Genomic DNA, 144,179 nt, shown 5'->3' on the forward strand with positions numbered 1-144,179 from the left:
ATTCGACGGCCAACACCGCGGTTCCTGGTGTGTCCGCTGTGCCGTGCGTGTGATCATTGCTTGTACAGCCCTCTCGCAGTGTCCGGAGCAAGTATGGTGGGTCTGACACACCGGTGTCAATGTGTTCTTTTTTCCATTTCCAGGAGTGTAGAATGGTATGGGCAACGTGCTACGGACTGCGGCGCTGTGTTGGAGTTTGGTAATTAAAACATCAGTTATCTTACGAGCTTGGTGAATTGGCCTCATGCGTATTTCTCGTTTGTGAGGGCGAGGATACAAATCCCGCCGTCACGTTTTGCCTCCTCTTGCAACCATTAAATCCCACTGGTTGCATATGGCTTGTAACTTTTATGCAAAACACACACACGACACGTATTTAGAGCGGTCATGTTCAAGGAGTATACCGCTCGAACTTTTACAGGCATCTAAACGCTCGTACATGCGTTTCCATGTTGCCCCTCCAACGATCATAGTCGCCATAAGGTATTATTGCCCACAGAGGTGTCAGACACATGATTCAAAGTCGCTTCTTCGATTTTGTTATATAGCGGAATTGATGCTTACTGTCATCAGTGTTTGTAATATTAAGAGAAAAGAGTGTTATGTAAAATATATGCATGCTTGTAAGTCCCCCGTGGAGGTTCAACACTTTGTCAGCGACAAGAAACTGATTATTAGTACGTGGTGAATATACTACAATATAGTTAAACTGATATATTCACGCTAAGCAAGTAGCTGACGGTTAATATTATAGATTACATAGTATAAGTTAGGCGTATTGCGGCTGACCAGCTTTAATGACAATACATGAAACACGTATGTATTCAGTGTATTCAGTAGCAGCGATGCCGAGGCATGACAGAATCTCTGACCAGAGAGTTATTTATCGTGGCTAGTCTGCGCTTGACTGCGCGAGAGTTCAGTTGCAGTTGTGAGTTGGACTGAGTTCAGTTGCGTGTAGCGAGTCGGCAGGAACAGTTGTTGTGTGTGAGGAGTCGGCGGGCGTCGACATGGGTCTCTGGTCACGGTTCTGGTCACAGGTATATTGTTATCGAAGGTAATGAAGCAGCATTGCGCTCAGCTAATAACATATGTTAATTGTAATTAATTTGTTCAAGAATTGCCCCAATAATAATTTTTCTACAAAGTAACCTTTTTAAAAGAAAAATGGTTCATTTCAAGTTAAATAATATTTCCCATGCATTCCCTCCAAGAATCAAAATTAAACATGGGCCAGCATTGCACGAAGCTGTGCCGTAAAATAAGAGCAGATATAGATGCAATTTACTGAGGTAAGAATTTTGGTTTTGTGTTCAGGTTTAATTATTGCACAGGGCCGAAGGTCAGCGCAGCTGGCCTTATAAAATTTATCACGTTCATGTTAACGTTAATTTTGTGGGGACTTAACATTTTTGCACATTTTTATTATCATTGAGTTTTATTACTGTAGGGAGTTTACATTTGCGCCATTATTATTCTTTAATTTTGCAAGGAGGTTACGCTTAGCTCATTTTTATTATGCAGTTTCGTGGGAAGACAACTTTTCACATAACATTGACTTTCATATTTTTGCGGGGTGGTTATAATTTCACTAATATTGACATTAAAATTTTTGCGGGGAGGTTACATACATAGTTGTGATACTCCTTCTCCCTAATAATAATTAGGCCTTTTAACACAGTGTGACGCATGTAAGTAAGTATTATTTCATGCTGGTCATCTTACAGAAGAAGGGAAGGGAGATTACAGTTTAATATCACAAACACACCTTGACCATTAGTGACCGAATACTAACGCGCTATGGGAACAGTAGGTGAAGATAACTGGTCGTACCTTCCATGGAATATCATTCGGGGTATAGTGTTAAGCGGCTTAGGAGGATTCCCAGAATACGGAAATTATGATGATCGTATGTGTATTATAATCCTCGTCCTCCTGTTTGACACTGTATCGTTTCGCTCGATACACAAGAAAACTTTTTCTATTTTTAGGGTGTGTTGCTTCTACCACCAGTATCGTCCCGTTCTATTAGTGATGACACCATTCTGCTTTGCAACTGTGCATTAAAACTATCATCGATTTTTCAGAGCGACTACCGTCGTATGGTAAAATTAAGGGTTTTTTTCTGGCTTCCCATTTCAAGCTTACTCAGTTAATATCGTGTCTGAGACTTAAATTCTTCATTGTATTAATTTATTGTAGCCACATAAAATTTTCAGCTTCCTTTTGCATTACAAGATGATTCCTTCTGACTAATCAGTTGCAGCAATATGACGATTAGTTCTATTTTGCTTTATTGATCACTACAGCATCTAAGAAAATCTCTTGTAAATAATTTTGACACAGATGCATTTTACATTATTATTTGTCTTGATGGTTAAAAATGCTTGGCGTATTAATGAATATGCAAGACTAAATAATTTTAATTCCATAGTCAAATAAGGAAACTATTTTATTCAGAACAATATGAAAAAAGGCTATAAACAAATTATTCAGGGTTTATTCACTAATTCCAGCTTCTTGGTAACTGAGGGAACCGACGGACGTTCCAAGTTAGCAGCAAGCAGCACCAGGAACACGAATCGGGACACCAGCGAAGTCGATAGTGGTTGTCGGTGCGCTATTTAGTACTGTGACTGGTTGAGAGACCAGGTTCTCAGTTGAGATTCCGACAGTGGGACACTAGTAACTGGGTTTATTATTGGGAACCCGAGGTGGGGTCTATTCATGATGGTGCTAAGGAGAGGGTACATGGGTATGTGACCCTCACTGGAAGCGCAAGTGAGGACGAGGGTGCCCAATGGGAAACAGATATACCCAGTGCTGATGGGAAGAGTGCTAGGTACAGAATAAAACGGCAAGTGGGAACTCTTGGCGAGACTGGACTGGCAATAAGAGCTCGGAAGTAGGAGGAGAGGTTGATTACTGGACAGAAGGTTAAACTGTGCGATGGAAACGATGGACTCGACTGTATCTGACACTTTGGGTTTCACTTGTGGAAGCACTTCTGGACCGACCAGAAAGCTGCGATCACTTAGTCCACTTGCAGTAGGATACTCGTCCACATCTGCGCCTATGGAAGTCCTTGCCTTTGTCACGCTCAGCGTCGATGTGGGGACGACATGGAGAACGTCAGGTCTGGCGGCAACGACCCCACACACAGCGAACAGGAGCGTCTGTGGAAGAAAGTACTTTTAATAAGAGTACTGAATTCATTTAAAATATGCACATCTTTTAAACACTTACTTGATCACACAGACAAGTAGAGACCCAGTATTAAATTTAAACGTCTGTTGAAGCTAGATACAGACACTATATAAAGATACCAAAGTTTTCTTCCTGTCCACTTTTCGACTGCAATTGCTCTGTCTTTCCACCACTTCCTACACGAATGAATCATAGAACTATGAAATCATATATTTTATTAGAGTATTCTAACTTATTATAGTGTTCATCGTTATCGGATTAGAACTTAATGGTAAAGAAACGTACTTTTCTCATCTGTAAATCACGACAACCGTAACAGTTAGTTTGAATGCAGTCACTACCTTTTGTTATTTTGTCTCTGTTTCAATATATTCAGGTTATTGATGACGGCGCAGAAAGCAATGTCTTAAGGAAAATGTCCATAATTCAAAATGTTGAAACGTACCGGTTAGTGTTTTCAGCAGAAGGTGTACCAGGATAACACGTTAGCTTTCACCTAGCCTTGTCCTGTGTGTGTGATATCGATGATAATGCTTACAGAAATGTGCACGGGAAAGAGGCAATAGAAAGATATGGATCAAGAAAATAAATATAACCATGTGACGTATTTAGAACCAAGCCACTGCTCTGTGCAAAACTGGTGATGTGACTGAATGTTGTAGCCAAAATAGAGATATAGTTATATAGCAGAGACGTAAATACATCGGAAGATACTAACCACAGTCCTCATGTCTGCTGTCAGGAACTATGGGTCGTGTTCTGTGCCTCTGATCTGAGGGTTTAAATAGTCATGGGTGAGAGTGACGCGCAGCTCGTTTGATTATGTCGCACGTTCTGGTGTCTCTTTATCACGCTCGCAATCACATCTAAGCAGTCTGTAGTTCCACTCATGAAGAGATAAGCTACGTTGCCCCACGCTCAGATCGCCGTTGTCTGCACATTGATAAATGTCTGATTTTGTTCTCCATTCTTCCATTCACATACTCACTCAATTGTCTTTGTCTCACATTCTCCCAGTTTCATGAACGCCGAATGGTTTTACAAACAGGAGTAACCAGGAATATCCCTTTGTTATTTCTTCCTATGTAAAAAAAGCAACTCCTGCCTCCAACCATTCTTTTGCAGTTTTTCTTAACCCTGCCTTACTGTCATCATCCCAGCATTACATACGTGAGATACAAATTTTGTAAGCAGATTGTTTCCTTGCCTTAACAGCCTGTTTTCTAACAAAGAGTACGGGCTAGCATTCGCTACAGGACACATTGCCACGAGAAATTGATTTCAAATCAGGGTCCATCCACCCTCAGTCACGTTCCCATGTTTGCCTAGATCAGGTAGGTGCAAAAAGTGGAGTAATCCCTTTCAAAAGCACACCCTTCTATCTTCTATTTCATTCCGTACTTTGGCTGTGGTAAACAAATCGTAGTCCTATTTACGAGATGGTTAAATGTTTTTCAGACATCAGTGTCCTAGGACTAACTGCCTCTGATAATTTGCCGGCCTGAGTGGCCGAGCGGTTCTAGGCGCTACAGTCTGGAACCGTGCGACCGCTACGGTCGCACGGTTCGAATCCTGCCTCGTGCCTCGGAAACGGATGTTTGTGATGTTCTTAGTTAGGTTTAAGTAGTTCTAAGTTCTAGGGGACTGATGTCCTCAGAAGTTAAGTCCCATAGTGCTCAGAGCCATTTTTGAATCTCTGATAATTCATTCAAAAGAAATGGTTTCAGTCACCGTCATTATTAAGACTTAAAAATAATATGATGAGCGCTGACGGCTTAATACGTGCGTTGTAAGGCATCACTCACTTTCTACTAACGGTTCCTTAAAATGGTGGTGGAGCACTGTATACCGGAAGCCTAAAAAATTCAGTACAATTACTAAACGGTTTATCGGAGATTAAAGAATCAACCTTCTGAAAAATACATGCTGACGTCACAGGGTCCTGAATGAGCAATGCGTGCGAGGCATGATTTTCTTAAAGTACCTGTGTTTGATAACAAACAACGGGCGTGTAGTAGCGATGTTGTTGGCATGACTTTGAAAGCAATACATACTCTTTTGCAATGTGTTCACGGTGTTTAAATTAACAACTAGTTGTCCAGGATATCGTTTTATTGGTTACAGGATCTTGCAGTCTTGTAGTTAATGTGTACAGCAAGCTAATGACGTGCCTCCAAAGTGACCGATTGTAAGAAAAATGGTTCGCTACAGACGTTAATCTAACTGACGTAAATGTACTGATTAAACTAGAATCTGACGAGAAATTCACTCGTTCAAGGCACATAACTTTGGCCAAGGTTTTCGACGTAGAGTTATTCTAACTGCATAATTTCCGTGTGTGGTGTTCGATCATGTGGAAGAAGACCGTAAAACAAGTACCAGGCCACTTGCCCATAAAATGCAAACTTTGAAGATGTAATGCGAAGAATCCTGCCGCAGCACGAGTTAAACTCAAGAATCTGAGCCATATCTTGTAAAAAAAAATGTTGTAGATGCAGCCGCGGGCATGAAAACTTGAGTGCAGTTTGCGGTATTTATTCAGGGATGAAGAGGCCTTCGCCAGACGTATTAGCGCGGAGAATTGCAGAAAACTACATTAAGAACTGCAAACAACAACAAAAAAACCTGAAATTAAATTTTTTTCACTAAATACTGCGTCCCACGTGTAAGTAGATGGCTCCACGGATTGAGCAACGAGGTACCAACAGTCATCAATTTTAGCATAAACGAGGGTTTTCATTTCTTAAAGACAGTTCCAACAAACTGGATGTGTTTCATTGCTTCTATTGATGCTTTCCTAAGATTTGGATTCAAATATGTAGTTACAACACGCAAATTACTATAAACAGCCAAATAACTCAACGTATGGTAAATGTGTGTCACTGAAGGTAATTTCTGTGCTGTACCATGCTAAATAAGGATGGCCAGCCTCACATTGACCAGCAAGTCAGGATTGAAATACTCACTTCTTCTGCACCATTAATCAATGCTCTTTATCAATTCCACTACATTGTGCAACAGAATTAAAGGATCACTTTTCCAAAATACAGTGTCTGATTCCGACGTGTAAGTCTGAAATTTAGCTCAACCGCCCTTTGTAATAGTGCAGAAGAGTGATACCCTGGACATCACCATTGGGTTCGAGAACGCTTCAACAGCGAAATGTCGACACATGTGGAAGAAAAGGCCAGAGCTCAGAAGTTAATGTGACCTGTAAAGTGCGTTAATGAAGTAACATTGGTAGCAAATTTCGTTACAGTTCCACCCAGCTCTACCGCGGTCGTATCACACCTTAGGAAGTGCTCAAGCATCTCTTACCCACATTTCACCCTTCGCCTGGGCCTCTGCAATGGAGATCTGAAACGCGACGTCTAGCGTTGAAATCAAGCGGTTTCCTTATGCCTGTCGAAAGGAAAACGTTTAAGACACACCATAGCTCAGAATCTGGATATAGCCAATGTATTGCGACGCAAGCAATGCCATTTGTTATTGCGATTTCTCATATTATTGACTGCGTATGGAATAATACTGGCTGTCCATTAAAAAAAAGTTTATGTTGAAACCAATGTTTGAACACGGTTTACAATGTCTCCTAGTATTTACTTTCGCGAGCCGATGCGGTACATTCATACCCGTGAATGCCGTTTTTCCTTATCTGTTGTGGGTCTAGAGAAATTGACGGTGAAGAGTTCGGGTGGGACATCCTGTATACAAAGCCCCCAGTACTTTTATCCAATCATTTGGAACTTCGCACTGGCCGACGTATTCACGATAAATGCATGTCAAGTAAGGGGCCAAATCGGGAACTGCAATCTCGTCAGCGTCCGTTGGTGACACATTAGGAGGGTATCAAGTTGCATATCTGGGATTCTCTCTCTGCTCTTTCCCAGTTAGCTTTGCTAGGGTCGTTAGGATGTGTGCACACTGTGTGCGGAACCAGGAGGAGCTGGGCACATTTCGCGAACAGCTGAATGCTCTTCTGACTACAAGTCACTCTCAGGCTGTTGCCTCGGTGTGTATCGGTGGCGGAGAACCCGGCGCGTCGCGTAAGACGTGTCAGTTGTTGCTTGTTTTGCTCACGGACTCTGCTGCCGAAGCGATGGATCTGCCCTCACAGCAGGGCAAGTGGCGGGTGCTAAAGCGTTCAGTTCGCTTGAGGCTGAGGGCCAATGTGGGGACTAGCCGTTTGACCTCGCCAATTCACACTGTGAGTGGAAATATGGCGGTTGCTTCAGCGGGTTCCGAGCAGGGGGGGAGGGGTTTCCTAGTTATTGGGAGCTCCAGTGTTAGGCGTCTTATGTAGTTTCTTAGACAGATAGAGTTCAGGGCTGGAGAGATAGCCAATGTGTGCTCGACATGTCTGCCCGGGGGGCTTCATTCAAGATGCGGCTATCGAGACTGCAGGATGCAGTCGTCTGCGAACTTCGGACCACTGACGTCTGTTCAAAAAATGGTTCAAATGGCTCTGAGCACTATGGGACTTAACATCTATGGTCATCAGTCCCCTAGAACTTAGAACTACTTAAACCTAACTAACCTAAGGACATCACACAACACCCAGTCATCACGAGGCAATGACGTCTGTCGCATGGGTTCTGAGGCCATCCACAGTTCGCACAGGCGGCTGGCGAGGATAGTGAAGGCTGTCGGCCTCACGCGTGGGGTACAAGCAGATCTCGCAACTTGTAGCATTCTTGCCCGAGTTGATCAGGGTCCTTTGGCTTGGAACCGAGTGGAGCGTCTCAGCCAATGGCTTCGTCGACTCTGTGATAGTTGCTGATTTATACATTTAGCGGGTGGGGATTTACAGGATTGTCCTTGATAGGTAAGGTGTGCACTACAAGAAGGAAGCAGTAACAGAGTACTTGCTTGTAGAGTGCACATGAGGTTTCTTTTTTTTTACGCTAGGCGCTAGCTTGAGGTACTCTGATGAATATTCGCCAGTCGATATGCAGCGAGAAAAGTCTGACCGCGTTCAGAATAGATACTTCGACTGCTGTAATTTTTTCAGTAAACTGTCGAAATATTCGTAATGAAGTTCCCGAATCTACTCCGCTTCAGGAAGCTCTCGTGCACAAATTATTCTTGGGACCGAGAACTGGATTAAAACCGAAATGGGATTTTATATTTAGTGGGTCATGGAGGCCATAGGAGAGGGAGCGTTCATTGGAAAAAAAAAAAAAAAAAAAAGGTTCTCAGCACTATGGGACTTAGCATCTCAGGTTATCAGTTCCCTAGACTTAGACGCGAGGCAGGATTCGAACCTGCAACCCTAGCAGCAGTGAGGTTCCAGACTGAAGCGCCTGGAACCGCTCGCCCACAGCAGCCGGCAGTGTTCATTGCAGTTGACAAAAATATTTTCTCAATTGAGCTCGAACTGGGGTGCGACAGTGATGTTATCAGGTCGCGTATAACAGGTAGAGGTGAAACCAAGTTAACCGATTCCTCTGTGACAGTTCTAGAGCCATTCAAAGAAAATCCACTCTCAGAAGCGCGTATATACCCAGACCATGCTATACTAGTTTTGTGCCAAATACGGTTGAACACGGTTTCTAAAAACTGTCTTGAGCAGCTAGTTCGGCATCCCATAGGCAATGGAAATATTTTAGACTTAGTAGCTACTACAGGCTGGATCGACAATGTTAGTATAGAAATGGGGATTAGCGGTCATGATGTAATTATAGCTATTATGGTTACGAAAGTTGATAAATAGTAAAGAAGGCAAGGACAGCGTTTCTGCTAGATAAATCAGATAAGCAGTTGTTAGCATCTCACTTACTGACATATCTTTGTTCTAGTACGATGGACGTAGAGGGATTATGGGGAAAGTTCAAATAGATTGCAAGTCGTGGTCTGGAGAGTTCGTACGTAGTAAGTAGACAAAGGATTGAAAAGGTACACCGTGGTTTAATAACGAAATTCGGAAGATCCTGAGGAAATAGAGACTGTTAGACTCTCGGTTCAAAACAGAACTTACAAATGACGACTAGCAAACGTTGGTAGAACTTCGATACATAAGCTGTTAAACTGATTGTGCGATAATTTGTATGGAAGATGAAACTTCCTAGCAGATCTAAACTGTGTGCCGGACCGAGACTCTAACTCGGGACCTTTGACTTTCGCGGGCAAGTGCTCTACAAACTGAGCTACCCAAGCACGACTCACGACCCGTCCTCACAATTTTACTTCCACCAGTACCTCGTCTCCTACCTTCCAAACTTCACAGAAGTTCTCCTGCGAAACTTGCAGGACTAGCACTACTGGAAGAAAGGATCTTGCGAAGACATGGCTTAGCCACAGCCTGGGGGATGTTTCCAGAATGAAATTTCCACTCTGCAGCGGAGTGTGCGCTGATTTTGAAACTTTCTGGCAGATTTAATCAGCGCAAACTCCGCTGCAGAGTGAAAATTTCATTCTGTATGGATGATGTTTTACCGAAAGTCTGTTGGTACATGTCCAGTCTCATAGTTCCTGCACACTATCTTTGTATAATCGTTTTGTTGTCACTTCCTCCATGATTTTAGGAATTTCGATGGAATTTTATCTGTCTTTTCTGCCTTATTTGATTTTAAGCCCTCCAGTGCTCGTTTCAATTCTGATTCTAATACTATATCACGTATCTCACCTCTATCGAATCCTGTTTACTCTTCCACCACGTCATCGCACCAGTCCTCCCCTTCATCGACGCCCTCAGTGCACTCTTTCCACATATCTGCTCTCCCTCTGCGTTTTAATGTTGTCGCCCTTGCTTTCAATTTCATCAGAGGTCGTTTAGACTTTCCTATATGCTAAGTCTGTCCTTCTGACAATCAGTTCTTTTTCGATATCTTGACATTTTTAATGCAGCCATTTCGTCTTAGCTTCACTGCACTTTCTACTTACTTCATTGACTTGTATTTTTGTGCGCTTGAATTACTGGATATATGGCCCGACTTTCATGCGAAACACTCTTTTTTCATAGACATCTAAACATGTTTCACCACATGAGGCGTAGCGCCGTAAAACGATCCTGCCTTGGAGGCGGTTAAGTGGGAGATGTGTCTCAGAGCTGGATGGTGACAGATGGTGGCGCGAGACTGGACGCACACGTAGTTTATGTGTCAGCCGATAGAGGACAGTTTGTGTAGGGGACTGTGATTTAGTTTCGATTGTGCCCACTAGAGTTCACTAAAGTAATAGAATGTTTTTCATAAACTGTTCTTGTATTTTCATAAAGCGTTATTATGTCTTTTTGTGTACGTGAACTGTTGTAAATGTGTTTTAGCAGTATGAATAATGCGTGAGTGTGGTTTAAGGTTAATATGAAGATAATTGTTTAACAAGTTATGTAGTGGGATTTAGTGTGGGAACATTTCGAAGAAGTATGGATGTGGACAAAGGGGATTTTTGTAGAATGAATTTGTAAGGTAAGTTTATGGTAAAGGGAAGGTTAATTCAGGTATAAATAACAATAATAAATAACTTCACACATAAACAAAACTTCAGCACATTAGATAATTACGTCGGTAAAAAGTGTCGTCGTTAGGGTTACTATTTTCCGATTGGTTATTGACGAAAATCGCGGACTGACGCGGGAGAATGTTGTTTTGCTATTGGCTGTTGAGTAAACTGACCAATGGTAAAGCAATATTCTTCGCGCGTCTTTCTCTGCTGTGAGAGAAGACTTAGAGTATTCTAGAGAGCAGTCGGAGCCTAGCCATGAAACAGATCGGACGTGTGTAGTAGTAGTTCCGATGGAAATGATAAGTTGCCGGATCTAGCAGTGTTTCATACATCAAAAGTGTGGTAAAGTGACGACATAATTATTCCGATGGGTGTGTAGAAATTTCGGAATTTTTAAGTGAATTTTGTGAAGAGAAAAGACATAAATTCCGCGTGGGGTATTGAGCAGGTCGGTGGCTAAAAACTGTGACTGCATTAGGTACCGACGGATTTAATATTTGGCGAGCATTCTCAATTAAAAACAATCCTTATTTTTGTAGCTATTACGTTTTCGGGAAATGCAACACCATAAACTTGCTAACTTGAGTGAAAGGGATTTTGAGTGACTGTGTTAAGACTAGCACGGGCTTGGCAGTGATATTTGTTCACCTAAGTTTCAGAGTATATTAATGAAGGACAAAATTTCCAACCTTTCATTTCGTGTGAAAACTTTCTCCCGAAATGCAGATTAGTGACTTTAATTGCAGCCTGGTTCACGTAGAAGCACAGTATGTTTCGCTCGGCTTCCCTACTGATGATCTGCTGAGACAATTTTCACAGGTAGGTGCAGGTTCGTCGTAAATGGACGGAAGGAACCGCGCCGCCGCACACCTTCTGAGAGCCATATTCAGTATTTTATACCAAAACCAAGACTCCTCTGAAGAAATGGTTGTGTTGAGAGTAAAGACATTATGTGCTACTTCGTTTCTGGAAACGCTAAAACATCTCCGGAGGAATCCAAATGCATTACGAAAACGACGACAGCCTAAAGCCTTGCTCGCCCGTTGATCAACAACACCCAGAAAGCAGTCGATGTATCAAGGTTAGTGTCGTGTTCCTTCGTTTCCGGAGGGCTATTCTACCTAATGAACAAAATACGAGCCGGCGGGAGTGGCCTTGCGGTTCTAGGCGCTACAGTCTGGATCCGAGAGACCGCTGCGGTCGCAGGTTCGAATCCTGCCTCGGACATGGATATGTGTGATGTCCTTAGGTTAGTTAGGTTTAAGTAGTTCTAAGTTCTAGCGGACTGATGGTCTCAGACGCTAAGTCCCATAGTGCTCAGAGCCATTTGAACAATTTTTGAACAAAATACGAGCGTACGGAATAGCAGACCAGGTGTGTGACTTGACTCAAGCATTTCTAGCAAAAGGAACTTGGATATCGTTCTTAACCGAGAGGAATAATCAGTCATAATAGTAAAGGGGTGATATAGAATCATTACTTTTCGCAACATACTGGTTGATCAGAAACAGTCTGAAAGCTTGTAGAGTGTAGCAGGGTAGATTGTGCTGAGAAAAATGGCTAATAAAAAAAATAGATATTCTGTACCGTTCCCGAGTTAATTAGCACTGTCGTTAGCCCACCAGGCCGCTGCGAGTGTAAATTCAAGCTCCCTCCCAAGAACAATGTTGCCAAACGTTTTCTTCGTTTGGTTTCCTAAATAAAAACAAGACAGAAAAATTGATCATGGGACGGTAGAAAGGCTTGAACACGAGCGCTATCATCTAGGCTGTGAGAACAACTGACATTAACTGTATCTGCCGGGCCACTTGAATTTGCGGGCACAACGATCTGATTGGCTAACTTCAGCGGCAATTAACTCGAAAAACGCGTAACGTTTCCAATTTTATTCTTCATAATGACTTCACATCAACGTATGCTACTACATCCTTACAAGCTTTTCTGACTGTTTCTGATCGGTATGTGTATATACACAAAAGAGCCAAAGAAACTGGTAAACCTGTCTAATATACCTTGTATGGAACCCGCGAGCACGCCGAATTGCCTCCTGCTGTGACGTCATAAGCGCGTGACGGCGTGTGAGATCGCTAAGTTTTCATCTATTTTTAGGTTGTAGATATATATTTTAACGGTTTTTGTGATAATATTTACTATATAAGTGACTTATTAGTGGTATCTTCATTCACCTCTGCCTTTCTTGTGTTGTGACCTGATACTTGTGTTTCGTATCGAGCAACTTAACCTCTTACCCGTGTTTACATTCCGCGCTTACCATTTGCAGCTGTAGCGGCGCATCGAAAGCTAAGTACTAATTAATTGTTTGTGTATAGTAGTTTATTTAGGAACTTTAGTAGTCTTCAACCGGTGTTCTTGGTGTCTTCCGCTGGAATAACTTCAGAAGAAATTTTTGCGAACTGCTTTCAGTTTCGTTACTGTCATTAGACGTTTGATTTTCTTTCTGTGTTAGTCTGTTGTTATATTCTCATTTGTTGTTGATTGATACTGTCAATAATAGTAGTTACTTTCCTTGTAGAGCAAGTTTGTGATTATTGTAGTCAGTTTTTAACATCTTCTTATTGTAGTAGCGGAACTTAGATAAAGTTGTTTTCTTGTTTCAATAACTGTAAAATTTTACCATGAGTGAGAAGTGTGGGCTTTGCCGTAGGTTCGTGAGTAGTGGATTGCGGTGTGAGACTTGTTCGAAGTATTTTCATTGGGGGGAGTGCAGTGGGGAAGCCAGTGGGCATTCTGGTGAGATCCTCTCCTGCAGGTTATGTAGCAAGAGTAAGTTGATAGAGGAGCAGGAGCGTAAGATCTGTGCCCTTCAGGTGCAGTTGAAAAACGCACAGGAGGAGCTAGATAGGATGAGGAGGGAGAAGGGGGTTGGGGAATGGGAGCTGGCTGTTGGCAAGAGATCTGCTAGGAGAAGAAGATTTTCAGATAGTTTTACTATTGGTGTTTGTAATAGATATGACCAACTGTCAGAGTCTAGTGGAAAGGAATCTCTAGTAGCTGTAGATGTAGGAAGTATGCAGCAGACCTCAGCAGTTACGGTGGCTAGGACAGTAGCAAAGTCTAAGAGAAAGAAGAAGGTTCCGCTGTTGGGTAGTTCTCATGGTAGAGGTGTAGGCCAGCAGTTGCAGGAAGTTTTGGGGAGTGAGTACCAGGTCACCAGCATTGTGAAGCCTAATGCAGGATTGGCTCAGGTGACTTTTAACATAGGGGGGTTATGTAGGGATTTTACAAAAGAGGATCAGGTAGTGATTGTGGGTGGGGATGGTAATAGTATTGATAGGGATGGGGAGTATGACATAGATGGTGACCTGGAAAAGATAGCCACTCAGACTGCCAACACGAATGTGCATTTCGTGGAACTGTTTCAGCGTCACGATCGGCCTCATCTTAATACAGCCGTCAGGCGTAATAACATGAGACTTGGGGGTGCGCTGATAACAGAAGGCATGAGTCACATTTCAGCGGTGTCGCTGGAGTCTATCAGCGGGACGGGTTTCACTAGACATGGCCTGCACCTCAACAGGTATGGAAAGGGGAGGTTGGCAAAGCTTATAGGTGACAGCATATGTGGGGGTGGTGGGATCACTCATGGGAAAATTCCGGTAGTTGTGGGTGTTAGAGCTGTACCTTTTTTAGATTGAAGTCAGCTGACAGGTATTCCTGCTTAAGGGAAGTCTCTCTAACAAAGAAACCACTTTCGACAAAGCTTAGGTATCCGATTAATGAGAGAATTAGTACATTTCATCAAAACATACATGGCATTAGAGATAAAGTTAATGAACTGCTTATAGATGTTGACTCTGAAATTATTGGTATATCTGAACACTTCCTAAATAAGGAGATAATTCAGAGGCTTCCTTTACCAGGATACAGGTTGGCTGACAGCTTTCCTAGGAGCTCTTTGCGGTGTGGGGGAGTAGCCTTGTATGTGAAAAACAGTATCCCATTTGAGTCAATTGATGTTTCAAAGTACTGCACTGAAAAGGTGTTTGAATGTTGTGCAGGTGTGGTTAAATTTAGTGGAGCTAAACTTCTTACTGTTGTTATTTATAGATCCCCAGACTCCGATTTCACAACATTTTTGCTAAAGCTAGAGGAGGTCCTTGGTTCACATTATAGGAAATACAAAAAGTTAGTTATATGTGGGGACTTCAATATAAATTGTATAAGTGATTGTGCAAGGAAAAGGATGCTGGTAGACCTCCTTAATTCATATAATCTTATGCAAACCGCATTTTTTCCAACGAGAGTGCAAGGGAACAGTAGAACAACCATAGACAATATTTTTGTTCATTCGTCATTACTAGAAGGGCATTCTGTTAGCAAAATGGTGAATGGCCTTTCAGATTATGATGCACAAATTTTAAGTCTAAAAGATTTTTGTGCTGCAACACATGTTAAATATAGTTACCAACTTTTTAGGAAAGCTGATCCAGTTGCTGTAGAGACTTTTGTAAACCTTATCAAGGGACAAGAGTGGCAAGATGTTTATAGCGCTGATGCAGTTGACAATAAATATAATGCTTTCCTCAAGACTTTTCTCGTCCTCTTTGAAAGTTGCTTTCCGTTAGAACGTTCAAAACAGGGTACTAGCACAAACAGGCAGCCTGGGTGGCTGACTAAAAGTATAAGAATATCTTGTAGAACAAAGTGGCAATTATATCAAAACGTTAGAAACAGTCACAATCTAAATGCAGTAGCCCATTGCAAACAGTATTGTAAGGTGCTTAAAGAAGTTATTAGGAAGGCAAAAAGTATGTGGTATGCAGATAGAATAGCTAAGTCTCAGGATAAAATTAAAACCATATGGTCAGTCGTAAAGGAAGTGGCTGGTCTGCAGAGGATATAGAATCAGTGCGTAGTGGGAATGTCCGTGTTACTGATAAGTCGCATATATGTACAGTATTTAATAATCACTTTCTGAATATAGCAGGTGAACTAAATAGAAACCTAGTCCCAAAAGGGAATCATATAGCGCTCGTAGAAAAAAGTGTTCCGAGACTGTTACCTGAAATGCTCCTCCATGATAGTGACAAGAGGGAGATTGAGTTCATAATTAAATCACTAAAGACGAAAAACTCTCATGGATATGACGGGGTATCTAGCAGAATATTGAAGTATTGTTCCATGTATGTCAGCCCAGTACTTAGCCATATCTGTAACTTTTTCTTTAGAAGTGGTCGGTTTCCTGACCGATTAAAGTACTCGGTAGTGAAGCCACTTTATAAAAAGGGAGACAGGGATAATGTTGATAATTATAGACCTATTTCTATGCCATCGGTGTTTGCTAAAGTTATCGAGAGGGTTGTATATACAAGGTTACAGCAGCATTTAAATTCACATAATTTGCTGTCAAATGTACAGTTTGGTTTTAGAAATGGCTTAACAACTGAAAATGCTATAGTCTCTTTTCTCTGTGAGGTTTTGGACGGATTAAATAAAAGGTTGCGAACGTTAGGTGTTTTCTTTGATTTCACGAAGGCTTTTGACTGTGTTGACCACAAAATATTACTGCAGAAGTTGGAACATTATGGAGTAAGGGGAGTAGCTTACAATTAGTTCGCCTCTTACTTTAAGAACAGAAAGCAGAAGGTAATTCTCCGCAATATTGAGAGTGGTAATGATGTTCAGTCCCAATGGGGCAATGTGAAATGGGGCGTTCCCCAAGGATCGGTGCTGGGGCACTGCTGTTTCTTATTTATATAAATGATATGCCTTCTAGTATTACAGGTGATTCAAAAATATTTCTGTTTGCTGATGACACCAGCTTGGTAGTGAAGGACCTTGTGTGTAATATTGAAACATTATCAAATAATGTAGTTCATGAAATAGGTTCGTGGTTTGTGGAAAATAATTTGATGCTAAATCACACTAAGACTCAGTTTTTACAGTTTCTAACTCACAATTCAACAAGAACTGATATTTTAATCAGACAGAATGGGCATGTTATAAGCGAGACGGAACAGTTCAAGTTCCTCGGCATACGGATAGATAGTAAGCTGTTGTGGAAAGCCCATGTTCAGGATCTTGTTCAGAAACTAAATGCCGCTTTATTTACCATTAGAACAGTATCTGAAATAAGTGACATTTCAACACGAAAAGTAGTCTACTTCGCATTTTTTCATACGCTTATGTCATATGGTATTATTTTTTGGGGTAATTCTTCTGATTCAAAAAGGGTATTTTTGGCTCAAAAACGGGCTGTTCGAGCTATGCGTGGTGTAAGTTCGAAAACCTCTTGTCGACCCCTGTTCAATAGTCTGGGAATTTTGACATTGCCCTCACAGTATATATTTTCTTTAATGCCGTTTGTTGTTAGCAATATTAGCTTATTCCCAAGAGTTAGCAGCTTTCACTCAGTTAATACTAGGCAGAAATCAAATCTGCATGTGGAATGCACTTCCTTGACTCTTGTGCAGAAAGGAGTGCAGTATTCTGCTGCATCCATTTTCAATAAGCTACCACAAGAACTCAAAAATCTTAGCAGTAGCCCAAACGCTTTTAAGTCTAAACTGAAGAGTTTCCTCATGGCTCACTCCTTCTATTCTGTCGAGGAGCTTCTGGAAGAACTAAAAAATTAAGCAAACACCAGTGTTACTTTCTTGATTATCTTTATTTAAACTAACGACGTGTCATCTGAATATGTTTCTTATATTTTATTTTATCTGTTTCTACAATCTACAACTGAATATGTTTCTTATATTTCATTTTATTTGTTTCTACAATCGTGTTATAATTTCATGTATTGACTCGTTCCATGACCATGGAGACTTCTCCTTAATGTGGTCCCACGGAACAATAAATAAACACGACGTGGCATGTACTCGACTAATGTCTGAAGTAGTGCTGGAAGGAATCGGCACCATGAATCCTGCACAACTGCCCATAAATCCGTAAGAGTACTATGAGGTGGAGGTCTCTTCTGAACAACACATTGCAAGGCATTCCAAAAACTAGTTAAACCTAACTAACCTAAGGACATCACATACATCCATGCCCGAGGCAGGATTAGAACCTGCGACCGTAGCGGTCGCGCGGTTCCGGAATGTAGCGCCTACAACCGCTCGGTCACTCCGGACGGCCAAGGTATCCCAGATATGCTCAATAATGTTCATGTCTGGCGATTTTGGTGGCCTGTGGAAGTGCTTAAACTCCGAAGGGTGTTACTGGAGCCACTCTATAGCAATTCTGGATGTCTGGTGGGGTCGCATTGTCCAGATGGAATTGCCGTACACCGTCGGAATGCACAATGGGCATGAATGAATGCAGGTTATCAGACAGGACGCTTACGTACTTGTGATCTGTCAGAGTCGTATCTAGACGCATCAGGGGTCCCTCCGACTCCAACTGTACACGCCCCACACTATTACAGAGCCTCCACCAACTTGAACAGTCCCCTGCTGACATGCCGATCCATGGATGCATGAGGTTGTCTCCATACCCGTACGCGTCCATCCGCTCGATACAATTTGAAAGGAGACTTTCCCGACCAGGCAACGTGTTTCCAGTCAACAACAGTCCAATGTCAATGTTGGCGGGCCCAAGCGAGACGTAAAGCTTTGTATTGTATAGTCATCAATGGTACACGAGTGGAGCTTCGGCTCCGAAAGCCCATGTCGATGATATTTCGTTGAATGGTTCGCAGACTTGTTGACAGCCCAGCATCTAAACTGCAGCAATTTTCGGAAGGGTTACACTTCTGTCACGTTGAACGATTCTATGCAGTCATCGTTGGTCCCGTTGTTGCAGGATTTTTTTTCGGCCGCAGCGATGTCGGAGATTTGATGTTTTACCGGATTCCTGATATTCACGGTACACTCGTGAAATGGTCGTACCGGAATATCCTCACTTCATCCTCACCTCGGAGGTACTGTGTCCCAATGCTCGTCCGCCGACTATAACACCATATTCAAACTCACTTCAGTCTTGATAACCTGCCATTGTAGCAGCAGTAACCGATCTAACAATTGCGCTAGACATATGCTTTGCCCGCCGCTGCGCCGTATTCTGCGTGTTTACATGTCTCTGTATTTGAATACGCATGCCTATACCAGTTTCTTTGGCGCTTCGGTATTAATGACCTCGTGGACAACTTCGGAAGTTCCACTGAGTTATTCGACGATGGAGCTGCATTATACAGATAAGTCGCAATGGTATAAAATTGTAGCGAAATACAGGAATACAGGCAGAGGATCAATGTTTTCAGCTGGGATTGGAATCTGACGGTCATGACAACAAATGTAACGCAACGCTGACAAATCTGCGGGAAGACATTACCGTATTATTACGCGGTTGCAAAACAATCGCTGGATATAGTGACATCCATAGAATGTGTAGGAGCCTCCGTACGCAGCGAAATGGAACGATCAGATGACACCAACAGCAGGTGAGGTAAATTCCAAACTGAAAATCGTTGGCAGAACTCTCTGGAAATTTCGTCCACCCACAAATAAAGCTTCTTACAAAAAGTCTCTTTCGTCGAACACTTGATTGTTGCTCATTAGTTTGTGATCTGTACTAGATAAGGTCGACATTTATTCATTTATTTATTCTTCACAATTCCAGCGTATTATTTGAAAATATAAATTGGTCTATACAAATCACATTTTCTTCTATAACAATTCATTTATATGTTAAGTATTTATTCCTGGTACTGCCGTTTTTTTTAAAATAGTAAAAGTATTTCTATTACTACAAAACTACAGTACAACTCTTAACCAGTTACCCAGCTACTAATACTATTAAAGCATTATTGAATCTGATCTGTGGTTTTTCATTCACTGTGGTGCATTTAAAGTGTAGATGATTCTTCCCACTACTGGATCCTCCCTCATACTACCCTAGTCAACAGCCATAGTCTGTTGGGTTCCTTGAGGGTCGGGCGGCACGTCAGCAGCGTTTCCACCAAAACAAGCAATTCCACTAATCACTGTTACGTCTAAAAATTCATATTTTCGTGGTCACTTCTGCCAACTCAGTTTAAATTGATTGGCGACTCCATGGAGTTTATGTGATCGCTCTAAGCTTGTTGATACCAGTGCCTACCAGTGCCTGCTGTGTATTACAGCACTGAGGATGGTCACTAAGTGACCGAAAATCGATTTTGCGGATAATAAAACAAAAAAATGCGCCCAATGCTGTTTCTCCTTGTAATTATATCAGTTTAAATTCTCAATTCGTTCGGTGCTCTTTGATCTCAACTGACCTCTTCCCATCACAGTGTATGTTGTCTAGCCGGGATGGCAACATGGTGACGTGTCGTTGAATGTCTGCAATATCGTCCAACATGCGCCAGTTCGACTAGCTCCTTAGTGCTGCCTTGGAGTCCAGCTACCTTAATGCCTGACGATCAATACCGCCACATCTTCCTAGAGTGCGCAGTCCCACAATGTGTGTTCTGGTGTCTCCACACTGCCGCAGGCACAGCTGTTATTCACTAGTCTTTTGATTTTGTATAGTTACGTAGCATGATGGATATCACCATTCAGTTAATGTATCAGTCCACTTGAGGGGTTAATAAATCTCAGTTTTAGTCTCTTACTGATGTTAGGGACAAATACGTATGTTCTCTTGCCTGTACCTCAAGTCTCCCATTCATTTTGCCTCAGTTGTAAAACGCGATTGTTTATTAACTTTTCCTATTGCTCTCAGATCCAAGCATTCTTCCTATTTGCGTTTGATTGCCTTGCTTTAACCACTTATAGGCTCCATTTTTTTCTAATTTCCAAGTCCTGTGGGCATATTCCTATGATTACTAACATAGCATCATTCGGGTTAGTGCAATTGGTTCCTGTTAATCTTAGCAGCACTCCTCGTCAAACTCGTCTCACTAATGATGCTGGCTTCAGTATCTGAAATCTATGAGCTCAAAAGTTGCCACAGTTCCCTACGACTGATGTTAATACAGATTGGTGGTATGCTGCGATTGTTTTCGAGGGAAATCGAAAATGTCTATTTACAACGGTTATAATTTTATTCCGTGAGGACTGATAGAAGTAACAGAGAAGATACAAAGAAGAGCAGCACGTTTCGTTATAGGTTCATTTACTACAGGCGAAAACATCACAGAGATGCTCAGCCAATCAGAGTGGCAGACGCTGCAAGAGAGGCGTTCTGCATCACGGTGTGCTTTACTGTTAAAGTTTCGAGAGCGTACGTTCCTAGAGAGTCAACCAATATACTGCGTTGCTCCGTCCTAAGTAAGCTGTAACTCACAAATAGACCGTGAATGTAAGATTCGAGAGACTCTAGCTCACGCGGAAGCTTACAAACAGCAACATCTCTAAGCGTGAAAACAACCAGCAACATCTCTAAGCGTGAAACATTCGCCACTGGAATAAAAATGTGTGTGTGTGTGTGTGTGTGTGTGTGTGTGTGTGTGTGTGTGTGTGTGTGTGTGTGTGTGTGAGGGCGGGGGGAGGGGGGAGGGGGGGGAGGGGAGTGATACTTTGCGAGGTGGTGACCTGCGGATTACCAATGTAGATTAATATGTTAAAGGATCGTAAATCAATTCCGTATGCTGCTTTATTCTCTTGTTTGTGACAGCTGGGTCTCACCATAATAAATCACATTCCACGAGAGGCACAAGGGACCAAGTCTAGGCTCGTAACAGTCAGACGTCTGCTGTTAACTTACTGGACATCTGCTCAGTATGTGCCCTTGAAACACACGTGTGCCTTGACTGTAAAATATTTTCAAGTATTTTTCCACTCTTTTTCGTATTACTCCGTTGTTACGATGTTCTTTTGTGTCGTGTGACCCTTTTTAATAATATTCTGATGAAGGTCTACTGGCCTAAAGCGCTAACAACATCTGCTTTAAATGATCAGTGACCGTTATGTTTTAAAATAAAGGCATATGAATTGCCGTAGTTCTACAGATATGATGCATAAAATTACTGACTGCGACAGCGGTCCCTAACCTGCACACAGCGACTATTATCTCTTCTTCCACTTGAAAAAAATTACTTCCTGTACATCGATTTGAAGATGACAAGGAACTCAATACCGCCATTGTCAAGTAGCTTATTTGCTATAACAGATTTGCAGAGAGGTTTAGACCCTATTACAGAGCTACGAGAAGTGCTTGGAAATGAAGATCACTTGAGAAGGTGAAGGAAGTTTATAGGAACTAAAACTGCGACTGACTGAATTTCTCTCACTATTAGAGTTCACTTCATATCATGCTGACAATTTAGCCATTGGTAATACACCGGATAAAGGACGAAATAGCGAGTAAAATCCACGCAATATTGTTTACAAAAAGTTGTTACCAATAATTGTTTGGAATATTTTTATAATGAATCAATGATTTCTATTGGACAAAATTAACCTTTTAGTGGCTCTCTCGGAGAGTTATTGATTCCTGATCGGAGACGCTGACATTATCTACGGAAACCAGTCCATTAATCTCGATGACGTAGGGTGCTGACCATGCGCACATCTAAAAGCGCATAGACGCTAGTACCATTCCTCATCTGTGTACCATCAAGCATCTTTCTGGAGTCATCCTCCAGGCTGTGGCTAAGCCATGTCTCCGCAATATCTTTTCCTTCACGAGTGCTACTTCTGCAACATTCGCAGGACAGCTTCTGTAAAGTTTGGAAGATAGGAGACAAAGTACTGGCAGAAGTGAAGCTGTGAGAACGGGGCGTGAGTCGTGCTTGGGTAGCTCAGATGTTAGAGCACTTTCCCGCGAAAGGCAAAGGTCCATAGTTGGAATCTCGGTGCGGCACTAGGTTTTAATCTGCCAGGAAGTTTCATCTTTCCACATCACCTATGTTTCGTTTCCTTCGCTCCTCCTAATTTTCTTACTGGAGCTGAAACTTCATTATTGAGCGTCCGCAAACCGCAAATGCACACACAGTCATACACTCGGTTCGAAATGTCGACGAAATACAGACGTGGTGTTAATATGTGTCTGATTCTGTCTATGGAATTTTCCTACTACGGAACTTCGCTCATTCGCGTCTGGCCCATTTCAGCTGCCCAATATTGTGATTATAATTTATTTAATTATTGTAAGCAGAATATCGAATGCGCGTTTTCGTAATCTTTCTCATTTCAGTTACATGGACAATATAGTCCGTAAACGCAAGACTTTATTCCGATTTATCCTTGCTTTTAACGATGGTTCAGCGTTTTTCTCTGGTGACGGTTGTTGCTGTTGTTGTGGCCTTCAGTCCTGAGACTGGTTTGATGCAGCTCTCCATGCTACTCTATCCTGTGCAAGCTTCTTCATCTCCTAGTACCTACTGCAACCTACATCCTTCTGAATCTGCTTAGTGTATTCATCTCTTGGTCCCCCTCTACGATTTTTACCATCCACACTGCCCTCCAATACTAAATTGGTTATCCCTTGATGCCTCAGAACATGTCCTACCCTTCTTCTGGTCAAGCTGTGCCACAAACTCCTCTCCTCCCCAATTCTATTCAGTACCTCCTCATTAGTTATGTGACCTACCCATCTAATCTTCAGCATTCTTCTGTAGCACCACATTTCGAAAGCTTCTATTCTCTTCTTGTCCAAACTAGTTATCGTCCATGTTTCACTTCCATACATGGCTACACTCCATACAAATACTTTCAGAAACGACTTCCTGACACTTAAATCTATACTCGAAGTTAACAAATTTCTCTTCTTCAGAAACGCTTTCCTTGCCATTGCCATTCTACATTTTATATCCTCTCTACTTCGACCATCGTCAGTTATTTTGCTCCCCAAATAGCAAAACTCCTTTACTACTTTAAGTGTCTCATTTCCTAATCTAATTCCCTCAGCATCACCCGACTTAATTCGACTACGTTCCATTATCCTCGTTTTGCTTTTGTTGATGTTCATCTTATATCCTCCTTTCAAGACGCTATCCATTCCATTCAACTGTTCTTCCAAGTCCTTTGCTGTCTCTGACAGAATTACAATGTCATCGGTGAACCTCAAAGTTTTTATTTCTTCTCCATGGATTTTAATACCTACTCCGAATTTTTCTTTTGTTTCCTTTACTGCTTGCTCAATATACAGATTGAATAACATCGGGGAGAGGCTACAACCCCGTCTTACTCCCTTCCCAACAACTGCTTCCCTTTCATGTCCCTCGACTCTTATAACTGCCATCTGGTTTCTGTACAAATTGTAAATAGCCTTTCACTCCCTGTATTTTACCCCTGCCATCTTTAGAATTTGAAAGACAGTATTCCAGTCAACATTGTCAAAAGCTTTCTCTAAGTCTGCAAATGCTAGAAACGTAGGTTTGCCTTTCCTTAGTCTTTCTTCTAAGATAAGTCGTAAGGTCAGTATTGCCTCACGTGTTGCAGTATTTCTACGGAATCCAAACTGATCTTCCCCGAGGTCGGCTTCTACCAGTTTTTCCATTCGTCTGTAAAGAATTCGTGTTAGTATTTTGCAGCTGTGGCTTATTAAACTGATTGTTCGGTAATTTTCACATCTGTCAACACCTGCTTTCTTTGGGATTGGTGACGGTTACGGCCTTCAAAATGCAAGTGGAGTATTGAAAGTTGATTATCATCATTTATTTATTTCGTCCTATTTTTTATATTGGTATTTCAAACGTTTAGAGTTTAAGTTATCTGGATTTACTTACAAACTCCATTCACATTATATTGCTACACACCAATGGATGTATATGTACTTCTTCAGTTTTTCAAATTAATTGCTTTGTTGCTACCGTTAACAATGCGTTAATTTTTTTAAATATCTGCTTTTGCAGACTTGTTGAGCGTTGGTTTCGATTTATAATATATAACTTCTCTGTGCTGTCCCGGCCTTAAGGCTATTTCAAACAAATAGGGAGCACCTCCGTTTCTTTTGTCTTCGTCAACGTAAATTCAGAACAAAGTTTTTCATGCTTTCTGGTTCCATGTTCTTACTATCTACGTTCTTGTCCGCTTTTCAGTATTGTTGATTGGTTGTAGTTGATAATGATTTTCGTTTTACTGTTCACATGCCTTAATCAATAAATGATTGCAAACTTACATGGGCCAAAATTAGTCCATAAGGTGAGGAACATGTAACATTAAGCAAATCAAACTCCACTGAAAACTACATATTTATTCAGGTCAGTAATAACATAGAGTACAGGATAGAGTTAATCTCTGCTGACAGTTACTCATCGTTGTCTTCAGTGGTTTAGTGAAAGATATGTTATTTAAACAAACATGCAGATTTCTTGGAAACAGGTTAACAACTTCTCAACGTGCCCTGGTAGACACACTTGTTAAACAGTGACCGCAGTTACGACCTAGCAGCACGCAGCAGCCGGTGCACGTACAGGAACGCCAGCGAAGGCGATGGCGACTGGTCGGCTGTTCATTGGTGCAGCAGGCTGTTGACCACAGGAAGAACGGGCCAACCACTGAAGTTGATGGTGTTTGAAATCACACTCAGTGGCACAGTTACGGGATGGCTTAGTGTACGAACTGGGACGCCACCAAAGTTGATGGTGTTATGAGCAGCTGCCGCCTCTTGGACGTTGGCGGGGACGGGAACGCCACCAAAGTTGATGATCCGTGGATACTGGGTCGTTGATGGTGCAGCTGGTGGCGCCCACACGTGGACTGGAACACCACCGAAGGTGACAGTGTTTGGTGTCTGGCTCTGTGGAGCAGAAGAATAGGCGGTGCCTGCACACAGCTCCACCGATGCAGCCGATGGTCCGGCAACGGCAAGCGCTGGAGTGTCAGCAGCGAGGGCAACTGCTGCTGGATCCTCAGCCGCCAAGACTGCCCCGACCTGCGCCGATAACACAGTGAGTATTGTGGTACCTCAATAAATAACTGTTTCACAGTCACTCTCAATTTCGCTATTTACTTAGCTATAAAGAATTCCATTAATTTAAGGGAAGCAGTGAGGTATCAAAGAAATATTAATGGTGAACTTAATATCTATCTTGAGGACCATCAGCAGAGGAAATAAAGCCATTGTTCTACTTTGGAAGTAAAATACCACAAGACAGGTGAAGCAATAAGGATATAAGAAGCGCCCTAGTGCAGTGATAGAGATCTTAATTCGCTAACATCGAACATCAGTCCTAATTACTCTTGTTTTGCTCTTGTTTATGTGCTTCTGATAACCTCTTTCCAAAAAAGTGTCCGTTCCGTTTAACTACTCTCGGCCTCCTCCAGCAATATTACAATGTCATCGCCAGTCCGCAAAGTTTTTACGAGTATTTCTTCTCTCTGAACTTTCCTTCGAAATTTTTTCTTTGATTTCCTTCACTGGTTGCTCAGTACACAGAATGAATAACATCTGGAAGACACTTCCATTCTCTCTCACCCCCGTCTTAACTGGTACTTCCCTTTCACCCACATATACTACAGTCTACTTTTTGTAGAGGATGTTAATAACTTCTTACTCTCTGTATTTTACCCCTGTTACTTTCAAAATTTCAAAGATTATTGTTCAACACTGTCAAAAGTCTAAATCTACAAGCACTACAGACGAAAAGTATACCTTTCTTTTACCTATATTCCAAGGTAAGTCGTAAGGCCAACTTGTCTTTACGTTTACCTATATCTGTACTACAACTGAGCTGATCGTCCCCGAGATCAGCTACTCTCAGTTATTCGTGTCAGTATTTAACACATTTACTAAAGACAAGGACCTCATCCCAACCTTTAAGAGAAAAGTTGCTTTTGTGATTTTAACCATCTGCGAGCCTGTCCAGAGTGATTTTGTCAGGCATTCAACGGACATGGGTAGACCGACCACCACGACTCGCAGCCCTCATCTACATACATATCTAGTATACACGCTTCTTACCTAATGTCTTGTACCCACTTTCCACTATCGATCAACACCTCTTCGAATCCTATAAAGAACGTTTTAGACGTCGTGGCAACCTCTGATTTTTTCATTAGTTTTTTTATTCCATTCATAATTTGGAGTCGCAGTTAACTCGAAAGAGCGTTCGTAGATCCTCATAGCGTTTTTCAAAAATTAGTTATGACAAAAGGACTCTAGATCCTTTTACTCTTCAGTTTATTTCTCCTGCTCCGCTTTCTTTCGACTTCCTTATATTAACAAAAAACCGAGTGCATCTGAGCCTGGTTCCTTGACCAGAGTCACTGTCAACCGACAAAGAGGAAGCCTCTTAAGCCCTGTAGGCGCTAAGCCGGCTACAAATGGCTACTCTATTCCAAAAGTCTGTCTTTTACGACACGTCTGAATGAATGTTTTATGCCGCTGAGTATCTTCAAAGATGCCTCTTGCCTTGTCTTTTTCCAGCCTCTTAGGCGCAGTAAACTTCCCGTAATGTATTGTACTTTTTAAACCCCTCTTCAGTGCGATGTTTGCTTTTACCGAGAACTGTACTTCTACGTGAAAAATCTTAAAGACGAAAGTGATATTCACTACACGATCCTGAAACACTAGCACGCACGTCAACAACTTAAGCCTGATAGACATCTAGAAAACGTAACCATTTGAAACACTACTGGTGACGAAAGACAGAGCTGAATTTGGCTCCGAAAGTGGAATTATTCAAATCAGTAGGTTTTGAGAGAATCGGAATTGTGCAGTGTAGTTCGGGAAAAAGATTCCCAAAAATTAATAACGACTTTGGTGTCTGAAAGTTAATGAAAATTTTACTGTTCCTAATGTCAAATTGTGTGAAATATATGTCAGTGATTATGGAGTGCATTATTCTAGTACTGCAGGTGAAATTTTTGCTATTGTACTACATTTGCTACTAAATAGAGGAGGTTTGAAATGAATCCAGAAAAATGTTATTAGTTCTTATATATTAAAAATACACTAATGTCAAATTCCAGGATATGACAGAAAAAACTCTACTACCATACCATTACGAAAGTTTTCTGTGTGGGTTTCGGCTGCATCAGCATCTTATGCAACTAAGACGATCGTCAGAAAGTAATGGAAGATCTAATTTCTTGTTGATAAGAATACTACGATTACTGTTATGAGTGTACCACTTATTTATATACAGTATTGTGCCGAGGCCCTTCAACTTATTATCTGCCAGCGAGCCTTTACTATTAAAAATAACTTGAAACTGTTTTAGTAGTATGAAATCCTAGTGGCTACGGTACAAGAGAATATTTACAAGTGTGCAAACGTTGAGTTCTACCACATACAGACAATTATAAAAGATCATTAGCCAGTAATTTTTTTTTCAGACTTACAGCTAATACCTTACCTTACTTAATTCATCGAGTGACAGGTGTCGCAGAGTCGGAGTGAAGCTAGCTGGCCTGTCTGTGAGAACTGCCCCACCAGCATTGTCCATAACATTGCTAGAGTGAGCAATGCCGTCGGGGGAGAATATATCACCAGAAAGATCAGCAAGCGGGGTGCTTGTGGAAAGACCAAACATGGCCTTGTTAGAACTAGGTGGTGGGTACGTCATTGTAACGGGAAGGTTCACACTGTCACTGTCGTCTTGGTGACGGTTGAAAGGCCCGGAACAAAGCCAGTAACCGGCAGCATGGTGCAAACCAAGACCAGGAGTGGCAGATGCAGAAGGAACAAGGCTATTAATGAGATAGCGAGGATCACTGGCAGGGGAGAGGTCGTCTTGCGAGTCAGCGGAGTGACTCGATGGAAAGTTGCTGGCAGCAAGGTCACCAAATGAGGTGCTGTCAGGCGAATCAGCTTTGGGCTTGTTGGTAGGTTGAAAAGTAGCAGAGGTATCTACACGGGCAATATTGCCTAGACTTTTAGAAACGCTTTCTTGAGGGTTAACGGAAGAAGTGTCTCGCAAGTTACTTACAGGAGAATTCTGGAATGTGTTGCTGCCCGGTAAGTCATCGTTGGGCTTTTGAGCAGAATCGGATACGCCAGATGCTTCAAATTCTTGATCACTGTTTGCATTAGTAAGGGACGGAGATCTTTCAGAAGGAGTAAAAGAATTAGGTGAGGGCATTTTACCAGCAGAAGAGAGATTCTCCGAACTGTCATCCAACATGCTTTCCGAGGAACTGCAAGGTCTTTCGGTGGAAGGAAACGGCTTAGACGTCTCGGAGCTGTCAATATCCTGAAGAATAGCAGCATTCTTAGGAGCTGCAGATGTTTCAGATGGACTAATGGAGCCAGTTGAGGGCACGTTGCTACCAGAAGCGAGACCTACCATATAGTTGGTGTTCGACATGCTCTCTGGGGAACAGTCAGCTTTTTCGGCAGAAGGAGACGAGATGGAGGTTTCGGAGCTATCAATATCCTGGAGAGTAGCACCATTCTTAGGAACTAAAGATGTCTGAGACTCACTGATGGAGCCACCTGAGGGCACTTGGCCACCAGAAGCTAGCGCTGTCTTACGATTGGCGTTCAGTTTGCTTTCTGTGGAACTCTCAGGTGTTACGGCAGAAGGAGACGAGTTAGGCGTCTCGGAGCTGTCAATATCCTTAGAAGCTGACGACGTTTGAGACTGACTAACGGAGGCAGGTGAGGGCATCTTGCTACCAGAAATGAGACCTAGTTTACGGTTGGGGTTCAACTTGCTCTCTGGGGAACTGGCAGGTTTTTCGGGATAAGGAGACAGGTTGGACGTTTCGTAGCTATCAGTATCCTGAAGACGAATAACATTCTTAGATTTTGGCGACGTTCGAGACGGACTAATGGAGTCAGGTGGGAGCATTTTGCTAGCAGAGATAGGCTCCACCTTACTGTTGCCGTTCAACTTGATCTCTAATGAACTGTCATGTGTTTCACGGGAAGGAAACAGGTTGGACGTTTCGGAGCTGTCAATGTCCTGATGACTAGAGGGTTTCTTAGATTGTGGTGACATTTGAGACGGACTGATAGAGTCAGATGAGGGCGTTTTTCTATCTAAATTGGGACCTATGTTACTGTTAGGGTTCAGCTTGCTCTCTGGAGAACTGTTGGGTTTCTTAGCAGAAGAAGACAAACTTGGTGTTTCGGAACTGGCCGTTTTAGACTGGGCCGATTCACTGCTAACTGGTGCGGCGTCTCCTTTTTGCATGACTGCTCCAATTCTATCATTCAGGATGGCAGCACTGGTTGCCCCTGTCTTTGTCGAGCATGGTGATGGCGCAGCTTCCGACAAGACAGCAGGCCTGGCGTACGCAGCTGCAAGTACTGCACTCAGGAGAAACTGTAACAAAACGTGTCATGGTATTGTGTCAAGCATCTGGTGTACGAAATGAGACTGCAATGATTTTATCACGAACAGAAGCTAGTCGTAAATCACAAGTCACTTGACACGTCAGTAATGAAGTAAATACAACCCACGGACACTTCTAATGCGTGTCCACTTAACGCAACACACACACACACACACACACACACACACACACACACATGCCCACTAGTACATGATCGCACGCATGTACGCACACACGCACTGAATCTGAAACCATCGATAGAGGTACCAATATTTTCTTATTTTTTGGTGGCAGTACCTCTATCGATAAGTCATTGATATCTTTATTTTCTTACAGTGTTCGACTCATTAAGTATTTTTCTTTTGAATTTAGCTGCTTGTATTATGGTAACGAAACAGTTATTTCATATCTGATTTAAACAGCGTGGAAGTCTAATTTTAAGTTTTCATTTTAGCTCCGCAGCCAACGCCAGCTCTTATTTCAACAAAGACTGATACCGATAATCCTATTTCTATATTAACTCTATTCGATAAATGGCTGAAAACATAACGCTCTTTTTACAGTAGGCCAACATATTTAATTCATACCTCAAGCAGTACGACTTTATTATTATAAATGGTGTAGGTGCGTTTCTGAAGAAGTATTTTTAGTATGTGCAAGATCTATATAGCGCTTCTGGTATCACGTATTGCGGCGTCACTGTTATCCCCGACAACTACAACACTACCTGCTAGCTTCAGTACTTGGCCTTATCTTAGACATAATGTTTCCAAGGTTGTGAGGTCATAGTTCACGTCATCCATCATGCATTAATTTCTCAGCGCTGGTAGTACGACAGGTTTAGAGGTAAATGCTTAATGCTGCTTAATGTACTGTTACTTACTATTCTGCTAATGCCATACATCTTTCTCTAAGCACTTCACGTGCCTTTATTCTTTTGACTCACCAGTCTTCAGACTGGTATGATTATGCCTGCTAGGAATTCCTCTGCAGTGCAAACCTTTTCATCTCAGAGTAGCACTTATAACGTATGCCCTCAGTTATTTGTTATATGCACTATGACCTCTATTTTCATCTACATATTTTACCTTATATAATTTTTGTCCTCTACAGTTTTTACCTGCTACAACCCCCTCTCGCACCATGGATATTATTCCCTTACGTCGTAACACACGTCCTACCATTGTGTCCCGTCTTCTTGTCGGTGGTTTCCGAATGTTACTTTCTTCGCCGATACTGTGGGTAACCTCATTCATTACTTTATTAGCCCACCTGATTTTCAACTTTATTCTGTAGCACCTTATCTCAAATGCTTCGATCCTCTTCTGTTCCGGCTCTCCCACAATCCATGTTTCACTACCGTACAATGATGTGATCCAAAAGCACATTCTCAATAATTTCTCAAATTGAAGCGTATCTTTTTTATTACTAGACGTCTCTTGACCAGAAATGTCGTTTTTGTCTATGCTAACCAGTTTTTACGTCATTCGTGTTTCGTCTGTTATGGGCTATTTCGCTTCCAAGGTAGCAGAATTCCTGAACTTCGTTACCAGCACCTTTGATGACAAATTACTCCTTATTTCCAATTCTGCTGCTACTCATTAGTTTTGTGTTTTTACGGTTTACCCTCACTCCATATTCTGTAGTCATTGGGCAGTTCATTCTATTCAACAGATACTGCAATTACTCTTCACTTTCACATAGTATAACAATGTCATCACCCAATCTAATCATTTTCACGGTGGATTTAATCCCAGTCTTGAACCTCTCCTTTGTTTCAGTCATTGCTTCTTCCATGTACAACTGAACGCTGGGGGGGGGGGGGGGGGGGGGTGATATAATGCATTTCTGTCTTATCCCCATCTTAATGCGAGCACTTGGGTCTTCGTCTTTCAGACTTATTGTTCTCTCCTTGCTCTACATGTATACATTCAAGTTTCTTATTCTATCACGTCATCAGACAATTCCTGTCCCTCACATATGCCTTCAATGTACACTTTCCCCCTATCCACCCTCTACGTTTAACATTATAATTCACGGTACACTCTTAGAGTTACCGCTCTTGCTTCTAATTCCACCGAAGTTTGTGCTGGGTCAGGACATCCAGCGATCAGCTCTTGTTCGATTTTTTCACATTTCTCCTACACCCATTTCGCCTCAGTTTCCCTGCGTTTCCTGTTTATTTCATTTCTGAGTGATTAATATTGCTTTATTCCTGACTTCTCCTGAACATTTTAATACTTCCTTATTTCGCCTATCAAATGAAGTATTCCTTCTGTTACTTTTTAATACCTGTGTTTCTCTTTGCAACTTCTTTGAAAGCTATTTTTAGAGACATTTCTTCCTTTTTAACTGAACTGCCTGCTATAATATTCCATATCAAATTATCCACATCCTTACCAAATTCAAACACATCTGTTCCTTCCTCGGTATTTCTGTATCTCATCCTACCAAGCCGATAATTCTGTACGGTTCTCTTAAACTTCTACTCTTCATCGTTAGTAATTTTTGATATGAGTCTACGTCTGCTCCTGGTTACGTCTTACAACCCAATATCTGAGTTCGGAATTTCTGTCTCATCATGATGTCCTCCATCTGAAATCTTCCAGTGTCTCCGTGCCTTTTCCATGTAAACCTCCTCCTCTTCTGATTCTTGAATAAGGTACTCGTTATTATACCTAAAATTTAATGCAGGACTCAATTAGTCTTCCTCTTGTCTCATTCCTACTACCAACTACCAAACCCATATTCTCCAGTAATCCTTTCTTTTACTCCTTGCATTACAATCGTATTCCGGTCCCTCATGATTATTAGATTTTCATCTCTCTGTATGTAATGAATTACGTGCTCAGTATCCTCATATACTCTATCTCTTCGTCTTCTGCTGACGACGTTGGGAAATATAACGTAACTAGTATAAATTTCTTTATTTCTGTCTATGATCGCATAATGTTAAGTTCTCAGATTATCGGTTTCGCTTAGCAATGACCATCTTCAGGTCTGCAGCAAAACATGAGAAAAACGCAAATACAACTAATGGATTGTCTACAGTTTAAAACAACAAAATAGATCATTATGAAAAGTATTGCTGAGACATATGCGAAAATTTGAGCTTTAAATGTGACGAGGCATACCTGTTTTGAAAACACTTCCTACTATAATGGAGCCATAGTGGCATCATCAAAAGATAAACACATATTCAGCTCAGCATCGTCATACATAAATGAAATAACGTATTTACGAAGAGTCAAACACCCTGTCCCGGGGCAGAGAAAATCCCTAACCCGGTCGGGAATCGAACCCGAGACCCCGTGATCCAGAGGCAGCAACACTAGCCCCTAGACCACAAGCTGCGGCCAGGATCACTCTCGTCCTTGTGAAAATAGTACTCATATTAAACTACTTCTTTTCGTGCTGTGCTTTAATCAGAGAAATTATTCCCTGTACGGACATAGTATTCTCTTTCATGTAGTATTGTCAAAGAAAGATTTGTATTGAAAATTGTCGCCTAAGATATGCCTGTGTCTATAAGTTGATTTCACCATTGACATAGCAACCTTAAACAGTCGTCATCCAGATCATCTGGCTTCAATTATTATTACGTAGAATGTACAAAAGATTTCGTAAATGACGCTAGCCGCGGTTTTGGACATGAAAGAAGTTCCATCTAGGCGAACGGGAGTGTTATATGGGGTACTTCGAATAATCTCGTCGAAAACATTACGCTGAAACCTAATCTTCTTACCTCCATTAACTGAAAGCCCAATGAATGTTCCGTACTATGAGATCGTCAGATTTTACAAGTATGTGTTTTCAGTGCTAAACGTGTAAGAGACCAGGTGCTGCAAACTCTCTCAGGTACTCACCAGAGTCCTCATGTCTGCTCGAGACTGAACCAGGCACTGTGCTCATTCTGCCCAGTCTGAGGGCTTAAGTAGCCGGACCCAGCACCATATCGCTTGTCGATTTCCAACGTCTCATGCGTGATCCGCGCTGTGGGGTGCAGGAATGTCAAACACCAGTTGATAAGCAACGCTATCCAACCCTCGTATCACATCGCTAAGGATGTAGACCTAACACTGATAAGCGTCTACCACCAGTTCACACGAGCACCCACTCTTTCATTCGGGTACATTGAGAGAGGGCGCATATTTCCTCTATTCTTGAAACTGAACCCTTCTTCTTTGTCCTTTCGATTACCTACCGTACGCGAAGGTATCATATCTGGAGCTGGTGCATTTTCCATTCTACATTGCCCCTCACTGACATTGAATCTTTACGTGATAAATTATGAATTACTGCATCGTCTGATCTCTATTTATTTGTCATAACTCCTTTCCATTGCACTAAACTACAAATCCCTCACAGCTTGTAGAGTATTTGACAATTTCGTACCACAACTCCACTTACATAGCCTGAGATGTAAGAGTGTGAAGAGCACAAGGTCCACTTTTTCCATTAGCACTGCCACAAAACATGAACGATAATAATATTCAGACTAACGAACAGATTCCAACTCCTCTCATTTCTTCATTACCGAAGGAGATTAAAAACAGCAGTTCTGAGAAAAATGTTTAGGGAATATCGTTACAAAAGCATTGCTTCAGCTCAGCACACAGTTAGATGAAACAATGTACTTACCGCAACTGTAAAACTTTTAAACACATATAAGAAGGTCTCCTTTTCTCAGATTAAGAGAATAATCCAGGAACGGGAAACGCACACCTCAGGTGTTCACTCCGTGTTCTGAAGAGTAGGATTTAAGAATAACATGAGAAAGTTCGGGTAGGTTGGCAACATACAACGTCGTAATGGGTTTCGAAAAAGACGGTCATGTGAAACCCAGCTCGCGCTATTCGTCCACGAGACTCAGAGGGCCGTAGACAGGGGTTCACAGGTAGATGCCGAGTTTCTTGACTTCCGCAAGGCGTTCGATACAGTTCCCCACAGTCGTTTAATGAACAAAGTAAGAGCATATGGACTATCAGACAAATTGTGGGATTAGATGGAAGAGATCCTAGATAACAGAGCGCAGCATGTCATTCTCAATGGAGAGAAGTCTTCCGAAGTAAGAGTGATTTCAGGGGTGCCGCAGGGGAGTGTCATAGGACCGTTGCTATTCACAATATACATAAATGACCTGGTGGATGACATCGGAAGTTCACTGAGGCTTTTTGCAGATGATGCTGGTTGTAACAACGGAAAATTGTACTGAAATGCAGGAGGATCTGCAGCGAATTGACACATGGTGCAGGGAATGGCAATTGAATCTCAATGTAGACAAGTGTAATGTGCTGCGAATACATAGAAAGATAGATCCCTTATCATTTAGCTACAAAATAGCAGGTCAGCAACTGGAAGCAGTTAATTCCATGGATTATCTGGGAGTACGCATTAGGAGTGATTTAAAATGGAATGATCATATAAAGTTGATCGTCGGTAAAGCAGATGCCAGACTGAGATTCATTGGAAGAATCCTAAGGAAATGCAATCCGAAAACAAAGGAAGTAGGGTAGAGTACGTTTGTTCGCCCACTGCTTGAATACTGCTCAGCAGTGTGGGATCCGTACCAGATAGGGTTGATAGAAGAGATAGAGAAGATCCAACGGAGAACAGCGCGCTTCGTTACAGGATCATTTAGTAATCGTGAAAGCGTTACGGAGATGATAGATAAACTCCAGTGGAAGACTCTGCAGGGGAGACGCTCAGTAGCTCGGTACGGGCTTTTGTTAAACTTTCGAGAACATACCTTCACCGAAGAGTCAAGCAGTATATTGTTCCCTCCTACGTATATCTCGCGAAGAGACCATGAGGATAAAATCAGAGAGATTCGAGCCCACACAGAAGCATACCGACAATCCTTCTTTCCACGGACAATACGAGACTGGAATAGAAGGGCGAACCGATAGAGGTACTCAGGGTACCATCCGCCACACACCGTCAGGTGGCTTGCGGAGTATGGACGTAGATGTTGATGTAGATGTACGTACTTGTGAATTTAATTTTCCTTCCGTCACACGTAGTAACGAAGTAACTGATTTAGCAAATTACTCGTTCTGTGTGAATTACATTTCTGAACCATATATGCAAGCTATACAGAGTACGTAAATCGTGCGGAATATATTGGCTCATATTAAGGTCGTAACTGTAACAACATTTATGAATAAAGATTGCAGTAGTTCAGCAAGAACCCAGCTCTAAACATTCAACTAGAAGAAAATGTTCCTGCAATTTATTTCCTCAAATAATGTATATGAAAGTACGGGCTGGAGGAAGGGGCTCGTATTCACAGTTTAACACACCCAAACAGAGCATATTAATTTCTATCATAGAAAGAAGCCGCGCGAGGTAGCGCATTGCCAGGGTTCGCGCGGCTCCCCCCGTCGGAGGTTCGAGTCCTGCCTCGGGCATGGGTGTGTGTGTTGTTAGTTTAAGTCAGGACAGATGACCTCAGCAGTTTGGTCCCATTGTAACTTACCACCATAGAACGAAGTACTAGAGTCACGAGGCCGATTAAAATACAAATTAATATAACATGACCATATTTGGGTCTAAATTGTAGACTTTACCTGAATTATTTCCCACCTTTCTTCAACAATGCCTTAGCAAGAAAGAGAGCTAATAGTCGCACCTTAACTGTCCTTTTACTCATGTCTCCTACGTAAAGGACATATTGCAAAACTTTTGAATTAGTCCAGTGAAACTGTCAGAAAAAAAGCCTGTACCTTGCAAAAGGTGGGGTAGAAGATTTTATTTTTTTAACTCGTTCATATTGTTGGAAAGGGTAGAAAACCAAGTTTTACCAACAAAATTTCTCTTGGGAAACTTTCTGCAGTCAAAAAACTTCGAAAATTTCCGACTTTTTTCGTTTTTTTTCAAAATCTCAGTTTCATTTGCTCCTATCGCTTTGACATCTATTTTCTTTTTTAAAGAGCACAAAATTCTCTACAAATTTGATTGTTACCATTTTTTTCTACTCCCAGTATCAAAGGCGCTACAGCGCGTCAAAAAATACCAATTTTTCAAATTTCGAGCAAAGTGGCAAATTATCTAATTTTTGAACACTGTTATTTCAGTTTCTATTTTTGTAGTATAAACATATTACTCATCATGTTATTCATTGGAATTTGTGAAGAAATTGAGTCGTCTTGCGAAGTGAGCGCAGTAACATCAGAACAGCATGTAGATGCAAGAAGTTGTCGCATCGAACGAGATGGCATAGACTTGCGTAAGCTGCTTGATTGCTTTTCAGTGCGCCCTCCCTTCCCTGAAAGTGATTTTATAATGGCTATCAGCAGTGGTGTTGTCGGAACGGAGGATGTTAATTGTCATATGTGTCACGAAGAGGGGGAAAAAGGCATGAAAAGAATAGTTGGTGACAATTTCCACGATGTAAAGTTCCGTAGAAAAGATAAAGTTGTGACTCTCCTTTCTGCGCTCAATTCTGTAAAAGCTGGGAGCAGTAAAATAACTCCTGTTGATCCTTTAACTCTTTTCCAAAGGATTTGTTTAATGAAACAAAGTGAAGAAGAGTTAAAAGCCTTTCTGAAGTATGAACTTGCTCCTTACCCAATGTCCCTATTCTCAGAAAAAGGCATGCGAAAAGGAACAAAATCTTCATTCTACAATGCCTTCGTTCCAAGGGAAGATGTGAAGTCAGGTGGACCGAGTAGATTTTTTGTCATTGATGGAGGGTACCTTATCCACAAAGTGACTTGAAACGTTTGCTTCAAGTCAATAGCCCAAAGCTATGTTTCTTACCTGCAACGTCATTGAGGATCTCAAATTGCTACTGTATTTGATGGGTACCCATGTGAGGGAGACAAATGTAGCACAAAGAGTGCTGAGAGGATTCGTAGGTCCAAAAAGCATTCTTCGGTTGACGTTGTGGTTGAATCAGAGATGGTGAACCAAGTCCCTCAGGACAAGTTCTTCTACAACGAACGAAACAATATGCGTTTGATCACACTTCTTAAAAAGGAATTTCTGGAGTGTAGCATTGAAGTGCACCAGGTACAAGAAGATGCTGACGTTATGATTGTAACATCTGCCATTTCAAGAACCAAAGATTTTGGAAGTGTTGTCATTATAGGAGAAGATGTTGGCCTGCTTGTGCTCATGACCGGTTTGGGGCAAGGCATTGAAAACTTATTTTTCTTAAAACCAGGAAGAGGAAATGCAGAAGACAAGTGGTTTTCCACAACATCTTACATGTTTGACAGTGAATATATTCTGTTCACTCACGCATTTAGCGGATGTGATACAACATCCGCTTTGTGTGGTCAAGGAAAAATAAAGTGCTGCAGTATTGTTGCACGTTCAATAAACCACATACTACCCGTGAAGAAATAACACCAGCAAGAGAACAGGTTACCATCGCAGGTCCTGAATCCGTAACTCAAGGTGACACTGAGGAACCTGGCCCATCAAAACGTTGGAAGTGATGCTCACATCTGTCACAAGTGCGCTAAAGTGCGATATTACAAGTGTTACACACCCAGAACTGTCAAAATGTTTTAGTAACTGACAGTGCATTTTAATTGTAATAAAGCTACTTATTTTTAATGTCAACTGTGTGGCTTTTATACACAAGAGTAATTGCCTACCTAATTAGGTTGTCAATTGCAGCTAATAATAGTTCAGTTTCCTGAGGCAATTTCTTTTGAGTGCGTGTGTGTGTGTGTGTGTGTGTGTGTGTGTGTGTGTGTGTGTGTGTGTGTCTATGTCTCTTAATGATGTATTTTTATATTTATAGTTTTACAAATACCAGGGCTGAGGTGGCCCATAGTGAACTTCAGGTAGTGACGTAAGAATCACAATAGTTGGGTGCCCGGCAATCCTCATGTTGCATACAGAAAAATAGAATATCTGAAAGTGAGGTGGTAAATTCCAACATATAACATGATTTATAATGTATTTATACTACACAAACAGAAACTGAAAAAATAGTGTTCAAAAATAAGGTATCTTGCCACTATGCTCAAAATTTGAAAAAAATGGTATTTTTCAAGGCGCTGTAGCGCCTTAGATATGGGAGTAGAAAAAAATTGCAGCAATCAAATTTGTAGAGAATTTTGTACTCTTTAAAAAAGAAAATAGACGTCAAAGCGATAGGGGCAAATGAAACTGAGATATTTTGAAAAAACTGAAAAAAGCCTTAAATTTTCCAAGTTTTTTGACTGCAGAAAGTTTTCCCAAGCGAAATTTTGTTGCCAAAACTCGGTTTTCTAATCTTTCCAACCATATGAACGAGTTGATAAAATAAACTCTTCTAACCCGCCTTTTGCAAGGTTTATCTGCTATTTGACTGGACTAAATAGTTGAGACTGTGAATTCAAAAAGTAATTTCACCTAGAGCAGGAAGCGAACACAATAAATATGATCATTTCGAGATGTCTAGATTTGTGGTGTAAGAGTTTCAGAAAGAAATGAAGTGCGTCATCCCAGATGAGGATGAAATAATTTTATGTTTATGATGTAGACAAGAAAAACGGCCCATTTTGCAAATGAATGTTTATGTAGTTTCCAACCAAACATGTCTGACTTAGTCATACTAGACATCATTAGGAATGACGACATAACAACCAAACTGTCATCAGCAAGGAGAATGTTTGTTGCCAAAGAATCTACGACGTACAAAAAGGTTCAAAGGTTCAAATGGCTACAACCACTACGGGACTTAACATCTGAGGTCATCAGTCCCCTAGACTTAGAACTACTTAAACCTAACTAACCAAAGGACATCACACACATCCATGCCCGAGGCAGGATCCGAACCTGCTACCATAGCAGCAGCACGGTTCCGGACTGAAGTGCCTAGAACCGTTCGGTCACAGCGGCCGGCCGTACAAAAAGTCGCCTTTTGAATTTGATTATTGTACTGTCACTCTTTCTACTTCCCAGCAGTATTTTTTAGTGTAAAACCATGTGCACATAAATTCTGCGTGCTGTGGCGGATCTCCACATATATACACTAAAAAAAAATATTCTGATGAATAATTCTCATGTCACGCTAAAGTGTTTTGTGCAAGGAACATTAACATTTGGAACAAATAGAAATTATTTTTTCAGAAATAAAGATAATGATATAGAACCTTCTTTATTTTATCTGTGTTGGTCAACGAAAAAGACGAAAGACATTGCATCATGTTACTCACTCTCTTGTCTTCGATTCTTGTCTGGATGATAAACGCCATTGTACGCTCGATATAATTGTGTGAAAGTTCTGTAAAACTATTCAGAATATAAACAATATTTACATGTAATAACATTTGCTTTTAGTACAGCTCGCATCTCTCATATGACTGAATCAATATTTTGTGTAAATTTGTTGTTTTAGCGTATGCTCTGGATGGAGCACCATTTATCTTGCAGCATAGGTCGGCCATTACGCCGGAGAAACAATTATTATATCATTTATTAAATGTAAATGTAAATGCAGGAGAGTTCTCTGTTTTTCTCATTCAATATTCTAAAGTCAGTAAAATTAAATTAAAGCTTCAATCATTAATGTTTTTGTTGCACTGAGTCTGGTAAATTTTCGATTTGTCGCTTAACGCCAGATGGCGAGAATCTCCTTAACTTTGCCTTGCTAACGAAAAATAATTAAAACAGTTGATTACCTTTCATGTAAACAGAAATATCTCAGGTATTAATAGTCGTTTTAAAATTGATACATAATTAAACGAGTTGCCATCAGGCCCCCTGAGAACTAATTTTTATTACAACATTCCGTTGTGGAAATTGTTAAAAGCATCTCGGATTGAAGCACGCTTTATATTTCGAACTTCTGCAAAACTTTGCCAATCTTCGAGATTTGCGTTCTTTTAAGTTTGGCATGCTTTTTTCGCTGCTTCCGCAACAGAGATCTTACCCGTTTTGTGTACCATGGAGGATCATTACCATCACTTATTAATTTGTGTGGTAGGTATGTCCCAATTGCCGTCGATACTATCTCTCTGAAATCATTCCACATCTTTTCTAAGCTTACGTGATCAGATCTGAAGGAGTGGTGACTGCCTCATAAAAAGGCGTTAAGAGCATTTTTATCAGCTATTTTAAATAGATGTACTTAGAGTTTCGTTTTGATGGTTTTGGGTGTTACGGTATTCAGCCTAGCAGCAACTGCCTTGTGGTCGCTAATCACTGTATTCTTCATGATACTCTCTATTTGTCCAGAATTATTTCTTGCTAAGAGGTCAAGTATGCTTTAGCAACCATTTACGCTTCAAGTAGGCTCATGAACTAATGGTTCAAAACATTTTCCTGAGAAAGATTTCAGTAGAATTTCGAAAGACGTTTAATGCCTGCCTCCGGCTTTAAACGTATATTTTTTCCAGCATATCGAGGGTATATTGAAGTCGCCATCGACTACAATTGTATGAGTGGGGTACCCATTTGAAATGAGACTCTAGTTTTCTTTTAACTGTTCAGCAGCTATATCTTCTGAGTCGGGGGTCAGTAAAACATCCAATTAATAGTTTAGTGCGATTGTCAAATATAACCTCTACCCACACTATTTCGCAGGAACTATGTACTTCAATTTCACTACAAGGCAAACTATTTCTGACAGTAATAATGCTCCACCACCGTATCTAGTCTATCCTTTCTGGACACTGTTTGATCGTTTGAAAAAGTTTCGGCTGAAGTTATTTCCGGATTTAGCGAGCTTCCTATACATATAACTATTTGAGCTTCAGTGCTTTCTATTAGGGCTTGGAGCTCTGGTTCTTTCCCAACACATTTACGACAATTTACAACTACAATAGCGATCGTTTCTACAACTACCTTACTGTGTTTTACTTGCCCTGCCGTAAAGACGTTTCACCAAACTGCGACGCCGTCGATCAGTATCCAGTGTCATCACGATGTAATTTTGGATTCATAAAAGCTGAATGTGTGAATTAAAGACATTTCAACTACTTGTTTAGTGGAGCTGATTATTAATGTCAGAAGTCAGTGTAAGGTTAAGGGGAAACTACAGCAGTAGTACGCTAAACACATCCATGCTTGCACGTCCCACGTCGAGGCTTAATCGTTCGTTGGTGATGGAAACTGATTATTACATTCTAACAAACAAATTATCACTACTGGATGAATGTACTTCGACAAGGAATTCCATTTATCTGCCCGTGCTAAGCAACTTATTTATTAGAACTTATAAAAATTTCACAGCGTAAAATATGTCCTGAACTGTGATTCTTGAGTTTCTCCCGGCGTATTTGATAATCAAAATATGCACGGGTGTACTGCCGGTCTACAGTGTCCAACGGGCACGATATTTCGGCGATCATACATGTCGCCATCATCAGGTGAACTGACGGACTAAGCTCCTGTGAACGTGCCGGCACGGAGATCCGTACACTATGGCTGCTCCGGGGGAACTGGGTTCGGTCGCGGCGGCGGCCGATTTAAATACCCTCCGCCCGCGGCGCGCTCTCCCCGCCGTCCGCGCCCCGCGCCACGGTCGCGCGGTGGAACAGATTGCGACGACGTCTGATATGACGTCGGTGTGATTGCTCTGTCCGCCGTGGTCGTCACAACTATACATTTGCTCGATTTACTCTTGATTAACCCAATCGCCGGTTCCCAAGCCTTGCTAAGATTATAGCCATAGTCACAGTTTATGAGGTCGTCATTGGTGCGAATTTCGATGGCCTCTCTAACAACGCTGTCCCAGTATCTCGACGTCTGTACCAGACGCCTTGATAGCTTCACGTTGGGTGAGTCAGATATCATGGTGGGTTTTGACGTCGTTTCCTCGTTCACGAGGGTACCCCGGCGAGAGTCACTAGAATTGATTAGTCAGAAGTTTGACGAGAGGACTATTGAACTTTTTAGGCATGTCTTGACTTCTGCCTGTTCCCTCCCTATGTATTTTGCTCTAACAGAGCTTGTGTCTGTTACCGATACAATTTAGCGATCTGTTCCACATTTTCCCATCGAATCACTCTCAATATCGTGAATTACCGATCTTCTTTCCTGCTTGGTAATTACCATCCCAACCACACTATTATTTACCCGAGACCCAACTCTACTGTTTCAGTCCTCCAGAACAAATAGTTCCTGATGTGGAGAACATGCTTCATTCGGACAGTGAAAATATTCCTCTTTTCTAGCAACGGCGGAATCGTCACATGGAGCGTATGTTGCTATTATATCCACATAACTACAAAACAATTCAATCAGCAACTTCAACAGCTTCTCATCTACCTCTTCCTAATTCTTATTCTCAATTTCCATGTGTTCTTTACGAAAGTAGACATCCCTTTGCCCGTTTTGTCAGCACCCGTATTTTTTAACATTTCCACTGCCTCTGACTTTCGTCTTCGTCTCCGACAAAACTGAAATATCTACTTGCTGTTTCTGAATTTCTGCTACCACCTCTCAGAATGTATTGATGTACCCCTGAATGTTTCACTTCCAATTCTATAAGTCTTTTTACAGCAATTTTCGTTCTCTGCGAGATTCAACGGTTTCCTTCGTTCTGGGATTGTTGTTGTTGTCTTCAGTCCTGAGACTGGTTTGATGCAGCTCTCCATGCCATACAATAAAGCTGCATGCCCTCGGGAAAAATTACGGCTGTAGTTTCCCCTTGCTTTCAGCCATTCGCAGTACCAAAACAGCAAGGCCGGTGTGGTTAGTGTTACAAGGCCAGATCAGTCAATCATCCCGACTGTTGCCCCTGCAACTACTGAAAAGGCTGCTGCCCCTCTTCAGGAACCACATGTTTGTCTGGCCTCTCAGCAGATACCCCTCCGTTGTGGTTGCACCTACGGTACGGCCATTTATATCGCTGAGGCACGCAAGCCTCCCCACCAACGGCAAGGTCCATGGTTCATGGGGGTAGGCGTTCTGGGATACGTAGAAATAATTCCTTTGCCTGTATACAGAACCATTCTGTAGCAGAACTCCAACCTGGAGAACCAGGGAGCTTTTTCTTCTGGTAAACATTATTGCTAGAGAGACTGCCTTCATTGCAGCGCGGGCCTTTGTGACCGAGCGGTTCTAGGCGCTTCAGACTGGAACCGCGCGACCGCTACGGTCACAGATTCGAATCCTGCCTCGGGCAAGGATGTGTGTGATGTCCTTAGGTTAGTTAGGTTTACGTAGTTCTAAGTTCCGATAACCTCAGATGTTATGTCCCATAGTGCTCAGAGCCATTTGAACCATTTCACTCCAACTGTGAGAGCCCTCTTACCATCGCTCCTATACTAGCCCTACGAGCAGGACTGAATCATCCACCAGCTCCGCCGTTACAATGGTCTGCACCTCAGCCTCCAGTGCCGTAGAAGCCAGGGATGCTCGTCGGGTACTATCACCCAGGCCAGATGAACCATGGTTTGTAATGAGATGTTACTCCTACCCCTCTTCTCTTTCAGCCAGGCTTGAGGTAAGCTACGACAGAGTTGCTGTTTTTCTTTGTAAGTATTTATTAAGAACTATCGTTAATTTCACAGATCAACGTTCTTGATATGGTAAAGTCAGTTCTTCTGACTTCTCATTTGACGCTTCCTCATTTTATTTCCGGTATCTGATTGTTATTGTATAGTGCCTCAGGGAAGTGTGGTAGGTCCGCTGTTGTTTTCTATGTACATAAACGATCTTTTGGATAGGGTGGATAGCAATGTGCGGCTGTTTGCTGATGATGCTGTGGTGTACGGTAAAGTGTCGTCGTTGAGTGACTGTAGGAGGATACAAAATGACTTGGACAGGATTTGTGATTGGTATAAAGAAAGGCAGCTAACTCTATAGACTCTATAGATAAATGTAAATTAATGCGGATGAATAGGAAAAAGAACCCAGCAATGTTTGAATAATCCACTAATAGTGTAGCGCTTGACACAGTCACGTCGATTAAATATTTGGGCGTAACATTGCAGAGCGGTATGAAGTGGGACAAGCATGTAATGGCAGTTGTGGGGAAGGCGGATAGTCGTCTTCGGTTCATTGGTAGAATTTTGGGAAGGTGTGGTTCATCTGTAAAGGAGACCGCTTATAAAACACTAATACAACCTATTCTTGAGTACTGATCCAGCATTTGGGATCCCTATCAGGTCGGATTGAGGGAGAACATAGAAACAATTCAGAGGCGGGCTGCTAGATTTGTTACTGGTAGGTTTGGTCATCACGCGAGTTTTACGGAAATGCTTCAGGAACTCGGGTGGAAGTCTCTGGAGGAAAGGAGGCGTTCTTTTCGCGAATCGCTACTGAGGAAATTTAGAGAACCAGCATTTAAGGCTGACTGCAGTACAATTTTACTGCCGCCAACTTACATTTCGCGGAAATACCACAAAGATAAGATAAGAGAGATTAGGGCTCGTACAGACGCATACAGGCAGTCATTTTTCTCTCGTTCTGTTTGGGAGTGGAACAGAGGAGAAGATGCTAGTTGTGGTACGAGGTACCCTCCGCCACGCACCGTATGGTGGATTGCGGAGTATGTATGTAGATGTAGTTAAAAACTTTATGTAACTAATTAAACCAGATGAGTCTGCCATTTAGGCACAAATCTGAAAAAAAAGTTTAAGTAGCGGTCAAACATATACAGAGTTAACATGTATAAAAGCGACAAACTGCAGGAACGGATTCCTGACTGAAAACGGAGGAAAAAGATCCTATGAACACGTGTCCAGAAATGAACGGTGTGCGTCCAGGAACGAGGAACAGAGCTATATCGAATCCACATCTCAACGGATGTTCAAAGTGGCCTCCATGGTATGCAATGTACGCGTTCAATTGCTGCACTGTTTCGCACGTTTCGATCTCTCTCCGAATAGCGTCACAGGCCTCGATTACACGCTGTTGAAGGGCCTGCAGATCAGGAAATGGTTCACCATACACAGCGCTTTTCAGATGCCCCAGAGGTAAAAATTCAGAGGGTTTTAAGTCCGGCGATCCAGCAGGACAGCCTCCGCATCTTATCCAACGTCTTGCATAGATATTGCTGAGATGTGGGTGTACTGTAATGCGCAAGTGGGGTGATGCTCCGTCATGCAGAAACCACATAACATGTCGTACTGCCAAAGACACATTCTCAAGCAGTCCAGGCAGACTATTCCGCAGATTTTTCCTCAGTCGCGGCGTTGTGGAATAAGAACTGGTCAAAGTATGTGATAGACAATAATCTCTGCCCACACATTGATGCTGAACCGATGCTGAAGAGACATCTCAACCATTCCCCGAGGACTGTCTGTAGCCCAAAGTTGACGATTATTCCGACTGGTGATGGCAGTTATGGCATAGGGTTACTTTGTCGGTAAAGAGAACTGATGACAGAAAGGCCGGCCGCTGTGGCCGAGCGGTTCTAGGCGCTTCAGTCCGGAACCACGTAACGGCTACGGTCGCAGGTTAGAATCCTGCCTCGGGCATGGATGTGTATGATGTCCTTGGGTTAGTTAGGTTTAAGTAGTTCTTAGTTCTAGGGGACTGCTGACCTCAGTTGTTAAGTCCCATAGTGCTCAGAGCCATTTGAACCATTCTTTAATGACAGAAATTCCATAATTGCGATGGTTTGGTGCCAGAACCTTAGATAGTACGACTGTCATGCTGGATAGACGTAATTGTACTTTGGCTTTCACCGTGTTGGCGGGCCACTTGCCTGGAGCTTGTACTAGGGTTTGTCTCCGTATCCTGTAGAGTCCTGTCCTCTAAATCTAGTGTACGAGCAGTCCGCCGCCTCCCTGCACGTTCGTTTGTCTGGAAGGCCGATGATCACACAAACGTCCTAAAAGGGCTTGAGATGTGGTGCGACGTGATTGGAGTCTATGAAGTTACATGTTTTGGTATAGCTGTGCCACTCCCGACCGTTTCCATCTGCTTAACCGTACACAAACACCATCTCGCCTTGTTCCCAACATGAATTCCGAACCATTCTGCTGCTTACATTACGCTGCGTGAATCGCACATCCCGTAACACACGGCACGTGGTCAGATGAACTGTCATTCGTCAGCGCCATCTACCGTGGCAACGACGCATTTCTGGACACATGATCATATACACTACTGGCCATTAAAATTGCTACACCAAGAAGAAATTCAGATGATAAACGGGTATTAATTGGACAAATATATTATACTAGAACTGACATGTCATTAAATTTTCACGGAATTTGGGTGCATAGATCATGAGAAATCAGTATCCAGAACATCCACATCTGGCCGCAATAACGGCCTTGATACGCCTGAGCATTGAGTCATACAGAGCTTAGATGGCGTGTACAGCTACAGCTGCCCATGCAGCTTCGACACGATACCACAGTTCATCAAGAGTAATGACTGGCGTATTGTGACGAGCCAGTTGCTCGGCCACCATTGACCAGACGTTTTCAATTGGTGAGAGATCTGAAAAATGTGCTGTCCAGGGCAGCAGTCGAACATTTTCTGTATCCAGAAAGGCCCGTACAGGACCTACAACATGCGGACGTGAATTATCCTGCTGAAATGTAGGGTTTTGCAGGGATGGAATGAAGGGGAGAGCCACGGGTCGTAACACATCTGAAATGTAACGTCCACTGTTCAAAGTGCGTCAATACGAACAATAGGTGACCGAGAGGTGTAACCAATGGCACCCCATACCATCACGCCGAGGGATACGCCAGTATGGCGATGACGAATACACGCCTCCAATGTGCGTTCCGTACGATGTCGCCAACACGGATGCCACCATCATGATGCTGTAAACAGAACCTGGGTTCATCCGAAAAAATGACGTTTTGCCATTCGTGCACCCAGGTTCGTCGTTCAGTACACCATCGCAGGCGCCCCTGTCTGTGATGCAGCGTCAAGGGTAACCGCAGCTATGGTCTCCGAGCTGATAGTCCATGCTGCTGCAAACGTCGTCGAACTGTTCGTGCAGATGGTTGTTGTCTTGCAAACGTCCCCATCTGTTGACTCAGGGGTCGAGACGTGGCCGCACGATCCGTTACAGCCATGCGGATAAGATGCCTGTCATCTCGACTACTAGTGATACGAGGCCTTTGGGATCCAGCACGGCGTTCTGTATTACCCTCCTGAACCCACCGATTCCATATTCTGCTAACAGTCATTGGATCTCGACCAAGGCGAGCAGCAATGTCGCGATACGATAAACCGGAATCGCGATAGGCTAAAATGCAACCTTTATCAAAGTCGGAAACGTGATGGTACGCATTTCTCCTCCTTACACGAGGCATCACAACAACGTTTCACCAGGCAACGTCGGTCAACTGCTGTTTGTGTATGAGAACTCGGTTGGAAACTTTCCTCATGTTATCACGTTGTGTGAATGCTTTGAAAAGCTAATCGTTTCATATCACAGCATGTTCTTGCTGTCGGTTAAATTTCGCGTCTGTAGCACTTCATCTTCACGGTGTAGCAATTTTAATGGCCAGTAGTGTACAATCACTGATACGGTGACATTCGTGCCTTTCCGACGTGAATTTACTAAATGCGGAAACTTGAACCATAGTAGGGATATTTTCGAATGCATTCAAACAGGACCAACGTGCTGTTACGCTTTACTTATCTGCCGAAGCACAAACGCCAATAGACATCCATTGGAGAATGGGGGATGTGTATGGGACAGCATGTCCGTCGAAAACCACAGTTGTGGAATGGTGCCCAAGCGATGCTGCTGCTTCATAATACGTCATATCCCCGTATCACAAATGTCGTAAAGCAGACGTTGTACCACCTCAAATCGGAGACACTCAAGTACCCGCCGTATAGGGCTGGTCTCTCCCCAAAGGAATGTTACGGCTTCGGTCCCGTAGAAAACGCCTCGAAAGGTCGACTATTCCTGCCGGACGAGGATGTGCAGCAGGAAATTTCGGACCTCCTCATCTAGCACGACAAGGTGTTTTACCAAGTTGTGATATTCAACCTGGTATATCGGTGGGATGACTGCCTCAAAACTCGCAGCTATTTAGCATGATTGGCATACCGATTCTGGACTGTATGGCCTCCGAACGGAAACTTTTTGATCGCCCTATCTAATAAAAAGGAAGTACCACACATGTATGCCGCTTAATTCTTTCTTTCTCATAAACGATGATAGGAATATAAAATTTTCAATTTCCTTCGCGCGTAATGAGACACCAATTAAAAATGTTTCAAATTATAACAGTAAAAATTAGGCAACACCTGAAAAACAAGAAGGAAAAAGGCTACAAATATACTATACGGCGCAGAAGTGGTTTGTTCTAAATTTAACGATTGTTCCATTACATTTCAATGTTCGAAGATTAAAATTCAGTTTCACAAATGGAACATCTCCTGGTTATGGTGTCTCACAAATAACTGATTTGTTTCAGAAGACCGGCCGCTGTGACCGAGCGGTTCTTTTCGCTTCAGTCCGGAACCGCGCTGCTGCTACGGTCGCAGGTTCGCATCCTGCCTCGTCATAGAAGTGTGTTATGTCCTTAGGTTAGTTTGGTTTAAGTAGTTCTAAGTCTAGAGGACTGATGACCTCAGACGTTAAGTCGCATAGTGCTTAGAGCCATTTGAACCATTTTTGTTTCAAAAGTTGTTACACACTGTAAGTAAAATAAAACAAAATAGCTTCGTAAGTCACTGCTTCCTTCAGTTGCAAAGTGCGTTCTGTCATTCGATCTTTGTGCTCAAAAGGATCTACAATTGGAGTGTGAAGTTAAAGGATCTACAACTGAAATGTTTTTTCCATAATTTACATGATTTTCCCGACAAAAACTTGGATAGCACGAATGATTTTCCAGACAAAACCTTGGATATCACAGCTGTGTGGATGATGTACTCCAAAAGCGCTTACCAACCAGCTTCAAGATCAAATAATGTCAAGCGAATGGGTGGTTTAGACCGCTGTGAAGCGCACAGCAGATTTTGCATGACTACCAACCACACTCGACAACGCAGATGCATTTTTTTTTTTTTTTGTACAGTAGCAGTTGCAACCAACGTCCTCAGTTATTTTCTGGATGTACTCGTATTCTAATCTCTGTTTCCCTCTACAATATCTGCCCTCCACATCACCCTCTAGTACTACAATAGTTATTCCCGGATGTCCTGACAGATGTCCTGTCGTCCTGTCCCTTCTTGTAGTCTCTGTTTACCATACGTTCCTTTCCTCACCGATTCTGTGGAGAACCTCCTCATACCTTCCCTCTTCGGTCCACCTAATTTTCAACATTCTTTTGTAGCACCACAACAGATCCTGCAATTTTTCTTTACTTTCACTGAGGATGGCAGTGTCTTCAACGAATCTCGTCACTGATAGCCTCTCACCTTGAGTTTGCATTCCACACTTGAAATTTTCCTTTATTTCCGTCGTTGCCTGTTCGATGTATAGATCCAACAGTAGGGGCGAGAGACTACATCCCTGCCTTACGCCCTGTTGATCCGAACACTTCGCTCACCAACTCTACAGTCGTTGTTATGAAGAAACGAATTAATCGCATTTTAATGTTAATGTCACAAAGGGGGCGGGGGGGGGGGAGGTTTTGGAGGGGTTGTTACGATGCGGGGTGGGAGAGGGCGGAGAGCTGGGACTGGTTAGCAGACCGATGATGGCCCAGAGAGGCTCGGCTGTCAACATAACACTTTACTTTATTTATACAGTTGTTTTACGTCTGTGCTGGGTAGAGATCACCCCAAGTCCACGTGGGGAGAGCCAGGTGACCGGAGAGACGACAACCAGCGTCCATCCGTTTGACTGCAAGCTCGCGCCCGGCTTCGCTCAGTGTGTGTGGCACCTACCTCGTCGCGTGAGTTGTGCCACAAATACAACACGTGGCACACAAAGACGTTCGGAATTCCTACTGTGGTAGCCAGTTCTGCAATGAATGTCTCCATCTCAGAATCCCAGTGACCGTTGGCGTGTGCGACAGAGGAAGAAGGAAATATATTAAACTTCTATTATAAAGCTGGCTAGAGGTGAAACGCTGACAACTGTTTCAAGGTTGAAGACTGTGCCCTCCTGACAGAACGCGCCAACAACATTTGCCTTAAAACGTGACTGAGATTTACTTTTGTAACAAAAACATTACACTCGCTATAATTCCATAGACAGGAAGTATGAAATTCTTGCATTCTACAATCGCTAACCTGGCAAGTATTACCCTTTCTTGCACATGAGAAAATGAATTTGTTTCCATCGATTTCTAAATGATAAGGAAATCGATACCGCTGTGGTCGTCTGGTTGAGTTCCCATAACCTTTGTACAGTGTTTTTCTGTCGGAGTTACCAACTTCTAAACGCAAGTTGAATAGTAAAAGTTGATTAGCTTTATTTATTTGTTTGTTTTATTTATATTAAACGGACTTATTTTCCAACTGTATGCCTTCCTACAATGAATAACTTATTTTCCGAATTTCATTCCTGTTATCTTGCCAAAAACACAAAGATACCTATTTTTCAAAATGTATTTCTTTACTAGACTGGTCTAGCGCTATTTCTGCCATTTTTGAATCAGATCTATTTCTTCTGTGTCATGTTTTGGCCTTCAAGGGATTTCAGACAAATGGTATGTAAGAATCGCCTCTGCTTGTGTTGTCTTCGGCAATGTAAACGACAACCTTGTGCATTATTCTTTCTGATTCCCTGTTCTTAATATCTACCTTCTTGTCTATTCTTCTGTGTATGTTGACTGGCTGTATTTGCTATTGTTTTTGTTTTAGTATTCATGCCTTGATGTGTAAGTACTTAGTAAAGTGCATGGAACCAAATTAGGGTATAAGATAAGGAACAAGTAAGAAAAAGCAAATCGAACTCCACTGACAAATGTATTTTTATTCAAGTCAGTAACAAAATCGAGTACAGGATTGGGTTAATTTCTTCACAAACTCAATTTAGAGATCGTAGTGTTTCGTCGTTTAACGAAGAATATTTCTACACCCGCTATTTCAGAAACAATTGCAGATGTGGAAACTGCTTAACAGCTTCTCTATGGTCCCTCGTGAATGGATCTGTCAATAATTGATCGCAATCACTAGCTAACAGCACGCAGCACCTGGTGCGCGAGCAGGGACATCAGAGAACGTGATGGTGCCTGGTTGACTGATCATACCACAGGGCGAGCAGTCCGACCATAGAAGTTGACGGTGTTTGATGTCATACTCAGTGGCACAGCTGCCGATCTGCCTACGGTATGAACAGGGACGCCACCGAAGTTGAAGATGTTGTAAGCAGGATTCACTGGTACTGCTGCCTGCTGGACAGCGGTAGATATAGGAATTCCATCAAAGTTGATGGAGCTTGGATACTGACTCTTGGGTGGTGCAGCTGGCGGCGCCCATACGCGGATAGGAACGCCACGGAAGACGACGATGTTTGATGACTGGCTGCGTGGGGCGGCGGAAGTGCCGGTGCCTGCAGATAGCCTCACCGCTGCAGCAGATGGACCGACAACGTTATACACTGGAGCGCCGGGGATGTAGCCAGCGTCTGCCCGATCCGAGGTTGTCAAGAATGCTCCGACCTGCACCGATAATACTGTGAGAGCTTTGTGGACAACATAGTTGTGGAGATGAAGCAGCGATTAGAAGATTAATCAATTATTCAAAAACAGTCTTAATCCCATTTATTATTATTATACCGCCAACCGGTTTCAACCCGACGTAGGGGTCATCTTCTGGACTTTTACGCCATTGGTCGACTGCTGGTGGTGTCACTCCTGTCTACATAACGGCAGGAAACTATCAACAGGAGTGACACCACCAGCAGTCGACAGAAGATGACTTCTACGTCGGGTTGAAACTGGTTGGCGGTATAATAATAATCAATGCGATTAAGAATGTTTTTGAATAATTGACCGTGAGAGCTGCTGGTGTCTCAGAAAAATAACTATATCACAGCCACTCTTAATTTCACTATTTATTTGGTCATAAACTGTTCACTTAAAACAACGGAAGCAATGAGGTTTAACAGGGATGAAGTTAGCGATGAACTTAATCTGCATCTGTAGGACCACGTAGTAGACAAATTACAGCAATCGTACTACACTGAAAGCAAAGCATCACATGGCATACGAAGAAATAAAGATATAATAAGCAGACTAGCACAGAGATATGGGACATTATTCGCTAGTATTAAACACCAAGCTTAACTACTCTTGTTTCACTTTCGTTTATGTTCATCTGATAACATTTCAAGTCGTTACACACACTGCGTTCGCTGCTATTGCAAGGCTTCTACCGCCCATGAGAGAATTACAGTGTCATCGGCTATGGCTCTTATTTTTGGTCCGTGAATTTCCCTTCGAAATTCATCCTTGATTTCCCCTGCTGGTTGCTCATTGCACAGAACGAATAACATCGAGGGGACACTACGATTCAGTCTCACTCCATTTCCAACTTCCTCAATACTGGCCATTAAAATTGCTGCACCACGAAGATGACGTCCTGCAGACGCGAAATTTAACCGACAGGAAGAAGATGCTTTGATATGCAAATGATTAGCTTTTCAGAGCATTCACGCAAGGTTGGCGCCGGTGGCGACACCTACAACGTGCTGACATTAGGAACGTTTCCAATCGCTTTCTCATGCACAAACAGCAGTTGACCGGTGTTGCCTGGTGAAACGTTCTTGTGATGCCTCGTGTAAGGAGGAGAAATGCGTACCATCACGTTTCCGACTTTGATAAAAGTCGAATTGTAGCCTATAGCGTTTGCGGTTTATCGTATCGCGACATTGCTGCTCGCGTTGGTCGAGATCTAATGACTGTTAGCAGAATATGGAATCGGTGGGTTCAGGAGGGCCGAGCTGGATCCCAAAGGCCTCATATCACTAGCAGTCGAGATGACCGGCATCTTATCCGCATGGCTGTAACGGATCCTGCAGGCACGTCTCGATGTTTGAGTCAACCGATGGGGACGTTTGCAAGACAACAACCACGAACAGTTCGACGGCGTTTGCAGCAGCATGGACTATCAGCTCGGAGACCATGGCTGCGGATACCCTTGACACTGCATCACAGACAGGACCGTTTGCGATGGTGTACTCAACGACGAACCTAGGTGCACGAATGGCAAAACGTCATTTTTTCGCATGAATCCAGGTTCTGTTTACAGCATCATGATGGTCGCATCCGTGTTTGGCGATATCGCGGTGAACGCACGTTGGAAGCGTGTATTCGTCATCGCCATACTGGCGTATCACCTGGCGTGATGGTATGGGGTGCCATTGGTTACACGTCTCGGTCACCTCTTGTCGCATTGACGGCACTTTGAATAGTGGACGTTACATTTCAGATGTGTTACGACCCGTGGCTCTATCCGTCATTCGATCCCTGCGAAACCCTACATTTCAGCAGGATAATGCATGGTCGCAAGTTGCAGGTCCTGTGCACTTTCAAAAATGGTTCAAATGGCTCTGAGCACTATGTGACTTAACTTCTGAGGTCATCAGTCGCCTAGAACGCAGAACTACTTAAACCTAACTAACCTAAGGACATCACACACATCCATGCCCGGGGCAGGATTCGAACCTGTGACCGTAGCGGTCGCGCCGTTCCAGACTGTAGCGCCTAGTAACTCTTTGTTCCCTATATTTTTTACTCCACTACCTTCAGAATTTCAAAGATTCTTTTCCAGTCGATATTGTCCAAAGCTGTTTCTAAGTATACAAACGCTACTGACGTAGATGTTCTTTTCTTTAATCTCCATTCTAAGACAGGTCGTCAGGCCAGTTTGTCTCCGCTTTTACCTATATTAGCATGGCAACGGAACTGGTCGTCCCTGAGATCGGCTACTGTCAATTACTCATCTAAGTATTTAACGCAATAGCTTAATGAGAGAAGCTACTGTTCTGAATCAAACTATCTGGAAACCTGTCCAGAGGGATTTAGTCAGGCACTCAACATCCACTGTTACACACTGTCTCCTCCAGACCTCCACGCCCCATGCTCGTCAACTACACGTTTCTCTAACTGTCCCGCATGTTAGCTAATGTCACCTACTTACCTTCCTTAATCAACACCTTCTTCTCCTCTTATGTCAAGAAATCTAACTAAGAAGGTTCTAGACGTCCTGCCATCCTCTGATTTTTTCAGCTGTAATATTTTATTTCAACCATAGTTATGGTCGCAGTTAAGTCAACTTAAGACCCTTACATTCTAGATGAGCGTTCGTACACTACCATCCGAGAATCCTGATTTAGTGTGACGTGTTTTTCATAACACAAAAAGTTGCCAGGTCCGTTTTACTCGACAGTTTATTTCTCCTGCTCCTCATCCAGCCGTTGTGTTTGACTGTCTGATATTAACAAAAAAAATCTCACCAAGTGAATCAGGGGCTGGTTCCTTGAGCAGAGCCACTGTCAACCGACAAGAGGGCAGCATATTAACCCCTGGACGCTCTCAGTTGCCTACAAGTGGTTCCTCTAATAGACGTGTTTGGCATTTTGACGTTTAAAAGAGCGTTTTCTGGCGCTGAATGTCTTTATAGGGGCCTGTTGCCTCATATTTCTCCAGTCATGGGCAGTAACGTTTCCGGAGTGTATTTTACCTTTTAAACCTTTCTTCAGTATGATGTTTCCTCGGACTCAGAGCTTAGCTCCACTTCTACTACGTGAAATGCTCTATAACGTCCACCTACATTTCCTGAGAGTAAAACCTTAAAGATGAAAATCAAGTTCACTACCTAATGCTAAAGTACTAACGCACGTGTGAAGAATTTTCGTCTGACATTTAGAATATGTACATGTAAAATCTGAAACAGTATTGTTGACGAAAGAAAGAGCGCAGTTTGGGCCGATCAGTTTTGAGACAATCCGAGTCGCGTTGTGTAGCTGAGGAAGGCGATTCCCTAAAATTAATAAACACCTCATCATCATCATCAGGATTTCCTTCCAGCGACCCGGGTAGGAACTTGGTGAGCGATATGCTGCCATTAGTTTCTGTTCTGGTATAGCTTTTTCCCCTCCACTACATACCATGTTACTCCTTTCCTAATGAGATCTTCCTTAACCTGGCCTGTCCATCTCTTTTTACGCAGCCCAATTGGTCTTCTTCCTGCTACCTCCATCTCCAATAATTAGTTGTAAATTTTAAAATTAGTAAAGATTTTACTGTTTCTAATGTCAAACTACGTGAGTTATTTGTCTCAGTGGTTACAGAGTGCTTTATCTAGCACCGAGGAATACGGCTCTGGAACTCTCATTTAACAGCTGAAAGTTTAAATAAATCCATAGGAAGATATAACAAATACGTTGGCGATGATACCCAGGAAAAGAAATGTTACCTACTATACCTATTCCAAAGTTTTCTTCGTTGCTTTTGATTGCATCAACATCTTACACTACTAAGACGATTCCTAGAAAGTATTGCAAAACGTTCAAGTCGTTCAAATGGCTCTGACAAGGGAACCTCCCCATCGCACCCCCCTCAGATTTAGTTATAAGTTGGCACAGTGGATAGGCCTTGAAAAACTGAACACAGATCAATCGAGAAAACAGGAAGAAGTTCTGTGGAACCGTGAAAAAAATTAGTAAAATTTACAAACTGAGTAGTCCATATGCAAGATAGGCAACATCATGGACAATGCGAACTCAGCAACGCCGTGGTCCCGTGGTTAGCGTGAGTAGCTGCAGAACGAGAGGTTCTTGGTTCAAGTCTTCCCTCGACTAAAAATTTTACCTTCTTTATTTTCGCAAAGTTATGATCTGTCCGTTCGTTCATTGACGTTTCTGTTCACTGCAATAAGTTTAGTGTCTGTGTTTTGGGACCGCACCGCAAAACCGTGCGATTAGTAGACGAAAGGACGTGCGTCTCCAATGGGAACCGAAAACATTTGATCGCAAGATCATAGGTCAACCGATTCCTCCACGGGAAAACACTTCTGATATATTCTATACGACACTGGTGACGGCATGTGCGTCAGATGACAGGAATATGTTGTCGACCCACCTAACTTGTACACTTAGCGAATGGGTAAAAAGATTCTTCTACCTTGCCCGATTTAGGTTTTCTTGTAGATGTGATAATCACTCCCAAAATAGTGATGAAACATAAGAGTTTGTCACATAAACTGAAAATAAAAAAATTAACTTTTCACTCGAAGGAAGACTTGAACCTAGGACCTCTCGTTTCGTAGCTGCTCTCGCTAACCACGGGACCACGGCGCACCTAAACTCCTACTGTCCTTGATGTTGCCTATCTTCGCATGGACTACTAAGTCTGTGTATTTGACTAATTTTTTTCATAGTTCCACACAACTTCTTCCTGTTTTCTGGATTGATCTGTGTTCAGTTTTTCAAGGTCTATCCACTGTGCCAACTTATAACTAAATCTGATGGGGGTGCGATGGGGAGGTTCCCTTGTGAGCACCATGGGACTTAACTGCTGAAGTCATCAGTCCCCTAGAACTTAGAACTACTTAAACCTAACTAACCTAAGGACATCAGCAACATCCATGCCCGAGGCAGGATTCGAACCTGCGACCGTAGCGGTCGCGCGGTTCCAGACTGTAGCGCCTAAAACCGCTTGGCCACCCCGGCCGGCATTGCAAAACGTGATTGCTTGTTCATGAGAAAGGTATGAACGCTATTGTGAAACAATGATTTACTTATATACAACGGGCTGCTGAGGCCTTAAATTTCTTTACAGATTTAGACCTCTCTCAGTGAGCCTTTCCTACGCACAGTATCTTGAATGTCTTCTAGTAATGTGCAGTCCTCTTGGCTATGGTACACGATGATACTTCCATTGGGGTAAACCTTGAGTTTTTCCACAGACAGACAACTGTAAAAGCTCATTCAACAGGAAAACCTTTGATTTGTTCAAACCTAAAACTAATATCTCACCTTATTACATTCATCGAGTGACAGCTGTCGCAGAGTCGGAGTGAAGTTGGCTAGCCCGTCGGCGAGAGATGCACAGTGAGCAGTGTCTATAACATTGCTGGAGTGAGCGAAAATGTCAGGTGAGAAACTCTCTACAGAAAGACCAGTAAACGGCCAGCTCATGGAAAGACCAAACTTGCCCTTGTTAGAATTGGGAGTTGGGTATGTCATTGTAAACGGAAGGCTCACACTGTCACTGTTGGCTGGAGGGCTGTAGAAAGGCCTGGTACAAAGCCAATGGTTGACGGCATTGTACAATCCAAGCCCAGTAGAGGTAGGGGCAAGGCTACTGATGGGATAGCGAGGATCACTGGCGGGAGAAATCTCTTCTTGGGAGTCAGCAGAGGGACTCGCTGGAATATTGCTGGCAGGAAGATCCCCAAAGGAGGAGCTAGCAAGTGAATCAGTTTTGGGCGTCTTGACAGGTTGAAATGCCTCAGGCATATCTACACTAGCAATATTGTCAAGACTTTCAGAAACGCTTGCTTGGGAGTTAACAGAAGAAGTGGCACGCAAGTTACTGACAGGAAGATTCTGAAATGTATTGCTGGCAGGTAAGTCATCGCTCAGCCTTTGAACAGGTTCAGAGACACCGGAGGTTTCCAAATCTGGGACTCTCTCTACATTATTAAGGGACGGAGATCTCACAGAGGGACTAACAGAGTCAGGTGAGTGAATTTTACGAGCAGAAGAGAGATTTACCGGACTGTTGTCGTCTAACACGCTTTCAGAGGAACTGCAAGGTCCTTCGGCAGACGGAGGCAAGTTGGACGTCTCGGAGCTGTCAATATCCTGAAGACTAGCAGCATTCTTAGGAGGTGACGCCATTTCATACTGACTAATGGAGCCAGTTGATGGCGCTTGGCCACCAGAAGCCAGAGCTAACGTACTAATGGCATTCAACTTGCTTTCTGAGGAGCTGTTAGGTCTTTCGGCCGAAGGAGACGAGTTGGATGTCTCGGAGCTGTCAATATCCTGAAGACCAGGAGCACTCTTTGGAGCTGACGACGTTTGAGTGTGACTAATGGAGCCAGTTGAGGGCGCTTTGCCACCAGAAGCGAGGCCTACTTTGTGGCTGGTGTTCGACATGCTCTCTGGGGAACAGTCAGCTTTTTCGGCGGAAGGAGACGAGATGGAAACTTCGGAGCTGTCAGTATCCTGAAGACTAGCGGGATTCTTTGGAACTGACGACGTTTGAGACCGACTAATTGAGCCACCTGAGGGTACTTGGCCAGCAGCAGCGAGAGCTATCTTACTGTTGGCATTCAAGTTGCTTTCTGTGGAACTGCTAGGTCTTTTGGCAGAAGGAGAGTTGGACATCTCTGAGCTGTCAATATCCTGAACACTAGCAGCATTCTTAGGAGCTGAAGTCGTTTGAGACAGACTAATGGAGCCAGGTGAAAGCACTTTGCTACCTGAAGCGAGACCTACTTTAGAGTCGGTCTTCAACATGCTCTCCGGTGAACAGTCAGCTTTTTCGGCGGAAGGAGATGGGTTAAACGTTTCGGAGCTATCAGTGTGCTGAAGACTAGCGGCATTCTCAGGAGCTGGCGACGTTTGAGACTGACTAATAGAGCTATCTGAGGGCACTTGGCCACCAGTTGTGAGAGCTATCTTAGTACTCGCTTTCAACTTGATTTCTGTGGAACTGTCAAGTCTTTCGGCAGATGGAGCCGAACCGGAAATCTCGGAGCTATCAGTATGATGAAGACTAGCAACATTCGTGGGAGCTGACGACACTTGAGACGAAATAATGGAACCAGTCGACGGCATTTTGCTACTGGAAGCAAGATCTATCTTGCGATTTATATTCAAGCTGGTTACTGTGGGAGTGTCAGGTGTTTCAGTGGAAGGAGACAGGCTGGTCCTTTCGTAACTGGCCGTTTCAGCCTCGGCCGATTCACTACTAACTAGTGTGGCGTCTTCAGCTTGCATGTTGGTTCCAATTCTGTCTTTCAAGATGACCGCACCGGATTCTCTTGTCTTTGTCGAGCATGGTAAGGGCTCAACTTCAGACATGCCACCTGGCCTGGCGATGGCAGCTGCTAGCACTGCACTCAGGACCATCTGTAACAAAAGAGGTTATAGTGTTATTTCACACAGCTGCTGAACAAAATGAGACTGTGATGCTTCCACCATATAAAGAAGCTATTCGTAAATCTCATGTAATGTGATACATTAGTAATGCATCACAATACAACCAAGGTCAATTATCTGGCTTGCGTATATCCAAAACACACACACACACACACACACACACACACACAGAGAAAGAGAGAGAGAGAGAGACAGACTTAATCTGAAAACTTTAAAACACGTTGATATAAATATATTTTTTCTGATAGTACCTCTGTCGAAGAGTTATTCACTTCTTTAATTTACTTACAGTGTTTGGCTCATATTTCTTGTAATTTTAGCTATTTTTATTTAGCCTCTGAAGCAGGTATCTTTTTTCCCGTCAGTGCTTTCAGTTGCTTAAAAGTCTCATTTTAAATTTTCATTTCATCTGCGTAGGTAACTTGTACTCTTAATTCAACGAAGCCTGACATCGATATTCCTCTTTCTTTTGATAACTCTATTTGACAAATAGCTAAGAAGTTAATATTCTTCTTAGAGTGAAATGACAGTTATTGTCAAGTCATACGTTAAACTGTATATTTATAATTATCAGTCTGCCTCTATAGCTGAGTGGTCAGCACGACAGAACGCCATGCTAAGGGGCCCGGTTTCTATTCCCGGCAGGGTCGGAGATTTTCTCCGCTCAGGGACTCGGTGTTGCGTTGTCATTATCACCATCTCGTCCACATCGACACGCAAGTTCCCAAATGGCGTCAACTCAAAAGAGTTGCACCAGGCGACCGGTCTACGCAACGGCAGGCCCAAGCCACACGACATTTCATTTCATTTCTGTGGCATAGGTGCGAAATGAATAAAGAATATATGTGACAGTACTTTTAGTATATGCGGGATTTATATAGTAGTACTTTAGGTATCAAGTGTTTCGGTGTCACTGTTGTCCCCGACGAATACAGCATTACATGCTCGTTTAAGATCTTTGCTTCACCGTAGACACAATGTTACTACGGACGCAAGATCACATTTCGCATCGTCCATAAGGTTTCAATTTCTCCGTACTAGCTCATCTACCTTTTTAGAGGTAATTGTTTAGCCTGTTTGATGTTCTGTTACTACATTGTTCGTATGATACATCTTTCTCTAACCATTTCACCTACTTGTCTAAAGTACACAGACTGAAATAAGAACTACACTGATCGGACAGAACATTATGACTACCTATCCAATAGCCAGTATGTCCACCTTTGGCACGGCTAACAGCGGCGATGGGTCCTGCCATGAAAGTAATGAGGCTTTGCTCGCTGGAGGGAGATGGTATAACACCTGCACACACAATTCACCTAATTCCCGTAAATTCCAAGGAGGGGGGCGATAAGCTCTGACTCCATGTTCAGTCACATCTCAGATGTATTCGAACGAGTTCATATCTGGTGAGTTGGGTCGGGGGGGGGGGGGGGAGGGGGAGAGAGGGGTAGCAGATCATTTAGATCTTGCTGCTGTATTCCTCAAACCACTCCATCACGTTCCTGGCCTTGTGACGTGACGGATTACCTTGTTGAAAAATACCACTGCCATCGGGAAACATGATGGTCTTGAAGGGGAGTACGTGGTCTGCAACCAGTGTCCGATAGTCCTTGGTCATCATGGTGCCTTGCACTACCTTCACTGGACCCATGGATGCCCTCGTCAGAACATAATCGGGCAGCCGCCTTCTTATCTCCGCCCTGCAGAACAGGTGTCAAGGAGCTGTTACCATGGATACTACAGATTCGCGCCCTCTCATTGACGCGATGAAGTAGATATCGGGATTCGTCAGACCATGCAACGGTCTGCCAGTGCGCCCACGTCCAATGCCGACAGTCACGTAGCCATTTCAGTCTCGTTGCCGATGTCGTGGTGTTGTCATTGGCACGTGCATAGGTCGTCGGCAGCGGAGGCCCATCGTTAGGAGTGGGTTCAGTGCACTGTGTGTTCACACATATTTGTGCTGGAACATTAGGGTCTGATGTTAGTTCCACCACAGTACGCCGCCTGTCCTGTTTTAGCAGTCTTCCTAGCCTACGACATCCGACATCTACACTCCTGGAAATGGAAAAAAGAACACATTGACACCGGTGTGTCAGACCCACCATACTTGCTCCGGACACTGCGAGAGGGCTGTACAAGCAATGATCACACGCACGGCACAGCGGACACACCAGGAACCGCGGTGTTGGCCGTCGAATGGCGCTAGCTGCGCAGCATTTGTGCACCGCCGCCGTCATTGTCAGCCAGTTTGCCGTGGCATACGGAGCTCCATCGCAATCTTTAACACTGGTAGCTTGCCGCGACAGCGTGGACGTGAACCGTATGTGCAGTTGACGGACTTTGAGCGAGGGCGTATAGTGGCCATGCGGGAGGCCGGGTGGACGTACCGCCGAATTGCTCAACACGTGGGGCGTGAGGTCTCCACAGTACATCGATGTTGTCGCCAGTGGTCGGCGGAAGGTGCTCGTGCCCGTCGACCTGGGACCGGACCGCAGCGACGCACGGATGCACGCCAAGACCGTAGGATCTACGCAGTGCCGTAGGGGACCGCACCGCCACTTCCCAGCAAATTTGGGACACTGTTGCTCCTGGGGTATCGGCGAGGACCATTCGCTACCGTCTCCATGAAGCTGGGCTACGGTCCCGCACACCGTTAGGCCGTCTTCCGCTCACGCCCCAACATCGTGCAGCCCGCCTCCAGTGGTGTCGCGACAGGCGTGAATGGAGGGACGAATGGAGACGTGTCGTCTTCAGCGATGAGAGTCGCTTCTGCCTTGGTGCCAATGATGGTCGTATGCGTGTTTGGGGCCGTGCAGGTGAGCGCCACAATCAGGACTGCATACGACCGAGGCACACAGGGCCAACACCCGGCATCATGGTGTGGGGAGCGATCTCCTACACTGGCCGTACACCACTGGTGATCGTCGAGGGGACACTGAATAGTGCACGGTACATCCAAACCGTCATCGAACCCATCGTTCTACCATTCCTAGACCGGCAAGGGAACTTGCTGTTCCAACAGGACAATGCACGTCCGCATGTATCCCGTGCCACCCAACGTGCTCTAGTACGTGTAAGTCAACCACCCTGGCCAGCAAGATCTCCGGATCTGTCCCCCATTGAGCATGTTTGGGACTGGATGAAGCGTCGTCTCACGCGGTCTGCACGTCCAGCACGAACGCTGGTCCAACTGAGGCGCCAGGTGGAAATGGCATGGCAAGCCGTTCCACAGGACTACATCCAGCATCTCTACGATCGTCTCCATGGGAGAATAGCAGCCTGCATTGCTGCGAAAGGTGGATATACACTGTACTAGTGCCGACATTGTGCATGCTCTGTTGCCTGTGTCTATGTGCCTGTGGTTCTGTCAGTGTGATCATGTGATGTATCTGACCCCAGGAATGTGTCAATAAAGTTTCCCCTTCCTGGGACAACGAATTCACGGTGTTCTTATTTCAATTTCCAGGAGGGTATAATGCGGGGTGGCCGTCCAACCCCACAACGTCTGGACGTGGTTTCACCTTGGTATCGCCACTTGTTGAAGCCACGTACCACAGCACTCCTTTAACACCCTATAAATCATGCAGTTTCCGGAATACTCATGTCGAGCTTCTGGGCCATCAGAATGTGCCCTCGATCAAACTCAGATATATCGCGCGCCTTCTTCATTCTACACGCGGACAGCATGTTCAGTGATACTACGGGCACTGTGCGCTTGTCTGTATAGTGGTCATTCCCTATCAGTTGACACTGCTGTCGCCTGGATTGGTTTATATCGGTAGTAGCTCGGTGGTCATAATGCTCTTGCTGATCAGTGTACATCAACACCATATACGTTCGACAACTCTCTAGCGCCACTTCATGTGACTAAGTAAAGAATTAACGCTATTTAACTTAACCAGTATCTTCCCCAAATAAGCGACATAAGTCACGTAAACGACTGTAAATGCTTGGAATAAATACTGTCAACTGAAACTGTTTCATCGCTTAAGGCCTTCTTGAACGTAAAAGCATCCGATACTGCGTTTTCCGATTTCCTGCTTACGATGCTCACTTGTAAGCATTAATCAACAAGCAAAGAAACATCCGAAAGATTACTACAGAACAATGTAGTGGAGTACTCCCTACCTCTGTTTCAGATCTCATTCATCCTGGAATCCTGCAAAGAACTCAAGTCAAACGGTATTTCTATGGCAGGGAGTGGATGTCTGGTTGGTAAGAAGTATTGTGAATACACAGAAGTAGTGACAAAAAACATGCGCAATCAATTAAAAGTGTATAATATGAGTCAGTATAACACTGTGGTGGTTCAGTATCATGATGCGAGTTCAGGAACTTGAACGCAGAAGGAGGAGAGTAACCCTTTCTTAAAGGTGGGAATTCTGATTTCATGGAAACAACTATGGTGACGAATAATAATTATTTACATTAATCTGGACATCCTTCTGTAACACTAAATCTCAAAAAGTCTATCTATCTTCTCTCTTGTTTCCGCTCTCCGGATCTCTTACCCATATATGACCACACTCCAAACAAGTGCTTTTATGGTCCCTTTACTTGTTTCCAGACATATTCGCGCTAGTGAGTTTGATAACTCTCAAATTAAATGCAATTTTCGCCTGCTGTATTCTGCTCATAATTCATTTCTGGCTTCTACCATTCCTCGTGAGCCTGCTTCCCAAATAGGCTATCACTTCTCACTTCTCTTGTCCTATTCACATCATTAGAGGAACATACTCTTTTTCAATACTTGCCTACCGTCACTTTATTCTTCTTCTTGTTTATTCTCATACTGTAGCATTCCAGAAAATCGTTTCCAATGTGCTGAAATCCTTCTCTAGATCACCTTTCGTCTACGTTGCCGCAGCAGTATTATCTATCGCTGCATTTCTTCTGTCCAATAATTCTGACCCAACCTCAGTCACTGTGTCTCTAGCTTCCTGGATGTAAGCACCGAATACAAGAGGAGATATAGCACAGCCTTATCTTACGCCTATTTTAATGTATGCTTCTTGCATCTTATAGAAGTTGCTAAACAGTCACTTTGTTCTTAAAGAACCTGAGTGCCACCACCATGTCTTCGTTTTAGACGTGTTTTGTTCAGTACTCTAAACATTTCTTGTCAGACAACATTATCAAATGCCTTTTCCGGGTCTACAAAGACAATATAAGTTCTTGTAATTTTCTATTATTGCTTTTCGATAAGAAGTCTCAGAGCCAGAATGGCCTCTCTCGTTCCTAATCCCCACCTAAATCCAAACTGATCTTAGCTCCGAGTATTCTCCACCTATGTTCAACTTTACGACTCTACTCTTTGCTACTCTACACCTGACACGCAGTGACACACCAGGAAAACCCGTAATAGATGATACCACAGCTCCCGTTTTTAGAGTAATAATGCTGCCGGAGAACGCAGAGAGAGATAGAGAGAGAGAGAGAGAGAGAGAGAGAGAGAGAGAGAGAGAGAGAGAGAGTATGCTGTATTGTGAAAGAATGATTTGTTTTGAAGATCTTTGCGTAATGGATGTCTACGTCTAGAAAGCAGCTGTTGTAACGATGCACATAGGAACCTAAAATAGTCGCCATACAGATGTTGTAGCTTTATTTGCAATTAACTGTACGGGACACGAAATTTGGTTGTAACAACGACGTTACCAAAGATTTTGGACACGAGAAAAGTTGCAGCTGGGCGAGTGGAAGTGTTAGAAGGTCCATCTCGAATGACCTCGACAAAATGATAACGCTGAAACCTAATTCCCTGTGTTTCGTCAGCTACAGTCTCAATGTATACTTCAATATTATAATACCATACTGTATTTAAAAATATAAATTTTCGCCGTTAAAGTTGTAGAAGAAACAGTGCAGCGCCTCGTAAAAGGAAAGATTACTGGAGGATGTACCATCTCCCGGTTACTACTTTTACGAAAATGTGGCACCACTTTTTGTTTTCAACCGAGACGTACACAGTTCTTGGAAAGATTCTTGAAATTTTGTTTAGGCATTGATTAAAGACATAGATCCTCGACAAAAAAAAAGAAAAAAAGTAAAGGCTCTGGCTTCGAAATGCTGCAACTCTAGAACGAACAGTGACACTGTCAAGGTACCAGACTTGCCACATAGTTCTGTCAGGTACTCACCAGAATCCTCATGTCTGCTGGAGGATAACTCCGGCGCTGTGCTGCTTCTGATGTTCTGAGGGCTTAAATAGCCGCACCCAGCACTATATCGCTTCTCTGTTTTTATTTCCAACGCCTCATGCGTGGTCCGCGCTGTAGGGTGCAGGAATGTCAAACACCGGTTGATAAGCAACGCTATCCCACTCTCGTATCATATCGCTAAGGATGTAGACCTAAACCCTGATAAGCGTCTCCCGTCATTTCTCACAATCTCCCACTCTTTCATTGCGGAACATTAAGGGGTAGCACATATTTTCCTCTGTTCTTGAAGGTGAACCAGTCTTTATTGTCTTTCTCATTATGTACCGCAAGCATATTTATTTTGAGCTGGTTTACTTTATGTTTCTCGTCTTCCCTCACTGACACTAGATCTATACATTGTACATTATGAGTTACTTTACAGCCTCTGTTCGTCTGTCGTAAACCGTTACTAGTGTACTATGCTACGAATCTATTAGAGCCTATAGAGGGTTTGTAACTTAGTTTCATGCCATAACTCCACTTATTCCGGTCCACATATTCCGTCAGAGCTATTAGTAACCACTAGCGACAGATTCAATCTGACAAAAAATTTTCAAGTTTTCGCGTTTCCTCATCATCGAAAAGAGGTCACAAAACGCAGTTCTGAGGAGAATATTAATGGGACAACATTACATAAGCGTTGCTACCTATCATCCTAGCACCTGTTTACCTGTCCGATGAAACGACTACAAACTTAAAACCTTCAAACAGATTAAAGGTGGCCTTCCAGTCTAAGCTTAACAGAGGGATGGAAAATGCAGACCTTCACTGTTAAGATACTCTGTGTTCTAAAAATCAGGACTGAAGAATAATAGCAAAAATCAGATACGTTGTGTAGCATACCACGTCGTAATGACCATGTACGTATATCTATTTTAATCTTCCTTCCGAGTTTTATAACAGACGAAATAACTTTCCTAGCAGTCTGATGAATACAAAAGTTGCTCGTGCTGTGTGAATTGCATTTGTGAACCATATACGTTACAGACCACTTAAATCGTGCTGTGTATTTTTGTTGTCATTAATGTCGTCAGGCTAACAACATTTATAGATACAGATATGCAGTCTTTCAGCAAGGACAATGTTCTGAACATCCACCTAGAAGAAAATGTGTCTGCAATATATTTCCTACAAAGGAAGATTACGGTTTAACGCCTCTTCGCCAACGAGGCCATTGTAGCTAATTCTAGGCAAGAAATCCTTGTTCACACGTTTTCTAGGCAAGAACGTGGAAAACATTACAAAGTCATTATGTTGTAAGAAGGTCCAAGAATGCATTTTAGCCCCTACCTTCTCCTCCACACTACTTGAAGTTTGTTTTACGCTGCTATTTTCGTGCAGTTATAGTTTAAACAGTTTGTTATTCTGATGTCCTGTTCTCATTTAACGTTAAGTAACTAATATCTGGTAGTACCTATTCAGCTGTTAATAACATGTACGTGGTATTCTAAAACGGTCTTCATAAGCTTGTTGTTGTTGTTGCCTTCATTCCTGAGACTGGTTTGATGCAGCTCTCCATGCTACTCAATCCTGTGCAAGCTTATTCATCTCCCAATACTTACTGCAACATACATCCTTCTGAATCTGCTTAGTGTATTTATCTCTTGGTCTCCCTCTACAATTTTTACCCTCCACGCTGCCCTCCAACGCTAAAAATTGTGATCCCTTGATGCCTCAGAACATGTCCTACCAACCGGTCCCTCCTTATTACCAAGTTGTGCCACAAACTTCTCTTCTCCCCAATTCTATTCAATACCTCCTCATTCGTTATGTGATTTACCCATCTAAACTTCAGCATTTTTCTGTAGCACCACATTTCGAAAGCTTCTATTCTCTTCTTGTCCAAACTACACTCCTGGAAATTGAAATAAGAACACCGTGAATTCATTGTCCCAGGAAGGGGAAACTTTATTGGCACATTCCTGGGGTCAGATACATCACATGATCACACTGACAGAACCACAGGCACATAGACACAGGCAACAGAGCATGCACAATGTCGGCACTAGTACAGTGTATATCCACCTTTCGCAGCAATGCAGGCTGCTATTCTCCCATGGAGACGATCGTAGAGATGCTGGATGTAGTCCTGTGGAACGGCTTGCCATGCCATTTCCACCTGGCGCCTCAGTTGGACCAGCGTTCGTGCTGGACGTGCAGACCGCGTGAGACGACGCTTCATCCAGTCCCAAACATGCTCAATGGGGGACAGATCCGGAGATCTTGCTGGCCAGGGTAGTTGACTTACACCTTCTAGAGCACGTTGGGTGGCACGGGATACAAGCGGACGTGCATTGTCCTGTTGGAACAGCAAGTTCCCTTGCCGGTCTAGGAATGGTAGAACGATGGGTTCGATGACGGTTTGGATGTACCGTGCACTATTCAGTGTCCCCTCGACGATCACCAGTGGTGTACGGCCAGTGTAGAAGATCGCTCCCCACACCATGATGCCGGGTGTTGGCCCTGTGTGCCTCGGTCGTATGCAGTCCTGATTGTGGCGCTCACCTGCACGGCGCCAAACACGCATATGACCATAATTGGCACCAAGGCAGAAGCGACTCTCATCGCTGAAGACGACACGTCTCCATTCGTTCCTCCATTCACGCCTGTCGCGACACCACTGGAGGCGGGCTGCACGATGTTGGGGCGTGAGCGGAAGATGGCCTAACGGTGTGCGGGACCGTAGCCCTGCTTCATGGAGACGGTTGCGAATGGTCCTCGCCGATACCCCAGGAGCAACAGTGTCCCTAATTTGCTGGGAAGTGGCGGTGCGGTCCCCTACGGCACTGCGTAGGATCCTACGGTCTTGGCGTGCATCCGTGCGTCGCTGCGGTCCGGTCCCAGGTAGACGGGCACGTGCAGCTTCCGCCGACCACTGGCGACAACATCGATGTACTGTGGAGACCTCACGCCCCACGTGTTGAGCAATTCGGCGGTACGTCCACCCGGCCTCCCGCATACCCACTATACGCCCTCGCTCAAAGTCCGTCAGCTGCACATACGGTTCACGTCCACGCTGTCGCGGCATGCTACCAGTGTTAAAGACTGCGATGGAGCTCCGTAGGCCACGGCAAACTGGCTGACACTGACGGCGGCGGTGCACAAATGCTGCGCAGCTAGCGCCATTCGACGGCCAACACCGCGGTTCCTGGTGTGTCCGCTGTGCCGTGCGTGTGATCATTGCTTGTACAGCCCTCTCGCAGTGTCCGGAGCAAGTATGGTGGGTCAGACACACCGGTGTCAATGTGTTCTTTTTTCCATTTCCAGGAGTGTATTTATCGTCCATGTTTCACTTCCATACATGGCTACACTCCATACAAATACTTTCAGAAACGACTTCCTGACACTTTTCCTTGCCATTGTCAGTCTACATTTTATATCCTCTCTACTTCGACCACCATCAGTTATTTTGCTCCCCAAATAGCAAAACTCCTTTGCTACTTTAAGTGTCTCATTTCCTAATCTAATTCCCTCAGCATCACAGGACTTAATTCGACTACATTCCATTATCCTCGTTTTGCTTTTGTTGATGTTCATCTTATATGCACCTTTCGAGACACTGTCCATTCCGTTCAACTGCTCTTGCAAGTCCTTTGCTATCTCTGACAGAATTACAATGTCATCGGCGAACCTCAAAGTTTTTACTTCTTTTCCATGGACTTTAATACCTACTCCGAATTTTTCTTTTGTTTCCTTTACTGCTTGCTCAATATACAGATCGAATAACATCGGGGACAGGCTACAACACTGTCTCACTCCCTTCCCAACCACTGCTTCCCTTTCATGCCCCTCGACTCTTATAACTGCCATCTGGTTTCTGTACAAACTGTAAATAGCCTTTCGCTCCCTGTATTTTACCCCTGCCACCTTTAGAATTTGAAAGAGAGTATTCCACTCAACATTGTCAATAGCTTTCTCTAAGTCTACAAATGCTAGAAATATAGGTTTGCCTTTCCTTAATCTATTTTCTAAGATAAGTCGTAGGGTCAGAATTGCCTCACGTGTTCCAACATTTCTGCGGAATGCAAACTGATCCTCGCCGAGGTCGGCTTCTACCAGTTTTTCCATTCGTCTGTAGAGAATTCGTGTTAGTATTTTGCAGCTGTGACTTATTAAACTGATAGTTCGGTAATTTTCACATCTGTCAAACCTGCTTTCTTTGGGATTGGAATTATTATATTCTTCTTGAAGTCTGAGGGTATTTCACCTGTCTCATATATCTTGCTCACCAGATGGTAGAGGTTTGTCAGGACTGGCTCTCCCAAGGCCGTCAGTAGTTCCAATGGAATGTTGTCTACTCCCGGGGCCTTGTTTCGACTCAGGTCTTTCAGTGCTCTTCAAACTCTTCACGCAGTATCATATCTCCCATTTCATCTTCATCTACATCCTCTTCCATTTTCATAATATTGTCCTCAAGTACATCGCCCTTGTATAGACCCTCTATATAGTCCTTCCACCTTTCTGCTTTCCCTTCTTTGCTTAGAACTGGGTTTCCATCTGAGCTCTTGATATTCATACAACTGGTTCTGTTTTCTCCAAAGGTCTCTTTAATTTGCCTGTAGGCAGTATCTATCTTACCCCTAGTGCGATAAGCCTCTACATCCTTACATTTGTCCTCTAGCCATTTTGCACTTCCTGTCGATCCCATTTTTGAGACGTTTGTATTCCTTTTTGCCTGCTTCATTTACCGCGTTTTTATATTTTCTCCTTTCATCAATTAAATTCAATATTTCTTCTGATACCCACGAATTTCTACTAGCCCTCGTCTTTTTACCTACTTGATCCTCTGCTGCCTTCAGTATTTCATCCCTCAGAGATACCCATTCTTCTTCTACTGTATTTCTTTCCCCCATTCCTGTCAATTGTTCCCTTATGCTTTCCCTGAAACTCTGTACAACATCTGGTTTAGTCAGTTTATCCAGGTTCCATCTCCTTAAATTCCCACCTTTTTGCAGTTTCTTCAGTTTTAATCTACCGATCATAACCAATTGACTGTGGTCAGAGTCCACATCTGCCCCTGGAAATGTCTTACAATTTAAAACCTGGTTCCTAAATCCCTGTCTTACAATTATACAATCTATCTGATACCTTCTAGTATCTCCAGGATTCTTCCATGTATACAACCTACTTTTACGATTCTTGAACCAAGTGTTAGCTATGATTAAGTTATGTTCTGTGCAAAATTCTACCAGGCGGCTTCCTCTTTCATTTCTCTCCCCCAATGCATATTCACCCAATACGTTTCCTTCTCTCCCTTTTCCTACTCTCGAATTCCAGTCACCCATGACTATTAAATTTTCGTTTCCCTTCACTACCTGAATAATTTCTTTTATCTCATCATACATTTCATCAATTTCTTCATCATCTGCAGAGCTAGTTGGCATATAAACTTGTACTACTGTAGTAGGCATCGGCTTCGTGTCTATCTTGGCCACAATAATGCGTTCACTACGCTATTGGTAGTAGCTTACCCGCACTCCTATTTTTTGATTCAGTATTAAACCTACTCCTGCATTACCCCTATTTGATTTTGTATTTATAACCCTGTACTCACCTGACCAAAAGTCTTGTTCCTCGTGCCACCGAACTTCACTAATTCCCACTATATCTAACTTCAACCTATCCATTTCCCTTTTTAAATTTTCTAACCTACCTGCCCGATTAAGGGATCTGACATTCCATGCTCCGATCCGTAGAACGCCAGTTTTCTTTCTCCTGATAACGACGTCCTCCTGAGTAGTCCCCGCCCGGAGATCCGAATGGGGAATATTTTACCCAAGAGGACGCCATCATCATTTAACCACACAGTAAAGCTGCATGCCCTCGGGAAAAATTACGGCTGTAGTTTCCTCTTGCTTTCAGCCGTTCGCAGTACCAGCACAGCAAGGCCGTTTTGGTTAGTGTTGCAAGGCCAGATCAGTCAATCATCCAGACTGTTGCCCCTGCAACTACTGAAAAGGCTGCAGCCCCTCTTCAGGAACCACACGTTTGTCTGGCCTCTCAACAGATACCCCTCCGTTGTGATTGCACCTACGGTACGGCCATCTGTATCGCTGAGGCACGCAAGTCTCCCCACCAACGGCAAGGTCCATGGTTCATGGGGGAAGTTATAAGCTAAAATCCACCTCTCTACGTACCCCTGTTTTTGAAATACACACAATTATAAGCTTAATTGTGTATATTTGAAAAACAGGGGTACGTAGAGAGGTGGATTTTCTGGTATAACGTTCACACGTACCTAAAGTCTTTTTCCATTGATGAAAATGGTACAGTGCGCGGAATGGATGATACAGAGAAAACTTACCCATGGGGCCAGTAGAACTCCTCAACACGTTACAGAAGCACATCACCATCAGGACACTTTTAATAGTGTACACAATGGTACACGAGCTTCAAGAAATCTAGAAGTCATGTAGAGGACAAGCTCTGGGCGTCCGAGACGAGTGACATAGATTGGGAATGGGTCCAACAGTTGTTTATTTGGAGCCCAACAACCAATGCATCATGCGCCTCGACAGCTGCGTTAACCATCAACCACTGTGTACAGAATGCTACACAACAGAGTGAAGATTCACGCTTACATGATGCTGCTGCTTCATGCTTTTCAACCTGATAGCAGGCCAAAGGGCGAAGCATTTGCAACTGAGATTCTCAGTCGCATGGAAGATGACTCAGGCTATCTGAAAAAGGTGATGTTAAAAGACGAAGCTTACTTTTATTTGTCTGGGGAGGCAAACAGACTCAAAATGATGATCTGGAACTCTAAGAACTCCCACGCTAACATGGAAGTTCTGTAACTCAAACTGTGAACGTGTGGTTTGTTCTGCTTCATAGTCGTGTGATTGTACCACTTTTTCTCGAGGTGTTGCTAACCTCGACTGTTTGTATGCACATGTTGCAACACTTTGCACTTGCACAAGTCGAAGAACTACCCCTGATATCACACTGCAGCTGTGTGATGCCCCTCCTGACGGGGCTATGATCGTTCAGAAAGCTTTGGACGTCACATTTCTAGGTCACTGGATTGGCAGAAAAGGACCCATTTTCTGTGCTCCAAGATCTCCAAGCACAACCAATTTTTTTTCTTCCGGACTGTGTGAACGGCGCTGCCTACCTGACCATGAGGCGGGAGCTTCAGGAATTGGGAGTTCACATCAGAACAGCAATTGCGCACGTTAGTGAGGTCATTCTAGGCAGGACATTGGAGGAACTGGATTATCGCTTAGATATCCTGTGTGGTATAGACGCGCATACAGTGAACTCTGTTAGCTGGTATTACACCTTTCTACCTAACCTGATTTCTGAAATAGAAGTCGAACAATTGTAAGAATCATTTTGGAACACCCTTTTTGATTGTCTCTGGTTGTTCTCTATCTGGTTCCGTTCCAAAATATTTTATTTATAAAAGATTGTTTGCTTTAAAATCACGACTGTGTTAGGCAATTATAAGCCCTTGTACAGGTGTACGACTGCAGAAGGCAGAATGAAGAAGCTATAGTAAGAGACTGTATAGGACTTAAGACTTATTGTTATAATAATAGAGGGGATTCACTGTCCAACTATAAGTATGAGGCTGGTACGGTCGGGTTAGTCAGAATGAAAACTCGAGTGTTGCACCAGATAGCCACAAAATAAGCTAACGAAAATGAAAAGTCAAAGAAAATTAGGGAGAGGAATAATTTGATTTGTGACCTGTACGATTTACGTGTCCCTGCCTGTTATGTGTTACAAACGTTAATACATTATTATTAATATTCAGCAGCTACTTAAATCATTCTACCACTGAATGTGACTTAATTCCACTGTGTGCAGGGAATCGTAGTAGTTGAGAGCGACTTGGTACGTTGCAATGTATAATATTTTGCACTTGCTCCACCACTATTAGAGTAAGGCATTCATAGATGGCCCGCCGGAAGGAAGTATGTAATAAAATCCCTCGATTTTATAATAAATATTTTATTTCCTATGTAACTTCAACATTATCTTTTGCATGCCACTATAGCAGAGACATAAGTCATACATATTTCCTGTTAATGAAATGTTTAAAATATAAACATATGTCTTATCGTCAAACCAAAGGGACAGGTTTCCTTCATTGTGTCAGGTAGTTTCATGAGTGGGCTCTAGTGTAATATAATCCTCTGATATTACAATAAATATTTTATTTTCGGTGTAAATTGAGCATTATTATTTTGCATTTCGCTACAGAAGAGACATAAGTCGTACATATTTCCTGTTAATGAAATGTTTAAAAAATAAATACATGTATCGGCATATTAAAGTGGACTGGTTTAATTCATTGTGTGTGATAGTTTTCATGAGTGGGCTATAATGTAATAAAAATCCTCTGATATTATAATAAATATTTTATTTTCGGTGTAATTTGAAGATTATCTTTTGCATTTCATGATAGCAGAGACGTAAGTCGTACATATTCCCTGTTAATGAAATGTTTAACGCCTAAAGACATGTCTTACCGGCATAATCAAGGGGACAGGTTTCTTTCATTGTATCAGGCAATACCCATGAATGGGCTATAGTGTAATAACTATTAAATACAATACATATCGAAATACTTGTCGATACTTTTAATATTGTAATATTTCTTTACTTGATTTAAAGTACTTTTGGTGACTTAAAGGTTCATTTATGCATATTTTTATGTTGATATCGTAAACCTCTCTCAGCTGCATTACTCACACTATGTAGCCTGCAACGTCTTCAGCCACCTTTCAAAATCCTATTATGTAATTGCAAACCCTTCATCTACAGCATTTTTGTGAATGTTAGAACGTTTCCTACACATTATTTTAATTGTGATCTATAATTGTTACCATTCAGTTCATAACTTTCTAACCTCTTACAATTTTAATAATGGAAGGTGACTCATTCCATGCAAGTGAGCAAGCTGCTGCTACTTTCTTTACATGCTTTCTCTTTCTCTGTCTCTCTCTCCGTCTGAACTGGTTCCAGAAGGACCAACGGTAGCGACCCACCGCCGTATCATCCTCAGGTGATGGGCTGCACTGGATGCGGATATGGAGGAGCACGCGGTCAACACACTGCTCTCTCCCGACCATTGCCTTCACAAGGGCTGAGTGCAGCCTGCTTGCCAACAGTGATTGGCAGACCCGGACGGACACCCACCTAAGTACTGCCATGTCCGAAAGGCCAAATTTTGGTGATCTAAGGGGAACCTATGTTACCAATCTGGTAAGGACGTAGGCTTTATGTTAGCTAGTCTTGGTTATTTATATATACTTTCATATATTTTATTGTGGTAAATTCATAATCGCCGATGGCCTTGCCGCAGCGGTAACACAAGTTCCCGTCGGATTGCCAAAGTTAAGCGCTTGTCGGGTTGGGCTAGCACTTGGATGGGTGGCCATACTGTCTGCCGAGCGTTGTTGGCAAGCGGGGTGCACTCACCCCTTGTGAGACAAACTCAAGAGCTACTTGACTGAGAAATAGCGGCTCTGGTCTCGTAACCACTCCATTTGGTTGTTATCAATCGTTGTCAGTTAGTTTTTTTTATAACATTTCATTATTTCAATGGTGTAAGTTGACTCTTCCACTCGCAGATGTTATTGCCTACATTTTAATTAGTTTTCATGTAGCTTATCATTAAGTAATGAATTTGGTGTATTCAGTTCTGGATAGCACTAAAAGTCCTAAGTCGAAACAAGGCTCCGGGACTAGACAACATTCCATTAGAACTACTGACAGCCTTGGGAGAGCCAGGCCTAACAAAACACTACCATCTAGTGAGCAAGACGTATGAGACAGGCGAAATACCCTCAGACTTCAAGAAAAATATAATAATTCAAATTCCAAAGAAAGCAGGTTTCACATATCTGAAAATTACCGAACTATCAGTTTAATAAGCCACGGCTGCAAAATACTAACACGAATTCCCTACAGATGAATGGAAAAACTGGTAGAAATCGATCTTGGGTAAGATCAGTTTGGATTCCGTGGAAATGTTGGAACAAGTGAGGCGATACTGACCCTACGATTTATCCTAGAAAATAGATTAAGGAAAGGGAAACCTACGTTTCTAGCAGTTGTAGACTTAGAGAAAGCTTTTGACGATGTTGACTGGAATACTCTCTTTGAAATTTTGTAGGTGGCAGGGGAAAAATGCAGGGAACGAAAGGCTATTTACAATTTGTACAGAAACCAGATGGCAGAGTCGAGGGGCATTATAGGGAAGCAGTGGTTGGGAGGAGAGTGAGACTGGGTTGTAGCTTATCCCCGATGTTATTCAATCTGTATATTGAGCAAGCAGTAAAGGAAACAAAAGAAAAATTCGGAGTTCCAATTGAAATCCATGGATAAGAAATAAAAATTTTGAGGTTCGCCGATGACATTGTAATTCTGCAGAGACAGCAAAGGACCTCCAGCTGAAGGGAATGGATATTGACTTGAAAGGAGAATATAAGATGAACATCAATAAAGCAAAACGAGGATAATGGAATGTAGTCGAAGTAAATCTGGTGATGCTGCGGGAATTAGGAAACGAGACGCTAAAGTAATAAATGAGTTTTGCTACTTGGGGAGCAAAATAACTGATGAAGGACGAAGTAGAGAGCATATAAAACGTAGAATGGCAATGGCAAGGAAAGCGTTTGTGAAGAAGACAGATTTGTTAACATCGAGTATAGATTAATCAGGAAGTCGTTTCTGAAAGTATATGTATGGAGTGCAGCCACGTGTGGAAGTGAAACGTGGACGATAAATAGTTTAGACAAGAAGAGAATAGAAGCTCTCGAAATATGGCACTACGTAAGACTGCTGAAGATTAGATGGGTAGATCACATAACTAATGAGGAGGTATTGAACAGAATTGGAGAGAAGAGAAATTTGTGGCACAACTTGACTAGAAGAAGGTATCGGTTGGTAGGGCACATTCTGAGGCACCAAGGGATCACCAATTTAGTATTGGAGGGCAGCGTGGAGGGTAAAAATCGTAGAGGGAGATCAAGAGATGAATACACTAAACAGATTCAGAAGGATGTACGTTGCAGTAGGTACTGGGAGATGAAGAATCTTGCGCAGGATAGAGTAGCATGGAGAGCTGCATCAAACCAGTCTCTGGACTGAAGACCACAACAACAACAGTTCTGGTTAACACTTGCGCTGTCCAACCCACACTGATGGTACTAGTAAAGTACCTCTGTGGCACAGTGGCTTTCCCAGTAGTGCTTAGCAGACCTGCTTCACCACAATTCTCTCTGACTTGCAACTAACAGATTATAAGCCTATTTCTATGTTATGTACACCATGCTGATCCAGCCTTAACTCATGTAAGGTATCTAAATGTTCACATATTGTATTCGTTTTACATTCTTGTTGCTTACAATAATTTTAAATTTTTGTATTTATTCCAATTTATATCTTTTGCAGTTATGATTAGACTTCTGACGGCTGGACGCCTCAGCCACATGATTTTTATTCTTATTTATGTTCTGTTGTGGCAATTGACAGGTGGTTAGAATAGGGATGACGAAAAATTATCTTAGTTGTTTCAGCAATTACAGTTAAGTACAGTTTTAAGGTGAAGACTCCAACTAACTCGCAGGACAGTCATGGACATATGACTATTACTGTTCACATAGCTTTCTGATTTTACATGTATTATTTGCGAGTTAGTTACTTAACTTACATGTTCCATAGACCACTTGAATGATTCTTTTATCCAAATAATGTGTAACCAATCATTTACAGAATGTGTATACATGATCAGTGTTAATATTATTGAATTTATTATTTTTTAGTCCTACTCATGTATCTGTCCTTAAATGATTTGACTTTTTCTTTTTTTCACAGGCCAGTGGTTTTTAATAGAAATTCTTCCATGGAATTTAAGTTCTCCAGGAGATATGATTTTAATTAGATTTGAAACCTATGTTGTTAGCTCTCAGGCATTTTATGTTGGTGCACAAATAATAAAAATTTTTATTGCTGCATACCAAACTCCTTTCTGACGGACTGAAAGCTTTAATAATGGGCAATAGAGATGATTCTTTCAACTGATATTTTGAGTGTGGACATCACTATTCTTCCCAAATTGTCATGGATTATTTATGACGAATATCATTAGCAACTATATCTATTGTCATAGTGCAGTTAAAGTGTTTAACATCTTGAAGAGGTCCCTACGTGATAACCACCAGTGAATACTGAATTTTACTACTGCTGCCTTTTTTGTAGTCGATACTTTCTAAGTGATGAGAAGCCCCCAAACAATTCTACAAAACATTATTGAGTGGAAAATGCAAAATGTGTCATTCATTGGTTTGCAAGACTTGAAATTGCATGAAAAGCGAAAGCAATGGCATTTCGTTGTTTGAGAATCTCAGTAATAAGCTTCCCTCAGTTCCAGTTTTCACCAGTATCTACACCCAAAAATGTGGAACATTGTAACTTATTTACTGTGACTCGTGTTCAACTGCTAAATCAATTGCTGGTATGACTCTATTTGTTGTACATAACTGAGTATAGTCATAGTCTGTTTTCTCAAAACAGGGAGAGTCTATTTTCAGAGATCCACTTACTAATTGGTAGGAAAATATCAATAACTATTTACTCCTTCTGTTAATCGTTCTCTAATGGGATTGGTTATAACACTAATATCATATGCTTCGTCCCCATTCTATGAACCAGTGGCTAGCGTACCTCAGTAATACAGATAGCCATACCATAGATACAACCACACCAGAGGGGTATCTGTTTAGGGACAAGACAAACTTGTGGTTCCTGAAGATGAGCAGCAGTCTTTTCTGTAGTTGCAGGAGCAACAGTTTGGATGATTGACTGATCTGGCCTTGTATCATCAGCCAGAATGGCCTGGCTATGCTGATACTGTGAATGGCTGAAAGCAAGAGGAAATAGTCGTAATTTTTTCCAAGGGCATGCAGCTTTACTGTATGGTTTAATAATGATGGCATCCTCTTAGGTAAAACATTCCGGAGGTAAAATAGCCTCCTCCCCACTCGGGTCTCTAGGTGTGGCTACTCAAGAGTATGTCTTCGTCAGGAGAAACAAAACTTCCATTCTGTGGATCGGAGAGTAGAATGTTGGATTCCTTAATCGGGCAGGAAGGTTAGAAAACTTAAAAGGGAAAAATGGGTAGGTTGAAGTTACATATAGTGGGAATTAGGGAAGATCAGTGGCAGGAAGAACAGAACTTCTCGTCAGGTGGATACAGGGTTAAAGTGAAATAGTGGTAACGCAGGAGTGGGTTTAGTAACGAATAAGAAAATAGAATTGCGGGCAAGGTACTGTGAACAGCATAGTGAACGCATTATCATGGCGAAGATAGACATAAATCCCACGCCTACCACAGTATTACAAGTTTATATGACAACTAGCTCTGCAGATGATGAAGAGATTGAAGAAATGTGTGACGAGATAAAAGAAATTATTCAGACAGTTAAAAGAGACGAAAATTTAATTGTGGTGGGTGAGTGGAATTCGGTAGCAGGAAAAGCAGTAGAAGAAAGAATAGTGGGTGAATATGGACTGGGAGAAAGGAATAAAAGAGAAAGCCACCTGGCAGAATGCTGCACAGAGCATAATTTAATCATCATTAACACTTGGTTTAAAAATCATAAAAATAGGTTGTATACTTGGAAGGGACCTGGAGACAGCAGGTTTCAGAATGATTATATAATGGTTAGACAGAGATTTAGGAACCAGATTTTAAGTTGTACTACATTTCCAAGGGCATACGTGGACACTGACTACAATTTATTGGTTATTAAAACTGAAGAAATCGGAAGAAAGTAGGATATTTAGGAGATAGAGGCTGTTGAGAGCTTCAGAGGAAGCATAGCCAAGGTTTGGGTAGATCACAGAAAAGGAATACAATAGAAGACGAATGGCTAGCTTTAAAAGATGGAATAGTGACGCCAACAGAGTATCATATAATTAAAAAGACAAGGACTAGTAGGAATCCTTGGATAACATAATACTGAATTTAACTTATAAAAGGACAAAATTTAAAAATTCAACAAATGCAGCAGGGGAAAGGAAATACAAATGTCTATAAAATGAGATTGACAGGAAGTGAAAATTGCTAAGCAGGAGTAGCCAGAGGATAAATGTAAGGGTAAAGATAAATACTGCCTACAGGAAAATTAAAGCGGCCTTTGAGGAAAGAGCTCAGATAGTGAACTAGTCCTAAGCAAAGAAGAGGAAGCTGAAAGGTGGAAGGAGAATATGAGGGTCTATACAAGGAATATGAACATGACAGCAGTATTATAGAAACGGAAGTGGATGTAGATAAAGACGAGATGGAAACTATTATACTGCGAGAAGAATTTGACAAATCTCTGAAATATCTAAGTCAAAACAAGATCCCAGGAGTAGATGACATTCCGTCAGTACTACTGATAGCCTTGAGAGAGCCGGCCATGACAAAACTCTCCAATCTGGTTTCCAAAATGTATGAGACAAGCGGAATACCCTCATACTTCAAGCAGAAGTTTCTGACAGGTGTGAAAATAACCGAACTACCAGTTTAATAAACCAGGATTGAAAGATAATAACTCGATTTTTTTAAAGATGAATGGAAAAACTGGTAGAAGCAGACGTCGGGAAAGATCAGTTTGGGTTCTGGAGAAATGTAGAAAGACGTGTGGCAATACTGACACTACGACATATCTTAGATGATAAGTTAAGGAAAGACAAACCTACATTTATAGCGCTTCTAGACTTACAGAAAGCTTTTGACATTCTCGACTGGAATATACTCTTTGAAATTTTGAAGGTAGCTGGAGTAAAATACTGGAAGCGAAAGACTATTTACAAATTGTACAGAAACCAGATGGCAGTGACAAGAATTCAGGGGCATGAAAGGGGAGCAGTGGTTCAAAAGATAGTGAGACAGGGTTGTAGCCTAACCCCAATGTTATCCAATCTGTATATTGAACAAACACTAAAGGTAACCAAAGACAAATTTAGAGTAGGTATTAAAGTTCAGGGAGAAGAAATAAAAACTTTAAGGTCTGCCGATCACATCGTAATTCTGTCAAGCAGAGGACTTGGAAGAGCTGTTGAACGGAGTAAACAGTGCTTTGAAATGAGGATATAAGATGAACATCAACAAAAGCAAAACAAGGATAATGGAATGTAATGGAATTAAATCAGGTGATGCTAAGGAAATCAGATCAGGAAACGAGGCACCTAAAGTAGTAAATCAGTTTTGCTTTTTGGGCAGCAAAATAACAGATAATAGACAAGTAGAGACGATATAAAATGTAGATTACCTATGACAGGAAACACATTTCCAAAGAAAAAAAAATCTGTCGCCTTCGAATATAGATATAAGAGGAAGTCTTTTCTGAAGAGATTTTTCTTGAGTGTATCCATGTATGAATTTGAAACATGGACGATAAACAGTTTAGATAAAAAGAGAATAAAAGCAGAAGATTGCTCAAGATTAGATGCGTCGATCATGTAACTAATGGAGGAGTACTGAATAGAATTGGGAAGACAGGAAATTTATGGCACAACTTCACCAAGAGAAAGGATCGGTTGACAGGACACGTTCTGAGACATCAGGGGATCACCAGTTTAGTGTTTGAGGTAAAAATCATAGAGGGAGACCAAGAGATGAATATACCAAACAGATTTAGAAAAATGTAGGCTGCAGTAGCAATTCAGGAATGAAGAACCTTGCACAGGATAGAGTAGCACAGAGAGCTGCATCAAACAAGTCTTCAGACTGAAGACCACAACTACAAAATATCATATGCAAGAAGTACTAATTCTGCTAGCTGAATGTAAAGTGGAAAGTTGTTCACATACGTAAGGAGTAGGAGTGGACTGAAAGTTGAACACTATGGGACGCCGTTTGTGATATCGTCTGAGTTGCAAACAGTTTCTAGTCGTCCAACATTGTTTGAATTATTCAGCAAACCTTTTTGCATTTTGGTTATCAAGTGTGATTCAAACTAGTTGTGTTTAAAGTCATCAACAGCAGAAAATTTAAGTTTTTCTGAGATAGTATGATGATCTACACAATGAAATGCTTTGGAAAGAAAACAAGAAATAATACCTGGTGAAATTGTATTATTTAAGAGCTGTAATGTTTAGTGGGTGTATTTATGAGTAGTATTCTGAATCCAACAATTTTTCTGAATTCCAATTTGTGATATGCAAAGTAAATTGTTTCTACTTAAATGTGAGTAAATTAATTTTTCCGTACTCTGGGAAAAATATGTCACTAAGGAAGTTGGATGTTAATTATGAAAGTGGTTCTGTTTACTTTACTTATAAAAAGGTTTAACAATCGCATATCTTAATCTCTATGAAAGATTTCCTTGTGGCATTGATGCATTGCATATATCACTAAGGACATTACTTATTAAGTTAAAACAACTTTTCAGAATTCTGTTTGAAATAATATCATCATCATATAATCTTTCCTTTTTTAGAATTTTTATAGTTCTGTTAATCTCACAGAATGTTGTTGATGCTACTTCTAGCTTCTTAAAGTTTTGTTGTATGATATACTTATTATATTCTCTTCCATCTTCGAGGGAATTATTTAATCAAATTTTTTCTACTACCCATAGAAAGTGATTGTTAAAAGCGCTTGCAACTTCTAAATTATTAATCAGAACATTATCATTTAGTCTGAATGTTGGGATATATTCTACACTGGTTGACTGCCCTCTCCCCATTTGACAATAGTAGTCGTAGTAGCAGTAGTAGTAGTAGTAGCTTTATTCGTCTGTAGATCTCTTTTTACAAGGATATAGGACACGTCAAAGTATTTACAAGTTTAGATCAAATTAAAATAAGCTAATTCGTATACATATATATTTACAGACTTCTAGTTACATACAATCATTAGATTTACTTCTGGTGCACAATACGTTTTTTACAAATAATTTATTAAATAATGTAATGCCACATTGTTCACTCATATCTCACTATCAGTCACTGCACACATTATACACACATTGTTTCATAACACTTCTCTCACTACACACACAGTATTCCACATTGTTATAATTTTATTATCTGTATTACTAATTTCTGTCAGGACATGCATACTTCTGGACGTTTTAATGACTTTCCTAAAAACAATTACGGTATTTTTGCATTATACAGTTAATGGCAGGTCTTGACTTATTTTGGCATCATTATTGTAATTTTTGCTAAGGGATAAATACGAAGTATTGAGAAAAGAATTGTATCTTAATGAATCATTCCTTGAGAAATGGAATAATGGCATCCAAAACCGTGGCTTGTGTATACACTTGACCAAGAGTTAAATACAAAATAAAAATACACTAACGCAAAAAAATCATAAACGAAAGTTAGTAAGCGTGTTTCTACAACTGAAAGATGAAGTTCATTCAAATATCGTTACAGTCGCATAAGAGTTGGCCAGAAGCGAGACTATGAGAACACAAATTAGATTTTTTAAATACACGCTGGCTGTAACAGTCGTGAGCATTATTTACCTTTGAGACATCGTGGGGAACTGATGTCAGTAAAAAATACCTTTAAGGCAAATAAGACACTATTATCAGCACCTTATTTTCTTTGCACGAGGTCGTGTTTAGGGCTACGAGAAGCTGGAAGTTCGTTCTGCGCTACTGCAGAAAGACTAGGCAGGAACGTAGCCATCGTACATGGCTGCTGGCAGCGTGAGTCTCGATAGTGTACAGTCGCAAGGAGGCCGGGCTCTGGACTGCCACTTGTCACTACCGACATGGAAGACTATCGTGTTTGGCGTGTGCCTCTGGTGTATCGTGCTGCATCTGCAACAGCAATCTGAGCAGGACGTGGGACCACACTGACAGAACTAACTGTCACAAAGTCGGTTACTTCAAGGACAGTTTCGAAACACACGTCCTGTAGCCTGCATTTGAGACATCAGTGGTGACAACTCAGAACTCATTGGAGGTTGGGATGGAGGTCTGTTGTATTTTCTGATGAAATCCAGTTCTGCTTCTGTGAAAGTGATGTCCGTATGTGTCCGTATGTTGGTTAGTAGGAAGCCTGTTGAAATATCTGCAACCGATTTGTCTGCCTGCTAGACACACTGGTCTTACATCTGGACATATGTTCTGAGGTGCGATTTCGTATAATAATAGGAGTACTCTCGTGGTTATCCCGTGTCCCGTCAGCACTTCCAGAAGGTAGCAACTCCGATGGCCTTGTTGGTTCCCTCGATCAGGTCCTGTGTTGTGCACGGTTGTTCAGATTGAGGACATATTAACAGATGGGCTGAGTATTGTGTTACCCGCACTCGCATTTTCGTGTTGCATAGAGGAACGCCCACCCTAAAGACGATGAATCCCCCACACCCTGACTGCAAATTTGTACGTCAGTCTAGTGATTCGACCTGTTTTGCTGCCATTCTTGAACAGCACTCCAAGACGTGTTTTCTATCAGGATAACGCTCGCCCAATTACTGCTGTTGTATTCCAACAGGCTGTTCAGAGTGTCTACATGTTGCCTTTGCCTGCTCAATCACCAGTCCTGTCTCCAATAGGGCACATAAGAGACACCATCGGACGACAATTGCAGTGTCATCCACAAATAGCTTTAACCGGCCTTATATTGACTAATCATGTGCAACAGACATGGAACTCCACTACACAAACTGACATCCCGCAGCTGTTCAACATAATGCATGCAAGTTTCCGTACTTGCACTCAACATTCTGGCGTTTAGGCCTACACCGGCTATTAATGTACCAGCAATTCATATTTCCAATAGCGTATTGCGTCATAATTAACCTGCAATCTTGAAATGTTAATCACTTAAACATGTTACCTAGACAAATATATTCCCGAAATTTCATTGCTCTCCATTAATTATTTTTTGGTGTCGCGATTTTTCCGACAGTGTTAACGGAATGTGTAATATCTCAGCCATCTCCATTTAAAACCCATTAGGTATATACTAGTCACATGTGCCATAACGTTTGTCATAATCGCTTCTCAGTTGCTGTTTCGCTTACGGTGTACCTTAGAGAAAACTAAAATTCCATTTTTGCAAGTGTAAGTTTTATTTTTGTGTACCAGACACATTTCGTGTATTCACGCTAGGTATCTTCATTGGCCTATAATGCACACAAAATTATTTAATCAAACACATTTTGATAAGAGACCTGTACCGATTCTTAGCAGCTCATTTAATAATCTCACTATTAACAGCTGTTGTTGTTGTGGTCTTCAGTCCACGGATTGGTTTGATGCAGCTCTCCATGCAAGTCTATCCTGTGCAAACTTCTTCATCTCCCAGTACCTACTGCAGCCTACATCCTTCTGAATCTGCTTAGTGTATTTATCTCTATTTTCAGCTATATGGCTTTATTTTTTTAAACTTAATTGCTGTTTTATGTCCTTCTCATGAACCCATGCGTTGTTCTGTACGTACTAGATGCATATGGCACAGTTTTCTTCCAAATAATAGCTCACATTTAAACATTTCAATGCATATAACATGAACTGTAGCACACTGCACATGTTGTTGCTCACATACCTTAAGGTTGACTGAGGAATCATAGGTGTTGTAGAGGGTGAGAGTCGATTGCAGTGCTGGAATAGGGATGAGGGATGAAGGAAGAAAGATGGTGAGACACTGTGTGTTTGTGTGTGTGTGTGTGTGTGTGTGTGTGTGTGTGTGTGTGTGTGTGTGTGTGTGTTTGTTGTCTTTTTGGTGAACAGTGAACGGGTTTGAATATTGTTGTTTTGATATTGCTGTTTTGGTCATTGAGCGCATTTCCATTTTCATTTATGCCCTCGCATTGTGTGTTTTAACCCTGTGAACTAATGATTTTATTTTGTTAGATGGCTACTAATATGAAGTAGGTACGTTCAGTCTTAAATGCCTTTACATGTTCCTTGGTACTGACATTAAAATTTCTTGCATTTGTCCATATATATTTAGAGTCTGAAGCTATTACACATTAACCCAGATGTTCATCAACTATTATATTTATCTTTCTCTTCTGTCACAGATTTTAATGTCCTTTCTATTGTGCTGTTTGTCTTGACGGATGTATTAATTTCATGTTTTTTGAAGCTGCTAAAAATTTTGTGTGTACACTGTTTGTGATACATTTTGCTGTGCCATTTTGTGTTAGTGTTGTGGGAAACGTTTTCTGGTGTGTTTTTGCAATATGTGTCACTGATATGTCTTGGTGTACCTGCATTGCTTTAATTTTACTGTCTTCTGTTTGTATTACCTTTTCGGTGGTGTTGTGTAGTTTATATCCTGTCTTCCTGTTGTATCCACTATTTTGTCCTGTATTGACAATCATCTTTAGTCTTTCTTGATACTCATGTTTGCAATAAATGTAATGGCTAAAATTTTTTGAGAATGTGGATCTTTCGATGTCATGTGTATTATTGTATCTGTAGATGTTTCCATTTTGCTAATGTATAAACTGTCAAATTTAGTGATTTGCAGGTTGAGATAGTGCATTGTTTTTTTCTGTTTGTACTTCCATAATAAATGCATTTGGACTGGTTTCTGACCATTGGTATTGCTCGAATGTTTCTGCTAGGCTTAGTTTCCATGATTTTGTATTTTTTGCCATCCTTAAATGTTATATTTAGATTAAAGTTCAGTCTTGATCACGTTATGTCTGTTTTAATGAGTAACCGGTTTCGGTTTTTTTTTCTATAAAACCATCATCAGACCCATTGGCTCCCTTGGGTTAGTAGGTGGAGCTCTCCTTGCTGCTGTGCAGCAAGTTGACTGCACAGCAGCAAGGAGAGCTCCACCTATCAACCCAAGGGAGCCAATGGGTCTGATGATGGTTTTATAGGAAAAAAAACCGAAACCGGTTACTCATTAAAACAGACATAACGTGATCAAGACTGAACTTTAATCTAAATATAGCAATTAATTGATCACTGTAATCCAAAAATGTTTACCAAAATCCTTAAATGTATTTTTCAGCTTCATTTAAAATCAGTCAATGGGGTCATATTTTAGTTCCTCCACATTTGTTTCCCTTAGCTTTAAACATGTATTCTCAAGTATCCATGAACTGAGGAGAGCCCCAGTATATGTTGCAAACAGCTTCTTTATTAGGTTGCACATAACTGGTGGCTATAATAGAGCAGAGGAAAAATTAACTCAACTTTTTCAGCAATTCTAAAGGCGTGACCCAGTTTTCTCCAACAGTATGTAGACGAGAGCTTAAACGATGGACTGCAAGCAGGCAGAACATGATTCGGCTAGCTCTCGCCGACGGAAACTGACTGCAGTGGTCCCTAGGCTGACTGAAGTAGTTACATTTCAGCAAGAGATGTGCTGTCCCATCGTCACACGTGACCGAAAGCAGGCGTGATTTTGAGGTACAGCCAGCAACACCTTGCTGATGGCTGGCGAGGTATTCCGTGGTCTGTAGTTCTCGGTGCGCCTCCTGGCGGTCTGGGGTTATACTTCATGTTCTCCGCATGGTTGTACGGAATGCACGAGCGTCGCCTACTTTGAATCGCGCATTCTAACTGACGTGAGAGTTTCCTGATGATGCTCCTGGTCACCATACACCGTTCCCTTCCTTTCCTGTAGTTTGTTCTTTGTGCTGTTCATCATCTCCGTACCCCAGAGCACCGTACTGCAACAACTACGTTTCGTTTCCATACAATGTTGCGCTACAGGAATAGCGTCATCATGTATGTGACTCCAGCCTCTATTCACTGTCCTTTTCCTGTTATGGTTGCAGTGTTCTACATGCAAGTGGAATAACAAAGATTTACTAATATCATTATTTATTTCACATTTGTAATAGGTGTTTGTGTACGAAATGTTTGTTCTTATAAACTGTATAAATTAGTCTCCTTATTTCATACCTGTTATCCTGTTACTCACTGATAGAAGTTCTGTTTAATTGCTTCGTTGCAAAGAGGGGGAGGGGGGGGGGGCTTTGTCTCGAAACCTGGCAGGAAATCCAAGGAGATTTTGGTGGTAAGTGAAGTATGCTAGCAGCAAGACACAATCAGTGCCTCCTCTGCGATATAGCAATGGAGATACTATCGAAGACAGTGTCCCCAAAGCAGAGTTACTGAACACAGGCTTCCGGAATTCTTTCACCAAAGAAGACGACGTAGATGTTCCAAAATACGAATCAAGAACAGCAGCCAACATGACTAACAGAGAAGTAGATATCCTCGCAGTAGTGAAGCAGTATAAACCACTTAATAAAAGCAAGTCTTATGGTCCAGACTATATAGTAATTAAGTTCCTTCAGGAATATACTGATGCAATAGCTCCATACTTGACAATCATTTACAACGAAAGATCCGTACCCAAAGACTGCAAAGCTGCACAGGTCACACCAATATTCAAGAAAGGTAGTAGCAGTAATCCACTAAATTACAGGCCCACGTGATTAACGTCGACATGCAGCAAGATTTTGGACCAGATACTGCATTGTGTTCGGACATTAAGAATTACCTCGAAGAAAACGGTCTATTGGCACACAGTCAACACGGATTTAGAAAACATAGTTCTTGCGAAACACAACTAGCTTTTTACACACACGAAGTGTAGAGTGCTGTTGACAAGGGATTTCAAATGGATTCCGTATTTTTTGATTTCTTGAATACCTCTGACACTGTACCATACAAGCCACTGTCAGAGAGGTCACAGTTCTTAGTAACTGACGGAAAGTCATCGAGTAAATGAGAAGAGCTTTGGGGCGTTCCCCAAGGTAGTATTATAGGCCCTTTGTTGTTCATTATCTATATAAACAATTTGGAAGACAATTTAAGCAGCCGTCTTACGTTGTTTGCAGATGAGGTTGTCATTTATCGTTTAGCAAAGTCATCAGAAGATCAAAACAAATTGGTATACAATTTAGCAAAAATATCTGTATGGTGCCAAGCTTGGCAACTGACCCTAAATAATGAAAAGTGTGAGAGTATGCACAATAGTGCTAAAAGGAATCCTTTAAACTTCGGTTACACGATAAATCAGTCAAATATAAAGGCCGTAAATTCAACAGAATACCTAGGAATTACAATTACGAACGACTTAAATTGGAAGGAATACATAGAAAATGTTGTAGGGAAGGCTAACAAAAGACTGCGTTTTATCGGCAGATAAAAACAGATGTACTAAAGATACTGCCTACGCTACACTTGTCCATCCTCTTTTAGAATACTGCTGCACGGTGTGGGATCCTTACCAGATACGATTGACGGAGTACATCGAAAAAGTTCAAAGAAGGGCAGCATGTTTTGTATTATTGCAGAATAGGGGAGAAAGTCTCACTGACATGATATAGGATTTGGGATGGACATTATTAATCTTCTCACGAAATTCCAATCACCAACTATCTCCTCCGAATGTGAAAATATTTTGTTGACGTCCACCTACAAAGGGAGAAACGATCATCACGATAAAATAAGGGAAATCAGAGCTCGCACGGAAAGATAAAGGTGTTCGCTTTTTCCGCGCGCTATAGGAGATTGGAATAATAGATAATTGTGAAGGTGGTTCAATGAAATCTCTGCCAAGCATTTAAATGTGATTTGTAGAGTATCGATGTAGATGAAGGGTAACGGACTTTTTTTTTCAAATATCACTCGTATACAGCTTCAGTGTTGTTTTTATTTAGATATTTCTTTTGTATGTTGCTCCGGCCTTGAAGACATTTTAGAGAGATGGTGTGGATCGCCTTGTTTCTGTTGTCCTTGGTAACGTAGATTCATAACTACGTTTTTCATATTTCCTCTTTCCATGTTCTTACTGTCCGCTTTGATGTGTACTCTTCTGTGTTTGTTGATTAGTCGGAGTTGACATTGTTCTTCGTTTTACTGTACATGTCTTGATCAATGAAAGCTTCAAAACGTATGTGGAACAAAATTAGTCAACAGGTAAGGAACATGTAAGAATATTCAAATTAAACTCCGCTCACAACTGCATTTTTATTCAGCTAGCAAGGACATATGGTACAGGACAGTCTTAATTTCTTCTGATACTTTCAGAGGCCAATGTCTTTTGTAATTTAATGAGGTATTTTTTTACATCTGCTGTTTCTAAAACAACTGCAGATGTTGTGGAAATGGCATAACAGATAGATCTGTTAATCAATGAAGCAATCATCCGCAGTCACTGGCTAACAGCATTCAGCACCTGATGCATGGACGGGGACACACGCGAAGCTGATGGCGCCTGGTTAACTGTTCATTAGTGCAGCAGCCTTCTGACCACAGGCCAACCACCGACGGAGATGTTGTTTGAAGTCACACTCAGTGGTACAGTTACAGGTTGCCCCAGTGTGCGAACAGACACACCACCAAAGTTGATCGTGTTCTGAACAGGTTTCACTGGTGCTGTTGCCTGTTTGACTGCGGTAGGAAGAGGAAAGCTACCAAAGTTGATGATGCGTGGAATCTGGCTCGAAGATCGACCAGCTGGTGGCGCCCATATGCGGACAGGAACGGCACCGAAGGTGACAGTATTTGGTGCCGGGCTCGATGGTGCAGCGGAACTGGTGGTGTCTGCAGGTAGTACCAGTGGTTCAGCCCCTAGACCGATAGCGGCACAAAGTGGATAGTCGACATCGGCATCTACAGCGTCTTCTGGATCCTCGGCGTTGTAGACTGCCCGGATCTGTGCCGATGACGACATGAGTACTGCTGGTATCTCATAAAAAATTGTTACATATCCACAATTTATTTCATTATTCTATACTCATAAACCAGTTAGTTCAATGAAAGTAATAAGATTTACGATAGTTCTCATTTATTGTTCCGACTCTGTTGCATAATTTTATCTACATGTACATGCGTCAGCAACCGTCTTGTCTACTCAGAACTATATGTAGTACTCTGATGTGTGTTTCTCAGTAGACAAAACAGGTTGCTGGCACAAATACCTAGATCTGAAGATGATCCAGAATGATCGAAACATGTAATGTAATTAAAAATGTGAATCTGAGTCGGAACAATAAATGAGAATCATCGTAAATATCTAAACAGTTGCTGAATCTCTAAAGACGATTACGTCGACTGTAGTGAAGAAATGCCGTGTAACAGAAACGCTGAACTTAATACCAATTGTAAGGACCTCGTAGTAGTCGAACTGAAGTATTAGTGTTACCACGGAACCAGAGTACCGCATGAGGGGCGAAGCAAGAAAGACATAATAAACCGAGTAGGGGACAGTGCTATATAGCATCAAAGATAGCCGTAATTTCTAGAAGAAATTACTGAAATGTACGTTTGCGATAGGGTGGTACTATTGGAGTCCCAGAAAACAACAGAAACGAAGCGTTTGAGATGTGTTGTTACAGAAGGATGCTTTAAATCAAGTGCAACGATAGAAAATGGCGAGGTGCTCCTTACGATCCAAGAGGGGTGCGCTAAAGACCGACGGAAAGAAGAGACAGAAGGACAGAACATGTGTTAAGGCAGCACGGGATAACTTTCATGACACAAGAGTGAGCCGTAGAGATTAGAAATGGCAGAGGACGACAGAGATTTGGAGTACATCCAACAAATAATCGAGAACGTTGGGTGTATGTTCTACAGTGAAATCAAGAGTTTGGCGCTTGAGGGGAAGTCGCTGTAGACCACACCCTATAAAAAAGAAGACTGATACAGAGAATCGAACCGAAAGACCAATTACCGAGCACTCATGCTTCCCAGACACGATCGGTCATGGAACTGAGATCATTTGACAGTGAGGACGTACATGTTAATTGTGTCCTGAGTCATGACTGTGGCAGGTAAGACGATGTCAGTTTTGAGATGACTTCAGAGTGCATGAATACCTGTTAATGCTCTCCGGCCTCTAAACTAAGAAATAGGCAAAGTGTAGTTGTGAAATAATATCAGAAACAAGGCAGGAACAAAATTATTTCCGACAAAATGAAGCAGGTTATGATGACTGAGGGCGTAATATTCAGATGCAGGTGCTCTGCTCTCATGCTATATTTCGAATGAATTACTTGTCACACTTCAGTTAGCCGGCCGCTGTGGCCGATCGGTTCTAGGCGCTTCAGTCTGGAACCGCGCGATCGCTACGGTCGCAGGTTACAATCCTGCCTCGGACATGATTGTGTGTGATGGCCTTAGGTTAGTTAGGTTTAAGTAGCTGTAAGTTCTAGGGGACTGATGACCTCAGATATTAAGTCCCATAGTGCTCAGAGCCATTTGAACCACACTTCAGTTACAGCTTAAGTCACACACCGGGCAATTTCCACAGCGCTGGGGGCGCACTCACGACACCACCGTGTAAGTAATTACAGGAAATAACTATGTTCCATATTACTTATGATGCTGAGCTTTCTATTTCCAAAGTTTTTGCCGAGTGGAGACCCCACATCTGGGCACAAAGCACCCGGAAACTTTGCTGGATGTAAGTAAACATTACGACCAGACTTACAGGACACGTTCTTTATACCGGGGAGAAGAAAATATGTAGTGTGGACGTGGATTCGATTACACCATTTGTCCCTGTCCATTTACTGCAACTCCACATAGTACATTAACCGTGGGAGCACATACTAGGCGTATCCCAGGCAATCCACTTCCGTGAATCAGTTGTTCAAAGTACCGTCCGTTAACATTGATACGTCCATCATTCCGCATTCGAAAAGAAACATAGATGCGCTGAAGCCTCCACGTCAGTTGTAATATTTCTGGCTTATTCAGCCATCATATTAGGCTCCAGGAAGCTATTCCCAGGGCAGTGGAGACGCAAGAAGCATAGAGATGACGCAATGTGGGATGAGGTACCGGTGACAGATGTTAGATTCGGTACCATTCCCGTGAGAAAGACCGCCTGCATGATGCTGCTGCTCTGTGATTGGCTGCTGTGTTCGGCGGTAGGGCACCAAAACGTTACTTTAGTTGCTATTAATAATTAAACCTGTCATCCAAATTACTTCATTTTTTTAAATAAACATCTCTCAACAGCCAGCTATCAATCAATCATTTCAAAATTATTAAAATCAAAGTATTACTAAAACAAAAGACTGACGATATTACTGCCGATGCACTTCGGTGGCGTTCGGGTCACGCCTTGCTGGCTTGGCGGGCGAAGTGTGTCGGGCAGTCCGGCTCTCCAGTTCTGACCGTTCCAGTAGACAGACATGTTATCTGTTATAGCAGTATTTGTTTCATGCAATTTTATTTACTACAGTTCCGACCGTCGCTAGGTACAGACATGTTGTCTGTAATAGTAGTATTTGATTCATGTAATTTTATTCTCCAGTTCTGACGGTTCCAGTAGACAGACATGTTGTCTGTGGCAGGACGTGTTTCATGTTATTTTAGCCGGATATAATGACTGTGTTCAATACGTTGTGATCAAGAATAGTTTCTCGGGTCTATATCAATAAAAACGCGACTGGCATCCCAAATGACTTATAGTTTATTCGTAGCAGCAGTTCCTTGCGAAGTTAATTTCAGCCTCAATAAAAAGAATCCACGACCTGAGTGCTGTTTCCTGCGCTGGGGACATCATCATGAAGACAGCAGGTTAGTGAAGTGTACAAGAACTTATCTATTCCACACAGGGCAGTGGAAACAACTAGGCACCTCACGTGTACTGCATGTACAGTACAAATGTGCTCAGTGACACGTCATCTGCAGTAATGCATAGGAGGTAAAGAAGGATGAAAGTATTAACACTGTCTCACTTTTATTCTTATTTTTCTTGCCGTAGAGTGCTGCGTATGATTTGGAACTTTTTAAAAACACGATTTCTAATAATGTAACTTATGGTATTAAGTCATTGCCGTAAAGAAGTTCGTAAAAGTTTCGAGTGTTAAAAAATCGGCTACAACCAATAGCATTTCGCATGCATTAGCCTAGATATATTTTTTGTAGTAGTTTTCTTTTGATGCGTTTATTAGAGCCTACTATCCCCTCACTAGGTCGAGGAGAGTACTTTGTCATATTACGAGGGAAATGTTCACTAACAATTGTATTTGAATGTAGATTCTTTGGTTGGGTGGTGTGTGGTTGACTGTTACTGTTATATGGCAGCACCAGGTGAGTCAGAGGCACAGCACAAGGCTACTACAGTGATCTTTAAGCGGACGTGGGGGTAGCTAGGAAAATTATGGCGGCTCAGCGATTTGTAAATGACCATGTGGTAAGTGGAAGAGTGTGCTGCCGCGTACTTAAGAAAGCAAGGCAGGAGGATCTTGGAACTATTTTAAAAGCAAAACCTAACAGATTCACTGAAATTTTTAAAACTGCCTCTAGACTTGCTAGAAATTCTTGATACCTCAGCAAACTCACTAATGTTATTACTTTGTGTACAAAATTATTATTGTAATATTAACTAAAATTGCTTCTGAAATCAATAACAAATGATACAGATACTCGGAACAACATGTGACAAACAGTTATGTAGGTCTTAATGTCAACTTCAGAATGAATATATTTCTGTTATTGTAAAATAAATAGATAAATAATTTTAAATGATTTGTTAAATAATCTGCACAAGTATGTCAAAGCAAAGATTTCTCCACATGTATTAAAACGATTATCGCCAGCTTGAGAGCAATATTCTTTTATCCTATCGATCCATATATTTCTTTAATGAGATTTTGGTAATGTAGTGTATGTGAGAGTGTCATTTGACAAGCACTGGACTCCAGCATCAAGGCGAATATAGTGTCGACAGTTTGACTAGGTTTTATGCAGTTTCATCTGAATCGTACAACAACTACAAGCAAACACCGGAATGCTTAAATAAATCTAGAGAAGTTACTAGTAATGTATACCAAAGGTGATGTGTATACCAAATGCGTTGGTGATGATACTCAGAGAAAAGCGTTTCTTGGTTGGTTTTGGATGCACCAACGGAGGGTAGATGATTAGAATGTAACGTAAGACAAGACTGCTTCCAGAGGCTAATGCTATGAATATTGTTATAACTACGAGTACTATTCGGAAAATGTCCGATCACTCCCGGAAAGGAAACCACCGTGAAAATCAAAAAAATGTTTTGATTGTAATAGTTAGCTTCATCCTGTAGCTGCTGCTCTGTGTAGTCGCCACTCCGATGTAGACATTTGTCGTAGTGTTGTACCAACATTCGAATTCCCTCGTCATTGAAGGCAGCCGCCTACGCTTTCCGCCAATTCTCTATGCTGGTCTAGAGCTCGTTGTCTGTGCCAAAATGTTGTCTCCATAGCCAGCGGTTCATGTCAGCAGAGATGAAACTCAGAGGGAGCGAATTACGCGCTATATTATGAGTGATCAAAGACATCCCATCGACAACGCTGCAGGAACATCTTTATTGCCCCTGAAGAGTGCGGAAGTGAATTTTCATGAAGAAGGAAACGCATGACAATTATGTTACGTGGGCTGCATGACGTCAGGCGACATCCCTCACCAGTCCCTCATACTTTTTATCCAGGCTTCTTTACGTGTTCAATGTGCGCTCAGAACTGAAAAGAGCGACGTGACGCGATCGGCAGACATACTGGAGACACTGCCCACATGTATTTACAGAGCTTGAACGTATTTTTACTGTGGTTTCCATTTTGCACCCGATTGGACCTCACTTTTCTATTTGTTTGTGTAAATTATGCTTACCTAACTCTAAGCTGGAAACATTAATATTGTACAGATAATTATTACTGCAGAACCGTCTAATCACAGCCAAATACGAAACTTCCTGGCAGACTAAAACTGTGTGCCGGACCGAGACTTGAACACTCCGCTGCAGAGTGAAAATCTCATTCTGGAAACATCCCCCAGGCTGTGGCTAAACCATGTCTCCGCAATATCCTTTCTTTCAGGAGTGCTAGTTCTGCAAGGTTCGCAGGAGACCTTCTGTAAAGTTTGGAAGGTAGGAGACGAGGTACTGGCGGAAGTAAAGGTGTGAGGAAGAGGCGTGAGCCGTGCTTGGGTAGCTCAGATGGTAGAGCACTTGCCCGCGAAAGGCAAAGGTCTCGAGTCTCGGTCCGGCACACAGTTTTAATCTGCCAGGAGGTTTCATATCAGCGCACACTCCGCTGCAGAGTGAAAATTTCATTGTGGCACAGCCAAATAAATTTATTATTATTATTATTACTTTTTTTTTTTTTTTTTTGCTTTATGGGAATACAAGTAGTAATTTCAACGTTGAGCTCTTGAGAGGAAAGAGTGCTGTAAAAGTTCGTTAAACAGAAGAACAAATTTATGTGTTTAATCTTAGAGCTAATTTCTCACCTTACTAGAGTCATCCAATGACAGCTGTTGTGGAATGGCAGCATTGTTGACCGGCCACTTTGCGAGAACTGGACCCTGTACTGCGTCCATAACACTGTTGGAGAGAGCAGTAACGTCAGGTGAGAATCTATGGCCTGGAAGATCAGCAAACGGACTGCTTATGGGAAGACCACACATGGCGTTGTTAGAGCTGGGAGGTGAGCACATCGCTGTCAGGGGTACGTTGACGATGAACGTGTTGGCTGGATGGTTGTAGAGGAGCCAGCTGTAAGGCCAGAAATTGTAGGCATTCTTCAGATTGAGAACAGTAGTGGCAGGTGCAGCAGGAACAAAGTGACTGATGGGATAGCGAGGGGAGACGGCAGGAGGAGAATCTGCGTGAGGGTCAGCAGACGGAATTGGTGGAACGTTGTCGCCAGGAAGATCCCCAAAGGAGGTGCTGTCAGGCGAATCGGCTCTGGGATTGTTGACTGATGCAGTAGAGGTCTCTATACTGGCAATATTATCTGGACTTTTGGAAACACTTTCTTGGGTCTTGACAGAAGAACTAGCTAGCAAGTTATTTACAGGAAAACTCTGAAATTCGTTGATGGCAGGTAAGTCATTTTTCGCCTCGTAGTCGGATGGAGAATTATTGGAGGTTTCAAATTTCGGGAGGTTGTTTGTATTCGTAACAGTTGGCGATTTTAGAGGGGGACACACAGCGCCAGGTAAGGGCATTTTACCACCAGAAGAGAGATCCGATGAACTGTTGTCGTCCATCGTGCTGTCAGAGGGGCTGCAAGGTCTTTCGAAGGAAGGAGCCGAGTTAGAAGTTTCGGAGCTATCAGTATCCTGAAGACCAGCAGCAGTCTTAGGGGTCGACGATGTTTCAGACGGGGTTCTGGAGCTTACTGAGGGCAATTTCCCACCAGAAACGAGATCTACCTTTCGATTGACGTTCAACGTGCTCTCTGAGGAACTATCAGATTTTTCGGCGGAAGGGGACGAGTTGGACGTTTCGGAACTATCAGTAACTTCGAGACTAGCGGCGGCCTTAGGTGTTGACGACATTAGAGACGGACTGTTGGAGCTAGCTGTAGGTAATTTGCCACCAGTAGCGAGACCTATCTTACGACTGGTGTTCAGATTGCTCTCTGAGGAACCATCAGGTCTTTCAGGGTAAGGAGACAGATCGGAGGTTTCGGAATTATCAGTATTCTGGAGACTAGCAGAATTCTTAGAAGTTGACGACATTTCAGTCGGGCTATTGTAACCAGCCGAAGGCAATTTACCACCTGTAGCGAGACCAATCTTGCGGCTGGGGCTCAGCTTGCTCTCTGAGGAACTGTCAGGCTTTCCGGTGGAAGGAGACGAGTTGGACGTTTCGGAACTATCAGTACCTTCGAGACTAGCGGCGGTCTTAGGAGTTGACGACATTAGAGACGGACTGTTGGAGCTAGCTGAGGGTAACCTGCCACCAGAAGCGACGCCTATCTTACGGTTGGCGTTCAGTTTGCTCTCTGAGGAACTGTCAGGTTTTTCAGGGTGAAGAGACAGGTTGGACGTTTCGGAGCTGTAAGTTTCCTCGAGACTAGCAGCATCCTTAAGAGCTGACGGAGTTGCAGAGGAGCTAGGTGAGGGCAATCTGCCTCCAGAAGCGAAACCTATCTTATGGTTGGTTTTCAGTTTACTCTCTGAGGAACTGTCAAGTTTTTCATGATAAGAAGACAAATTTGACATTTCGGTGCCGGCCGTTTCAGATCGGACCGATTCACTATTAACTAATGCGGCATCTACTTTTTGTACGACAGCTCCAGTTCTGTCTTTTAGGATGACAGCGCCGGATGTCCCTCTTTTTGGTGAACATGGTGAGTGTGCATCTTTAGCCATGCCACCAGGCCTGGCGAAGGCAGCTGCAAGCACTGCACCCAGAAGAACCTGTAACAAAAACGAGTCGTAGTAGTGTTTCACACAGTTGGTTAGCGAAATGAGACTGTGATACTTCCGTTATGAACAGAAGCTATCCTTATATGACAAACCATTTATTACGTGAGTAATGATACGAAATACAACCCACGGACATACCTAAAGCGTGTACGCATCCAACATACACACACACACACACACACACACACACACACACACACACACACACACACACACCAATCAGAAAATCTGAAGACATTGTTTGTATAGTGGTACAAATATAGAGTTGTGAACTTAGCTGTTTGTATTAAGGCAATGAAACATTTCTTTACCTTGTAAGCGGTTTCTAAATCGCATGGAAGTCTGATTTCTGTTTTTAATTTTCCTTGCACAGGAGACACCTTCTCTATCACTTCAGTGATGCCTCAAATAAATAATCCTGTGGCTTTTTTACTGCAATTGTCAAACACTAAAAACGATAACCTTTTTTTTTATAAGTGGATATTTTTAAGTAGTTTCTTGAGCATGATCTGCTGTGACTTTAGCTGCCATTGGTGCTTTTTTGAAGAAGGAATACGAGTGGCAGTACTTGTCATATGTACGAGGGGAAGTCAATAATAAAGGAAATTCCCCGATTTCTCGAAGTAGGGCTTGGTAAAACTGCTAGTACTCGGGACTGAAATATTGTCGTCTGCAACAATTCTATTTACCGTGTCACTTTCTGTCACTCGCGTTAGTTGTTGTATTCTGGCAGATCGTGAAACATGGCAACTCAATTGTCGATCTGCACCAAAGTGCAAATGAGAGCAGTGTTTCGTTTTTTGTTTCCGGAAGATGTTAAATCTGCGGAAATTATTCGTTGAACGTAAGCGACCTATTGTGACACCTGTTTATCACGAAGCGGATGGAGTGCTTCAGACAGGAAGAACTTCTCTATGTGACGAGGAAAAATCGAACCTTCGCAGGAGAGCTTCTGTAAAGTTTGGAAGGTAGGAGACGAGATACTAGCAGAAGTAAAGCTGTGAGGACCGGGCGTGAGTCGTGCTTCGGTAGCTCAGATGGTAGAGCACTTGCCCGCGAAAGGCAAAGGTCCCGAGTTCGAGTCTCGGTCGGGCACACAGTTTTAATCTGCCAGGAAGTTTCACGTCTCTCGTAAACATTTGGCCCGTTATCATTGCGAGGGAGATGGATTCTTACAGCAATTCGTTAGTCTAGACGAAACGTGGGTGTATCATCACGAAGCGAAAAGTAAGGCTATGAGCATGGTTTGGAAACAGCCATCATCCCCAGGAGTTAAAAAATTAATCGTCCTCGATCAGCTGGTAAAATTATGATAACGCTATTCTGGGACGTGATAGCAGTTCATTTCACCCTAAGAGGCGAAACTGTGAACAGTGAGAACTATTGTAGCGGGACGCGAACTAAATTGAAACCTGCCGTCAGATCCAAAAGTCGCGGAAAACTGCGGAAAGGTGTCTTCCTGCAGCAAGATAACACTAGGCCACATTCTGCCAAGCGAACGGCCGAAACAAAAAAAAAAAAGTTGTGATTCGAACCGCTGTAACCCCCCACCCCTCATACAGTCCAGACCTGGAACCAACGATTTCCGTATGTTTGGACCCTTGAAGAAAGCGCTCAGGGGGAGAAGATTTGCAACCGGTGCAGAAGTCAGTGATGCGGTGCAAAATTGGTTACAGGTGCAACCAAGGAAACTTTTTCCGACTGAATCAGAAGACTTGTGAAATGCTGGACAATGTGGCTTGAAGTGCAGGGAAGTTATGTAGGAAATGTAACGTATGTTTCAGTTTTCTATCATTAGAATAATTATTCCTTTTCTAAAAAGTCCCTTTGCTTTTTGATTTCCTTTCCTACAAGATTAGAGTTTTATTAAAATTATTTTGGGTATTAGGCTGCAGCATTAAGCATACTAAAAGCGACTAGAGCACCAATGTCTCGACAGTCTTTGCAGCCGTTCTCTTGATGCAACTTACAGAAGATTTATGGAGTACTTCGGGTATTTAGCGTAGCGGCGTCATTGTTGTCCGTGACGAATATCCTTTAAGATGCTAGTGTAAATGTTACGTTTCAGCGTAGGTCACCCATCAGATATTAATTACGACTGTTTTAGACATCAATCACGGTTGCACTGTCTGTTAATATTCTCTCTATAGAATCGTCTTTTTCGGAGAGTTTTAGCTGTCTACTTGAAACTTTGCACTGAGAGACAGAATAATACCGGAAATGTATCATTATATTCCAATATCAGAGAGCCTCGGCAATATTGATACGAGTTTATAATATGAACAGTGATGGGTTGAAGCGTGAATAAGAATTTGAAGCAGGGAGGGTGACGTTCTAGTATAGTTCGTGCATGTCTATTAACACGCGTGCCAGCCGGAAGCAACAGATACCACATCACACTAATAAGCAGCAGGCACGGAATTGAACCCTGCTGCTGGTGGAAATTTTAATTCACTGCGTCATCCAACATCATTATTGGAGATAAAGGTAAGACTCAATATGTCTCAGGTACATCAACTACATATGATTAATATTATTTCACAATTTTTTATAGTTTTCTAGCACGAAGCTTCAATTGGTTACGCGAAGAGTTAGCACTATTTACCTTTATCACCTTCCCTAAACGGGCGTAATAAACAAATTACGTAAAAGACTGGAAACGCTTCGAATAAATCCTATCTACCCAGAGCCTTTTTGAGAATTAACGTTTTCACATCATCGACAATTCTTCGAATTCTCAATGAAGGTGCACATTTATTGGCAATGACCAAAAACCACATTCCTCGTAACGTTACTTAAATGACTTACTCATAATGAGATGCATGTTTCCTTTAATACAAAAGCTCCAATGTTCTGAGCTTGGTCGCACGAGTGTTTTGTAAGTAATTACAAAACACTACCAATGAAGAGTAATCTGTCACACACGGCTGAGTGTTTTTCAAGGTACCATTTCGTAAGCCTACAAGCGGTAGGATTCAGATGTCTGTATGAGCTCACTGATTCTAAGTGTGACTCATTAATATTGTAGTGTTAAGAAACAATTAGGTGTTTTTTTTTCTTTTTCTTCTTCTTTGTTACGAGAAGAAGTTTACATATCTGACCATTTAAAGCAATATTAGCACCATTTTCGAATCGTAGAAGAGCGAGTGAATATTTGTTCGGCACTTCTTACACTTTACTTCGTTAATATAACTCTGCGTAATGTCTGAGGTTAACATCAATATTTTCTGGTTATTAATACTCAACAGGAAACAGCAAGTGTACTAATACACTTTACTGCGATACATCTGAAATTACTGCACTCTCGATGATTCTTCATCCAAGATAACATGCTTTATCATTCATACAAGAAATCCTCAATTCAGTCACGAACATCGTTTGATTTGACATGCGTTCGTAATTTCGGAAACAAGCGAATGTGTACTATAAGTCAAGTGCTTTTCGGAAGACAAGAAATGCTGCATCTACTTGTCTGCCTTGACCTGTGGCTTTCAGAATGTCACACAACAAAAGTGCCAGTTCAGCTTCAGGTGATGAATACTTTTGTAATCCATACTGGTTGGCTCGGAGGTAATTCGATTCGAGATACCTCATATATTTGCTCTCCGAGTGTGTTCTAATGTGACAAGGTCCTTCATTAGCTACAGTATCAAGTATCTTTTTACATTATGATATCAATCAATTTTACACGTATATTTCCATCGTTAACACTGCGAAACAAGTTGTCTAATGTATAAGGCCAGGAAACATCACACCTGCCAACTATCCCGTTTCTACATCTACATCTACATCCATACTCCGCAAGCCACCTGACGGTATGTGGCGGAGGGTACCTTGAGTACCTCTAACGGTTCTTCCTTATATTCCATTCTCGTATTGTTCGTGGAAAGAAGGATTGTCGGTATGCCTCTGTGTGGGCTCTAATCTCTCTGATTCTATCCTCATGGTCTCTTCGCGAGATATACGTAGGAGGGAGCAATATACCGCTTGACTCCTCGGTGAAGGTATGTTCTCGAAACTTCAACAAAAGCCCGTAACGAGCTATTGAGCGTCTCTCTTGCAGAATCTTCCACTGCAGTTTAGCCATCATCTCCGTAACGCTTTCGCGATTACTAAATGATCCTGTAATGAAGCGCGCTGCTCTCCGTTGGATCTTCTCTATCTCTTCTATCAACCCTATCTGGTACGGATCCCACACTGGTGAGCAGTATTCAAGCAGTGGGCGAACAAGCGTACTGTAACCTACATCCTTTGTTTCCGGATTGCTTTTCCTTAGGATTCTCCCAATGAATCTCATTCTGGCATCTGCTTTATCGACGATTAATTTTATATAGTCATTCCATTTTAAATCACTCCTAATGCGTACTCCCAGATAATTTATGGAATTAACTGCTTCCAGTTGCTGACCTGACATATTGTAGCTAAATGATAAGGGATCTTTCTTTCTATGTATTCGCAGCAGATTACACTTGTCTACATTGAGATTCAATTGGCATTCCCTGCACCATGCGTCAATTCGCTGCAGATCCTCCTGCATTTCAGTACAATTTTCCATTGTTACAACCTCTCGATGTACCACAGCATCATCCGCAAAAAGCCTCAGTGAACTTCCGATGTCGTCCACAAGGTCATTTATGTATATTGTAAATAGCAACGGTCCCACGACACTCCCCTGCGGCACACCTGAAATCACTCTTACTTCGGAAGACTTCTCTCCATTGAGAATGACATGCTGCGTTCAGTTATCTAGGAACTCTTCAATCCAATCACACAATTGGTCTGATAGTCCATATGCTCCTACTTTCCGATACTATAGCACAACTTTTTCTAGTCAGTACGTTCTCAATTAGTGTAAAGATGATAGGCAGTTCTGAGCTATTATATATCACGAAATGGGTAATAAATGAAAGCGTCTCAGTGCTTTTTTAGGTTGCACATTTTTATGTATTATGTAGCGTTAATGCATTAATTAGAGATATAACTCCTTGAAAAATTGCTTAAATTTTGATTCCTCGTAAAACGTATGTTCCCTTTAAGACAGATAGAACTGTGACTTAGAAACACTGTGTCATAAGGATACCAAATACTGCTTGTTGCGTGAATGTGTCAGGTACTCACCAGAGTCTTCATGTCTGCTGACATGTAATGCCGACGCTGTGCTGTATCAGCCTGTTCAAGGGACTTAAATAGCGCCAGCCAGCACCATATCACTTCTCGTTTTATTATTTCCAACGCCTCATGCGTGCTCTGCGCTGTGGAGTGCAGGAATGTCAAACATCAGTTGATAAGCAACGTTATCCTACTCTCGTATCGAATCGCTAAGAATCTAGACGTAATTTGGTAAGTGTCTCCCGACAGTTCTCTCAAACACCCACTCTTTTATTGAGCGTATATAAGGGATTGACCGTCTTTCTCGCTGTTCTGGAGGGTAGTCCTTTCTTCTTTGTTACTCTTATTATCTAACAAACGCTTCAGTCACGTGTTTTTAATTGTTTTAGCTTCTGTTCATCATCCTGCCTATTGGTGTCAACGAAAAAATTAGTAGGGGCCACTGGTGACAATAACATTCGAAATAACAGGTAGTTACCTCTATGTTTCCATCCCTTCAGCATCAAAAGGGATTACGCACAGCACTTCTGAAAATTTCGGCCACTGTCCCTGTTTCTTAACGCAGACTGGATTAGAAAATATTTATGTCCACTAGGATACGGTACATTAAGTTACAGAGTACTGTCTTCTAGAGAAAAGTTAATGAAAGGATTTTAAAAAAGAATTAGTACGTACCTGTTACCGCAGCAAGCACTCACCTGACAGATTGAATCTTCAGGTTTCTGCAATTGTAAAACTTTGAAACATTTATACGAAGGCGTCCTCGTTTACGCATAAGGGAAAATTTCAAGGACATACCGCAGCAAATGCTCACCTGACAGATTGAATCTTCAGGTTTCTGCAATTGTAAAACTTTGAAACATGTATAAGAAGGCGTCCTTGTTTACGCATAAGGGAAACTTTCAAGGACAAAAACCGCAGTCCGTAAGTGTTTACCCAGTGTTCTGAAGATCAACATTTAAGAATAACGTAAGAATATTCATGTAGGCTGGCAGCATACAACGTCATATTTGCATTTTAATCTTCGTTACGCTACGTATACCAGACGAAATAACTTATTTAGCTGTCCGATGAATATAAATTACTCGCGCTGCGTGAATTACACTTGTGAACCATATATAGTACAGAGTAGCTAAATCGGGCACAGTGTTTTACTTGACGCAAGGTCGTCTTGCTAACAACATTTATAAATAAAGTCATGCAGGTCGTCAGTAGGGGCAAATCTCGTTACATTCAACTAAGAGAAAAGGTTTCTGCAAAATAAAATTTAAAGTTATCATCTCAGAAAGGACTAGCAGCGAAGAAACATATTCAAATTCGTGATGTAATTAAGTGAAACTGAATTAAGTAATTGCTATCATAGCTCGAACAACTAAAGTCCTGACACCGATTAAAATAACTTGATAATATGTAGATCAAAGTTGTCGACTCTATGTGAATAATTCCCGTCTCCAGTTTGTGCTGCTCTCTTTGAGGCAACTTGTACAAGAAACAGAGGAAAAATGTCACGGTGTAACTGTCCCTTCATTCAGGTCTTTTCATGGAAGAGACACTGAGAAACTCTTCAATAAATATAATTGTGGAACAAAAGAATGCAGTAATAAGACCTTGTGCACGAAGTGAACTCAATAAATCTGAACAGTTGTAGGGCGCTAGAATCTTAGCGTAAAACTTTCAGAACGACATGAACTACATTTTCCAAATTGACGTCGAAATGATAAGGATATACACTATCGTAAAATGAAGAACTTATACATAGAACCAATTGTCCTACATTAACTAGATATTACTCTTCTAACAGACAGGTTGAACATACTGAGTATAGTTTTAATCATAGACACTGCCACAGTATGTCCACAAAATCTAGAAATGCACCGCATGACGAAAAAACTGGAGCACCGGAAGACATGGTCGGATGACAATGGGTCACGTGACAGGTAAACGGCCAGCACAGTGCACCATTGCAGTGCGTGTTCGCTTAATCTGCCCGCCAGAGATGGCGTCGCCAAACGTCTGGTTTCCTAAAACCGAACACAAGAGCCATACAAAAATTGAACATGGGACGGTAATAAGGACAACCCGAACAAATGGCTGATCGGTGTCGTGCGCTATCAGCTACGCTGTGACAACAATTGACTGTAATTGCCGTTTGAATTCGCATAGGACGTCCTCAATGGCTAACTTCAATACAAATTAATTCGAAAATGACGCAACGTATTAATTTTTTTCTTAACAACTATTTCGAAGCACAATCCACCCTGCAACTCCATTGTACTCTTTTCAGGCCGTTGCTGAGCAGCCTGTGTATTGTTTTACTCATAAATGGGTGGATAGGCTGGTTATTGTTCAATTAGATGATGGGATACAAATCACTGAAAACTGTAACAACTGTAAAATTGTGGTGTCACCGCCAGACACCACACTTGCTAGGTGGTAGCTTAAATCGGCCGCGGTCCATTTAGTACAAGTCGGACCCGCGTGTCGCCACTGTGTGATCGCAGACCGAGCGCCACCACAAGGCAGGTCTCGAGATACGGGCTAGCACTCGCCCCAGTTGTACGACGACTTTGCTAGCGACTACATTGACGAAGCCTTTCTCTCATTTGCCGAGAGACCGTTAGAATAGCCTTCAGCTAAGTCCATGGCTACGACCTAGCAAGGCGCCATTAACCGTATCTGAAGATAGTCTTATCTGTATTATCAAGAGCGATGTACCACAAGGACGATATAAAGTTAAGTATTCGAGGAGCTGCATACTTTTCTTATTCGCATTCATTCCTTATCCTGTTCCAGAATTCACGCCCGTCTGCGTTAGATTTCGGCCTCCTCTATCTACAAGGTGTTGGCACATTTACCAACACATCATTGGCGACGAGGATTGGTGACGCGCGCACGTTGCAGTCATTTTGATAGTAACTTGCTCTGATTTACTTGTGTCATGGCTTCGCCAGATGTACTGTCCGAATTTTATCGCTTGCAGAATCAGCAGACGCAGGCGTTATTGGATGACCTGGGACAGCTCGTCCAGGGTCAACGTGCGCTGCAAACCGATGCGGCCGCCGCCGCTTCACCGCTACCGCCGTTTCGCAATTTTGACGCGGCGCGCGGGACCTGGACGGAATGGTCACGCCAGTTTGGATTTCATCTCGCCGCCTACAGAATTCAAGGTAACGAGCGGCAGCCTCATTTATTGTCATGTGTAGGGGTGCAAACGTACCGTGTGATAGTGAAATTGTTTCCCCGACGCGACGTAGCAACTCTGTCCTACGAAGAAATTTTGTCGGCATTGGACGCCTATTTCAAAGAAACAGTTAATGTAGTTGCAAAGAGGTATACTTTCTTTCGTACAAAACGTACGGCCGGTCAAACTAATCGGGAGTGGGTTGCAACTTTGCAAGGCCTTACTAGGGATTGTGGGTTTGAATGTGACTGTGGCCTTCCTTATTCAGATACTATGGTACGTGATGCAATTGCACAGAACGTTTCTGATGTTCGCATATGGGAGCAGATTTTGAAACTAGTTAATCCCTCCCTTCAGCAAGTGATAGACATATTGGATAGACAAGACACACTTGACTTTGCTCAGGAATCATTTGAAACTTCGCCAGCTGTGTGTCACATTAACCGGCCCGCCGGGCGCGCTACGCGGCCCGATAAACTGCCCTCGCACACGTCCGTGCAGCTGCCGCCACGCTATAAACCAGGTGTGCCGCGCCAGCACACAAATGCAGTGAAATCATACCCGCGGTGTGCAACTAGACATTCGCGTGCAAATTGCCCGTCACGCCAAGCTATTTGCTTTTTCTGTTATAAGAAAGGACATGTTCAAAGTGTTTGCCAGAAAAAGCTCAGATCAGACACTCTTAATCATTCCAGGCCCTTTGCTTCGCGCCGGAATCGAACCAAGAATACTCAGGCTCGTGAACCTTCGCCCATGGACATTCATGTAGTTACTTCCACTTCGTCCAGTGCCACTGTCTCTACCTGTGACTGTTCGTCCCACAAAAAGTGTGCGTCGACGTCGCCGGAAATCGCGTCAATTAGCAAGTGATGCTGTGCCTGTATCAGTTCAAATTGCATGAGACAGTCGCTCTTGTCGTCAGCAGGACAATAAACTTTTTGTAGATTTGGACTTTAATGGCAAGGTCATACCATTCCAGCTCGATACTGGAGCTGCAGTTTCACTGCTCAATCACGACACGTACAAACAACTGGGGAAACCTCCGTTGCGTGCCGCAAAGGTTCAGTTAAAAAGTTATTCAGGACAGCAGATCCCTGTGTTAGGACAGTGCAGCCTTCTTGCAACATACAAGGGACAAACAAAACTTGTGTCATTTTACGTTCTTCGTTCTTCTACTGCAGTGAACTTGTTTGGTTTAGATTTATTTCAGTTGTTTAACATGTCTATTGTAAATCAGGTCCTATCAGTGAATCAGACTGTGCCTTCAGACAGTGTTTCTCGTCTGTGTGAAGAATTTGCAGACATTTTTGCACCGGGCTTAGGTTGCGCTAAAAATTATGAAGCACATTTGGAACTGAAAGTACACGCGCAACCGAAATTTTTCCGAGCGCGCAATGTTCCCCACGCATTGCGTGATGAGGTCGCAAGAACATTAAACGATTTAGAATCACGAGGTGTAATTGAACGTGTTCAAGCTTCTCTCTGGGCCTCACCCTTAGTAATTTTGCCAAAACCTTCCGCAAAACTGAGACTTTGTGTGGACTTGAAGGCAACAGTGAATCCACAACTAGTGACTGCAACTTTTCCCTTACCCCGCCCGGAAGATCTTTTTGATAAACTGTGCCCGGGTAAATACTTTCCCAAGTTGGACCTAGCAGATGCGTACTTACAAATCCCAGTGGCGCCGAATCCCAGCGCGTCTTGGTGGTTAACACGCATCTTGGTTTGTACCGCTTCAAAAGACTGCCATTCGGGTGTGCATCCGCCCCTGCATTGTTTCAGCAATATTTACAAAATATGTGTGCGTCGGTCCCTTCTGCTGCGAACTATCTGGACGATATTGTGATCTCCGGAAAGACAGCCGCCGAGCATTTAGCACACCTACGAACATTATTTCAGGTATTGCGACAAAATGGTCTTCGCTTGCGGAAGGACAAATGTGTGTTTTTTGCTCGGGACTTGCCGTATTTGGGACATGTCATCAATGCCCAAGGCATACATCCGAGTTCAGAGCACCTCCGTGCCATACAAGATTTGCCTTCACCACAAAATGTGAAGCAGCTACAGAGTGTGTTGGGTAAAATTAACTATTATCATCGCTTTCTGCGCAATGCCTCTTCCATTTCAGCTCCGCTTCATCGATTACGCCGTAAGGGTGTTCCGTTCGTCTGGACGACGGAATGCGAACGCGCCTTTCGTCAGTTGAAATCGACGTTGCTTTCAAATACTTGTCTTACGCCATTCGATCCCCAGAAACCCCTTTTGTTGATGGTAGATGCATCGGATTTCGGGATCGGTGCTGTGCTTGCGCACAAAGATGGATCGTATGATCGCCCTATTGCCTTTGCGTCAAAATTGCTCTCGTCTGCGCAAAGAAATTATTCACAGATAGAGAAAGAAGCTTTGGCTCTCGTGTTTGGTGTTACTAAGTTCCATGATTTCTTGTATGGTCGTCACTTCACCATCATCACAGACAACAAACCTTTGACGTCGCTTTTTCATTCGAACCAGCCTGTACCTCCGCGTACAGCGCAGAAATTCATTCGCTGGTCTATTTTCCTCTCGCAGTAACGCTACGATATCTTGTATCGATCCACTGCTAAGCACGGAAACGCCAATGCGTTGTCCCGTTTGCCTGTTGCTGAGGATAGAGCATTCGATTCTTCCGAACTTGCTTGCATGTTCATTGATTCGGAAACCGATGAAGTGGTCGAATCGTTTCCGATTGATTTTCGTCGTGTAGCTACAGCCACAGCTGCTGACCCTGTCCTTGCTACCGTTTTGCGTTTTGTTGCTACGCAATGGCCTTTGTCAAAGTCTCGGATCGAGGATCCGTTGGTTCGCCGATTTTTTGCTCACAAGGAGAGACTTTTTGTTCGACGTGGTGTTTTGTTGTTGCGTTCTGATAATGATCAGTCCAGAGTCGTGGTCCCACGTTCGTTACAGTCCTCTGTCTTACGGCTTCTTCACCAAGGACATTGGGGTATAGTGCGAACGAAACAACTTGCTCATCAGCACTGTACTTGGTTCGGAATCGATGCTGCGATTACGAATATGTGTTCTTCTTGCATGGCGTGTGCCGAACAACAATCCGCACCGCCGCGGAAAGTCTTTGCATCGCCACAAGCCACTTCCCCTTGGCAACGCTTGCACATCGACTTTGCTGGTCCATTCTGGAATGCTCGATGGTTGGTTCTGGTAGATGCCTTCAGTAATTTTCCTTTTGTTGTCCAGATGTCTTCCACGACGTCCTCTGCCACCATCCAAGTGTTGTCTGCTATCTTTTGCCTTGAAGGTCTTCCGCAGACTATTGTTTCCGACAATGGCCCACAATTCATGTCCGCAGAATTTCAGTCATTCTGCCAGGCCAATGGTATTCAACATCTGACATCCGCGCCATTTTCGCCTCAGTCAAACAGTGCCGCTGAACGATTGGTCCGGACTTTCAAGTCGCAGATGTTGAAGTTGAAAGAGTCGCATTCTCGGGAGGACGCGTTGTTGCTCTTTTTGTCATCGTATTGCTCTCAGCCCCGAGATGGTCGGTCGCCGGCTGAGTTGCTCCACGGTCGTCCTCATCGAACCTTGATGTCTTTGCTGCACCCGCCGCATCAGGTTCCTGTGCAGCGGCAGACTTCTGCTTTTGCTGCAGGCGACGTTGTATTTTATCGCAACTATCGAGGTTCAAGGCGTTGGCTCGCAGGGCGCATTCTCCGCTGCCTCGGCCGCGCGATGTATTTGGTTTTGGGGGCCTCTGGTGAGGTGCGTCTGCATCTCAATCAGCTGCGCCTCTGTCGTCGCACGGGTTCTGCCGCTCCCCGTCTGCTTTCAGCGACGGTGCCGTCCGGTCAGCGCCCTGGGGACCCATCTACTGGCTCGCCTCATGCCCAGGTGTTACCGACGATGCCTTCCATTTTGCCCCATGGCGACGCGCCGCCGCAGCCGCCGCCGCCGCCGCCTGTTCTCCCGCCGGCGCCGCCCGCATTGGACGCTTCGCTGCAGCCGCCAAGCGCCTCCCTGGGTCACGCGCCGCCGATCGCGTCCCGTGACCAGCTGTCATCCGCCATGGAACTCTTGCCCGCTCCGGACCACATGCCGTCTTCGCGCGTCGGATACCCCGACGCAATGGAGGTCGACCCTTCGGCCCCTCCTGTCTCTTTACGGGCGCATACACCGCTTGTTGACGTGCACCCTGGACTAGGTTTTCAGGCGTTTCCTAGCTCCCCTCGGACCGAATGGCCGGGTGCGGGTGGCACAGCCTCGCCTGTTGTTAGGCTCCCCACCTCATCGCATACGTCAACATGGGGTCCTCCCCACGGCGGGCGGAAGCGTTATAACACGACCGTTCGCCGATTTGCGGGGGAGGAATGTGGTGTCACCGCCAGACACCACACTTGCTAGGTGGTAGCTTAAATCGGCCGCGGTCCATTTAGTACATGTCGGACCCGCGTGTCGCCACTGTGTGATCGCAGACCGAGCGCCACCACAAGGCAGGTCTCGAGATACGGGCTAGCACTCGCCCCAGTTGTACGACGACTTTGCTAGCGACTACATTGACGAAGCCTTTCTCTCATTTGCCGAGAGACCGTTAGAATAGCCTTCAGCTAAGTCCATGGCTACGACCTAGCAAGGCGCCATTAACCGTATCTGAAGATAGTCTTATCTGTATTATCAAGAGCGATGTACCACAAGGACGATATAAAGTTAAGTATTCGAGGAGCTGCATACTTTTCTTATTAGCATTCACTCCTTATCCTGTTCCAGAATTCACGCCCGTCTGCGTCAGATTTCGGCCTCCTCTATCTACAAGGTGTTGGCAGATTTACCAACACATCAAAAATAACGACGAGTATACTTCTGTAAACATCAAATGTGGGACCAAAAAAAAAAAAAAGAACTAGGCGTACTAAAAGACAAACGAGACAGAGATTCATTGAGAGATTTCTCAGGAAATATAATTCTCCTACAAAAATTGCTGTACAGAAAACGTTTGTTATCCCCATTCTTCAGAATTGCTCGTCAATTGTGGGCCAGTATCAGGCAGGATTAATAAAGGAGTGCAGAAGATACACAAGTCTGGGATTCATTTGCTTAGCGGATGGCCGTTAAGGACAGTGGATCCCAACCTAACCTTTCTTGGACCATTACCCCAAAGTGCAATTAGTCATTAGCTAGTATCCCCGCACTACCCCCCCCTCTCCCTTCCCCCACCGCTGCCCACCCATTCCCCCACATTATCACCAACCTTAGCGCCTAACTAAATAGTAGAATTAATGACTTTTCTTGTAACACTTTTATTTTTAAAATGATGAAAGACGAATGGCATTTAGTTTGTGTCCGTGTTCGTGTGTGTACATGTGTGTGTGTGTATTTTACAATGAATATCGGAGGATTCGTGGTGCAATGCAAGTGCTACTCGCAACTACTTCTCAGATATCAAAGCTGACTATCGACAGTGATACTCGTTCCAAGACATACTTTCCCTGCATTACTCCTCTCCATTGCGGCACTTGATTCACCTCCACACGGCAAACACCATTTAAAAGCAACCAAGTTAAAATGTGTCCACTATACTTACAGCTCGTAAATCAGTTTATTGCTACACTCCTTACTTCTGAACTAGCAGAAATTGGATGCCTTCACTTTGTTAATGCTTTGTGTCTGAGTACAGCCAGTAATAGTAATAGTAATAATGATAACAATATCAATAATAATAATAATAAACCCTGTGGAGGCACGGGAAAAGAATAGGCCTCCGGTATGTTCTGCCAGTCGTAAAAGGCGACGAAAAGAACAAACCACTAATAGGGCTAACCCCCCTTTTAGTGTGATTAGTTGGTTCAGGACAGAACTAAAGAAGCCTCGGACAAGCGCCGTCATGGTCGGGGACGACGCTTGAACCCCATGCCCGCCCACAATGGTAACGACACTGCTAGCCAACTGGAAAATGATTTAAATCCAAATAGAGGTGTTTTGCAGGATATGCTTCCTGCAACCACCCTAGAAGGAAAACAAATACAGAGGATGAGATGGTCAGATGAAGTTAATCGACACCTCATGTTCTGTTATTACCAAGCAACAAACCTAGGATCCAACACAACTGGATACAGATCAGAAGTATACACAACATTTATTACCAGATACCCAGAATTAAAATTTTTAGCAGAACAACGACTAGCTGATCAGATCCATGTAATAATAAAAAATAACAGGATACCCCAGTCATAATTAGAAAACATCAAACAACAAGTACAACAAATACTAGAAAAAAATAATGTTCAATCAGAAGAAGAAGAAAATACAGTAATGGACTCAAACATCCCAGAGCAAACAAACAAAGAACTACACGCATCAATTAAACAATCAGAGGAAAACGAAATCTTAAGACAGCCACCAGAACAAGCACAAATAGAACATGAAGTGACACACATGTTAGATATAGAAGAAAAATTTCAGCTGACATATATAGAATACAAAGACACAAATACAGACATTAGACCATTCTTGCATAGACCGCCAAATAACCCACAAGTCGAAACAACAATAAAAACTATCAACACAATCATACACAACAAAATAAATGAAAACACAACTATGGAAGGGTTACAACTACTGGTTTATATAGGAGCACTCACTACACTAAATATACACACAAGGCAGAGATCAGAACCAACCAACACACAGAAGAAACCCACAAAACCAGCATGGCAACACAGGCTACAGATCAGAATAGAAAAACTGAGAAAAAGACATTGGACAGCTAACACAATTTATAAGAAATGAAAAGTCAGAAAAAAAAGAAAAAGGTTAGGTAAAATCTCACAACAAGAAGCGATAGAGCAATTAGATGAAAAGAAGCAGAAATTACAAGCATTGGCCAAACGACTCAGAAGATACAAAAAAAGTGAAAATAGAAGGAAACAAAACCTAACATTCAACACAAACCAAAAGAAATTTTACCAGACAATAGATAACACACACATTAAAATAGACAATCCACCAAACATAACAGACATGGTACACTTCTGGAGCAACATATGGTCAAACCTGGTACAACATAACAGGCATGCACAGTGGATACAAGCAGAAACAGACACATACAAGATGATACCACAAATGCCTGAAGTGATAATTTTGCAACATGAAGTCACCCAAGCAATTAATTCTACTCACAATTGGAAAGCCCCTGGAAAAGATAAAATAGCAAATTTCTGGCTAAAGAAGTTCACCTCAACACATTCACATCTAACTAAATTATTTAACAGTTACAGTGCAGACCCATACACATTCCCTGATACACTTACACATGGAATAACTTATCTGAAACCTGAAGATCAAACAGACATAGCAAACCCAGCTAAATATCGCCCCATAACATGCCTACTAACAATATACAAAATATTAACTTCAGTCATTACACAGAAATTAATGACACATACAACACAGAAGAAAATTATAAATGAAGAACAAAAAGGCTGTTGCAAAGGAGCACGAGGATGTAAAGAGCAACTGATAATAGATGCAGAGGTGCCATATCAAGCTAAAACCAAACAAAGGTCACTACACTACGCATACATTGATTAACAAAAAGCTTTTGACAGTGTACCCCACTCATGGTTACTACAAATATTGGATATATACAAAGTAGATCCTAAATTGATACAGTTCCTAAACATAGTAATGAAAAATTGGAAAACCACACTTAACATCCAAACAAATTCAAATAATATCACATCACAGCCAATACAGATTAAGCGTGGAATATACCATTAAGTCCTTTCTGGTTCTGCCTTGCTCTGAATGCACTATCCAACATGCTAAATAATACAAATTATGGATACAATATTACTGGAACATACCCACACAAAATCACACATTTGCTATACATGGATGATCCAAAACTACTGGCAGCAACATATCAACAACTCAACCAATTACTAAAGATAACAGAAGTATTCAGCAATGATATAAATATGGCTTTCGGAACAGACAAATGTAAAAAAATAGCATAGTCAAGGGAAAACACACTAAACAAGAAGATTACATATTGGATAACCACAGCGACTGCATAGAAGCGATGGAAAAAACAGATACCTATAAATATCTAGGATACAGACAAAAAATAGGAATAGATAATACAAATATTAGAGAAGAACTAAAAGAAAAATATAGACAAAGACTAACAAAAATACTGAAAACAGAATTGACAGCAAGAAACAAGACAAAAGTTATAAATACTTATGCTATGCCAATATTGACCTACTCATTTGGAGTAGTGAAATGGAGTAACACAGACCTAGAAGCACTCAACACACTTACACGATCACAATGCAACAAATATAGAATACATCACATACATTCAGCAACAGAAAGATTCACATTAAGCAGAAAGGAAGGAGGAAGGGGATTTATCAACATAAAAAACCTACATTATGGACAGATAGACAATTTAAGAAAATTCTTTCTAGAACGAGCAGAAACTAGCAAAATACACAAAGCAATCACTAATATAAATACATCGGCTACACTTCTGCAATTTTATAATCACTTCTACAACCCCATAGATCACATAACATCAACAGATACGAAGAAAGTAAATTGGAAAAAGAAAACACTACATGGCAAGCACCCGTATCATCTAACACAGCCACACATCGATCAAGACGTATCCAACACATGGCTAAGAAAAGGCAATATATACAGTGAGATGAAAGGATTCATGATTGCAATACAGGATCAAACAATAAACACCAGATATTACAGCAAGCATATTATTAAAGATCCCAATACCACAACAGATAAATGCAGACTTTGCAAACAACAAATAGAAACAATAGATCACATCACAAGTGGATGTACAATACTAGCAAATACAGAATACCCCAGAAGACATGACAATGTAGCAAAAACAATACATCAACAGCTTGCCTTACAACATAAACTTATGAAACAACACGTTCCCACATACAAGTATGCACCACAAAATGTACTGGAGAATGATGAATACAAATTATACTGGAACAGAACCATTATAACAGATAAAACAACACCACATAACAAACGTGACATCATACTCACCAATAAAAAGAAGAAATTAACATAACTAATCGAAATATCCATACCCAATACAACAAATATACAAAAGAAAACAGGAGAAAAAATTGAAAAATACATCCAACTGTCTGAGGAAGTCAAGGACATGTGGCATCAGGATAAAGTTGACATTATTCCAATTATACTATCAACTACAGGAGTCATACCACACAATATCCACCAGAACATCAACGCAATACAGCTACATCCAAACTTATATATACAACTACAGAAATCTGTAATTATTGATACATGTTCAATTACCTGAAAGTTCCTAAATGCAATATAACATATACCCTGCAGTTAAAAGGAAGTCACGGTTGATCAAGGTCCACATCACTTTCCATTTTTGACCAGACATAACGTCTGAGAAAAGAAACAAATAATAATAATAGTACAGCACTATAGTAGCCCTCATGTAGTTACTGTTGTGTGGTGCTGTCAATTAATTTATTTATCTGTTTCGAAGCGAGTAATGAAGCGATTTCTGGACTACTGCGGTTACTATCTATAATCGGGAGAATATATTTTTTTTAAATATTTAGTATTTGTTACGTATATGTCTCCTTTTATCAGCAGCGATGTACGGAAAAAGCACAACATATATGTGTAGTGTGTGGACTTTATGAGGACCTGTAACCTCCATTGCGCTAATGCTACTTATTGAGAAACAATAGTTATTGATAATTTATATAATCAACATTTGAGTATTGCAGAACTGTGATAATAATAATGATCTTTTGAAGATAATTTAATTTAGTGACTGAAACAGAATCGAATAGTTTAAGTTGTTACCCCTTAGAAAATTTCATTTTACCTCTCAGGGGGTAATTAATGCCGGGGTTGGAAACCACTGATCTAGGAGTTACCCACGAAACGGCAGTGCATGATGCTCTAAGTTAGGCGTCTTGCATCTCAGAGAGCTTTTGTGTTACAATTCGACAGCGCTGGCACCAAGAAGGTTCAAGCACAATATCACTTGTTCCACATGATTGTCAACATCATCGTGCTGAGCAGCAGTACTAATTTGGCATGAACTGCTGGCTATGTTCCACCTCCAGATTTCATCTTTGCGTTTTGGTATTCATTTTACAATTATGCATTCAGTTTAGCAGCTATATGTTTAACGAAACGACTTTAGCGGGAAACTGAGTGAAGCTGAAAGCAATACGGAGACTCCATTCACGAGTGCTACTGGAAATGTGAGAAATGACAGAGGTAAGTTCAGTGTGTCACACACTGTATGCTGCCTTTCGAAGTATGGCAGTTGTAGGTGATGATATCCTTATATGTACTGCCATCCGTATATTTGACGTTACTTGAAACTACCTGGTGTAGGGCTTGTGACTAGGGATACGGTATCGAAAGCGGCCCATCGATATTTAGCAGCGTACGAAAGATTAGATATTCTCCATTGGCTGCAATTTTTCCGTCTTGATTTTTGAAATTTACCTATCAGTACACAAAATTTCAGCCGCATATTCAGCCTGATATTCAAAAGTTATTTAAATGGCCGATAAGTGAAACACACACACACACACATACACACACATAACCACAATTTTTCCACCAGTGATGAATTTTGTGGAAATTAGTGTAAAATGTGCCCGTTTTTGGTAGAACGGTGCAAAACGATCTCAAAAAACAGCTCATAACTCCAAAAATCTGTAAGAGTTCTTTTCCGGCTATTCGAGCTTATCGTGGCAGATCACATCGGTGAAATATGAATTCCTAGCTCAGTTTCCGAATTCCTTAATTTCTGAAACTAAATTATCTCAAAACTACATTTCTTGACCTTCGCCTGTCTGCCATCTACGTCACGATCCTCTCCATCATCTTGTTAAGCAAATAATTTTACCGTTCTGTTGTGGTAGAGTGTTTTCTTTAATGGACTGTCACGTTTCAAGCATTTTCCAAAAAGATCAAATTTCTGAAACAGATTTTGTAAAAAAGTGGTTCAAATGGCTCGGAGCACTATGGGACTTAAAAACTGAGGTCATCAGTCCCCAAGAACATAGAACTACTTAAACCTAACTAACCTAAGGACATCACACAGATCCATGCCCGAGGCAGGATTCGAACCTGCGACCGTAGCAGTCGCGCAGTTCCAGATTTTGCACCTCAGTTACTGATCATGTAGTTTCTCAAAAAAACTGTCAGGCTTCACTGTTGCTGGGTCCCATTTTCTGATGAATCAGCAAACCTTGAACAATATAAAAAAAAGAAGCAATTTTAGTCCGCAGAACGAGAAGGTTCCAAATGAATGAACTGCGAACGAAACGTTACTAAAGTTGGCGAAGCGTAGCAAGTGTTTTTATATACTCACTCTGTCTCTCGGACTTACAGGATCGTTCATTTGCTATCCGGTTGGTGCTCACGCGTCCAATTGTTGAAAGTGTCACGATTGAGTCAAGGGGCTAAATTCTGGATAAATATTAAAACTGTACTAAGTAAGTAAGTGGATCATTTGATACGACACCTGCTATGATGTACTGATATTAATTTTTGAGAAGTATCGTGTATAACAATTTCGGTATGAAAAGGGAATTACTCGATAGCAAAAAAAGGTGGCGATACTTTGCAAAAAAATTGAATCTTCCTATTCCAGTCTCTGTTGCATATTTCCACAGTATGGCTACTTGCCTGATTCATATTCAGTCGCATGTACACTGCCGAGAAAAAATGTAACACCCTCCAGCATGTGTTCAGTTGCACAACGGTATGACATGTACATACGGAAGAGTTATGTTAGTCATACATTTGTCACAGTCATCGGCGTTCAGAATTCGCTAAAGAGGCCTATCTGTGCAGTTTCCGTGTTCACTCTGCAGGCAACAACTGTGCTAAGTTTACAAGTGAAAATAGCGCTGAAAAATCTTCCGTTGGGATACCAGAAATTTTCAAGTATAAATACTTGAATATTTCTGGTATCTGAACTGCAGATTTTTCAGTACTCTTTTAACTTTACTAGTCTGTATCTCAGAATGAACAAAAATGGACTTCTACCACTACTGAAATAAGCCCTTCATATGAGAACAAATTAAGACCAAGTGAAACACACATGTGACAGTAGAGGATGCCGAAACAGTGCTATCAGTACACTGCATCCCCACTGTGTCGGCAGCGCAGGAGTCTGTTCTCGCATGCAGACGCCCAAAAAGGTACCAAATGCCGCTACCGGCGACAGATTTTCCAAAGCATCGTCCACCGTTTGTCGGTATTCGGCGCTGGTTCTTTCATGGCCTGGATAACGTTAAAGTTCCCGCTTCGTCATGTCTATAACGTGTTCAATTCGCAGGTGCCTGGTGATCTTGCTGACCAAGGTACTTGAACAACACGAAGAGCGCGTAGCATTACAGCAATCTTATGTAAATTGTCCTTCTGGTTCAAATGGCTCTGAGCGCTATGGGACTTAACTGCTGTGGTCATCAGTCCCCTAGAACTTAGAGCTACTTAAACCTAACTAACCTAAGGACATCACACAACACCCAGTCATCGCGAGGCAGAGAAAATCCCTGACCCCGCCGGGAATCGAGCCCGGGAACCCGGGCGCGGGAAGCGGGAGCGCTACCGCACGACCACGAGCTGCGGACTGTCCTTCTGGAAAAGCATATCACGTTCCCAGTCAATGAAGTTGCGGTGATAATTGTTCCCAGTCAAAGAAAGTGCAGTGATACTTGGCTAACAACGTGTGCAATGTAGTGGGCACTGTTTACTTTACCCTGCAGAAAAACCAAATGTGACTGCGAGATTAAGCTGGTGGCCCCTACACCATGAAGCCTGGGGTGGGACCTGTGTGACGTGAGAGAATGCACTTTGGAATAGGCAGCTCACCACATCTACGACATACACGTGTACCTCCATAACCAGCATGTAGAGAGAAGCTACTCTCATCACTGAGCAGAGCGTCATTGCACCCCATAGTCAACACTTTCACGACGCCAGGGGTATTATTTATTTATTTATACTTGAATACTTCTGGTATCTCAACTGCAGATTTTTCAGCGCTCTTTTAACCTTAGGACTCTTGTCGTGTCCCACTGACGTGTCCTGAGAGGGAGTGGAAGGACTGCGTTGGTGCGCGTCAGAGAACTTACTTGGCATGACGTCTCGGTGGTGTGGGCCGCCAACTCCTCACTGCTCCGTTGTAGAGAAGGCTGCAAGGTGAGCTAGAGTACGGAATTCGGATAGGATCTTAGGGAAGCTTTCATGTATGAACACTCGATGTATAGAACGATTATACTGGAAGTACCCCTGGCACTTGTGATTTAAATAAGATTCTATATACAGTCTCCAATGATTGTCTATCTGGCTATGCCGTTGCCATCCCTAACTTCCCAAACCTAAGTCCTAATACAGCAGAGGCGAGCGCACCAGACTAAGTGTCAGCTGTGTCGATTCAGCCTAAGTCCCTACTTGTTGCTGTGCTCAATACTCTCCTGCAACTCTTGCAGCATCCCGACGCAGGACTAACGTGGACCGGCGTCCTAAGTACCTCACCCCATCACTGTCCTTCGATCTAGCGGCTATCCGCTTTTATAGGGGGTAGTGCACCCGGCACCACTTGTTCTAGAAGGTTCTAGCAGGTTCTAGCACCCCCGAACTTTGAGCCCTGAGTAGGCAGCATGTGATGCCTACGTGATGAACTAGCCATTCTCCACTGTTTGCTGTGTCCACGGGTTGCCACTAACTGTGTTTGAGCCTCGTGATACTGCATACTCCGCTCTTGTTAGTCGAGTACACATTACACATTACACATTAGATAGTCTGGTCACGTCCGCCTCGCTTGATCTGTAGCAATAATTTTCCAGCCTACAGCCTGCATGATTTTAATTCTATCTTCTACTATTCGCGACACTCTGTATCTCAGAATGAACAAAAATGGACTTGTATCACTATTGAAATAAGACCTTCATATACTCCTGCAATGATCAACTACCTGTCGTGTCACCTGTCAATGAAATGACTTTGCTCTTGAAGGTGTTCCTTTCCTTTTCCGGGCCGTGTAGCTAGAACTGAGGCAACTGTATGGCCCTGAAGAGGATCGAGGATGATCTAAACTAGACAAATTGTAAATACATGTAACTGACACTAAAAAATAAAAGATATGTAAAAAAATTAAATATCAATACAGTTCATAACTAAGTAGGTTCCAGTGTTCGGTGTTATGATGATTAAAATTCTTATAGGTGTTGTACAGCGTCATTGTATGAAATACTTTAATATAAACATTAAACCAATGTTTCGACCGTATTACAACGGCCTTCCTCAGGGCAATACTGACTCTGGGGAGGAAAAGTGGTTCTATTCATTGCAGACGATTGGTGTCTCAATGTCATATTTTTTAAACTTTATTGGCGCTAGTATATAATAGGCTAGTCATGGCGGAAGGTGAGGGCAGGTAGGTGGACTAGTCGGTTTGTCAGTTTGGATTACATTAGATTAGATTTACTTTCATTCCTATTGATCTGTAGTGAGGAGGTCCTTCAGGTTGTAAAACATTTCAGAAAAACAACAATACATGCGAAGCATTTACAACTACAACAAGCAAGCACAGGTCCCAAGTGGAATGATCGTCATTTTTTTAATGAACACTGTATGAAAGCATCATTTTACATTACTCATTTACTAAGATCGCATTAATGCACTGAATTTAAAATAAAAAAAATGTTTTTTTTTTATTTATAAGGTAATAAACATGTAACAGAACTACTACAATACGTACGTGTAATGACGGAAATGGTGCAGAAGTTAGATTGTACGAACCAATGTGCGGAAACGTCACCCAACGAGACAACAGAGCGTCAGAGTCATAGGCATGGGCGACTGTAAATGTACGTACACGCCGGGTGATTCCGTGATGATGTTACAGACGTTCTAGGATGATGGAGAACGATAAATGTATTACTTTGAAGTAGGGATCCCTGTACAGGAAACGAACGAGTCGAAAGTCAATAACGAAAATCGTTCTGATATGTCTGACACTTGAATACATTTACCAGTTCTTGTGTTGCGAAGAGTGTAGGGTTGGTAATATTCAGAGGTGGTAGTATGGACAAAAACAAGCAAAAATGTCCAATAAACGTGGGCTCTAATATGCATACCTCAGGAGCTATGACCATTCGCTCATGTTGACTAACGTGAAACACATCTCCTCTATTGAGCAAGTGTTCCTATTCAAAATATGATGTACTCACTCCCCTCTACAAGCCCTAGAAGTCTGCAACGGGAATTTCGGAGCATAAAATCAGTTGGTTCTACTGAGAAATTCATCAATGGAGTAGAAGGAGTTGGCCACCAATAAATCATTTAATTTAGGCTTCTATTAAACTGAATTTCATTGGTTGCTAAGCTTTTTATGGTTGCTGGCAAGTTATTGAAAATGTGTATCGTTCCTGGATAATGCACACCTTTTTGTACAAGAGTACGTGACCTTAAATCCCCTTGTGAATATTCTTATTTCTAGTATTGATCCAATGAACTGAGCTGTTGGGCTGAAAAAGTGATATATTTTTTATGACAAATTTCATTAAGGAATAAATATGTGATTGGCGACAGTCTGCAAATCGGCGCATGGTTTCTTGTGGGCGCATTTTTCGTCCTGAAGTGCGCGGAAATGCATTGACGATTCCCCTGGATCAGTTTTTTAGGCTTCAGTCATACCGCAAACCCAGTCTTGCCCCGAGTAAGGCCTGTGTAATACGATCTAAGCGTTGGTTTGAAGTTTATAATTACAGTACACTACTGGCCACTAAAATTGCTACACCAAGAAGAAATGCAGATGATAAACGTGTATTCATTGGACAAATATACTATACTAGAACTAACATGAGATTACATTTTCACGGAATTTGGGTGCATAGGTTCTGAGAAATCAGTACCCAGAACAACCACCTCTGGCCGTAATAACGGCCTTGATAAACCTGGGCATTGAGTCAAACAGAGCTTGGATGTCATGTACAGGTACAGCTGCCCATGCAGCTTCAACACGATACCACAGTTCATCAAGAGTAGTGACTGGCGTATTGTGACGAGCCAGATGCTCGGCCACCATTGACCAGACGTTTCCAATTGGTGAGAGGTCTGAAGAATGTGCTGGCCACGGCAGCTGTCAAACGTTTTCTGTATCCAGAAAGGCCCGTACAGGACCTGCAACATGCGGTCGTGGATTATCCTGTTGAAATGTAGGGTTTCGCAGGGATCGAATAAAGGGTAGAGCCACGGGTTGTAACACATCTGAAATGTAACGTCCACTGTTCAAAGTGCCGTCAATGCGAACAAGAGGTGACCAGTGGCACCCCATACCATCACGCCGGATGATACGCCATTATGGCGGTGACGAATACATTCTTCCAGTGTGCGTTCACCGCGATGTTGCCAATCACGGATGCGACCATCATGATGCTGTAAACAGAACCTGGAATCATCGGAAAAAATGACGTTTTGCCATTCGTGTACCCAGGTTCGTCGTTGAGTAAACCGTCGCAGGCGTTTCTGTCTGTGATTCAGCGTCAAGGGTAACCGCAGCCATGGTCTCCGAGCTGATAGTCCTTGCTGCTGCAAACGTCTTCGAACTGTTCGTGCAGATGGTTGTCGTCTTGCAAACGTCCCCATCTGTTGAGTCAGGGATCGAGACGTGGCTGCACGATCCGTTACAGTCGACTTCTAGTGATACGAGGCCGTTGGGATCCAGCATGGCGTTCCGTATTACTCTCCTGAACCCACCGAGTCCATATTGTGCTAACAGTCATTGGATCTCGACCAACGCGAGCAGCAGTGTCGCGATACGATAAACCGCAATCGCGATAGACTACAATCCAACCTTTATCAAAGGCGGAAACGTGATGGTACGCATTTCTCCTCCTTACACGAGGCTTCACAACAACGTTTCCCCAGGCAACGCCGCTCAACTGCTGTCTGTGTATGGAAATCGGTTGGAAACTTTCCTCATGTCAGCACGTTGTCGGTGTCGCCACCGGCGCCATCCTTGTGTGAATGATCTGAAAAGCTAATCATTTGCATTTCACAGCGTCTTCTTCCTGTCGGTTAAATTTCGCGTCTGTAGCACGTCATCTTCGTGCTGTAGCAATTTTAATATCCAGTAGTGTATTTTAGGCAATGACGTACTACGACACCCAGAAGAATTTTAAACATGATTTAAATACAACTTCTTAATTCCATCGAGACGGAAGTGCCAGCGATAGTGATCGATACCTTTTTCCGTTTTCCTAGTCATGGCGCAGTTCCGGAGGGTGTGTATTAGCGATAGTTCTACGGGCCTTGCCGGTACCAGCGTTGTCGGAAGAGCGACGTACAGCTGGGAGGTGGAGGTCAAGGGGGCGAGGTCGTCGAGCGTAGGTCGGCTGTAGCGGGCGACGCCTGCCGGACGAGGAAGCGGCGCAGCTACGTCGGGCTGGGCCGGGCTGGGCAGCTGGCACGCGGCAGGCTGGGGACGCTGGCGCAGCACGGGATAGGAGATCAGGCCACGCCGCACGCACTGCCAGCGTAGCGGCCCCGCCTCGCCGCATCCCGCAGCACGCCACGCCAGTGACCTTGAGATTCCTGCAGCTCCTGCGCCCGCCTAGGCGCCTATCTCGGCACCGGCCCCTACGCTGATACAGCAGACGCGACGCGAGAGCCAAAGCACAACAGTGCGCGCCATCGTCTTTCAGGCTCTGGCGCTGCCAACTGCTGTCGACTAACAAGGGAGCATTCCCAAGCATCAATGAACGATCTGAACTTGGCGGGTGTGTAGAGGGGGCAAAGTAATACTATACGAATTGTTTAATTAAATTAAATTAATTTTTTTTGCCCAATTCCACTTTTCAGGGGTAAAACACAATCTGAAAAGTCATTTGCCATTTCACGTTAACCCTTTGAGCGTCACATTTAGGAAAAAAAAATGGGGTAAATTTTTTTTGTGATGAATATTTACTGTATATGTTGCACATATGCCATGTCCATTGCAAAAGTTCTTTTGAAGCTATTGGTTAATAAATAAAATAATGATTCCAAATGGCATCATTAGAAATTACATAATAATTACTCAAAAAATGCATACATAACTGTATTGTAAACTTACCGAATTTCTTTCCCTTGCCCTTGAGGAACTACGTAAAGTTGATTCCATAACCAAGAATTTCACTATGCACAGAAAAAAACTAAAGACAACACTCATTGTTCATTCACAAATGCAGTAGCACAACTCACGACACTTCTATGTTCTGCATTTCAAACAAACGGCGAGTCGCGAAAGCAAACGCCACTGTGATCTGTTGGCCAAACGTGGAACTACGGTATTATTGAAGCATTGGGAAGCTCAAAAAAGCCAGGAATACTTAATGATGGCATTTGGAATCGCAGACGCAGAAAGGGTTAAGAGCGAATGTCTTCGAAACGACCATTTATAAAAAAAATTTCAAATGGAAGTTGATGCGTAATTAAAGTTATTGAAAACTATATAATCAACTTTCGTGATAATATGAATTTTTCATAATGCCAAATCACAATTTATTTTCAAAAATGATAACTCCTGTTTCAAATAAAACAAAGAAGCTTTCAAGTTACATAAATCACTGTTTAATAACCCTAGTTTCGGAAATTGTACAATTTTTGGAAAATAAGCTGTACACGTTGTGCTGTAGGAGTATTTTCAACATACATAATTCAAATACCCAAACATTCATTTTTACTTATATTAGTTTTATTTTTTACACTGTTACTACACATTTTATATTCACGATTTTTTGTTACTTTTTTTAGTTTATCGTCTTTTGTTAATTGAAACAATAAGTAACTCATTATTAAGGCAGAAAATAATTATGACAGTGACAGTCTGTAAGGAAATGATTAAAACATAACTTTTTTTGCACCAAGCACATAACATTTCTTCTCGTAGTATACACAATGAATAAGACAATATAAAACAATTTTCAGCAGGATTTCAAATTGTCACAGGTGATCCTCTAAATATCCTGATTTGTATCAGGTATATTTCAGTACACTGGTAAGCCTTGCGAAGTGAATTGGTTATGTACTAGTGACCGCAGCATGATTTTATTGTTTCTCAAGTGGGGACTGACAACATAATCATTCAAGAAAACTAGAGTTTAAAATCTTCTCACGAAGTTCTTCCAGCATCGAAACCCGTATACGTTCCACGGCTGTACCTGTGTCATTGAACGCTTTGGTTTCACCAGATTTTTTTTGTGCTCAGCTACGACTCTCAAAACTTTTTTTTAAACACTGCCCACCCGCATTCTCATAGTTTTAAAGAAAACTGATGGTGAGCTTGGACCGAGAATTCTAGAGCTTCTTTTTGAAGTTCCCAATGTCCATGTGATAGCGTCGAAATGTGGTAAACAGACGTCTTACCAGGTAAAAAGATATTTGAAAGAGCTTTTCTTTCCCACTGAGGCAAAAACATCTGTGTTATTCTTAGTTTCTTGGGGTGTTCAACGTGGAAGAACCGTTTAGAGCATCGCCACGAGGACTGCTCGGTCCAGTGCTAGCGTGTCTGATTATAATAGACACGCCCTTGGTCCCTGGTTCGAAACCCACCAACGCTTAAATTTTGATTAATAAACAACATTGGCGGCCGAAGACTTCCGCCGTGAGAAGTCACCCTCATTCTGCCCACGGGATTGTCAAACAGGGCGGAGAAGCGGTCAAAGGTTCAGTTAACTCTCTAGTCCCTGGGTGTAAAACTGCCCCTAAAGGCGGAAGAATTAGCAATGATTAACGGCATGAGGATGCAGAAGGCAATGGGAACCACTGCGTTTAAGACACATAACGTATATCCAAAGAACGTGTGGCCTGTAATTGGAAGAGTATCATGATGATCTCTCCATGGGCAAACGATTCCGGAATAGTCCCCCATTCGGATCTCCGGGAGCGAACTGCCAAGGGGGAGGTTACCATGAGAAAAAGACTGAGTAATCAACGGAAGGATAACGTTCCACGAGTCGGAGCTTGGAATGTCAGAACTTTGAACGTGGTAGGGAAACTAGAAAATCTGAAAATGGAATTCCAAGGCTCAATCTATATATAGTAGGGGTCAGAGAAGTGAAGTGCAAAGACCACAAGAATTTCTCGTCAGACCAGTATAGGGTAATATTAATAGCAGCAGAAAATAGTATAACGGGAGTAGGATTCGTTACGGATTGAAGGGCAGAGAGTGTGTTACTGTGAGCAGTTCAGCGATACGGTTGTTCTCATCAGAATCGACAGCAAATGACCACCAACGATAGTTCAGGTACACATGCCAACGTCGCAAACAGAAGATGAAGAGATAGAGAAAGTATATGAGGATACTGAAAGGGCAACACAGGAAATGAAGTAAGATGAAAATCTAATAATCATGGGAGACGGGGATGCTGTAATAGGGGAAAGATTAGAAGAAACGGTTGCAGGAGAATATGGTTTTGGGACATGGAGTAAGAGATGACAAAAACTAATTGAGTTCTGTAATAAACTTTAGCTTGTAATAGTGAATACTCTGTTCAATAATCACGAGAGGAGGAGGTATACTTGGAAAAGGCCGGGTGATATGGGAAGATTTCAGTAAGATTACATCATGGTCACGCAGAAATTCCGAAATCAGGTACTGGATTGCAAGTCGTACTCAGGAGCTGATATTGACTCAGTTCACAATGTAGTAGTGATGAAGAGTAGGATGGAGTTTAAGAATTAGACAGGGAGGACCAATACGCAAAGGAGTGGGATACTAAAGTACTAAGGAATTTCGAGATACGCTTGAAGTTCTCTAAGGCTATAGGTACAGCAACAAGGAATAGCTCAGTAGGCAGTAGAGCTGAGGAGAAATGGACATATCTAAAATTCGCAATCACAGAAGTTGCAAAGAAAAACATAGGTCAAAACAACCTTCGGTGAAATTATAAGCAAGAGGGGTAACTTAACGGTGCAACGTGAATGCTACTGTTAAATGCAGAGGAGAGAGCAGATAGGTGGAAAGAGTACACCGAATGCGACTAGGAGGGGGAAGAATTGTCTGACTTGATAGAAGAAGAAACAGGAGTCGATTTAGAAGAGATATGAAGTTATAATGAAATCTAGACCTTTCGCTCAAGATCACCAATGATATCTGTACAGATACCACCCTCATATTAGAAGAAACAGTTTGCCCAGTATTAGAACAAGAATTTAAAAGAGCTTAGGAGGACCTAACATCAAATAAGGCAGAACATCCCATCAGAATTTCTAAAATCATTTTGGGAAGTAACAACAAAACGACTATTTACGTTGGTGTGTACAGTGGGTCTGGCGACATACCATCTGACTTTCGGAAAAATATCATCCACACAATTCCGAAGTCTGCAAGAGCTTGCAAGTGCAAGAATCATCGCGCCATCAGCTTAACACCTCATGCAGCCAAGCTGCTGACAAGAATAATTTACACAAGAATGGAAAACAAAACTGAGGAAGTGTTAGATGACGATCAGTTTTAACAACACACATTAAGTAACGCGGAACTGTAACCGTCTTATCATGCTGTTTGCTCCGCTGTGTGCATGGTCACACAAGAGCAGACAGCTGTGTAGATTTCTCTACATCCTGATCCATAATCAACTGAAAATCAGCTTCACGATAAAGGGCGAGGGTCAGGTCGGCCTCTTCATGTGCACTCCGCATCAGGTTGCAATCGGATTACATTTCCTTAAGAAAACATTGAAAAATCAACAGTTATGGCGAGCTTTCCATAAGGAGGCCTTCCAAGAAAAGCGATAATAATAGTAACAATGCAATAAAGAAGAACGAGGAAACTCCCATACATATTGTGGGGCTACAGTGTGTGACAAGAGTAACCGACCGCATATGCATAATCCTTCGGAAGAACAGTGTAAGGACTACATTCTTCAGTCACCACAAGATAAAAGACTTATTCTGACTTACAACGGACGTGTATGACCCCCTCCACACTGCGGGAGCACAAGAAGTGCCGAGTGGTTCTGACGAGGTTTGTATCAATGAAAGTGGAAGAACCGTGACAGAACGTGTTAATGGGCACGAAAGCCGGATGAAGACAAAATATAAAGTGAGCAATAGCAGAGAACCGAGAAGAATGCGACCAAGTTATTGATTTTAAGAGCATAAACGTGTTAGGTCTAGAAAGCAATAACTACAGAAGGAAAGTCCGTGAAGCAGTCAATATATCGAAGAATGAGTATAATTTCAATGACGGGCACAAGTTTCCGTCTTGGCAGCTGTCATCACAGAAGTGAAAATCCAGTCAAGCGAGCAAGAAACGTAAACAATTACCAGGAAACCACACAATAATCTTTTGGATTATACTCTTTTTCAGTATAAGCTTTGAGGTTTTACACACTGACGATAGTCCATCAAAAGCAAATGGTTCAAATGGCTCTGAGCACTATGGGACTTAACGTCTTAGATCATCAGTCCCCTAGAACTTAGAACTAGTTAAACCTATCTAACCTAAGGACATCACACACATCCATGCCCGAGGCAGGATTCGAACCTGCGACCGTAGCAGTCGCGCGGTTCCGGTCTGCGCGCCTGGAACCGCGAGTCCACCGCGGCCGGCCATCAAAAGCAGCCTGAAGAGTTTTACCCAGTAACTCTTATTTTCCGAAAAAGCACGGGAAAATAGCCTTTCGTAAGTGAAACACGATACTGTCTCTCGACAGTGTTGAGCCATCAAGAGCATATGTGCAGTTGTTGGCGAGAACGAAGAGGTATCGAAAAGTCGAGCAACAAATTTTAAGAGGAATACGACGCGGAGCAACGACTTAGAAGATTTCAGAATCGTTCGATAGTAATAAAGTTTTATGATCACCTTGATAAAATTAACTTACGTAGATACCTCTCTCCCTTAGGAGGGCGTTGGAGAATAGCAAATCAGGAATACCTGGACAGAAACACAAGGCTGTAGGAGCGCGAATGACAAGTTAAAACAGGGAAATTGAAAGAGACTTTTGGAGAAACGCAGTGCACCTGTGTGATTATTAAGATCTTACGGTGCAACCCTTTACTAAGCAAGGAAGCGGAGGCTAAAAGGTGGAAGAAATATTTAGTTTGAAGGCAGTAATGTAGAAAGGAATGGATAGATCAGTATGAGATGGGTGATATAATACTGCGAGAAGAGACTGGCAGACCTCTGAAAGAAGTACTTCAAAAGAAGTCCCCTGGAGTAAACGACATTCGTTCGGAAGTATTAGGCTCCTTGGAAGAGCCAGCCATGACAAAACTTTTCCACCTTGTATGCAAGATATGTAAGACAGGTGAATTACCCTCAGACATAAGGAACAATCTAATAATTCCAAACCATTGGTTTAATAAATTGTGGCAGCAAAATACTGACACGAATTATTGACAGATCAATGGAAAAACTGGTAGTAGATGACTTTGCGGAATATTATTTTGGGTTCCGCAAAAATGTAGAAATAGTCGAGACCTTCCATCCTACCATCCTGATCCAAAGATTTATCTTAGAAGACGGGTGAAAGCCAAACCTCAACAATCCGCCCTCACAAATTTACTTCCGCCAGTTCCACATCGCCAACCTTCCTAACTTCAAAGACGTCTCCAAGTCAGCTGTGTGTTCGTTAATCTGAAACTTCCTGCCACATGAAAACTGTGTGCCGGAACGAATCTTGCACTCTGGACCTTTACCTATCGCAGCCGGACGGAGCTACGTAGGTACAACTGGTGGAAATAAAAATTTGAGGACGGGAAACTCAGTCGGTGGAGCACTTTCCCCGCGAAAGGCAAAGTCCCCGAGTCTCAGTCTTCTACACACTTGTGATCTGCCATGAAGTTTCACATAAGCGCACGCTCTCTAGCAAAGTGAAAATTCATTTTGGATGATCTAATTCGGTAATTTTTTTCATTTCATTACCTAATTCGGTAATAACATTCAATACAAATGTTTTGTTTGCGCAGCTTCTGCAGCAACATTCTGTAAAAAAACTGAAAGCGGCCTATTTTAGCCCTTCTTCATTTTTTCTCGTTTTTCTTCTTTGTCATTACGCAAAGGTTTTCGGTGCTATTTGGTAAAGTCCTTGGAAAGGGAATATGAATATTCATTTTGATAAACGGTAAACTGCTTCCATCCTTACTTTGTCCCTCAGTGATATCTGTACATGTGAATGTACCAGGAAGCGTGTTTTCAAATGTGCTAATAGTGGGATACAGAAGCTATTTTCTCTCGTGTCAATGTTTTCAAGTTCCTCCAAAGTTTTCTGATAAATTAGTTACCTCTCAATCCTGAGGTTTCCTGCTTTTTACGTCCTTACAATTGGCTACAAGACCGTTCGCACCCTACTCTCCTCGCAGGAGAGCTTCTGTAAAGTTTGGAAGGTAGGAGACGAAATACTGACAGAAGTAAAGCTTGAGGACCGGGCGTGAGTCGTGCTTCGGTAGGTCAGATGGATGCCGGCACGGTAGCTCAGCGTGTTCGGTCAGAAGTTTAGCTACCCTCTGTAATAAAAAAAAAATGAGTGAATTGCTCAACGAACAACCCGAATGGGTGTCCTGGGACGTCCGCCCCCAACATACACAACGAACAATTTGGAACAAAATGTTTTTTTTTTAAAAAAAAAGAAAGAAACATTGTAGAGCACTTGCCCGCGAAAGACAAAGGTCCCGAGTTCGAGTCTCGGTCGGGTACACACTTTTAATCTGCCAGGAAGTTTCGGAATGTCATTGTTTACCAAAACATGACTGAGTGTGATGTCATTTGAGTTTTATTTAACGGTTACTTTTTGTTAGGAAATCCTTCAGCTAATGCAGTTACCCGTTCTAATATGATATTCTTTTTATTCACAGTCTAATTCCTAGGCATGCTTCAATAGATAAAGTATTTTAAACTCAATTTTTGGAGTGTAAGCAATTTGTGATCTTGAGTGATGAATTTCATCACTCAAGATTCACTTAGTTGGATAACTGCCTTCAGTGATTTGCCCACGGTTCTCATGCGTGCTCCTTTTAAGTTTATGGTAGATTTTGTAATGGTTGCCATGGATTCGGGTTTCAACTTTCGTGTTGCACGATCGGCATGTGTGATGAAAGTAGCTATTTCTTGTTCATGGATAGTACCAACGAATTGTTTGTTGTGGTCTTCAGTCCTGAGACTGGTTTGATGCAGCCCCTCCATACTACTCTATCGTGTGCAAGCTTCTTCGTCTCCCAGTACTTACGTCTTACGGCAACCTACATCCTTCTGAATCTGCTTAGTGTATTCATCTCTTGGTCTCCCTCTACGATTTTTACCCTCCACGCTGCCCTCTAATGCTAAATTTGTGTTTCCCTGATACCTCAGGACATGTCCTACCAACCTGTCCCTTCTTCTTGTCAAGTTGTGCCACCAATTCCTCTTCCCCCCAAATTCTATTCAATAACTCCTCATTAGTTATGTGATCTACCCATCTAATCTCCAGCATTCTTCTGTAGCACCATATTTCAAAAACTTCTATTGTCTTCTTGTCCAAACTATTTATCGTCTATGTTTCACTTCCGTACATGGGACCGAGCGAGGTGGCGCAGTGGTTAGCACACTGGACTCGCAATCGGGAGGACGACGGTTCAATCCTGCTTCCAGCCATCCTGATTTAGGTTTTCAGTTATTTCCCTATATCACTTCAGGCAAATGCCGGGAAGGTTCCTTTCACAGGGCACGGCCGGCCTCCTTCCCCATGCTTCCCTAATACGATGAGACCGATGACCTCTCTGTTTGGTCTATTCCCCCAAATCAACCCAACCACACATGGCTACACTCCATACAAATACTTTCAGAAACAACTTCCTTACACTTAAATCTATACTCGATGTTAACAAATTTCTCTTCTTCAGAAACGCTTTCCTTGCCATTTCCAGTCTACATTTTATATCCTCTCTATTTCGACCATCATCAGTTATTTTGCTCCCCAAATAGCAAAACTCCTTTACTACTTTAAGTGTCTCATTTACTAATCTAATTCCCTCAGCATCACCCGACTTAATTCGACTACATTCCATTATCCTCGTTTTGCCTTTGTTGATGTTCATCTTATATCCTCCTTTCAAGACACTGTCCATTCCGTTCAGCTGCTCTTCCAAGTCCTTTGCTGTCTCTGACAGAATTACAATGTCATCGACGAACCTCAAAGTTTTTTATTTCTTCTCCATGGATTTTAATACCTACTCCGAATTTTTCTTTTGTTTCCTTTACTGCTTGCTCAATATACAGATTGAATAACATCGGGGAGAGGCTACAATCCTGTCTCACTCCCTTCCCAACAACTGCTTCCCTTTCATGCCCCTCGACTCTTATAACTGCCATCTGGTTTCTGTACAAATTGTAAATAGCCTTTCGCTCCCTGTATTTTACCCCTGCCACCTTTAGAATTTGAAAGAGGGTATTCCAGTCAACATTGTCAAAAGCTTTCTCTAAGTCTACAAATGCTAGAAAAGTAGGTTTGTCTTTCCTTAATCTTTCCTCTAAGATAAGTCGTAAGGTCAGTATTGCCTCACGTGTTCCAACATTTCTACGGAATCCAAACTGATCTTCCCCGAGGTCGGCTTCTACCAGTTTTTCCATTCGTCTGTAAGATTAGTCTAAAGTCAGTATTGCCTCACGTGTTCCAACATTCCTACGGAATCCAAACTGATCTTCCCCGTGGTCGGCTTCTACCAGCAGTTTTTCCATTCGTCTGTAAAGAATTCGCGTCAGTATTTTGCAGCTGTGACTTATTGAACTGATAGTTCGGTAATTTTCACATCTGTCAACACCTGCTTTCTTTGGGATTGGAATTATTATATTCCTCTAGAAGTATGAGGGTATTTCGCCTGTCTCATACATCTTGCTCACCAGATGGTAGAATTTTGTCAGGAATGGCTCTCCTAAGGCCGTCAGTAGTTCTAATTGAATGTTGTCTACTCCCGGAGCCTTGTTTCGATTCAGGTCTTTCTGTGCTCTGTCAAACTCTTCACGCAGTACCGTGTCTCCCATTTCATCTTCATCTACATCCTCTTCCATTTCCATAATATTGTCCTCAAGTACATCGCACTTGTATAGACCCTCTATATACTCCTTCCACCTTTCTGCTTTCCCTTCTTTGCTTAGAACTGGGTTTCCGTCTGAGCTCTTGATATTCATACAAGTGGCTCTCTTTTCTCCAAAGGTCTCTTTAATTTTCCTGTAGCCAGTATCTATCTTGCCCGTAGTCAGATAAACCTCCACATCCTTACATTTGTCCTCTATCCATCCCTGCTTAGCCATTTTGCACTTCCTGTCGATCTCATTTTTGAGACGTTTGTATTCCTTTTTGCGTGCTTCATTTACTGCATTTTTGTATTTTCTCCTTTCATCAATTAAATTCAATAACGAATAGACGTAAGTATTTTATGTAGATCTAACTCATGTTTCGTTCGCGGGAACGCGACTTAATGAAATTATTGACTTCACTGGGTTTTGTTGAAAAGCTTTGATTTCGAATTCTGTTCCAACGTAATTCACCCCGTCTGTCTTCTGCCTGAGTGATATTGTTTTGTTGGAATAGGGTCATAAAGTTCTTATAACCTTTACGGCTGCTTGGTCTTATATGTAAAGCACTGAGTTCTTCTCCCTTATGTTAAGTTTTCTGGTTTCGTATCTCAAATGCCTGCGTTCTCACTGAGTCTTGGCAGAGTGCAATTTTTCTTTCAATATCGATTTGATAACGTTTGATGTGCATTGTGTAGATACTCAGATTATTGTGATAAAATGCTAGTTTGATCTTAACTGTCTTCCTAACGTCCAAGCCCATCACACATTCCCCGAATGATGAAAAATCTGTCCTTTTCATGAGATAACGTAGTATATTTTGAAATATTCCCTATCAAGAACAAAACAGAATATTCTATGTGTATTTCGTCTCTTTGTGTCTGTATCTTATCGACAGCATCCATACATTGCACATTATGTATTCAGAATCTAATATTAAAAAAAAAAGTGTTAAAAGGAATGGACGGCACTGTATGCAAGGTAGACGAGGAGGAGGGGTTTAGTGTTTAACGTCCCGTCGACAACGAGGTCATTAGAGACGAAGTGCCGGCTGCTGTGGCCGTTCGGTTCTAGGCGCTTTAGTCAGGAACCGCGCTGCTGCTACGGTTGCAGGTTCGAATCCTGCCTCGAGCGTGGATGTGTATGATGTCCTTAGGTCTGTTAGATTTAAGTAGTTCTAAGTTCTAGAGGACTGATATCCTCAGCAGTTAAGTCCCATAGCGCTCAGAGCCATTTTTTAGAAAGAGTGTCATGATGATCTCTCCATTGGCAAAAGAGCTCGGACTGGGGAAGGATGGACAAGGAAAGCGTTCGTGTTCTTTCGGTGGAACCATCCCGTAATTTGCCTTAAGTGAATTGGGGAATTCACAGAAAATCTGAATCAGGATGGTTCAACCGGTGTTTCAACCTTCGTTCTTCCAAATGCGAGTCCAGTGTGGTAGCCACTGCGCTACGCCGCTCGGTCCTGTATACGAGACTGGTACGATAGAAGTAAGTACGTTAGTAGCTCTCCCCCTCCCCCCCTCTTTTCATTTCAAGGTGAATAATAAAAGTCCATAGTCATATGGCAAAACCTGCATCTACTAAGGTAATGGCCTATTAGATAAGCATAATTGGTAGAAGATGAAATCGGAGAGGTTAGTAGTCGACTTTTATTCTCCAATACCTATCAGGATTTACTCGCAATCAGAGATAATAAATGACTTCTAAAATGTATTCAAAAAGGCAATTATATCTACATCTACCTCTATAATCCACAAATCACCGTGAAACACGTGGCAGAGAGTACTTCCAATTTTACTTCATATTGTTTCTTCTAATTCCATTCGCTATTCGAGCGTGGGAAGAATGATCGAACACTATGTGATCAAACGTATCCGGACACCCCAAAAAACATACGTTTAGCGTATTAGGTGCATTGTGGTGACACCTACTGTCAGATACTCCATATCAGCGACCTTAGAAATCAGACATCGTGAGAGAGCAGAATTGGGCGGTCCTCGGAACTCATGGACTTCGAACGTGGTCAGGTGATTGAGTGTCACTTGTATCATACGTTTGTATGCGAGATTTCCTCTCTCCTAAACATCCCTAGCTCCACTGTTTCCCATATGACAGTGAACTGGAAACGTTAAGTGACACGTACAGCACAAAAGCGTACAGGCCGACCTCGTCTGTTGACTGACAGAGACCGCCGACTGTTGAATCGGGTCGTAATGTGTAGACATCTATGCAGACCAAAACACAGGAATTCCAAACAGCATCAGGATCCACTGCAAGTACAATGACATTTAGGTGGGAGGTGAGATAACTTTGAATTCGTGGTTGAGCAGCTGCTCATAAGCCACACATCACGCTGGTAAATGCCAAACAAAGCCTGGCTTGTCGTAAGCATCGTAAACATTGGACGACTGAAAAGTGGAAAAACTTTGTGCAGAGTGACGAATCACGGTGCACAATGTGGCGATCCGATGGCAGGGTTTGTGTATGGCGAATGTCCGGTGAACGTCATCTACCAGCATGTGTAGCGCCAACACTAAAATTCGGAGGCGGTGCTGTTATGGTGTGTTTGTGTTTTTCATGGAGGGGACTTGCATCCCTTGTTATTTTGAGTGGCACTATCACAGCACAGGCCTACATGGATGTTTTAAGCACCTTCTCACTTCCCACTGTTGAAGAGCAATTCGGGGATGGCGATTGAATCTTTTAAGACGATCGAGCACCTGTTCATAATGCATGGTCTCTTGTGGAATGGTTACACGACAATAACATCCCTATAATGGACTGGCTTGCACAGAGTCCTGATTTGGGTCCTGAAACGTCCCCTTTGAACAATTATACATGACTGTGCTTATCCTGATCCACAATATTTTAAGTGCAACGCAATCTGACTTTCAAAAAATCCCTACAAAAGAATGGCCCTGACTAACATTAACCTATACCTTTCACAAATCACTTACCTCAAAAAAATCTTCGTTACTGGAACTACTGCAATACAGCGACCGCCACTACTGCCAGCTAAATAAAAGATTCAAACTATGGAAGGCACTAACTACTGATAGGCATAGTTAGCAAATGAAAGATTTTAATAGAGAACAAACAATGTATTTACCTTAATAGTCATAATATATATATATAGCAGTTCATGACATCCAGTGTTACAAATTCAAAACTCCGCCATCTCTCTCCCCACATCCACCACTGCTGGCGGCTCACCAACTGCGCAACGCTACGCGCTGTTTGCATCCAGCTGCCCAACACTACAATGGCAGACAACAATGCAAACTAGCCACAGACTGCACACAGCACAGCCAGTGATTTTCATACAGAGCGCTACGTAACGTTGCCAATAAGAAAACATAAAACAGCCTACTTACATAGCCCCCATGCTCCCCACAAAAATTTTACAAATTGTTTTGGGCAGTGGCCAATAATGATTTGATAAAATTTTTCATAATTACAATAACAAAGAAATCAAATGCACACACTTGTTGATACAATGTTGGTCAAAAGCTAAAATTTTCTCACAGTCCATAATGAGAGTCCTGATCGTTGATCACAGTAAAATAGCAGTGTTTTTCTCAAAGCCTGAGCAGTAAAAGAGAATGCACACGGAAGTAGTGGATTTCCATGCAGTCTTGAAGAAGTAGTGTTGTCCTTCCAACGGAAAGACAGTGCTGACTCTTGACTTGCAGACAGGTAATGCGCCACAACAGAGCAATCCCACAGCAGAGTCAGTCGAAGTTTTGAAGAATATTGGTAGGTAGGTCATCACAGAGCTGACCCACTGTAGTCCTGGTAGAGATTATGGTATTGGTGGGCCACCAGAGGTGCAGGCCCACTGTAGTCCTTGTAGAGATTATGGTATTGGTGGGCCACCAGAGGTGCAGTCCCACTGTAGTCCCTGTAGAGATGGCCAGCAGCCATCTGTTGCGACTGTGCTGGTGCACAATCACCATTGAAGATTCTTGCGGACAATATAGCAAGTCCATAAACCACCACTTGTGCACTCACAAAGTTTCTGGAATTGTCCTTAGAACCAGCAATGCTGTTATCCAGTCCCATGCTGAATTTTTAACACACGTACAAACACTAACAGTCCCTACTTCTCACATATTGTCCATATACTATGACCAACAGAAACGTGTGCAGTTAAATGGATCTTACAAGTTACTTAATTTGATGAACTGGTGTCAATTACAATTTTATAACATGAGAATACTATTACAAAGGTACAAAATACATCATTAAAGGACATAACAATACAGATAACATTTGTAGTAAAACAGGCTTTACAAAAGAATATAAATAGACATATACATCAGTGTTACACAAATTATGACATAAGTAAATATATGAAAGATCAGAATAACTTTTGAAACATCAACTTCACACATGAGCATTAAAACAAAACAGAATAAATAATGCCTAAACATCTTTACAAAGTAAATAACATATTATTAATGCCAATTATACACTCCTGGAAATGGAAAAAAGAACACATTGACACCGGTGTGTCAGACCCACTATACTTGCTCCGGACACTGCGAGAGGGCTGTACAAGCAATGATAACACGCACGGCACAGCGGACACACCAGGAACCGCGGTGTTGGCCGTCGAATGGCGCTAGCTGCGCAGCATTTGTGCACCGCCGCCGTCAGTGTCAGTCAGTTTGCCGTGGCATACGGAGCTTCATCGCAGTCTTTAACACTGGTAGCATGCCGCGACAGCGTGGACGTGAACCGTATGTGCAGTTGACGGACTTTGAGCGAGGGCGTATAGTGGCCATGCGGGAGGCCGGGTGGACGTACCGCCGAATTGCTCAACACGTGGGGCGTGAGGTCTCCACAGTACATCGATGTTGTCGCCAGTGGTCGGCGGAAGGTGCACGTGCCCGTCGACCTGGGACCGGACCGCAGCGACCCACGGATGCAGGCCAAGACCGTAGGATCCTACGCAGTGCCGTAGGGGACCGCACCGCCACTTCCCAGCAAATTAGGGAAACTGTTGCTCCTGGGTTATCGGCGAGGACCATTCGCAACCGTCTCCATGAAGCTGGGCTACGGTCCCGCACACCGTTAGGCCGTCTTCCGCTCACGCCCCAACATCGTGCAGCCCGCCTCCAGTGGTGTCGCGACAGGCGTGAATGGAGGGACGAATGGAGACGTGTCGTCTTCAGCGATGAGAGTCGCTTCTGCCTTGGTGCCAATGATGGTCGTATGCGTGTTTGGCGCCGTGCAGGTGAGCGCCACAATCAGGACTGCATACGACCGAGGCACACAGGGCCAACACCCGGCATCATGGTGTGGGGAGCGATCTCCTACACTGGCCGTACACCACTGGTGATCGTCGAGGGGACACTGAATAGTGCACGGTACATCCAAACCGTCATCGAACCCATCGTTCTACCATTCCTAGACCGGCAAGGGAACTTGCTGTTCCAACAGGACAATGCACGTCCGCATGTATCCCGTGCCACCCAACGTGCTCTAGAAGGTGTAAGTCAACTACCCTGGCCAGCAAGATCTCCGGATCTGTCCCCCATTGAGCATGTTTGGGACTGGATGAAGCGTCGTCTCACGCGGTCTGCACGTCCAGCACGAACGCTGGTCCAACTGAGGCGCCAGGTGGAAATGGCATGGCAAGCCGTTCCACAGGACTACATCCAGCATCTCTACGATCGTCTCCATGGGAGAATAGCAGCCTGCATAGCTGCGAAAGGTGGATATACACTGTACTAGTGCCGACATTGTGCATGCTCTGTTGCCTGTGTCTATGTGCCTGTGGTTCTGTCAGTGTGATCATGTGATGTATCTGACCCCAGGAATGTGTCAATAAAGTTTCCCCTTCCTGGGACAATGAATTCACGGTGTTCTTATTTCAATTTCCAGGAGTGTATTTGAGGATAACAGTATTCCTCATCATAGTGAATGTAGCTTAGTATTAGAAGAGAAAAAATTCTATGAAACAGTACACAGAGACAGGAAGAAAACAAATACACATGGGTACACAAACACATAGTGGGATAACACAAAAGGAAAGGACAGGGTTTGTTTTCAGTGTAACATTTGGTACTGCAGTATTTTGCAAACAAAACTTTCTTTACTTCTTGGAGATCTTCCTTCATTCATCAATATTCCCAAAAAGTCCTATCTATACCTGCTTTCTGTATTCTATTCATATTTCTATCAAAATAATTATTTCTCAGTGCACAATACTCATTTTTGACAACTCTGTTTCATATAACTTCTCAATGCATTCTTTCCCTATTCTTCATAGTTAGTTTCTTATATAGTCTACCCCCTCGTAAGCTAACTTAAATCTGCTGAGCTCAGATGCTTAACTAAGGAACGAGGCAATGCAGCAGCATAAAACAATTAACACTAACAGCAATGACAAAATATTCAATTTTGCAGACCAAGCATCAATATTACAACTAATATAAGGCAATGAGCAGCAAACAAGAAAAATAAATCAGTAGTAAAACTGGCTTAACAGAGTAATGCAAAGTGAAATTTAGTAGCACTATGCCTGGCAAACAGCAGCAGCAGATGCAAGAACTTATATCTAAATATGACATAGCTCAAGCAGAAAAAATATTACACTAAAGACAACAATGCAGATAAGAGAAATGTTTACTCACATCTTAATGTCTATGTAATTAAAGTGGTGCACCACAAGAAGTTATTCTACCAAAAAATTATCAAGTAGTTGAAAAGAAAATTATGTATGCAGTAACTATTATTAATCCCTTCTTATTGTTCTTTCCTTTCCAAGTGCTCCTTTTTTGAAGAACGTGGATCATAATATTATTATTTAATAGATCTGTTGACAGAAAGTTTTCACATTAGCAAAAGCATTTAATTTATTTTTATAAAACCAATGCTGCAACACAGCTGGAAACCAGATATCAAATGAAATAAGCAACTATGAAAAGAAAAGCATAAAAATATCATTCAATAGTCATGTGACATTTCATAAGTTAGTAGAAATTCTCTCAACTCTCGTAGAAAGACGCTTGTCATAAACAGGTGTGCAGATGTAAGTATCTTTCCAAGTAATGAGTGTGTCATATTTGCGATGCTCTCTACAAAGGAATGTCAATAGCGAGGATAATGACCTCTTTTTTTTCTCCACCTAATGGCTTTCTTTTGTCAGGCGACTATCTCTCAGCTGGGCACTCAAAACGCATTACGTCAAGGTCACTTACCTTTCTTACTGAAATATTTACGACAGCAGTTTCTGCTACAGTGACAGTCTCATATAAAAAAATTTCACAGGTTGAGAATTTGCGTTACAAATGTGTAGAAACAAAATCCTTTAAATATAACAGTGTCCAAAAAATTTTCGTCGGCATTGTAATACATTCACGCATTTACATACATTTCATAACTCTTAAAGTACGATTCTTGGTTTCCAACAACCTTTTTCACAAACCAGAGTCCCTAACCACTACTCATTATTCCTTATCTTATTCGTCGACACCTCTTCAATATTTCATCATAACACATATGTAGCATAATCAAATTTCTCATATAGCATCAGCTTATTGATCATAAACATGCCTCAACAGCATAATACACATCGTCGTCATAAAAATATCATCATAACACCTCAGTCAAATCTCAAAAACATCGTAGCTTTCTGCAATAATGTCAAAACCTAAAAAAAATTCTCTGCTCATTTCAATAGTGTCATCTACCTCAAACATACTTTAAAATTATGCTCCCTTACCAAATACATCATTCAAAGCTCTCATAGTATCACAATGGTTCTGAAAGAATATGAACAGTTCACAAAGTACAGACAAAATACAGTTTCATAAGTGTGAAGTTATCCAACTGTGTGATTGCGTGAACATGTGTCACTGACATAAAAAAAAATTGTTTCTCTGTTAAATAATCAGATAGCTGTGTAATTCTCTGTTGGAGAAATATGGTACCGATGTGTAAAGTTGTATAAGCAAATACCATATTAGCTAGGGCTCCTTGTGCTTGCCAAACACATGGTACACAAAGTAAGCGTGTACCCCCCTGAGGATTAATGTAATTATACCCTCAGGTGGTACAGATTACAGCAATGGAATGAAATGTATCACGGAAAACTTTCTTTGTAATTCAAAAATATTTAAAAATAAATGTTTTAAGTATAAAATTAATCACTCAAATACGTGTACTGTAGCAGTAAACTGTGTGTCTTGTTGCAACATAATCTCTGTGGAAGTGACGTAGTTATCGTCCTCCGAAAGCCAAGTTCTGCAGAAGTCAATGTACTTACCTCATGATAAACAAAAGTGAAATACTTTGCGTATAGATATCTTTAGTTATTACGCTTATTGCCGTGAAGAAGAAACTACTGTGATGTAACGTTATGTTGTGCTACAGAAAAGGCTGTCTCCTTGCAGCTATACTACAAAAATTACTACTAAAACATGTTTTACTTTCCAGAAGAATTCAGAAAAACTGTGCAGATATAAAACAGATACACCGCAAAAGCAACATTGTAAATTGTCACTCATTAGTAGCGCCGTGATAACATCGTGTAGCTGTCACATAAACTAACCACTGTGTCCTCTGGTATCTCACAGAAAGTACTTTAAATCCAGAATGTTTTTTTAAGTAAACCAAAATGTTGCATTAAAATCTCATTAGCGTTGCCAGTATATGTTCTAAGTATGTGATCCTTATAGTCGTTACGTGATAGTGGAACTAACATGCAAGAATGTACAAATAACATCACTGTGTCGCCTGCTCACTATAACAATGCATTCGTAATTTCTGTTTAAATAAGTTCTCTTGGTTCTTGACTGGATATTTAACCTCAAACATTGTTGCATGTTAACAGATTGTAAGTGTGACAAAGCTTACTAGTAGCGTGAAGTGAAAAGTTATATGGCAAAGACAAAGTTAAAAAGCAGATTATCTTTCAATAAACGGTTTTACATGTGAAATGTGGTGTAAAACTTTACTCTTCCTAGTACGCAGAGTTTCAGCTTCAGTGGAATTATCATGTGGTATATGGTACATCGGTAAAGAATACTGGAATTTTTCTCAAGTTTAGCGTCTATGTTATTTTTCTCTGAGCCAGCCAGCGCACGCGGCTGCCTGTGGTGCGAGTCATTGTCTGCTATCTCTTTGTTGGCGTGCGTCGTTATTGGGATCAGGAGACCTAACTTCTACAAATTCACCTTGCCGAGAAGGCCCTGCCCTGTTTAAATCTCGCCAGTTCTGATGCAACTCAGGTCTGTCGTTATGATCATATCGTCTGTCGTCATGTCAGTAGATTCCATAGTTTCTTTCTTGTCAGTCACGTGGTGGAGAATTTCTCCCTGAATCGTAACTGTGCGCTGGACCGTTGCGTCTAAAGTTATTCTTTCTCCCCTGGTAATAATTGTTTTGGTTCCCATATTGTCTGTTTCTCTGATTGTCTCTGTGATAGTCATTACTGCGGAGAGGTGATCTTTCCCTGTAATTATTACTACTCTGCCAACGTTTGTCATACGGGTGGTGTCTGTTTTGATCACGATTTACGTTGAAAGAATAGCCTTGTCGTGTATTATTTCTGTCATCGCGGAATTGTGACGGATGTGACCTGTAATTGTCGTGCTCCTGTTTTCGCGTTCCACGATCGTCAGTGTCAATTTCCAGTTCTTGTAACAGTCCCTGAAAAGCTTCAATGTCGTCTTTGCAACGTCCTGCTAAAATAATATGTCGTAAATGTTTAGGCAGTTTGATTAAGCAAATGCGGATGAGTTCTGAGGGGATGTATGGGTTTGAAAGATACTGATTCATATGCAACATGTCTTCAAAATATTTCACAAGACTGGAAAATTCAGATTGTTCGAAATGTTTCATCATTATGATGCTATGTTTTACTCGGTCTTGTGTAGCTTGAGATCAATATGCTGAGAGGAAGGCATGATAAAAATCTCCTTCATTGTGACAATCGTGAATGACCGATCGCATTCTTACAACTGGTTCATTCTCCAAGTAGCCACACATAAATTCTAACCTGTGCTCCAATGACCAGTTGGGAGGAAAACAATGAGAGAATTGATGGAGCCACGCTTGTGGATGAATGTCGTTGCCAGAATTCTTAAATGTTTTGAATTTACGTGTAGTAATGAACAGCTTATAGTCAAAATCATCATGTCGGCGAGTCGCATGTCGGTCATTGTTACGTCGTTTCGGCGGTTCCATCTCAAAATTCGGTGTACCTTGCCAATTTCTTTCATAATTTCCGAAGTGTCCTGTGTTATTATTTTGTGGGTGTTCCGTATTTCTAAGTCCCTCTTCCCGTGTTGGAGCGCAAGTGTCCTCTGAAATATGAAATTTTTGTATTACTTGTGCCAACTAATCTTGTACTTCCCGGATTTCTCTTTTGTATTGCGTATTAATTTGATTCTCATTTTGTTTGAATTTCTTAATTTGTTCATACTCTTCTGTGTCAGTGATGGCTACAGGTCTTGTGTCATTCAGATCATCATCTACCTTTGTAGATAAGTTAGTGAACTGATCCGAAAGTTCGGCTACTTTCTCCGATAGTGTACTTATTTCCTCAGTGTGTTTTTCTGAACCAAGTTTCAGAGTATCTACTGTGTCCTTTAAGTTTTCCTGAGTTTTTGCAAGTTGCGTAACCGAATCGGTAGATGCAACTGAGTCAATTTTAGCTTGCAAGGTGTCGTGATTTTCATGAACAATGGTTTGCAGTTCTTTTATGGCTGCTTCGTGATTCTGTAATGCATTTTCATGCCACGAAAAAATGGGTTGAAAATGGGTTTACGTCATTACAGACTTTTTGACATTTCGATTCAATGTTATGTAACTCAGTAGTTAAATCTTCACGTGTT

General features: G+C 42.3%; 1 protein-coding gene across 1 annotated transcript; it reads right to left on the reverse strand.

Annotated features, from left to right (window-relative positions):
* Window positions 1-24,990: 24,990 nt before the first annotated feature.
* LOC124606509 (mucin-17-like) lies at window positions 24,991-103,078 on the reverse strand. Its single transcript, XM_047138493.1, has 7 exons — window positions 103,067-103,078; window positions 96,020-97,939; window positions 90,051-90,455; window positions 57,514-59,619; window positions 51,860-52,192; window positions 27,839-29,752; window positions 24,991-25,413 (listed from the first exon to the last, which is right to left on the reverse strand). Exons 1-7 carry the CDS (start codon window positions 103,076-103,078, stop codon window positions 24,991-24,993), a joined length of 7,113 nt encoding a protein of 2,370 aa, XP_046994449.1.
* Window positions 103,079-144,179: the final 41,101 nt, after the last annotated feature.

The sequence above is a fragment of the Schistocerca americana genome, chromosome 3 (assembly GCF_021461395.2).
Source record: "Schistocerca americana isolate TAMUIC-IGC-003095 chromosome 3, iqSchAmer2.1, whole genome shotgun sequence".
Classification (NCBI taxonomy): Eukaryota; Metazoa; Arthropoda; class Insecta; order Orthoptera; family Acrididae; genus Schistocerca; species Schistocerca americana.

Coding starts and splice junctions, on each gene's coding strand:
- LOC124606509 (XM_047138493.1), bottom strand. Junction 59,620..90,050: donor CCGTCGGTGGTTGGCCTGTG/GTCAGAAGGCTG, acceptor CTTTTGTTACAG/ATGGTCCTGAGTGCAGTGCT. Junction 52,193..57,513: donor CACTCGATGAATGTAATAAG/GTGAGATATTAG, acceptor TTATCGGTGCAG/GTCGGAGCATTCTTGACAAC.